This window comes from Rana temporaria, chromosome 12 (assembly GCF_905171775.1).
Source record: "Rana temporaria chromosome 12, aRanTem1.1, whole genome shotgun sequence".
Lineage (NCBI taxonomy): Eukaryota > Metazoa > Chordata > Amphibia > Anura > Ranidae > Rana > Rana temporaria.
Genome location: NC_053500.1, coordinates 142,886,404 through 143,030,582, shown reverse-complemented (window position 1 = coordinate 143,030,582; position 144,179 = coordinate 142,886,404). Strand labels below are relative to the sequence as shown.

Below are 144,179 nucleotides of genomic sequence, written 5' to 3'. Positions count from 1 at the left end.
CAACTTCAAGCACAAAAATCTTGAATTTTTATATATTTTTATTTATATTTAAATACATATAAATTCACTTTTGTGTGCATCAAATGCCTTTGCAAAAACTTGCAAAAGTAGCAATGACATCATCACTGTGCTGTATATATCCTGTATAGAGAGGGGGCGGAAACAAGACCAGTCACCCTGCACAAGGAGAGAGAGAGCAGATCTGAGCAGACCCATTGCAGGCTGCCTGCAGAAAACTACAGGAGGGGGCGGAGTCAAGACCAATCACCCTGCACAAGTAGAGAGCAGGGCTGTGGGAGGGACCTGGCATGCTCCACCCACTACAGGCTGCCCGCAGAAAACTACAGGAGAGGGCGGAGACAAGACCAGTCACCCTGCACAAGGAGAGAGAGCAGAGCTGTGGGAGGGACTCAGCAGGCTCCACCCACTAGAGGAGGGGGCGGAGACAAGACTAGTCACCCTGCACAAGGAGAGAGAGCAGAGCTGTGGGAGGGACTGACCTGGCCCCACCCACTGCAAAAGGGGGCGGAGACAAGACCAGTCAACTTGCACAAGGAGACAGAGCAAAGCTGTGGGAGGGACTCACCGGGCTCCACCCACTACAAGAGGGGGCGGAGACAAGACTAGTCACCCTGCACAAGGAGAGAGAGCAAAGCTGTGGGAGGGGCTCACCAGGCCCCACCCACTACAGGAGAGGGGCGGAGACAAGACCAGTCACCCTGCACAAGGAGAGAGAGCAGAGCTGTGGGAGGGACTCAGCAGGCTCCACCCACTAGAGGCTGCCTGCAGAAAACTACAGGAGGGGCGGAGACAAGACTAGTCACCCTGCACAAGGAGAGAGAGCAGAGCTGTGGGAGGGACTCACCAGGCTCCACCCACTACAGGAGGGGGGCTGAGACAAGACCAGTCACCCTGCACAAGAGAGAGCAGAGCTCTGGGAGGGACTCACCTGGCCCCACCCACTGCAAGAGGGGACGGAGACAAGACCAGTCATCTTGCACAAGGAGACAGAGCAGAGCTGTGGGAGGGACTCACCAGGCTCCATCCACTACAAGAGGGGGCGGAGACAAAACCAGTCACCCTGCACAAGGAGAGAGAGCAGAGCTGTGGGAGGGACTCACCTGGACCCACCCACTGCAAGAGGGGGCGGAGACAAGACCAGTCATCCTGCACTAGGAGAGAAAGCAGAGTTGTAAGAAGGAATCAGCAAGCCCCACCCACTGCAAAGATGTGGGAGGGGCCTAGCAATCTACACCCACTGCAAGCTGACTGCAGACAACAACAGGAGGGGGCGGAGACAAGATCAGTCACCCTGCACAAGGAGAGAGAGAGAGCACAGAGCTGTGGGAAGGACTCAGCAGACCCCACCCACTACAAAGCTGTAGGAGGGGCCTAGAGGGCTACACCAACTACAGGCTGACTGCAGAAAACTACAGGAGGGGGCGGAGACAAGACCAGTCACCCTGCACAAGGAGAGAAAGCATAGCTGTAGGAGGTGCCAAACAGACTCCACCCACAATAGTCCAATTCAATAAAACAACCAAATTCTTCATTGCCTTGAAAAGTCCCCGATTGTGTGTGTGAGAATTGTGTCCAATCGTCTCTTATGCCTCAAATAAAAATAAATACAATTAAACAACAAATAAATAAATATAAATATCAAAAATGATGCTGTCTGTACAGCACAGGAAGTGCCAATGTATGATATATAATAGAAGGTATAAGACCAACAAATGCAGAGAAAGTCGTTCTATCATCACCTTCAATGTATGATCATTATTACTGACAACCCAATATAAGATTACTGGAACAATCTCCTTCCATCCTGTGAGCGCTGCCTGCCTGCTGACCGTCTCTTTCCACAACTTCCTGGATTCCCAGCATGCTTTGCAGCTTCTCCTCCATTTTCTAAGGACTACATATCCCATGGTACCTTGCTGATTCCTGCACTGACTCCTCCTCTCAGAAGGCAGGCTCTGTGAAATGTGGGCAGTTACAATGCTCTGCAGAATCCAATGCATCCGTTTAATAAGAGCATTTTTCTTTTATAAATGTGGGTGCAATGCTCTGCAGGCTTCAATGCATTCATATAATAAAAGCACATTTTAAAATTTTATGAACGCAGGTGCAATGCTCTGCAGGCTTCAATGCATCAATTAAATAGCGGCACATTTCTTATTTTATAAATGTGGGTTGCAACGCTCTGCAGACTTCAACGCCTCTTTTTATTAATGGCAAATTGTGGCAGGCTCTGTGAAATGTGTGACACGGCAGTGCCTACAGAAGGTTGCAATGCTCTGCAGGCTTCAATGCATCCATTTAATAATGTCATGCTTTTTATTTTATGAATGCGGGTGCAATGTTCTGCAGGCTTCAGTGCATCCATATAATAGCGTCGGATCGCTTATGTTATGAATGTGGGTGCAATGTTCTGCAGTTTTCAATGCGTTAATTTAGTGAATGCAGGTTTCCTATTTAATGAAAGCGGGCGCAATGCTCTGCAGGTTTCAATGCCTCTTTTTTATTAAATGCAGATCAATGCCTCCGTTTAATAACGTCACATTTCCTATTTTTCATAAATGTGGGTGCAATGCTCTGCAGGCTTCAATGCATTCATGTAATAAATGCAGATTTTTTATTTAATGAATGTGGGTGTAATGCTCTGCAAGCTTCAGTGCATCCATTTGATAACGGCAGATTATTTATTTTATGATTGTGGTGCAATGCTCTGCAGGCTTCAATGCATCCATATAATTAATGCACATTTTTTTATTTTATTTAATGAATGCGGGTGTGATGCTCTGCAGGCTTCAATGCATTTATATAACAAATTATTATTTTTTTAAGAATGGGGTGTGATGCTCTGCAGGCTTCAATGCATTCATATAACAATTTTTTTTTTTTAAGAATGCGAGTGTGATGCTCTGCAGGCTTCAATGCATTTATATAACAAATTAATTGTTTTTAAAGAATGTGGGTGTAATGCTCTGCAGGCTTCAATGCATCCATATAATTAATGCACATTTTTTTTTTTATGAATGTGGGTGTGATGCTCTGCAGGCTTCAATGCATTCATATAACAATTTTTTTTAAGAATGTGGGTGTGATGCTCTGCAGGCTTCAATGCATTAATATAACAAATGACAATTTTTTTTTTATTTTAGAATGTGGGTGTGATGCTCTGCAGGCTCTATGCATTCATATAACAATTTTTTTTAAGAATGTGGGTGTAATGCTCTGCAGGCTTCAATGCATTCATATAACAAATGATTATTATTATTTTTTTAAGAATGTGGGTGTGATGCTCTGCAGGCTTCAATGCATCCATATAACAAATGACTATTTTTTTTATTTAAGAATGTGGGTGTGATGCTCTGCAGGCTTCAATGCATCCATATAACAAATTACATTTTTTTAAAGAATGTGGGTGTGATGCTCTGCAGGCTCTATGCATTCATATAACAAATGACAATTTTTTTTAATTTATTTTTTTAAGAATGTGGGTGTAATGCTCTGCAGGCTTCAATGGATCTATATAACAAATGACAATTTTTTTTTTTTTTTTTTAAGAATGTGGGTGTAATGCTCTGCAGGCTCTATGCATTCATATAACAAATTATTATTTTTTTAAAAATGGGTTGTGATGCTCTGCAGGCTTCAATGCATCTATATAACAAATGACAATTTTTTTTATTTTTTTTAAGAATGCGGGTGTGATGCTCTGCAGGCTCTATGCATTCATATAACAAATGCACTTTTTTTATTTGTATTTGAATGCAGATGTGATGCTCTGCAGGCTTCAATGTATTCATATAACAAATGCACTTTTTTTTTAATTTGATGAATGCGGGTGTGATGCTCTGCAGGCTCTATGCATTCATATAACAAATGATTATTTTTTTGTATTTTTTTTAAGAATGTGGGTGTGATGCTCTGCAGGCTTCAATGCATTCATATAACAAATGCACATTTTTTTTTGAAGAATGCAGGTGCAATGCTCTGCAGACTTCAATGCATCTATTTAATAGAGGCAGATTTTTTTTTTCTGGCTGTGTGCGTTGGCCTGGCGTTCAGCTTTAAGGCGCCTGTGTCATGACGGGGTTAACGCGCAGCGCTGGTAATGATTTTTTTTTTTCTCGTGCGTCCCCGTGCCGCGGATCTCCGGCCTCCTGTAACTACACAAACACGCTCTCCTCTTCTGGGAATCGGGGCTTTGAAAACACAGCTGCGGCCTCTTCAGGTGAAATGGAAACCATGTGCCTGGGGCGGCGTGCAGAGCGGCGGCGGCGGACGGCTCTGGCACTGGAAGAGGACAGAGGAGAGTTTTCCCTGCGATTGGGCGATGAATGGGGCTCAGTGTCTTCACGCCGGGACGGCGGCAACGCGCGGCCTCAGATAAACCTGAGATGAGCGAAAGGAAAGAAGTATGAAGAAGAAACGGAAAAAAAGATTAAAAAAAAATAGTCGGTATGACGTTAGTGCTCCGGGGGGGTGCCTCACATTCCTGGGGTGTGCGCCATCCAACGCCGGCACGCCGCATGGCGATTTCCTGTCATGTGAGATGGATTCCTCATTGGATCCACCATAAAGTTGACCATACACTGTACAATCTCCCAACAACTGAAAGGACGCGCCGCGATTGGTACACATCATAGGGATTGTACAGAAATTGCTCACCATACATGTTACAATCTGGCCATACAATCAATGTTAGATTTTCCAAAACTCTGTAATATGAGGACCTACTGAAAACGATCCAATAAAATTTTATCCAATCAGTCAGGCCCTTCCGCTACATAGTTGTTGGCAGATCTAAAAAATTGATTGTACAATCAGATTGTAACAAGTGTGGTGAGCATACGCCTTACGATCTGTCTGTACAATTAATGTTAGATTTACCAAATCTACGTAATATGAGGACCTACCTCATTTATCTGATCAATTTGCATCCAATCAGGCAGGGGTCCTTACACTACATCGTTTTTGGTGAATGTAAAGGAAATTGTACAATCAGCTATGTAGACTAAAGGTGACTATACACCAAACAACCCGATTGTACAATCTCCTGTAGACAGCTAGTTAGACTAAGCCTAGGTTGAAAAGAGGTGGTTCCAGGGCCGGGACATGGGGTGGGTAGGAGAGTTAGGTGCCCTTGTTCCTGGGCCAGGATGAGGGGTGGGCAGGAGAGGCAGGTGTCCTGGTTCCAGGGCCGGGACAAGGAATGGGCAGGAGAGGTTTGAGCCCTCGTTTCGGGACAGGGGGTGGGTAGGAGAGTTAGGTGCCCTTGTTCCTGGGCCAGGATGAGGAGGTGGGCGGGAGAGGCAGGTGTTCTGGTTCCAGGGCCGGGACAGGCAGGAGGGGCATGTGTACTGGTTCCCTGACCAGGACAAGGGGTGGGCAGGTGCCCTGGTTCCAGGCCCGGGACAAGGAATGGGCAGGAGGGGTTGGTGCCTTGGTTCCAGGGCCTGGGACAGGGGGTGGGTAGGAGAAGTAGGTGCCTTGGTTCCAGGGCCAGGATGAGGGGTGGGCAGGAGAGGCAGGTGCCCTGGTTCCAGGGCCGGGACAGGGGGTGGGTAGGAGAGGTAGATGCCTTGGTTCCAGGGCCGGGATAAGGGTTAGGCAGGAGAGGTTTGATCCCTGGTTCCAAGGCCGGGACAGGGGGTGGGCGGGAGAGGCAGGTGTCCTGGTTCCAGGGCCAGGAAGAGGGGCAGGTGTCTTGGTTCCCAGTCCAGGACAAGGGTTGGGTAGGAGAGGCAGGTGTTCTGGTTCCAGGGCTGGGACAGGCAGGAGGGGCATGTGTACTGGTTCCCTGACCAGGACAAGGGGTTGGCAGGAGATGTCCTTGTTCCAGGGACATGATGAGGATTGGGCAGGAGGAGCAGATGTCCTGGTTCCAGGGCCAGGACAAGGGGTGGGCAAGAGAGGCAGGTGCCTTGGTCCCAGGGCTGGGACAAGAGGTGGGCAGATGTCCTGGTTCCATGGGGGGGGGGGACAAGGGGTGGGCAGGAGAATGAGGAGTGGGCAGGAGTTTTGGTTCCCGGTCCAGGACAAGGGGTGGGCAGGAGAAGAAGGTGCCTTGGTTCCCGGGTCAGGACAAGGGGTGGGCAGGAGAAGCAGGTGCCTTGGTTTCAGGGCTAGGATGAGCGGTAGGCAGGAGAGGCAGTTGTCCTGGTTCCAGGGTCGGGACAAGGGGTGGGCAGGATGGGAAGGTGTCCCGATTCCCCGACCAGTACAAGGGGTGGGCAGGAGAGTCAGGTGCCCTGGTTCCAGGGCCAGGATGAGGGGCGGGCAGGTGTCCTGTTTTTTAATTGCCGAGACTAAGGATGGGCAGGAAGGGAGGGGCAGGTATGCTGGGCACAGCGGAGCAAGGAGGGCAAAGAATGGGCACAAGGCATTGCATTAACAGTGGGAGAGGGGGGGTGCCGTATCCTTGCCCTGAGCGCTAGACGAACCTGTCCTGGTACTGCTAGGTTATTGCACATTTTGACGTGTATGTTGCAGATACAGCAGCCCACTACCCACGAAAAATGCAGAGAAAGAAGCCCCTCCCAACTGTTTTTTTTTCAGAACCGCAATGCGATTTTCTGCAAGAAATCCTCAACCTTTTTTCAAAAACGCGTGGCGCAGAACCACATGGATCCGCGGCTCCAATGCGTTTGCACCATTGCACTTGGGTGTCAATGCGCGGGAGTGCCATCAAAAAATCAATGGTACCCCTGCAAGTCAGCTAAGGGGCAACGCGTTTCTGTGCAGTTCCTGTGCGATTCACATGCAGTCCCTAGTGCGTAGCGGAAACGTGGGTAAAAACATGCGTTTCTGCAAACAGGCTAAACCGCGCAATGTACTTGCGATGCCATTATTTCTCAATGGCACTGCAAACGCGAGTAGCAGTTGTGTATTTTCCCACACATTTTCCATGCGACAAAATGCACCAAAAAAAGTGCAAGATCGCGCATAACTCACTTGGCTCGCGTCCAGAGTTCGGTATAGGAGCTTCTTTGGTGCGTTTGTGGAGCGGAGAGATGGCCGTTCCAAAAATGTGTTAAAAAGCCCCCAAAAAAAAAAATTATGCGATAGCGTTACTCAAGTGGCCAATCAATGACCTCCCCGTACGCGTTGTGTCAGAATGACAATAATCATGGCAAATAACAAGCACCTTGTGTATGACGATACCTGCTGGTGACGAAGCCAGTTCAAATAAGTGGCCCACTCCAAAAAAAAAAAAAATTGTGACGTGGTTGCGTCACTCAAATGTGTCTAATAAAGGACCCTTGTACGCGTTGCGTCACAACGTCAGTTATATCACATAACAAGCGCCTTGTGTATGACGATTCCTGCTGGTGAAGTGGTCCATTCGAATGAATGGCCCACTCCAAAAAACAAAAGGCCCCAAAAACGCGACGTGGCAGCGTCACTCAAATGTAAATGGGACCTAATCAACAACCCTCGTACGCGTTGCGTCACAGTGCCAGTGATCAGGCCAAATAACGAGCGCCTACGCGTAAGACAATTCCTGCTTTTAAAGAGGCCCATTAAAGTGAATGGCCCACTCCAAAAAACAAAAGGCCCCAAAAACGTGACGTGGTTGCACCACTCAAGTGTGAATGGGACCTCATAAACGACCCTCGTACGCGTTGCGTCACAAGGCCAATAATATCAAATAACAAGCGCCTTGTGTATGACGATTCCTGCTGGTGACAAAGCCAGTTCAAATAAGTGGCCCACTCCACAAAAAAAGCCCAAAAACACGACGTGGTAGCGTCACTCAAATGTACACAGAACCTAATAAACGACCCTTCTACGCTTTGCGTCCCCACGCCAATAATCACGCCAAATAACGAGCACCTTGTGTATGACAATTCCTGTTTTGAAGAGGACCATTCCAATAAATGGCCCACTCCAAAAAAAAAAGCCCCAAAAACACAATGTGGTTGCGTAAGTCAAGCGTGAACGGGGCCTAATAAACGACCCTCGTACGCGTTGCGTCACAGCGCCAATAATCACGCCAAATAACGAGCACCTTGTGTATGACGATTCCTGCTGGTGAAGAGGCCCATTCAAATAAATGGCTCACTCCAAAAAAAATAGCCCCAAAAACATGACATGGTTGCGCCACTCAATTGTGTCTAATAAACGACCCTCGTACGCGTTGCGTCACAACGTTTAATTATATCAAATAACAAGCGCCTTGTGTATGAACGATTCCTGCTGGTGAAGTGGTCCATTCGAATGAATGGCCCACTCCAAGAAACAAAAAGCCCCAAAAACATGACGTGGTTGCACCACTCAAGTGTGAATGGGACCTAATAAACGACCCTCGTACGCGTTGCGTCACAAGGCCAATTACAGTGCCTTGCGAAAGTATTCGGCCCCCTTGAACTTTGCGACCTTTTGCCACATTTCAGGCTTCAAACATAAAGATATAAAACTGTAATTTTTTTTGGAAGAATCAACAACAATTGGGACACAATCAGGAAGTGTAACAAAATTTATTGGATATTTCAAACTTTAAAAAAATAAAATGAAAAATTGGGCGTGCAAAATTATTCAGCCCCTTTACTTTCAGTGCAGCAAACTCTCTCCAGAAGTTCAGTGAGGATCTCTGAATGATCCAATGTTGACCTAAATGACTAATGATGATAAAGAGAATCCACCTGTGTGTAATCAAGTCTCCGTATAAATGCACCTGCACTGTGATAGTCTCAGAGGTCCGTTTAAAGCGCAGAGAGCAAGGAACACACCAGGCAGGTCCGAGATACTGTTGTGGAGAAGTTTAAAGCCGGATTTGGATACAAAAAGAATTCTCAAGCTTTAAACATCCCAAGGAGCACTGTGCAAGCGATAATATTGAAATGGAAGGAGTATCAGACCACCGCAAATCTACGAAGACCTGGCCGTCCCTCTAAACTTTCAGCTCATACAAGGAGAAGACTGATCAGAGATGCAGCCAAGAGGCCCGTGATCACTCTGGAGGAACTGCAATGATCTACAGCTGAGGTGGGAGACAGTGGGGTAGATTCAGTAAGCAATTGCGTCTGCGTATCCATAGATACGCAGCGTAATTGCTTAATTGCGCCGGCGTATCGACTTCTCCTGATTCGGAAAGCTCGATAGGCCGACTGCAGCCTAAGATATGACTGGCTCTTATGTCGTCGTATCGTAGGCTGCATTCTTACGCTGGCCGCTAGGTGGCGTTCCCGTAGTGGTCAGCGTAGAGTATGCAAATTGCAATACTCACGCCGATTCACAACCGTACGCGCGCCCGGCGTTCGAATTTTACGTCGTTTGCGTTAGTCGGTTTCTGCGTAAGGCTGCCCATGCTATTAGCAGGAGCAGCCAATGCTAAGTATACCCATCGTTCCCGCGTCGCGATTTTTGAAAATGACGTCGTTTGCGTAAGTGAATCGTGAATGGCGCTGGACGCCATTTACATTCACGTTGCGACGTCATTTACCGCAATGCACGTCGGGAAAGTTTCCCGACGGAGCATGCGCACTACGTTTCGGCGCGGGAACGCGCCTAATTTAAATGATCCACGCCCCCTACGGGATCATTTAAATTACGCGCGCTTACGCCGGACACTTTTACGGAACGCCCCCTGCAAATTACGGAGCTACTGCTTCGTGAATCAAGCGTAGCGCAAGTAATTTACGGAGGCGTAGCGTAAAAACGGAACGCTGCGCCTCCGTAAGAGTGTGCAGCCCTACCTGAATCTACCCCTCTGTCTATAGGACAACAATCAGTCCCTGTATACTGCACAAATCTGCCCTTTATGGAAGAGCGGCAAGAAGAAAGACATTTCTTAAAGATATCCATAAAAAGTGTAGTTTAAAGTTTCCCACGAGCCACCTGGGAGACGCACCAAACATGTGGAAGAAGGTGCTCTGCTCAGATGAAACCAAAATCTAACTTTTTGGCAACAATGCAAAACGTTATGTTTGGCGTAAAAGCAACACAGCTCATCACCCTGAACACACCATCCCCACTGTGAAACATGGTGGTGGCAGCATCATGGTTTGGGCCTGCTTTTCTTCAGCAGGGACAGGGAAGGTGGTTAAAATGGATGGGAAGATGGATGGAGCCAAATACAGGACCATTCTGGAAGAAAACCTGATGGAGTCTGCAAAAGACCTGAGGCTGGGACGGAGATTTGTCTTCCAACAAGACAATGGCCTGGATTCAAGAAGCAATTGCGCCTGTGTAACCATAAGTTACACGGCGCAATTGCTTACTTGCCCCGGCGTAACGAATGCTCCTGATTCAGGAACCTCGTTACGCCGACAGCAGCCTAAGATATGCGCGGCATAAGGCTCTTATGCCCGCATATCTTGGGCTGCATTCTTGCGATGCCGTCCCCGTTGTGCTCAGCGTATAGTATGCAAATTGCATACTAACGCCGATTCACAACGTTGCGCGAGCCCTGCGTACGCAATTTACGTTGTTTCCGTACGGCGGTTTTCGCATAAGGCTGCCCCTGCTATTAGCAGGGGCAGCCGATGTTACGTATACCCGACGTTCCCGCGTCGCGAAATTTGAAATTTACGTAGTTTGCGTAAGTGATTCGTGAATGGCGCTGGACGCCATTCACGTTCACTTTGAAGCAAATGATGTCATTTGCCGCAATGCACGTCGGGAAAGTTTCCCGACGGAGCATGCGCTCTACGATCGGCGCGGGAACGCGCCTAATTTAAATGATTCCCGCCCCCTACGGGATCATTTAAATTGCGCGCGCTTACGCCGGGCATTTTGCCGGCGCGCCCACGCAATTTACGGAATCAAGGGCAGCGCAGTAAATTTGCGGGGGCGCAGGGCAAAAACGTTGCCCTGCGCCTCCGTAAAAAAAACGCAATTCTACTTGAATCCAGGCCAATGATCCAAAACATAAAGCAGAATCTACAATGGAATGGTTCACAAATAAACATATCCAGGTGTTAGAATGGCCGAGTCAAAGTCCAGACCTGAATCCAATCGAGAATCTGTGGAAAGAACTGAAAACTGCTGTTCACAAACGCTCTCCATCCAATCACTGAGCTCGAGCGGTTCTGCAAGGAGGAATGGGCAAAAATTTCAGTCTCTCGATGTGCAAAACTGATAGAGACCTACCCCAAGTGACTTACAGCTTTAATCGCAGCAAAAGGTGGCGCTACAAAGTATTAACGTAAAGGGGCTGAATAATTTTGCACGCCCAATTTTTCCGTTTTTAATTTTTTTTAAAAGTTTGAAATATCCAATAAATTTCGTTCCACTTCATGATTGTGTCCCACTTGTTGTTGATTCTTCAAAAAAAATGACAATTTTATATCTTTATGTTTGAAGCCTGAAATGCGGCAAAAAGATCGCAAAGTTCAAGGGGGCCGAATACTTTCGCAAGGCACTGTATATCAAATAACAAGTTCCTTGTGTATGATGATTCCTGCTGGTGACAAAGCCAGTTCAAATAAGCGGCCCACTCCACAAAAAAAGCCCAAAAACACAACGTGGTAGCGTCACTCAAATGTACACAGAACCTAATAAACGACCCTCGTACGCGTTCCGTCACAACGCCAATCATCACGCCAAATAACGAGGACCTTGTGTATGACAATTCCTGTTTTGAAGAGGTCCATTCCAATAAATGGTCCACCCCCCCCAAAAAAAAGCCCCAAAAACACAATGTGGTTGCGTCACTCATGCGTGAACGGGGCCTAATAAACGACCCTCGTACGCGTTGCGTCACAGCGCCAATAATCACGCCAAATAACGAGCACCTTGTGTATGACGATTCCTGCTGGTGAAGAGGCCCATTCAAATAAATGGCTCACTCCAAAAAAAAAAAAGCCCCAAAAACACAATGTGGTTGCGTCACTCATGCGTGAACGGGGCCTAATAAACGACCCTCGTACGCGTTGCGTCACAGCGCCAATAATCACGCCAAATAACGAGCACCTTGTGTATGACGATTCCTGCTGGTGAAGAGGCCCATTCAAATAAATGGCTCACCCCAAAAAAAAAAAGCCCCAAAAACACAATGTGGTTGCGTCACTCATGCGTGAACGGGGCCTAATAAACGACCCTCGTACACGTTGCGTCACAGCGCCAATAATCACGCCAAATAACGAGCACCTTGTGTATGACGATTCCTGCTGGTGAAGAGGCCCATTCAAATAAATGGCTCACTCCAAAAAAAAAGCCCCAAAAACACAATGTGGTTGCGTCACTCAATGCGTGAACGGGGCCTAATAAACGACCCTCGTACGCGTTGCGTCACAGCGCCAATAATCACGCCAAATAACGAGCACCTTGTGTATGACGATTCCTGCTGGTGAAGAGGCCCATTCAAATAAATGGCTCACCCCAAAAAAAAAAGCCCCAAAAACACAATGTGGTTGCGTCACTCATGCGTGAACGGGGCCTAATAAACGACCCTCGTACACGTTGCGTCACAGCGCCAATAATCACGCCAAATAACGAGCACCTTGTGTATGACGATTCCTGCTGGTGAAGAGGCCCATTCAAATAAATGGCTCACTCCAAAAAAAAAGCCCCAAAAACACAATGTGGTTGCGTCACTCAATGCGTGAACGGGGCCTAATAAACGACCCTCGTACGCGTTGCGTCACAGCGCCAATAATCACGCCAAATAACGAGCACCTTGTGTATGACGATTCCTGCTGGTGAAGAGGCCCATTCAAATAAATGGCTCACCCCAAAAAAAAAAAGCCCCAAAAACACAATGTGGTTGCGTCACTCATGCGTGAACGGGGCCTAATAAACGACCCTCGTACGCGTTGCGTCACAGCGCCAATAATCACGCCAAATAACGAGCACCTTGTGTATGACGATTCCTGCTGGTGAAGAGGCCCATTCAAATAAATGGCTCACTCCAAAAAAAAAAAAAGCCCCAAAAACACAATGTGGTTGCGTCACTCAAGCGTGAACGGGGCCTAATAAATGACCCTTTGTACGCGTTGCGTCACAGCGCCAATAATCACGCCAAATAACGAGCACCTTGTGTATGACGATTCCTGCTGGTGAAGAGGCCCATTCAAATAAATGGCTCACTCCAAAAAAAAAAAAAGCCCCAAAAACACAATGTGGTTGCGTCACTCAAGCGTGAATGGGGCCTAATAAACGACCCTCGTACGCGTTGCGTCACGACCCTCGTACGCGTTGCTGGTGAAATGCCGGCTGTCCTCACCGAGGATTGCCCAATGGGCCTATTGAAGGGAAAAAAGCGTGACGGTGAAGATGAATTGTAGATGGATGCCGCAACGCTTCACGCCGCGCCGCCCTCACTTCCTCTTTCTTATAACTATGAAGAAGCTGCTCTCTTTTTCTCAATAACTCTGACACAACGGGGAAAGAGGAGACTGAGACACGGTTTAGTCAGATGTAGACAGAAAGCCCTCGCCAGTTCCCCTAACCGAGCCTGCTGATTTCACTGACAGCCTCCCGAAGGAATTTCCCTGAATAGCCGGGGACGGCCTGGCCCGGGGCCAACCACATGTTGTGAAGAGGATGATGTCGATCAGCCCAGAAAATGAAAGTGTAACTTCTTCTTCTACGACTCGGTGAAATCAAAAGCGCCGAGTTCCCTTGCAGCGCCGCGGTCCTGGCCTCACAGGTTCAACATCTGCATTTGCGAGTTTGTATGGGTTTCATGCGACTCGGCCCAGATATTCTGCAAATCATTGTCACTAGGGTTGTCCCGATACCACTTTTTTAGGACCGAGTACAAGTACCGATACTTTTTTTCAAGTAGTCGCCGATACCGAATACCGATACTTTTTTTAAATGTGTCCCCAAATGCAGCCATGTCCCCCCCATATGCAGCCATGTCCCCCACATATGCAGCCATGTCCCTCTAGCCATGTCCCTCACATATGCAGCAATGTCCCTCTAGCCATGTCCCTCACATATGCAGCCATGTCCCTCACATATGCAGCAATGTCCCTCAAGCCATGTCCCTCACATATGCAGCCATGTCCCTCTAGCCATGTCCCTCACATATGCAGCAATGTCCCTCTAGCCATGTCCCTCACATATGCAGCCATGTCCCTCACATATGCAGCCATGTCCCTCACATATGCAGCCATGTCCCTCTAGCCATGTCCCTCACATATGCAGCCATGTCCCTCACATATGCAGCCATGTCCCTCACATATGCAGCCATGTCCCTCTAGCCATGTCCCTCGATGCGGCGGCACGATGCGGCAGGAGCGGCGGGGGGGGGGGGGTGTTCTATTTAGGTATCGGGGGTATTTGCGCGAGTACGAGTACTCCCGCAAATACTCGGTATCGGTCCCGATACCGATACTGGTATCGGTATCTGGACAACCCTAATTGTCACTTACACATAGTTATCGTCCCATTTTTCTGGAGATGGGGGGGGGGGCTGTGGGGGTAAGGTAATAAGGAGTTAGAACCCCTGTCAGTTTTTTTTATTGTTCTCTATCCCTGGAGACTCGCCAGACTTGTTCTTGTTGCCACTGATGGGAAATTCAAAATTCGGAGTTGTCACCGTAACAGGAACTGGGGGGAAAGCTTCCAATGGGGACACGTCAACAGGGTGATCTCTCCAACGGCAGCCATATGGGGTCTTAACCATTCCGCTACTCCACCTACAAGGGAGGAACGTTTTCTGAATTCCGGGCACAGAATATATCCTGTAGGGATCATTTCTGGCAGGATCAACAGGTACTTTCTGTACTTGCTGAAGATGTTCCTAGCCTGAGAAAAGGAAAACAAATGCGGCCAGCCCATCTAAAGACTGGTGAGCCGTGATATAGGACAGTTTTGATGTTAGGATCGGTGGCAGCTGGTGCTGCCAGTGTGCCCATCAATTTCCGCTACTGTGCCCATCAAACCCAGCCACTGTGCCCATCAAACGCAGCCACTGTGCCCATCAAACGCAGCCACTGTGCCCATCAAACGCAGCCACTGTGCTCATCAAACGCAGACACTGTGCCCATCAAATGCAGCCACTGTGCCCATCAAATGCAACTACTGTGCTCATCAAACGCAGCCACTGTGCCCATCAAATGCAGCCACTGTGCCCATCAAATGCAGCCACTGTGCTCATCAAACGCAGCCACTGTGCCCATCAAACGCAGCCACTGTGCCCATCAAACGCAGCCACTGTGCTCATCAAACGCAGACACTGTACCCATCAGTGGCTGCCGGTGTGCCCATCAATTGCCGCTACTGTGCCTATCAAACCCAGCCACTGTGCCCATCAAATGCAGCCACTGTGCCCATCAATCGCCGCCACTGTGCTCATCAAACGCAGACACTGTACCCATCAATTGCTGCCAGTGTGCCCATCAATTGCCGCTACTGTGCCCATCAAACCCAGCCACTGTGCCCATCAAACGCAGCCACTGTGCCCATCAATCGCCGCCACTGTGCCCATTAAAAGCAGCCACTGTGCCCATCAATCGCCGCCACTGTGCCTATCAAACGCAGCCACTGTGCCCATCAAACGCAGCCACTGTGCTCATCAAGCGCAGCCACTGTGCCCATAAAACCCAGCCACTGTGCCATCAAACACAGCCACTGTGCCCATCAATTGCTGCCAGTGTGCTCATCAATTGCTGCCACTGTGCCCATCAAATGCTGCCAGTGTGCATCACCCAGGACTTACCTGTCACGCAGCGGGTCAGCGGCAGTGTCCTGCGTGCTCCTCTTCTTCCATCCTCTCTATCAGGCGTCCAATCACAGCGCCTGTCGCTTCAGCCAATCAGGTGACAGGTAACAGACCCGAGCACCCGATTGGCTGAGAGGCGGTTCAGTGTTAGCAAAGCAAATTCCTTTGCTTTGCTAACACAAACGCTGAGTGAACAGCAAGCGCCCAGCAATGGCGCCCGCTGTTCACCTTTTTGGGCGCCTACGGCTCTAATCAGCCCCTGCCACCGTAATTCAGGTGCCCGGTGATCGAAAAGGGGCTGGACACCAGAATAGGGGGTGTGAGCGGCGACCATAGATAGATGCATGCAATGCATGCATCTATCTATGGTGATAGAGCGGTGCCGGGAGAGAGGGGGCGGCGCCCATGCGCCCCTTATGGACGCACCGCCACCGGTTAGGATTACATTCACTTTCATTTTCCTCTATCTGAGGATTTGCTGCATCCTTCAGGCCCTGGGGCCAAATACAGCTCCACCCATAGCTGAGCTTTAAAGCTGGACTCCAGGAATTCACCGGATTGCAAGCTCCTTGGGCGCAGGATTTTTCTAATCGCAAATAATCGCATTAATGTCATAGTTAACTCACGATTAATCGCGCGATTAAGGAGGTTCACCCTTTAAAACATTTTTTTTTGTTTTCTTATTTATTTTATTTTTTTTTATAATATTAAATTGTGTTTTTTTATTTTTTTTACATTTTGATCACTTTTATTGCTGTCACAAGGAATGTAAACATCCCTTGTGACAGCAATAGGTGGTGACAGATACTCTTTATGGAGGGATCGGGGTCTAAAAGACCCCCGATCCCTCCTTTGCACTTCAAAGTATTCAGATCGCCGAAAACGGCGATTCTGAATACTGTGTACTTTTTTAAATCCGGCGCCATTGGCAGCCGAGAAACCCGGAAGTGACGTCATGACGCCGCTTCCGTGGTTTCAATGCGGAGACTGAATCAAAGCCGCTTACGGATTAGTGTCAGTCTCCGCCTGAACACAGAACGCGGCGGATGGAGGATCGGGTCTCCCGGTGGGACGGGAGGCCCGGTCAGAGCGGCGAAAGGCGGCGGGAGGGGGGGGGATGTCCCCTCCCGCTCCTCCGGCATAACAACCGAGCGGCTTTTAGCTGCATCGGTTGTTATGTTTGGATAGCCGATCGCCCGCTCTAAACAACGGTACCGGGATGATGCCTGCGGCTGCAGGCATCATCCCGGTATAACCCCCGAACGCCTAGAACGCATATATGCGTCCCGTCGGCGTAAAAGGGTTAAGAGGTACGTGCTGACAAAAAAAAAAAATGTTTTAAAGGGTGAACCTCCTTAATCGCGCGATAAAAAAATTGACGGCGTTAAAATGGGTTTGTGTTAACGCCGTTAATAACGCGTTTAACTGACAGCACTACCCTGGACCTATGGAGCTTGCAATCCGATGAATTCCTTGGGCCAGATTCACAAAGGTTAGCGGATCTTTAGATCCGCGTGATCTATGTGATTTAAGATCCGCCCTCGCAAGTTTGTGAGGAAAGTGTCAAATTCACAACACACTTACCTCCAAACTTGCGACGGCGGATCCTAACTCCCCCGGCGGAATTCTAATTCCGCGGCTGGGGGAGTGTACTATTTAAATCAGGCGCGCTCCCGCGCCGATTTAAATACGCATGCGCCGTCCGGGGAATTTCCCGGCGTGCATTGCTCCCACTGACGTCAATAGGACGTCAGTGGTTGCGACGTGAGCGGGACTTGCGACGCGCGTGTTCGTGAATCGGCGTACGCAAACAACGTAGGAAATTTCAAAATCGACGCGGGAACGACGACCATACTTAACAATACTTACCCCTGCTTTTAGCAGGGGTAAGTATACGACGGGTACCACGCTACGGAAACGACGTAAGAACACAGCGTCGGGTCCGCGTACGTTCGTGAATTTCGCGTATCTCGCTGATTTACATATTATTCAGTGTAAATCAGCGGGAACGCCCCCGGCGCCATTTTTAAATCCAAAAAAAGATCCGACAGTGTAACACAGTGTGACACTGTCGGATCTCGGCCCTATCTATGCGTAACTGCTTCTATGAATCAGGCGCATAGATAGGACCAGTAAAAATCAGAGATACGATGGTGTATCTGTAGATATCAGGAGATAATACACCATCGTATCTCTTTGTGAATCTGGCCCCTTGAGTCTCGAACACAAAGCTCAGCTATGGGTGGAGCTGTATTTGGCCCCAGGGCCTGAAGGACGCAGCAAATCCTCAGATAGGGGAAAATGAAAGTGAATCTAATCCTAAGAACAAAGCCGCCCTATTTCACGTACGCCCCTCCCATTTCTTGTATCTTTTCATGTGACAACACTGAAGAAATGACACTTTGTATCTACAATGTTGTGTAGTGAGTGTACAGCTTGTATAACGGTGTAAATTTGCCGTCCCCCCCAAAAATAACTCAACACACAGCCATTAATGTCTAAACCGCTGGCAACAAAAGTGAGTACACCCCTAAGTGAAAATGTCCGAATTGGGCCCATTTAGCCATTTTCCCTCCCTGGCGTCATGTGACTCGTTAGTGTTACAAGGTCTCAGGTGTGATTGGGGAGCAGGTGTGATAGATTTGGTGTTATTGCTCTCACTCTCTCATACTGGTCACTGGAAGGACAACATGGCCCCTCATGGCAAAGATCTCTCGAAGGATCTGATATAAAGAATTGTGGGGTAGATTCACGTACCTTTAGGGGGGCGTATCTCCTATACGCTACGCCGCCGTAACTTTGAGAGGTATTTTCAATAATTTTGCCGCCGAAGTTACGGCAGCGTAGCGTATTAGGACCGGCGTAAGCCCGGCTAATTCAAATGTTGAAGCTGTGGGCGTGTTTTATGTATATTAACTGTGACCCAGCGTAAATGACGTTTCGATCAAACGGCGCATGCGCCGTCCGTGGACGTATCCCAGTGCGCATGCTCCAAATGACGTCGGCAAATCGTCATGCTTTCGACGTGAACGTAAATTACGGCCAGCCCCATTCACGGACGAGTTACGCAAACGACGTAAAATTTGACGCGGTTCCGACGTCCATACTTAAACATTGGCTGCGCCATGTTTTTGGTGGTTTATCTTTACGCCTGAAAACCCCTTACGTAAACGGTGTATCTTTACTGCGACGGCCGGGCGTACGTTCGTGAATAGGCGTATCTAGCTGATTTACATATTCTAGGCGTAAATCAGCGTACACGCCCCTAGCGGCCAGCGTAAACATGCAGTTAAGATACGACGGCGTAGGAGACTTACGCCGGTCGTATCTTAGCAATATTTAAGCGTATCTCAGTTTGAGAATACGCTTAAATATACGACGGCGCGGATTCGGACTTACGACGGCGTATCTACTGATACGCCCGTCGTAAGTCTTTATGAATCTACCCCTGTGTCTCTACATAAAGATGGCCGAGGATATAAGAAGATCGGCAAGACCCTGAAACTGATCTGCAGCGCGGTGGCCAAGACCATCCAGCGGTATAACAGGACGGGTTCCCCTCCCCCCGCCTCGCCATGGTCCACCAAAGAGGTTGAGGTCACGTGATCAGCGTCATATCCAGAGGTTGTCTTTGGGAAATAGACGTATGAGTGCTGCCAGCATTGCTGCAGAGGGTGAAGGGGTGGGGGAGGGGTCAGCCTGTCAGTGCTCAGACCATACGCCGCACACCGCATCAAATTGGTCTGCATGGCTGTCGTCCCAGAAGGAAGCCTCTTCTAAAGATGATGCACAAGAAAGACCGCAAACAGTTTGCTGAAGACAAGGAGACTAAGGACATGGATTACTCGAACCGTGTCCTGTGGTCTGATGAGACCAAGATAAAGGTATTTGGTGTCAGATGGTGTCAGGCGTGTGTGGGGGGGAGGGGCCAGGTGAGGAGGACAAAGACAAGTGTGTCTTGTCTACAGTCAGGCATGGTGGGGGGAGGGTCATGGTCTGGGGCTGCATGAGGGCTGCCGGCACTGGGGAGCTACAGATTATTGAGGGGACCATGAATGCCAACATGTACTGTGACATACTGAAGCAGAGCATGACCCCCTCCCTTCAGAGACTGGACCGCAGGGTAGTATTCCAACATGATAACGACCCCAAACACACCTACAAGACGACCACTGCCTTGCTAAAGAAGCTGAGGGTAAAGGTGATGGACTGGCCAAGCATATTTTCAGACCTAAACCCGATTGATCATCTGTGGGACGTCCTCAAACGGAAGGTGGAGGAGCGCAAGGTCTCCAACATCCACCAGCTCTGTGATGTCATCATGGGGGAGGGGAAGAGGACTCCAGTGACAACCTGTGAAGCTCTGGTGACCTCCATGCCCAGGAGGGTTAAGGCAGTGCTGGAAAATACTGGTGGCCACACAAAATATTGACACTTTGGGCCCAATTTAAACATTTTCACTTAGGGGTGTCCTCACTTTTGTTGCCAGCGGTTTAGACATTAATGGCTGTGTGTTGAGTTATTTTGAGGGGACGGCAAATTTACACCGTTATACAAGCTGTACACTCACTACACAACATTGTAGACACTATGGCCCAGATTCAAGTCCAGCGGCGTATCTCTGCTGGGGCGTAACGTATCCGATTTACGTTACGCCGCCGCAACTCAGACGGGCAAGAGCTGTATTCTCAAAGCACTTGCTCCGTAAGTTGCGGCGGCGTAGCGTAAATCAGCCGGCGTAAGCCCGCCTAATTCAAATTTGTATCAGGGGGGCGTGTTTTATGTAAAACTACTGTGACCCGACTGACGTTTTTGCGGAACGGCGCATCCGCCGTCCGTGGAATTTCCCAGTGTGCATTGCTCCAAAGTACGCCGCAAGGACATATTGGTTTCGACGTGAACGTAAATGACGTCCAGCCCCATTCACGGACGACTTACGCAAACTACGTAACTTTTTAAAATTTCGAAGCGGGAACGACGGCCATACTTAACATTGGCTGCACCTCATAGACCCAGGGGCAACTTTACGCCGGGAAAAGCCTAACGTAAACATCGTAACTTTACTGCGTCGGCCGCGCGTACGTTCAGGAATTTGCGTATCTAGCTAATGTGCATACTCAACGCAGAATTTGACGGAAGCGCCACCTAGCGGTCAAAAAAAAAATGCAGTTAAGATCCGACGGCGTAAGAGACTTACGCCTGTCGGATCTAATGGATATCTGTGCGTAACTGATTCTAAGAATCAGGGCCCATATTCTCTCTAAAAATCCGCGGGCTGCGCTTAAGGCACTTACACTCCGCTGTCCCAACTTACAGGAGCAAGTGCTGTATTCCCCAAACACTTGCTCCGTAAGTTGGGACGTCGGAGTGTAAATGGCCCGGCGTAGCCTGGCGGATCTCCAAGGGGGCGGCTTGTATTCAAATTAAGCGCGCCCCCGATTCTAATGAACTGCGCATGCGCCGGGCTTCAAAAAGCCCAGTGCGCATGCTCCAGTTCTCGGCGGAAAACGTCAATGACGCCGACGTGTGCGTCATTGACGTAAAGTCGTATTCAAGAACGACTTACGGAAATGACGTACCCGACGAAAAAACACGACGCGGACCCGACGCCATCCGTAACATGGCCTACGTGGGACTTGCGGAAATTTACTCCTCATATAGCAGGACTAAATTTCCGCTTACGCAAACGACGTTAGCGACGGTTAAGCGACGCGAACTCGTTCGGGAATCGGCGTAGAAGGATCATTTGCATACGCAAATGAGTCCTTCACGTAAATGCCATCTAGCGACGGCCGGCGTCATTACATTTAAGATCCGCCAGTGTAAGTGACTTACAGATGTCGGATCTTCAGTGTATCTATGCGAAAATGATTCTAAGAATCAGTCGCATAGATACGCGGGCCAAAAAAGGGAAATACGATGGAGTATCCTGAGATACTCCATCGTAACTTCTATGAGAATATGGCCCCAGGCGCATAGATACGACGGGTCGGATTCGGACTTACGACGGCGTACATGGCGCTACGCCGTCGTAAGTCCTCTGAGAATCCGGGCCAAAGTGTAATTTCTTCAGTGTTGTCACATGAAAAGATTTACAGAAATGGGAGGGGTGTACTTACTTTTGGGAGATCATACGGGGTCCCATACACTGCACTGATGATAGTCTAATAGCCCGGAACATCTTTATACAGTTTGGAATAAATCTCTGTAATATTTGGATACATTGTATGGTTGCTCTATACACCTGCAGATCTGGATATACACCTTTGCATAGCCCCGCCCACTGTCCAGGTATAAGACATGATTTGCATGTCTCCGCCCACGCTCCTGGAGCGAGGAATGTCTGATGTTGGGAAGTGTGATGAGACGCGACACGTGATTATCTTCTGTTCTCAGAAGACGTTGGAGTACAAAATGTGATGAAGATTGGTGTTTATTGTGCTATTTATGGCAGGACACGTTGTGAATGTGACACTCGTGATATGTCCGTCCAATCGCAGTGCAGAGATCCGGCGTACAGAACATTTCCGTGAAAAGGAATGTTTCTCTGTAAGGAAGGATCCTGCTGGGAATGGAGGTCACAATGCCATCCTCACACTAATCACACGCTCTGATTGGTCACAGTACCGCGCTGAGCGCTCCTCGCGTCTCGTCTGTTCTGGGAAATCACATAGAAGGTGGATGAAATCAATGACATGTCCGGGGACTGAAATCTGCAGAACACAATCGACTTCTGCTGTCTGAGGCCTCATTCACACGGCAAAGAGAGATCAGGGGTGTGTAGAGAGATCAGGGGTGTGTAGAGAGATCAGGGGTGTGTAGAGGAGATCAGGGGTGTGCAGAGAGATCAGGGGTGTGCAGAAAGATCAGGGGTGTGTGTGGGGGGATCAGGGGTGTGTAGGGGAGATCAGGGGTGTGCGGGGAGATCAGGGGTGTGTAGGGGAGATCAGGGGTGTGTAGGGGAGATCAGGGGTGTGCAGGGAGATCAGGGGTATGCGGGGAGATCAGGGGTGTGCAGGGAGATCAGGGGTGTGTAGAGAGATCAGGGGTGTGTAGAGAGATCAGGGGTGTGTAGAGAGATCAGGGGTGTGTAGGGGAGATCAGGGGTGTGTAGAGAGATCAGGGGTGTGCGGGGAGATCAGGGGTATGCGGGGAGATCAGGGGTACGTGAGGAGATCAGGGGTGTGCGGGGAGATCAGGGGTGTGTAGGGGAGATCAGGGGTGTGTAGAGAGATCAGGGGTGTGCAGGGAGATCAGGGGTGTGTAGGGAGATCAGGGGTATGTGGGGAGATCAGGGGTGTGTAGGGGAGATCAGGGGTGTGCAGGGAGATCAGGGGTGCGTGAGGAGATCAGGGGTGTGTAGGGAGATCAGGGGTGTGTAGGGAGATCAGGGGTGTGCAGGGAGATCAGGGGTGTGTAGGGGAGATCAGGGGTGTGTAGAGAGATCAGGGGTGTGGGGGGAGATCAGGGGTGTGTAGAGAGATCAGGGGTGTGTAGAGAGATCAGGGGTGTGTAGAGAGATCAGGGGTATGCGGGGAGTTCAGGGGTGTGTAGGGGAGATCAGGGGTATGCGGGGAGATCAGGGGTGTGTAGAGAGATCAGGGGTGTGCAGAGAGATCAGGGGTGTGCGGGGAGATCAGGGGTGTGTAGGGGAGATCAGGGGTGTGCAGGAAGATCAGTGGTGTGTAGGGGAGATCAGGGGTGTGCAGGAAGATCAGGGGTGTGCCGGGGAGACCAGGGGTGTGCCGGGGAGATCAGGGGTGCATAGGCAGAGGGGTGTGCAGGGAAATCATGGGTGTGTAGGGAGATCAGGGGTGTGTGGGGAGATCAGGGGTGTGTAGAGAGATCAGGGGTGTGTAGGGGAGATCAGGGGTGTGTAGGGGAGATCAGGGGTGTGTAGGGGAGATCAGGGGTGTGTAGAGAGATCAGGGATGTGTAGAGAGATCAGGGGTGTGTGGGGAGATCAGGGGTGTGTAGAGAGATCAGGGGTGTGTAGGGGAGATCAGGGGTGCATAGGCAGATGAGGGGTGTGCAGGTCAATCATGGGTGTGTGTGGGGGGGGGATTAGGGGTGTGTAGGGAAGTCAGGGTTGTGTGGGGAAGTCAGGGGCGTGTGGGGGGGATCAGGGGTGTGTAGAGAGATCAGGGGTGTGTAGAGAGATCAGGGATGTGTAGAGAGATCAGGGATGTGTAGAGAGATCAGGGGTGTGTGGGGAGATCAGGGGTGTGTAGAGAGATCAGGGATGTGTAGAGAGATCAGGGGTGTGTGGGGAGATCAGGGGTGTGTAGAGAGATCAGGGATGTGTAGAGAGATCAGGGATGTGTAGAGAGATCAGGGGTGTGTGGGGAGATCAGGGGTGTGTAGAGAGATCAGGGGTGTGTAGAGAGATCAGGGATGTGTAGAGAGATCAGGGATGTGTAGAGAGATCAGGGGTGTGTAGAGAGATCAGGGGTGTGTAGAGAGATCAGGGATGTGTAGAGAGATCAGGGATGTGTAGAGAGATCAGGGATGTGTAGAGAGATCAGGGGTGTGTGGGGAGATCAGGGGTGTGTAGAGAGATCAGGGGTGTGTAGGGGAGATCAGGGGTGCATAGGCAGATGAGGGGTGTGCAGGTCAATCATGGGTGTGTGTGGGGGGGGGGATTAGGGGTGTGTAGGGAAGTCAGGGTTGTGTGGGGAAGTCAGGGGCGTGTGGGGGGGATCAGGGGTGTGTAGAGAGATCAGGGGTGTGTAGAGAGATCAGGGGTGTGTAGAGAGATCAGGGATGTGTAGAGAGATCAGGGGTGTGTAGGGGAGATCAGGGGTGCATAGGCAGATGAGGGGTGTGCAGGTCAATCATGGGTGTGTGTGGGGGGGGGGATTAGGGGTGTGTAGGGAAGTCAGGGTTGTGTGGGGAAGTCAGGGGCGTGTGGGGGGGATCAGGGGTGTGTAGAGAGATCAGGTGTGTGTAGAGAGATCAGGGGTGTGTAGAGAGATCAGGGATGTGTAGAGAGATCAGGGGTGTGTAGGGGAGATCAGGGGTGCATAGGCAGATGAGGGGTGTGCAGGTCAATCATGGGTGTGTGTGGGGGGGGAGATTAGGGGTGTGTAGGGAAGTCAGGGTTGTGTGGGGAAGTCAGGGGCGTGTGGGGGGGATCAGGGGTGTGTAGAGAGATCAGGGGTGTGTAGAGAGATCAGGGGTGTGTAGAGAGATCAGGGATGTGTAGAGAGATCAGGGGTGTGTGGGGAGATCATGGGTGCATAGGCAGATGAGGGGTGTGCAGGTCAATCATGGGTGTGTGTGTGGGGGGATTAGGGGTGTGTAGGGAAGTCAGGGGTGCATAGGAAGATCAGGGGCATGTGGGGGGGGGGGATCAGAGGTGTGGGGGGGGTCAGGGGACACCCTACTGACCACACCCACAAATCCAAACCTCCCTTTAAAGCAACGCCCACCAACCACACCCTTATTTTAACACACCCTAAAACAAGGAACTGTCACCTACCCCCTCCATAGCAAATAATGGGTGTGGCCCCCACTGCACTGACAGTGGGAGGAGCTTAAAGACCCTGAGCCTGCTCACTGTATGCACAGCACAATATACCACAGTCCTAAAATGCACAGAATTTGCTTTCATTATTGTGCCGGAAGTGAGAGCCTTTAGACACACATAAACCTCAGCACGATCGTTCAGAAAACTCTTCCGGAGCATTTGCTGCGCACAGAACTCGGACGGAGCGAAACGCGTTGTCTGACCTGACAGAAGAGCGTCAGTAAAATGTTCAGGAAATGCTCAGAAATCAGCAACTGGGGAGACAATGGATGAAAAACGCTACAGAGGCAAATCCACCTCCAGCCCACCAATCCCCACACAGGAGTCTGGGGGACTTTTATGGAGGTCGTGACCCTTAGTTTATATTTATATGTTCCAGGAAAGAAGGTGGATTTTTGCACTTTGTTGTTTTTATGACCTCCATGGGCATCTGATCGGATCTGACTTCCCTGGAGACACGGAACACTTTGGTGAGAAGTATGTAATGCACAATATACCATATAGTATGCAGGGGTCAGGAGTACATAATGTACAGAGTGTAGGGGTCAGGGGTATATAATGAACAGAGTGGAGGGGTCAGTAATATATAATGTAAAGAGTGCAAAGGTCAGGGGTATATAATGTACAGAGAACAGGGGTAAATGATGTGCAGAGGTCAGGGGTATATGATGTACAGAGTGCAGAGGTCAGGGGTATGTAATGTACAGAGGTCAGGGGTATATAATGTACAGAGGTCACAGGTATATATTGTACAGGGTGCAGAAGTCAGGGGTATATAATGTACAGAGTGCAGAGGTCAGGGGTATATAATGTACAGAGTGCAGAGGTCAGGGGTATATAATGTACAGAGTGCAGGGGTCAGGGGTATAACTATATAATGTACAGAGTGCAGAGGTCAGGGGTATATAATGTACAGAGTGCAGAGGTCAGGGGTATATGATGTACAGAGTGCAGAGGTCAGGGTATATAATGTACAGAGTGTAGAGGTCAATAATGTACAGAGTGCAGGGGTATATAATGTACAGAGTGCAGGGGTCAGGGGTATATAATGTACAGAGTGCAGAGGTCAGGGGTATATAATGTACAGAGCGCAAAGGTCAGGGGTATATAATGTACAGAGTGCAGGGGTCAGGGGTATAACTATATAATGTACAGAGTGCAGGGGTCAGGGGTATATAATGTACAGAGTGCAGGGGTCAGGGGTATAACTATATAATGTACAGAGTGCAGGGGTCAGGGGTATATAATGTACAGAGTGCAGAGGTCAGGGGTATATAATGTACAGAGGTCAGGGGTATATAATGTACAGAGGTCAGGGGTATATAATGTACAGAGGTCAGGGGTATATAATGTACAGAGTGCAGAGGTCAGGGGTATAACTATATAATGTACAGAGTGCAGGGGTCAGGGGTATATAATGTACAGAGTGCAGAGGTCAGGGGTATATAATGTACAGAGGTCAGGGGTATATAATGTACAGAGGTCAGGGGTATATAATGTACAGAGGTCAGGGGTATATAATGTACAGAGGTCAGAGGTCAGGGTGTATACTGTATAAAGTGCAGGGGTCAACAACATAGTAATCGATGATGTCAGGTGGTTTGGGCACATGGTGCCATCTGTTTCCATGGTGATGGTAGTGCGCATCCAGCCAGTGATGACGGATCTCCGGGGGCACTTTCCTCAAATCAGGGTGTCCCCGGAATGTCTGATCACTCCAATGTGTATGAAGGTTGTCACCACTGTCAGCACTCTGAGACATTTATCATCAGGGGGACACCCATACACTTATATATACACTCACCTCTATATATATATATATATACAGTCCCCTCTCTATACATATATATATACAGTCACCTCTCTCTCTCTATACATATATATATATATACAGTATAACATGCACAGACCTATATAAGTCCCCCCTCCCCCAGCCTGTGTCACATGATTTCCAGCGTTACCTCCTCCCCTCTTCTGTCTTTGTTGATGTCACGTGATGTGAGCTCCGCCCCCCCCCCTGTTCTTACAGATGTTCAGTCAGCGGAGGACATCTGCCACGTGTATGCGCTCCTTCGGAGGTCACGTGAGTTCCCGGCTGTGGACACACCCCCTCCCCCCAGCAGGGGCGGGGCGATAGAACGGCCAGTTTCCGGCCAAGATGGCGGCGCCCGCGGTGCTGTGGCGAAGGATCCGGGGTCCCGGGCTGATGGCGCTGCTGGCCCGGCTGTGTGACCGGAACCGGGACCGAGGGGGCAGGTATGTGCCGCCTCTTATGTTCCCTACCTCTGCCCGGTCACCCCGGGGCCCTGTAATGTGTATATTGTACCTGACCCTGTGTGTGAGGGGTCCCTGTCAGTGGAGTACATTAGAGGGGCCCCTGTCAGAGGAATACATTAGAGGGGCCCCTGTCAGAGGAGTACATTAGTGGGGCCCCTGTCAGAGGAGTACATTAGAGGGGCCCCTGTCAGTGGAATACATTAGAGGGGCCCCTGTCAGAGGAGTACATTAGAGGGGCCCCTGTCAGAGGAATACATTAGAGGGGCCCCTGTCAGAGCAATACATTAGAGGGGCCCCTGTCAGAGGAGTACATTAGAGGGGCCCCTGTCAGTGGAGTACATTAGAGGGGCCCCTGTCAGTGGAATACATTAGAGGGGCCCCTGTCAGAGGAATACATTAGAGGGGCCCCTGTCAGGGATACATTAGAGGGGCCCCTGTCAGTGGAATACATTAGAGGGGCCCCTGTCAGAGGAATACATTAGAGGGGCCCCTGTCAGAGGAGTACATTATAGGGGCCCCTGTCAGAGGAATACATTAGAGGGGCCCCTGTCAGAGGAATACATTAGAGGGGCCCCTGTCAGAGCAATACATTAGAGGGGCCCCTGTCAGAGGAGTACATTAGAGGGGCCCCTGTCAGAGGAATACATTGTGGGGCCCCTGTCAGAGGAATACATTGTGGGGCCCCTGTCAGAGCAATACATTAGAGGGGCCCCTGTCAGAGGAGTACATTAGAGGGGCCCCTGTCAGAGGAGTACATTAGAGGGGCCCCTGTCAGAGGAGTACATTAGAGGGGCCCCTGTCAGAGGAATACATTGTGGGGCCCCTGTCAGAGGAATACATTGTGGGGCCCCTGTCAGAGCAATACATTAGAGGGGCCCCTGTCAGAGGAATACATTAGAGGGGCCCCTGTCAGAGGAATACATTAGAGGGGCACCTGTCAGAGGAATACATTAGTGGGGCCCCTGTCAGAGGAATACATTAGTGGGGCCCCTGTCAGAGGAGTACATTAGAGGGGCCCCTGTCAGAGGAATACATTAGAGGGGCCCCTGTCAGAGGAGTACATTAGAGGGGCCCCTGTCAGAGGAATACATTAGAGGGGCCCCTGTCAGAGGAATACATTAGAGGGGCCCCTGTCAGAGGAGTACATTAGAGGGGCCCCTGTCAGAGGAATACATTAGAGGGGCCCCTGTCAGAGGAATACATTAGAGGGGCCCCTGTTAGAGGGGCCCCTGTCAGAGGAATACATTAGAGGGGCCCCTGTCAGAGGAATACATTAGAGGGGCCCCTGTCAGAGCAATACATTAGAGGGGCCCCTGTCAGAGGAATACATTAGAGGGGCCCCTGTCAGAGGAATACATTGTGGGGCCCCTGTCAGAGGAATACATTAGAGGGGCCCCTGTCAGAGGAATACATTAGAGGGGCCCCTGTCAGAGGAATACATTAGAGGGGCCCCTGTCAGAGGAATACATTAGATGGGCCCCTGTCAGAGGAATACATTAGAGGGGCCCCTGTCAGAGGAGTACATTAGAGGGGCCCCTGTCAGAGGAATACATTAGAGGGGCCCCTGTCAGAGGAATACATTAGAGGGGCCCCTGTCAGAGGAATACATTAGAGGGGCCCCTGTCAGAGGAATACATTAGAGGGGCCCCTGTCAGTGGAGTACATTAGAGTGTGAAAGTGTCCGGTACTGGGGGAGGGGCAGGAAGGGGGTGAAAGTGTCCGGTATTGGGGGAGGGGCAGGAAGGGGGTGAAAGTGTCCGGTACTGGGGGAGGGGCAGGAAGGGGGTGAAAGTGTCACCCCCCCCAAATATTGATAAGCTACAATATAAACATGGCCGCGGTTTGTTTATCTGGTTGTCATGGAGAGCAGCGGGGACGCATTGTAAAATGAGGAGATGGCTGGTACCCTCTGAAGTCGTTTCTAGGCCAGGGACGTAACGCGTAAGGGGCGGAGCAAAGGCAGTGACATCATTACTTTGCTGGCTTGGCAGAGGTGAGCGGTTGGCGGTTTGATACTACCGATGGTTTATGATCTACATAATAATAAAGGGACGTGCATCTTTTAATGGGATGCATGCTCGGATGAGGGTCTGGTGTGGATTTTGGGGGGGGGGGGGGGGGGGCATCGTGTTGTTTTTTTTTTCCATACTTTTTAATGGTTGGCTTTTCTTTTTACAATCAGCTGTCAGCCGGGAAACCCGCTGACAGCTGAGGAGTAATCGGTTGTTAAGGACGCAGCCTGCCAAATTTACGACAACATTGCTGGATGGAGATGAAAGGAGAAACATTGTAACACTTCTTCCTTTTAGATCAAAGGAATGAACTTCTGTCTGTAAATGAGGGAAGTTTAACCACTTAAAGACTAAACCTTTTTCTGACACTTATTGTTTACAAGTTAAAATCTGTATTTTTTTTTTTTTTTTGCTAGAAAATTACCTGGAACCCCCAAACATTTTATATATATATATATTTTTTTTATAGCAGAGACCCTGGAGAATGACATGGCGGTTGTTGCAATATTTTATGTCACACTGTATTTGCGCAGCGGTCTTTCAAACGCAATTTTTTGGGGAAAAAACACAATTTAATGAATTAATAAAAAACGAAAACGGTAAAGTTAACCCAATTTTTTTTTTTTTGTATAATGTGAAAGACGATGTTACGCCACGAAAGGGCTGGGAAAAAAACGATTTGAATCGAGTTGCGAGGACAAATCGATAAAAATTTTGATCAAATCGATTTTTTTTCTTTTCCCCATAGGTCGGCGCTCTGTGGACTAGGCCGAAGCCGCGGCCTCGCCTAAAAAAATCCTGCCCGCAGCTCACCGCGATCCTGGGAAAAGGGCGCTTGCGGCTTTTTCCCAGGGTTGCGGTGAGCTGCGGGCAGGATTTTTTAGGCGAGGCCGCGGCTTCGGCCTAGTCCGTGGCCTTTTCCCAGAATCGCGGCAGGCTAGGCCGAAGCCAGGGCCTCGCCTAAAAAATCCTGCCCGCAGCTTGCCACGATACTAGGAAAAGGCTGTGAGGCCGGACGCCACTCGCGGCCTTTTCCCAGTATCGCGGCGGGCTTCGGCCTAGTCCTATACTTAGGCGAGGCTTCAACCTAGTCCGAGGCCTTTTCCCAGGATTGCGGCGAGCTGCAGGCAGGATTTTTTAGGCGAGGCCGCGGTTTCGGCCTAGTCCGTGGCCTTTTCCCAGAATCGCGGCGGACTAGGCCAAAGCCAGGGCCTCGCCTAAAAAAAACATGTCTGCAGCTCGCCGCGATCCTAGAAAAAGGCCGTGAGGCCGGACGCCACTCGCGGCCTTTTCCCAGGATCGCGGCAGGCAGGGTTTTTTAGGCGAGGCCGTGGCTTCGGCCTAGTCCGCGGCCTTTTCCCAGGATCGCAGCGGACTAGGCCGAAGCCAGGGCCTCGCCTAAAAAATCCTGCCCGCAGCTCGCCGTGAGGCGGGACGCCACTCGCGGCCTTTACCCAGGATCGCGGCGAGCTAGGGGAAGGTTTTTTTAGGCGAGGCTTCGGCCTAGTCCGCGGCCTTTTCCCAGGCACGCGGCGGACTGGGCCGAAGCCGCAGCCTCGCCTAAAAACTTAGGACTGGCGCGGTGTCCATGAGGGGAAAAGAGAAACTCGATTCGTATTGTGAATCGAGTTTTATTTTTTTTTGCCTAAAATCGCCCGGCCCTACGCCACGAGAATCGTGATCTTTATTCTAAGCAAAAAATCGTAAATTCTCATTTTTTTTTGTCCATAATCGTGCAGCTCTCTACCTCACACGTGTGGTTTGAGCGCCGTTTACATATACAGACGTGACCTACATACGTGTTTGCTTATGCGTGCAAGCACAAGGGGATGGGGGACGCTTTAAAAAATGTTTATTATTATTTTTTTACACTTTCCCTTCAATTTCTTACTTTAACACTTTTATTCCTATTACAAGAAATGTAAACGTCCCCTGTAGTAGGAATAGGGCATGACAGGTCCTCTTTACAGAGAGATCTGGGGCCTAGAGGTCCCCAACTTCTCTCCTTAATGTTGGAAAGAAAAAGAAAAATGGACCTCAGGCTTTCCAGCAAAAATAAACCCATCAGTGTTTACATCTGCCAGGGCTGGAAGTGACGTCATAATGTCGCTTCCGGCCTCCGAGGGTCCTAGAGATGACCTGGAGACCATCTGGTCAACGGCCAGCTCTGTGGTAAACCGCTGGCGGATTCCTTCGCACAGGAGAGACCGGGGAAGCACCGGAGGGTAGCGGGACGTCCCCTCCTACCGTCTATAAAAACAAACCGTTTTGGAAGGTCACCCATGGGCGTCTTCCTAGAACCGCGCCTCCCTCGGGCACACATCGGGCATGCTCTGTGACCACTGGGTCCTTTGGTCACAGCTGATTACAAAACGTGGGAAAGGGCCAATAATAGCGTTTTTTTTTTGCCATGTGATCAGCTGTGTCCAATCTTAGCTGATCCTACAGACAGACTTGCCGGTTATCGGAATTCCTTTCCTCACACGCAGTCTCTGTGTGAGGAGAGGAGAGCCAATAACCGGAAAGTCTGACAGGGCACAGTGAGTACATTCTTTTAGACTGATAATCAGGGCAGCCCCATCAGTGCAGATCAGTGCCTCCTTATCTGCACCCCTCAGTGCCTCCTCATCTGCGCCCCTCAGTGCCTCCTCGTCTGTACCCCTCAGTGCCTCCTCGTCTGTACCCCTTAGTGCCTCCTCGTCTGCGCCCCTCAGTGCCTCCTCGTCTGCGCCCCTCAGTGCCTCCTCGTCTGCGCCCCTCAGTGCCGCCTCCTCTGCGCCGCCTCCTCTGCGCCCCTCAGTGCCGCCTCCTCTGCGCCCCTCAGTGCCACCTCCTCTGCGCCCCTCAGTGCCGCCTCCTCTGCGCCCCTCAGTGCCGCCTCCTCTGAGCCCCTCAGTGCCGCCTCCTCTGAGCCCCTCAGTGCCGCCTCCTCTGAGCCCCTCAGTGCCGCCTCCTCTGAGCCCCTCAGTGCCTCCTCCTCTGCGCCACTCAGTTCCTCCTCCTCTGCGCCCCTCAGTGCCGCCTCCTCTGAGCCCCTCAGTGCAGGCTCCTCAGTGCCTCCTTCTCTACGCCCCTCAGTGCCTCCTTCTTTACGCCCCTCAGCGCAGGCTCATCAGCGCCCCTCAGTGCCGCCTCCCCTGTGCTCATCAGTGCAGGCTTATCAGCGCCCCTCAGTAAAGTAGAAAAATTACTTCTTTGGAAAATGTTATAATAGAAACTTTTCCGTCTTTTTTTTGTTTTGTTTGTTTAGCAAAAATAAAACCTCAGTGGTGGTCAAATACCACTGAAAGGAAAGCTCTATCTGTCTCCAAAAAAATGATAAAAAATGTCATATGGGTACACAGTGTGATGGCGCTATAAGTTGGCCTGGGCAGGAAGGCGGTGACAGGGCCCCCGGTATTGAAGTGGTTAAACCAATTGACTGGTGGTCAGCGGGAACGATACCCCCTTTACACTGGTGGTGAGCGGGAACAATACCTCCGTTACACTGGTGGTGAGCGGGAACGATACCCCCTTTACACTGGTGGTGAGCGGGAACGATACCCCCGTTACACTGGTGGTGAGCGGGAACGATACCCCCGTTACACTGGTGGTGAGCGGGAACGATACCCCCGTTACACTGGTGGTGAGCGGGAACGATACCCCCGTTACACTGGTGGTGAGCGGGAACGATACCCCCGTTACACTGGTGGTCAGCGGGAACGATACCCCCTTTACACTGTTGGTCAGCGGGAACGATACCCCCTTCACACTGGTGGTCAGCGGGAACGATACCCCCTTTACACTGGTGGTCAGCGGGAACGATACCCCCGTTACACTGGTGGTGAGCGGGAACGATACCCCCTTTACACTGTTGGTCAGCGGGAACGATACCCCCTTCACACTGGTGGTCAGCGGGAACGATACCCCCTTCACACTGGTGGTCAGCGGGAACGATACCCCCTTTACACTGTTGGTCAGCGGGAACGATACCCCCTTCACACTGGTGGTCAGCGGGAACGATACCCCCGTTACACTGGTGGTCAGCGGGAACGATACCCCCTTCACACTGGTGGTCAGCGGGAACGATACCCCCTTTACACTGGTGGTCAGCGGGAACGATACCCCCGTTACACTGGTGGTGAGCGGGAACGATACCCCCTTTACACTGTTGGTCAGCGGGAACGATACCCCCTTCACACTGGTGGTCAGCGGGAACGATACCCCCTTCACACTGGTGGTCAGCGGGAACGATACCCCCTTTACACTGTTGGTCAGCGGGAACGATACCCCCTTCACACTGGTGGTCAGCGGGAACGATACCCCCGTTACACTGGTGGTCAGCGGGAACGATACCCCCGTTACACTGGTGGTCAGCGGGAACGATACCCCCGTTACACTGGTGGTCAGAGGGAACGATACCCCCGTTACACTGGTGATCAGCAGGAACGATACCCCCGTTACACTAGTGGTCAGCGGGAACGATACCCCGGTTACACTGGTGGTCAGAATTCCATCCTTACAGATAGATAAAGGTTACTGGTTTTGTGGCACTGGATGTGCCGAGTGGTGGCGTCACTAAATCCTATGTCGGCCCCATCCAATGGGAGATCGCTCGGCTACAGCGCAGGGAACCCCTAGCAACCTCCAGGGTAACTCTGGTTGGGAATAGCAGGTCTACGTTGTCGTCTTCTTCTTTGTTGTCTGGGTTTTCCCCAGATGGACTTTTATTGAGGACCACCTTTGGGGGGGAGACCGTATTTTTCTTGGTGGAACCCATGTGACAGAAGGCCGGCACCGCTGCCTCAGGTGATCTCACCCTCTTGAGGTTTCTCCAAGGTCGGCACCGCTGCCTCAGGTGATCTCACCCTCTTGAGGTTTCTCCTTGTTTCGTAACCTTTTCCCAGCAGTGAAACATCTGTTGAATCAGTGTGGTGAGCGGCCCTCACATCCTGCAGGGTGAGCAATCAGCAACCCGCTTATCCTTGAGATTCCTCCCCCCCCTCCTCCTCCTGTGACTCTCTGCCTGAGCTGGACTACTTCTGGGAAACTGGTGAGGGAATAACAGGAACCCCGACCCAGAGAAAGCGGTGAATCCTGTACCTCATCCTAGAGATAAGCATCTGCATGTAGGAAGTCGCGTGGAGGAAAACCAACTCGTCGCAACACGCCGGCCCTCTGCCACCTCCCCGAAAAACTCATCATTTCTACGCACACTCGTAATGCTGAGATCATCGTATCGGGTGCAACGCGTCAGACCATTGTTCTATATTCAAAGAACGTCTTACCTGATTTTTTTTATTTTTTCCCCCCTAAAACTCGTGTTTCAAAAAGGACGTCAATTTTGTTTGGGAGCCACGTCGCACGACCGCGCAATTGTCTGCGTCGCTTTAACTGTGCCGAATCGCAAAAAGTGCTCTGGTCAGGAAGGGGGGTAAATCCTTCCGGCGCTGAAGTGGTTAAGGAAATGCTTCGCATTTCCTTAACCACTTCAGCGCCGGAAGGATTTACCCCCCTTCCTGACCAGAGCACTTTTTGCGATTCGGCACTGCGTCGTTTTAACTGACAATTGCGCGGCGTGGCTCCCAAACAAAATTGACAACATTTTTTTTCCACAAATAGAGATTTCTTTTGGTGGTATTTGATCACCTCTGCGGTTTTTATTTTTTTGCGCTATAAACAAAAAAAAGCGTACATTTTGAAAAAAAAAAGCAATATTTTTTACTCTTTGCTATAATAAATATCCCACATTTAAAAAAAAATAATAAAAAAAAAATGTTTTCCTCAGTTTAGGCCGATACGTATTCTTCGACATATTTTTGTTAAAAAAAAAATCACAATAAGCGTATTTTGATTGGTTTGCGTAAAAGTTCTAGCGTCTACAAAATAGGGGATAGTTTTATGGCATTTTTATTATTATTATTTTTTTTTTTTTACTAGTAATGACGGTGATCTGTGTTTTTTTTTTTTTTTTGTTTTTTTTTTTTTTATATATTTTTTATTATATATATATATATATATATATATATATATATATATATATATATATATATATATATATATATATATATATATATATATATATATATATATATATATATATATATATATTTTTTTTTTGCAGAACTGCAAAATTATATTATTAGATTGTAAGCTCTTTTGAGCAGGGCCCTCTTAATCCTCTTGTATTTTATTGTATTGTAACTGTATCGTCTCCCTTTTATATTGTAAAGCGCTGCGTAAACTGTTGGCGCTATGTAAATCCTGTATAATAATAATATAATAATTATGGCTGACCGATCGGACACTTTTGACACGTTTTTGGGACCATTGACAATTTTACAGCGATCAGTGCTATAAAAATGCACTGATTACTGTAAAAATTTCACTGGCAGGGGAAGGGTTAAAGAGGTTGTAAAGGTTTATTTATAATTTTTTTTAAAATAACAAACATGTTATACTTACCTCCAGTGTGCTGTTCGTTTTGCACAGAGTGGCCCCGATCCTTGTCTTCTGGGGTCCCTCTGCGGCTGTCTCGGATCCTCCCTGCAAGAACTAACCCCCCACTGGGAAGCGCTCTCCAAAGGGGGTTAGCTTGCGGGCGCGCTCCTGTGTGATACAGTCGGCGGTCCCGCCCCCGGCGCGTCATTGATTTGATTGACAGCAGCGGGAGCCAACGGCTGCACTGCTATCAATCTATCCAATCAAGAGCTGAGAACCCCCGAGCAGAGGACGGGCGCGTCCTTGGCATGGGACATTCCAGGGCTCAGGTGAGTAAAATGGGGGGGGGGGGGGGTGGAGGGTGTCTGGTAAATGACAGAAGTTTTCACTTACAGGAGGGTTTACAACTTGTGCAACTCGTCATGAGACTTTGTCCCCTTCAGCAGAAATAACTTCTTTAGGCATTTAGTATAACTGCCCCCCCCCCCCCCAGGAATAGGCGCAAATCGTGTTGCAATGATTGGAACAGAAATGGAGGAGCGGTTGCAGCCTCCAATGGTTTGAGCCATCCACTTGAACCCCCCCCCCCTCATACATGGATTCTAATTGGTCAGCACCTTCACATGGATGGCACTGACTAAGTAGGAGCCGTCTAGCCCACGAAATGTCAAACCTGGCAGAATGAGGCAGTATGTGGGGGATGGGTGAGGCAGTATGTGGGGGATGGGTGAGGCAGTATGTGGGGGATGGGTGAGGCAGTATGGGTGGCTAGTAGGTGAGGCAGTATAGGGGGGTTGGCTGAGGCAGTATGAGGGGTAGGTGAGGCAGTGTGTGTGATAGGTGAGGCAGTATGGGGGGGGGGTGATGTGGTATGTGGGGAATGGGTGAGGCAGTATGTGGGGGATGGTTGAGGCAGTATGTGGGGGGGGGGGGTGATGTGGTATGTGGGGATGGGTGAGACAGTATGTGGGGGATGGTTGAGGCAGTATGGGGGGGTAGTAGGTGAGGCAGTATGGGGGGGTAGTAGGTGAGGCAGTATGAGGGGTAGGTGAGGCAGTGTGTGTGATAGGTGAGGCAGTATGTGGGGGATGGGTGAGGCAGTGTAGGGAAACCAGTGGCTGCCTAATTTACCCAGTGGTAGTACTCTGAAAAGTGAACAACCTAAGGAGTTTTCAATCTTTGGCACGTAACCTGGACCCGGTGGTGAATGTTGGGGTGTACTTACTTTTTGAATGTGACACGTCTGCATTGTCAATCATGTCGATCACACACTCACGTAGGTTGAACTGGACGGACTGGTGTCTTTATTCAGCCTTACCAGTTATGTAACTATGAATACACACAATCTGTCATTGGTTCATCGCCTCGCTCGGTGTGCACTGAATGAAGACATCGGGTTTGTCTGTTAATAAAATAAATAACAAAACAAAATTTCCATGGGGTGTACTTACTTTTTCACGTGAATTTGTGTGTGTGTATAGCTTGTATAATTTGCTGTCCCCTCAAAATAACTCAACACACAGCCATTCATGTCTAAACCTCTGGCAGCATAAGTCAGTACACCCCCTCACATTCTATGATTTCACATCTTTTCATCCCTTGGAAACGTTTCTCTTTCCTTTTCTTAGCTGTCTCGCCCTCATAGGTCCAGCGTTTTGCTTTCTCGGTAGTTTCTGCACTTTGTGTAGTTTTGATTTTGCTGTTGTGTTAATGAGGTCAGCACTTTATCACTGAACACTGGAAAGATTAAGAAGGTGGAATTGGGGGAGGTGAAGAAATTGTGAGTAAGCAGCTTCTCGCTGATTCTCAATGGCGTTTTTTTTTTCCCACCATGCCCCTGAGCTGCAATAAAACGGCCCTCCAAAGCACAGAAGTGGTCCTCTAATGCCGTCATAAAACTCGCTAATGTGAATTTCCAATCCTGACGCAAATCTAAAATGAGGCAAAATGTCATCTAAAGGTTTGCTAAGATATATATATATATATATATCTTAACGTGTGCACTGCTGCAAGAGACTCGCATAGCACCATGTGACCATCCAGAGCCAATCAGACTGTTTAGTTTGGAGATCGTAGTGTTAGGCCCAGATTCTCAAAGGAGATACAACGGCGAGTCTGAGCGGTCGTATCTATGCGCCCGATTCTTAGAATCAGTTACGCATAGATTTCTATTAGATCCGACCGGCCTAAGTCTGTTACGCCGTCGGATCTTAATTGCATATTTACGCTGGCCGCTAGGGGCGTGTACGCTGATTTACGCCTAGAAATATGTAAATCGGCTAGATACGCGAATTCACGAACGTATGCCCGGCCGACGCAGTACAGTTACGCCGTTTATGTTAGGTTTTTCCCGGCGTAAAGTTACCCCTGCTATATGGTGGCGTACATGCGTCGTACCAATGTTGAATGAATGAATGAATGAATGACTTGTATAGCGCAACGCATGCGAACTGAATCGCCTCTGGGCGCTTTTTCCAGCCAGTATCTGCTTGGCTGGTGCGGTCATTTTTACCCCGTAGGATCATGGCACGCTTGGGACACACAGTCATACACACATATATACATATATACTGGGCCAATTTGGACGAGATACAATTTACCTACCAGCATGTCTTTGGAGTGTGGGAGGAAACCGGAGTACCCGGAGGAAACCCACGCAGACACAGGGAGAACATGCAAACTCCAGGCAGATGGTGTCGTGGTTGGGATACAAAACCAGCGAACCTTTTGCTGCTAGGCGAAAGTGCTACTCACTGCACCACTGTGCTGCCCCTAGTATGGACGTCGTTCCCGCGTTGAATTTTGAATATTTTACGTCGTTTGCGTAAGTCGCCCGTGAATGGGGCTGGACGTCATTTACGTTCACGTCAAAACCAATACGTCCTTGCGGCGTACTTTGGAGCAATGCACACTGGGATATTCCACGGACGGCGCATGCGCCGTTCGTAAAAAACGTCAATCACGTCGGGTCACAAGTTATTTACATAAAACACGCCCCCCCTGATCCAAATTTGAATTAGGCGGGCTTACGCGGCCTATTTACGCTACGCCGCCGCAACTTACGGAGCAAGTGCTTTGAGAATACAGCACTTGCCTGTCTAAGTTGCGGAGGCGTAACGTAAATCGGATATGTTACGCCCGCGCAAAGATACGCCAATCTACGAGAATCTGGCCTTTAGTTTATATTTTGAAAGCCTATGAGCATTGAAGGAGGAGAAGTTGAGCCAAAGCTCTTTGAACTCCTGTAGGTCACAGGGGGGGGCATTTAGTTCTGCACTCATATGACCCGTATTCACAGCGACGCCATCAGGAATTATGGGGCCCCTTATACCGCTTCAGGCATGGGCCCCCTGGAGCAGAGAACCAGGGGGGGGTGCTGCCGCCTCAAATAGGTCATCAATTGAGTATAAGGCCCCTTTTACACTGGGGCGGGGGGGTGCGGTGGCGGTATAGCGCCGCTATTTTTAGCGGTGCTGTATAGTCGTAATTGTGGCGGTATTCGGCCGCTAGCGTTGCGGGTTTAACCCCCGCTAGCGGCAGAAAAAGGGTTAATACTGCCCCCGCAATTGGCGGCGGTATAGCCACGGTTTCCCATTGCTTTCAATTGGAAGGCCCGCTCGGGGCCTTCACACTGGAGAAACCGCAGCCGCTGTTTAGGGTCGGTTTGCAGGCGCTATTCGTATCGCAATAGCTCCTGCAAACCACCCCAGTGTGAAAGGGGTCTTATGAAGGAGGTCTTGTGTTATAAATATCGCTCTCACTCCGGCGTACGCGACGATCTATAACACGTGTATCACAATCAATGTTTTCATGCCCTCGGGCAAGCCTAAGACCCGGTTTACACTGGGGCGACTCGTCAGGCGACGCAGCCGCCTGACAAGTCGCGTCCCATTCTAGTGAATAGAACCGTTCTAATAGGAGCGACGCAAGTCTCTCCGACTTAGAAAAAGGTTCTTGTACGACTTCGGGGGCGACTCGGGGCGACTTGCATTGACTTCTATACAGAAGTCCTTTTACAAGTCGCCTTAGAAGTCGTCTTCAGGTCGCCTGGCCGAGTCGCCCCTGAAGTCGTGCCGCCCTAGTGTGAACCGGCTCTTATGTGTAACTTTATTATTTTTTGCATAAAGAATAGGGACAAACAGTCCCCTATGTGATGATGTTTAGGCGACAGGTTCTCTTTATTGGGATATTCTGGGTCTAAAAGACCCCCAATGTCTCCCCCTGTATTTCACTGAATGTTTTGCAACGCAGATCGCATTGCAAAACATCCTTTCCCAGAAAAGCGAGCCGGGGACACCGAAAGTGACGTCAGACACCAGGTCACAAGAAGAAGGGGAGGAGAGTGGACGTGTGTCCGCTCTTCTAGTTCCCCTCTACCCAGGGGAACGTTTTTTTTTTTTTTTTCTACTAGTAATGGTGGCGATCAGCGACTTTTATAGCAGGACTGCGATATTGCGACAGACAAATCAGACACTAACTGACACTTTTTGGGGACCAGTGACACTAAGACAGTGATCAGTGCTTAAAAATGTGTACTGTCACTGTACGAATGACACTGGCAGGGAAGGGGTTAACACCAGGGGAGATCAAAGGGTTAACTGTGTGCCTAGCCAGTGTTTCAGTGTACTGTGGGGGAGGTGCTTTTACTAGGGAAAGACATGGATCGTTGTCTCTACTTTGCAGGAACACAGGATCCATACCTTCCCTACTGACAGAACGGCGATCTGCCTTGTTAACATAGGAGGACTGCCACTTTGGCTTTACCCCCGAACAATCGGCGGGTGCCATCGGACATCAAGTGTAAAATCGCAGAGGGAGTGAGCTGCCGGCGGCATGCTTTTTTGCACCCACTACTCGGAAGAGCTGCGTCACGTTTATATATATATATACCTGATCTGCCGCCCCCTGTAGCAGTAAACCTACTATGGGGCAGACAGCAAGGGGTTAAGGGCCCAATCTGTATTTTTTGAAGGGGTTAGATTACCTTTCACATAATGAAAAGGTGACTATCCTGGCCCAGCCCCCCAAGAGCCTGACATAGCGGCTGTGATGCCCCTTGCTGCCTTTGTAGAGGGCCATACACTGCACAGCCCCAGAGTGAGTACCCATCATAATACCCAACATAGCAACCGTTCATTGGTCAGCATGGCCGCTGCACCGCCAGCACAGGGCATCACGGCCACTATGTGCAGCAGGAACCGGAGGGGTGGCCAGGATATTTGGACTCGGTTAACCTTTTCATTTTTTGAACCCTTAAAGGGGTTGTAATCCTTCGTGTTTTTTCACCTTAATGCATCCTATGCATTAAGGTGAAAAAACACCTTGCACTGAACACCCCCCCCGTCCCTGTTTTACTTACCTGAGCCCCGAATTTCCGTGTTCACGATACCGCGTTGCTTTCTCCCTGGTCTTGTCGGCTCTTCATTGGATGATTGATAGCAGCGCAGCCATTGGCTCCCACTGCTGTCAATCACTTGCAGTGACGCGGCCGTCGGGGGGCAGGGCCGAGTCATACAATTGGCGTCTATGGATGTCAATTGTATGGCACGGGAGCACGCCCACAAGCTAACCACCTTTGGGAGAGCGAGCGCTTCCCAGAGGGGGTTGGCTCTTGCGGGGAGGAGCCGCCGTGGGACTCCAGAAGAGGAGGATTGGGGCCACTCTGTGCAAAACCAACTGCACAGCGGAGGTAAGTATGATAAGTTTGTTTGCCCAAAGGCGTTTTTACAATTCGGCACTGCGTCGTTTTTGCAGACAATTGCGCGGTCGTGCGACGTGGCTCCCAAACAAAATTCGCATCCTTTTCTTCCCACAAATAGAGCTTTGTTTTGATGGTATTTGATCGCCTCTGCGATTTTTATTTTTTGCGCTATATACAAAAATAGAGCAACATTTTTGAAAAAAAATCTATATTTTTTAATTTTTGTTATAAGAAAAATCGAATAAAAGAAATTTTAGTCAAAAATTTAGGCCAAAATGTATTCAGCCACATGTCTTTAGTAAAAAAAAAATGGCAATATAAAAAAAAAAATTAGCTACCGAGCGGCAACAGTGACACTAATACAGCGATCAGAAAACCGATCGCTTAGTGACACTGGCAATAGGGGGTGAACTAGGGCGGTGATCAAGGGGTTAAACCTTTATTGGGGGGGGTACGGGGCTACCCTGGACCTAACACTAACTGCCTGTCACACTAACTGTCACACTGACACTAAATGCAGTGATCAGTAAATATATGATCACTGCAATCAGTGACACTGTGACAGGGGGCTGGGGGGTGATCGGAAGGGGTTAAGTGTGCCTATGTGTGTGGTGTCAGTGTAGTGTTGGTGCCACTTACTGTGATGTCTTTTCTCCTCTCGTCGGATTGAAAATACCGCCGAGAGGAGAGCTGACATCACTTCCTCTGCCAGTGTTTACATTACACAGGCAGAGGAAGTCACACGGCGGGGGGTTGCCGGATTGGCTGGGAGCGATCACGAGGGGGCCGACAAAAACTAACAGCCGCCCCCTCATCACGGATCGCTCCCGGAGGTAAGACGCCCGCCGCATGTAGCGGGGGGGGGGGGGGCCCGATCGGACCCCCGACCCGCAAGAAGGCAGGGACGTACATGTACGCCCATATGCCTGTACGTTCCATTCTGTGGACGTACATATACATGCGGCGGGCGTTAAGCGGTTAATTAATCTGTGAACCTTTACAACTCCTTTTTAAAGTAAAACCTGGAACCGGGCTTAAAATTTCTCCGTAGAAAGCCTCGGACCGGCATGTTTAGTGCCGCCAGTATTGAAGTCCCTATAGAGCAGGGGTCTCCAAACTTTTCAAACAAAGAGCCAGTTTATTGTTTTTCAGCCTTTAGGAGGGCCTGATTGTGGCCAGCAGGGGTAGAAAATGTCCCGGGCCCAGCATTGGTGAGAATAAATATGGCCTCATAGTTTGCAATCAGTAGGATAAGGAGTAGTGCCCCTATAAATAGGAGTAATTGTATCTCATCATTGGTATCAGTGGAAGAAAAAGTGCCCCCTTGTTGGAGTCAGTGGAAAGAATAGTGCCTCATATCAGTGGGAGGAATAAAGCCCTGAGGGCCGGATAAAGGCTAGCAAAGGGCCACATCTGGCCCTAGGGCCACAGTTTGGAGGCCCCTGCTATAGATGTAGCTGAGGCTTTCCCGCTGGTTTTCTGTTATGGCTTCCATGATTGTATTGGGCAGGAAACCATTTCTTTGGAATTCCTTTTACGGGGGGAATCCTCCATACTATATGTTCCTCAACGTACACACAACAAATCACATCAGCGGTGACCTAATCTCCGAGATCCTCCGACTTGTGAAATCCGATGAGTGAGAAGAAGTCTACGTCAGGGTTGTAAAACTTTGGGGGGGAGAATCATCTTCGCGGTTCCCAGCTTTGTGTATCTTGACTCGTACAGTTCCCCTCCTCCTCCTCCTCTTTGCGTGTAATGTTTATATGCAGCCCACTCGGCACTTTTAGGAATCTGGAAAGTTATTGCCAGACAAATCGGCATTACCTCATTCTCCGATGAGCAAACCGTGGCCTATGACACCTTTTTGTAGCTCTGCGTACCCAGACCTAGGCAGACTGTTTGTCATTATATGCGTTCCAGCAAAATATAGGGGAAGCAGACTTTCAGGCATCCAGGACGGTCTGGCAGAGCGCGGTCGATGAAGTTATACGGCTTACCGTTATCATGTGGAGATTAAAGGGCAACTCTAGAAAAAAATATTTTAGGCAGATTTGCTTTGAGGTTAGGAGCCAGTTTGTGCGTGGCGATAACGCAATCGTAATGTGAATCACCGGGGGGGAACTGTCAACGGGGACCCGGAAGTGACATCCTACACCAAGGATCCTCAAACTACGGCCCTCCAGCTGTTGTAGAACTACACATCCCATGAGGCATTGCAAAACTCTGACATTCACAGACATGACTAGGTATGATGGGAATTGTAGTTCCTGAACAACTGGAGGGCCGTAGTTTGAAGACCCCTGTGACCTACACGTTGCTTCCAGGTCAGGAACAAGATAGGGAGGAGAGCAAAACATGTTTCCCCTCTACCCTGTGGCGCCTGCTATGTCGGTCCTGGGCCCGCAGATTGGCAAGTGTTGCATGGGATACATAGCGGGGGGGCACTTTACCTGCGTGTGTGGAATCAATCGGGTGGCCTGAATTCTTCCACCTGACAAATAAGCTCTACTGTTTACCCACAGCAGGGCCAAATGTAGAAAAAAAAGACCTGTCTGGCACCCAGAACTGCATGTTCCTGGCGTCGGGCGATGCAAATTGTGCTTTTCTGTAACAGTGAATGGGCTAACAAAAGCCCAGGCACCAGGATGCAATTTCTAGTGCGACCTGGCACCTGGGATTTGTCGAGCCCTGTTTAAGTCTTACGTTACACAGTTGCTTCTGTTATCTCCTGATGGCATAAGATCGGCACCCATGTTGGCCAAGCTGCTTTGACCATTTCATTGCCAACGTGACAGGGTTCGAACCCATGTCTATGTATATGCAAAAGCAGTGTTGACCGGAGTCAGACTTTAAAACAAAAATCAGCAGTTCTAATCAATCTCTGAAGACACCTAAAGTCCACAAAAAAATAAAAGTCCATGAGATTCAGGCCTGTAACCACCAACGTGTGCACTGTGTTTAATGTCTTCTCATAAGTCGTACACTGTTAGTACAATGTGTGTCTCCTCAGTAGACTACTGAGGAAGTCCGTGCAGTAGACGTAACGCGTATAGGGGTGGAGCCAAGCCAATTGCATTATATTGTGGCCATCTTGATCTTAAAATGTGAAGTGGTGAAGAGGATTTATAGCCAAAGCCATTCATTGTACACTTGTGATTTTACTAACACCGGGAAGGGGGGGGGGTGGCTTTTGATAAGTAAGTGTATTTTTATTTGCGGGGAATATTAAAATATATATATATAGAGTGAGCACTATCGGGCCTCATTTTTGTTTTTTATATGCTACAAAATCATAATTCCTTCTGTACGATGTCTTTTGTTATTTTTTTGTTTTAATTTGGCTTTAGTTCAGGTGAAATGTTTTGTGTGGATCATTATTACAGAGTAATGTCAAATATTTGATCAGTCATGGTCCTTGAGCAAATGAATTACAAGTGGTTGAAGAACATGTTTGAAAACGGAGTCCTTCAGATCATGTGCTTGTTCTGAAATTACCCTTCTGCCCCTCTATCTGAGCCTCCTAGTAAAAGTCTAATGATGCTATCCGGTTATCCACAGAAACAAAGCCTCTAAAAGCAACTGCCTAAAAACAACAGTAAACGAACCTGTGTACATTGTCTGAACGTCTGTTTAGCATAGCAGTGTACATGGGGCCTAAGCGGACTACAGCTTGCATTGACATAGAAGGGACCATGGTTGGTATGGCTAGAGAAGGGACCATGGTTGGTGTGGCTAGAGAAGGGACCATGGTTGGTTTGGCTAGAGAAGGGACCATGGTTGGTATGGCTAGAGAAGGGACCATGGTTGGTGTGGCTAGAGAAGGGACCATGGTTGGTGTGGCTAGAGAAGGGACCATGGTTGGTGTGGCTAGAGAAGGGACCATGGTTGGTATGGCTAGAGAAGGGACCATGGTTGGTATGGCTAGAGAAGGGACCATGGTTGGTGTGGCTAGAGAAGGGACCATGGTTGGTATGGCTAGAGAAGGGACCATGGTTGGTGTGGCTAGAGAAGGGACCATGGTTGGTATGGCTAGAGAAGGGGCCATCGTTGGCGTGAACAGAGAAGGGGCCATCGTTGGCGTGAACAGAGAAGGGGCCATCGTTGGCGTGAACAGAGAAGGGGCCATCGTTGGCGTGAACAGAGAAGGGGCCATCGTTGGCGTGAACAGAGAAGGGGCCATCGTTGGCGTGAACAGAGAAGGGGCCATCGTTGGCGTGAACAGAGAAGGGGCCATCGTTGGCGTGGACAGAGAAGGGGCCATCGTTGGCGTGGACAGAGAAGGGGCCATCGTTGGCGTGGACAGAGAAGGGGCCATCGTTGGCGTGGACAGAGAAGGGGCCATCGTTGGCGTGGACAGAGAAGGGGCCATCGTTGGCGTGGACAGAGAAAGGGCCACCGTTGGCGTGGACAGAGAAGAGGCCATCGTTGGCGTGGACAGAGAAAGGGCCATCGTTGGCGTGGACAGAGAAAGGGCCACCGTTGGCGTGGACAGAGAAAGGGCCACCGTTTGCATGGACAGAGAAGAGGCCATCGTTGGCGTGGACAGAGAAGGGGCCATCGTTGGCGTGGACAGAGAAGAGGCCATCGTTGGCGTGGACAGAGAAGGGGCCATCGTTGGCGTGGACAGAGAAGGGGCCATCGTTGGCGTGGACAGAGAAGGGGCCATCGTTGGCGTGGACAGAGAAGGGGCCATCGTTGGCGTGGACAGAGAAGGGGGCCATCGTTGGCGTGGACAGAGAAGGGGGCCATCGTTGGCGTGGACAGAGAAGGGGGCCATCGTTGGCGTGGACAGAGAAAGGGGCCATCGTTGGCGTGGACACAGAAGGCACAAAGATGGTTCTCCTTCTAGGGTTGGATAAGTGTTGACGGTTGGAGACAGAAGGTGTTGAAGCAGTCTTGGGGCCACCATTCATTTCCCAATAGAGTGCATTATAGTGAAATTCAAATTCATACTTCGCAGACGTTGGTTAGACAACAACATCAACACGACATATAATTATTTTGTTCATCTCTATGTATATGTTGCCCTTTTCCCGTCCTATCAATCTTTCTTCAATTTTGAGAGCTCTTGCCTAACAGCGATAGACGTTTTCACATTGAGGACTCTTACTGAGTGCTTTTTGAAAGGCTTTCTGGGCTTTTAGATGTTCTAGTAAAGGGCACTCAAAGTAGAACAAATACTTGGTGAGAACCTTCAGAGTGGCACTTATTTGTTGAAGAGTAGAACTGTGTTTTATGGGCTGACCGTGGAATAGCCTCCTCCTGATTGGACCAGAGGAGCATTAATACAATCACTCCACAACTCCCAAATTCCTATAAAGGCTTGGTGACGTCTGCCTCTTTGTGTTGGCTCCATGGACTCTGTATTCAGGTAAGTGTTCTCAGGCTGGCGGACTTACTGAAAGGAGCAAATGGGGGGCAGAGGAAGAGTTTTTCTATAGTGACAAAGAACAACGATACATTGTGTCTAGGGGTTTATTGTGCTTGGAAAGTGTGAAGTCTGTAATTGGTGGCTGTTGGGTTCCTGCACTTCTCTGTCCTTTGCAATGTCATTGAAGGCTCCATGATGGAAGGTGGTCTTCATAAATATGAAACGAGGGAGGGTTTCTCTCCATTCCAGGCAATAGGTAAAGTCAGTCGTCTTCCTATGATTTGGAAAGTGTGAGGCTTTCCTAAAGTCGGCTTGCTGCTTACCATCATTTTTTTCTTCTATACTTCAGTTGTAGCCAGATCCAGGAAAACCTTCCTCAGTGTATCTAACGGGGAATTAATCTGTTTATTATGTGATTCCTTCTTCCCAAATAATTACAGAGAGGGTGGTGCTTGGAATTGGTGAACAGATCGATTGCTACAGGCTCACGAGTGGATAAGTGGGACATATCAGTATGGCTCCTCTATACGTGGGACATATTTGGTTCTCTATAAGTGGGATATGTCAGTATGGGTTCTCCTATAAGTAGGACATCTCAGGGTGGGTCCTGTATAAGTGGGGCCTATCAGTATGGCTCCTCTGTATACATGGGACATGTCAGTATGGCTCCTCTCTATACGTGGGACATATCAGTATGGGTCCTCTATATACATGGGACATATCAGTATGGCTCCTCTCTATACGTGGGACATATCAGTATGGGTCCTCTATATACATGGGACATATCAGTATGGCTCCCCTCTATCTGTGGGACATGTCAGTATGGCCCCTCTAAGTGGGGCAAGTCAGTATGGTCCTCTATAAGTGGGATATATCAGTATAGGTCCTCCTATAGTAGGGCATATCAGTATGGCTCCTGTATAAGACATGTCAGTATGGCTCCTCTATGTACGTAGGACATACCAGTATGGCTTCTCTATATACATGGGACATACTAGTATGGGTCCTCTATTCGTGGGATGTCAGTATGGGTCCTGTATAAGTGGGATATGTCAGTGGGGCATATTTGTATGGCTCCTCTATATGTTCGACATATTGGGTCCTCTATACGTGGGACATATCAGTATTGCTCCTCTATACGTGGGACATATCAGTATTGCTCCTCTATACGTGGGACATGTCAGTATGGCTCCTCTATACATGGGACATGTCAGTATGGTCCTCTATAAGTGGTATATATCAGTATGGGTCCTCCTATAGTAGGGCATAACAGTATGGCTCCTGTATAAGTAAGACATGTCAGGATGGGTACTCTATATACGTGGGACATACTAGTATGGGTCCTCTATACGTGGGACATGTCAGTGTGGCTCCTCTATATACGTGGGACATACTAGTATGGGTCCTCTATACGTGGGATATGTCAGTGGGGCATATCGGTATGGCTCTTTTATATGTTCGAAATATTGGCTCCTGTATAAGGCATATCCCTCCTGTATATGTGGCATATCAGTATAGCTCCTCTATAGGTTCGATATATTGGGTCCTCTATACGTGGGACATGTCAGTATGACTCCTCTATACGTGGGACTTACCAGTATGACTCCTCTATACGTGGGACATGTCAGTATGGCTCCTCTATATACGTGGGACATATCAGTATGGCTCCTCTATATACGTGGGACATGCCAGTATGGCTCCTCTATATACGTGGGACATACCAGTATGGCTCCTCTATATACGTGGAACATGTCAGTATGGCTCCTCTATACGTGGGACGTGTCAGTATGGCTCCTCTATATACGTGGGACATGTCAGTATGGCTCCTCTATATACGTGGGACATGTCAGTATGGCTCCTCTATATACGTGGGACATGTCAGTATGGCTCCTCTATATACGTGGGACATGTCAGTATGGCTCCTCTATACGTGGGACGTGTCAGTATGGCTCCTCTATACGTGGGACGTGTCAGTATGGCTCCTCTATACGTGGGACATGTCAATATGGCTCCTCTATATACGTGGGACATGTCAGTATGGCTCCTCTATATACGTGGGACATGTCAGTATGGCTCCTCTATATACGTGGGGCATGTCAGTATGGCTCCTCTATATACGTGGGGCATGTCAGTATGGCTCCTCTATATACGTGGGACATGTCAGTATGGCTCCTCTATATACGTGGGACATGTCAGTATGGCTCCTCTATATACGTGGGACATGTCAGTATGGCTCCTCTATACATGGGACATGCCAGTATGGCTCCTCTATACGTGGGACATGTCAGTATGGGTCCTCTATAACTGTGACAATCGCAGGCCTGTACTGGGTGAAGCACATAATCGCTGCTCTATCCGCACAGAACGCTGTACAGAATGCATGCCGTCCTCTGCAGCCTTGTATATCCAATTACAGATGATTATAACAGGAAACCTGAAGGATCAACAATGGTTACCAAGAGCCGGAGGAATGGAAACGCGCTACGAAGCGGAGTGTGGGTGGCTGTGAAGAGTTCCAGGAGAAACATTGTAAAGTCAGAAAATAATACAAAGTTCCCCTTTCAGCAGAGCTGTGAGGAAATAATACAAAGGGCAGCGCTGCACAATACTACGGCCGGGAAATCTCCTGTTTATCCAGCATGGTAACCCTGAGATGTAAATAAAGACGTATCTTGTGTGACACCCCCCATCACACCAGCACCCCCCCACCCCCCCACCCCCCCCCTCCATCGTAATTTCCACACTTCCTCCGCTAAAAGGCCAGTCACCCACCTAAGCCAATACTCACTGGCAGAAATTCCCTGAGAGTCTCACTGCTACTGCTGCATTCTCTGGCGGGTACACTGGCTGAACAGAAAGAGAAACGGCTTGGCCACTTGACCTTTCGGAAGATTCCCCCCCCCCCATTGCATTACTGTTAACCAACAATTGCGCGGCCATGCAACCATTTATATCAAATTCGTATCATTTGTTTTTTCCCCACAAATAGAGATTTCTTTTGGTCGCCTCTGCGTTTTTTATTTTTTGCGCTATAAACAAAAAAATATATTATTTTGAAATACATACAATGGGCCAGATCCACAAAGAACTGCCTATCTTTAGGCAGGCGTAGCGTATCTCAGATACACTACGCCGCCGTAACTTAGAGCGTAGGTTCCTTATCCAGAAAAAATTTGCGCCGTAAGTTACGGCGGCGTAGTGTAAATGTGTCAGCGTAAGGGCGCGAAATTGAAATGACTAAGATGTGGGCGTGTTTTATGTTAATTCATCGTGACCCCACGTAAATGACGTTTTTTTTTTTTAACAGCGCATTCGCTGTCCGTGGGGGGTATCCCAGTGCGCATGCTCGAAATCGCGGCGCAAATAGTCAATGCTTTAGACGTGAACGTAATTTACGCGAAGCCCTATTCGCGAACGTTTTACGCAAATGACGTAAAATTCAACGCTGTCCCGACGTCCATACCTAACATTGCGTACACCTCATAGAGGCAGGGGTAACGTTACACAGAAAAAAGCCTTACGTAAACGACGTAAAAAAATGCGCCGGGCGGACGTACGTTTGAGAATCGGCGTATCTAGCTAATTTGCATACTCTACGCGGAAATCAACGGAAGCGCCACCTAGCGGCCAGCGGAAATATGCACCTAAGATCCGACGGCGTACTAAGACGTACGTCAGTCGGATCTAGCCCACATTCAGGCGTATCTTGTTTTGTGGATACAAAACAAAGATGCGACGGCGCATCATAGAACTTACACGGCGTATCAATAGATACGCCGCCGTAAGTTCTTTGTGGATCTGGCCCAATATTTTTTACCTTCTACTATAAAACATATCCAATAAAAACATCAATTTGGACCAATATGTGATCTGCTACATGTCTTTGGTAAAAAATAAAATAAAAATGATCCCAATAAGCGTATATCAATTGGTTTGCGCAAAAGTTATCTCGTCTACAAACTATGGGATCTATACTGGATTTTTATATATATATTTTTTTTATACTAGTAATGGCGGCGATCAGCGACTTATAGCGGGACTGTAATATTACGGCGAGCAGTCTGACACTAACTGACACTTTGTGGGAACCGGTGGCACTAATACAGTGATGAGTGCTAAAAATATGCACTGTCACTGTACTAAATGACACTGGTTACGAAGGGGTAAAACAGGGGAGATTAAAGGGTTGTAAAGGTACAATTATTTTTTTTGACCTGTCATAAGGCGGTGGTGGTCTGTAGTTCATGGTGGTGAACTGGGCTGACCTGTCATAAGGCGGTGGTGGTCTGTAGTTCATGGTGGTGAACTGGGCTGACCTGTCATAAGGCGGTGGTGGTCTGTAGTTCATGGTGGTGAACTGGGCTGACCTGTCATAAGGCGGTTGGTGGTCTGTAGTTCATGGTGGTGAACTGGGCTGACCTGTCATAAGGCGGTTGGTGGTCTGTAGTTCATGGTGGTGAACTGGGCTGACCTGTCATAAGGCAGTGGTGGTCTGTAGTTCATGGTGGTGAACTGGGCTGACCTGTCATAAGGCGGTGGTGGTTTGTAGTTCATTGTGGTGAACTGGGCTGACCTGTCATAAGGCGGTTGGTGGTTTGTAGTTCATGGTGGTGAACTGGGCTGACAAGACCACGTTGGATTTCAGTGCAGCAATAGCTGACTCTTCGTCACGGGGGGGGGGGGGGGGGGACAAAGGTAATCGCACTCCTGTGACTCTCCAGAGGAATTTGTCAGAAAAACATGTTGACTTTAGATACACTTTGAGCCCTAGAGGCCACTGAGGAGAACACTGCGCAGCTTCCTCATAGAAGTGGCCCCTTGTTATTGCACCAATCAGAAGAGGGGAGCGTTGCTCCCTGGTAGAGGTGAACACAGCGCAATGTCATCAGCAGCGGCCCCTTTTATAGGAGCGAATCGGAAGAGGTGAGCATTGCTCCATGGATGGGGTGAACATCGCACAGTGTCATCGGCAGGGGCTCCTTGTTATAGAAGCCAATCCCTGGATGAGGTGAGCCAATCAGAAGAGGCGAGCGTTGCTCCCTGGATGAGATGAGCCAATCAGAAGAGGCGAGCGTTGCTCCCTGGTGGAGGTGCACAGTGTCCTTGAGCGGCCCCGTCATTATAGGAGTGAATCAGAAGATGCGAGCATTGCTCCCTGGATGAGGTAAGCCAATCCGTAAAGATGAGCGTTGCTCCTTGTTATAGAAGCCAATCCCTGGATGAGGTGAGCCAATTAGAAGAGGCGAGAGTTTCTCCCTGGACGAGGAAAGCCAATCGGAAGAGGCGAGCATTGCACCCTGGTCGAGTGGCCCCGTCATTATGGGAGTCCATCAGAAGAGGCGAGCATTGCTCCCTGGATGAGGTAAGCCAATCCGTAAAGATGAGCGTTGCTCCTTGTTATAGAAGCCAATCCCTGGATGAGGTGAGCCAATTAGAAGAGGCGAGAGTTTCTCCCTGGACGAGGAAAGCCAATCGGAAGAGGCGAGCATTGCACCCTGGTCGAGTGGCCCCGTCATTATGGGAGTCCATCAGAAGAGGGGAGCGTTGCTCCCTGGATGAGGTGAACACTGCACAGTGTCATCAGCAGCGGCCCCTTTTATAGGAGCCAATCGGAAGAGGCGAGCACTGCTCCATGGACGGGGTGAACACTGCACAGTGTCATCAGCAGGAGCTCCTTGTTATGGAAGCCAATCAAAAGGGGTGATCGTTGCTCTTTGGATGAGGTGAACACTGTGCAATGTCAGCAGCGGCCCCTTCAGAATCAGAAGGGATGAGGGTTGCTCCCTGGGTGGAGGTGCGCAGTATCCTCGACAGTGGCCTCTTATAGGAGCCAATCAGAAAATGTGAGCGTTGGCTCACCTCATCGAGGGAGCAACGCTCACCTCTTCTGATTGCTCCCTGGATGTGGTGAGCCAATCAGAGGAGGTGAGCATTGCTCCCGGGATGAGGTGAGTCAATCGGATGAGGCCAGCGTTGCTCCCTGGATGAGGTGAGCGTTGACTCACCTCATCCAGGGAGCAATCAGAAGAGGAGATCGTTGCTCCCTGGATGTGTTGAGCCAATCGGATGAGGCAAGCTTTGCTCCCTGGATGAGATGAGCGAATCAGAGGCGAGCGTTGCTCCCTGGATGTGGTGAGCCAATCAGAAGAGGCGAGGGTTGCTCCCTGGATGTGGTGAGCCAATCAGAAGAGGCGAGGGTTTCTTCCTGGATGTGGTGAGCCAATCGGATGATGCAAGCGTTTCTCCCTGGATGTGGTGAGCCAATCGGATGAGGCAAGTGTTACTCCCTGGATGTGGTGAGCCAATCGGATGAGGCAAGCTTTGCTCCCTGGATGAGATGAGCGAATCAGAGGCGAGCGTTGCTCCCTGGATGTGGTGAGCCAATCGGATGATGCAAGCGTTGCTGCCTGGATGTGGTGAGCCAATCGGATGATGCAAGCGTTTCTCCCTGGATGTGGTGAGCCAATCGGATGATGCAAGCGTTTCTCCCTGGATGTGGTGAGCCAATCGGATGAGGCAAGCTTTGCTCCCTGGATAAGATGAGCGAATCAGAGGCGAGCGTTGCTCCCTGGATGCAGTGAGCCAATCGAGGCGAGCGTTGCTCCGTGGATGAGGTAAACACTGTGCAGTGTCATCAGCAGCAGCCCCTTATTATGGTAGCCAATCAGAAGATGCGAGCATTGCTCAGTGGATGAGGTGAGCCAATCAGAATGAGAGGTGAACACTGTGCAGTGTCATCAGCAGCGCCCCTTTGTTATTGGAGCCAATCAGAAGTGGCGATCATTGCTCCCTAGATGAGGTAAACGCTGCACAGTGTCAGCAGCGGCTCCCTGTTTTGGGAGCCAATCAGAAGATGCGAGCGTTGCTCCCTGGATGAGGTGAGCCAATCAGAAGAGGCGCCCGTGGCCCCTGGTACGAGGTGAACGCAGCGCACATCCAGTATCAGCTGGCTGTTATTCAGGTGCGTCCCCTCCCCCCTCCTCCTCCTCTGCAATCTTACGATAATACGCCGGTCTCCTGGGAAAATTCTTATTTACTCTGTTGGTTGATTAATAGCAGCGCTCTCGCCGTACGAGAAGGAGGCTTATCTGCCAGGAAGCGCGTCCCCAGCGATGACATCCCATGTCAGATTGTTTAGCCTCTGTGCTGCTGCCAGATGACATTCCACCATCCCAGGAAATAATGTACAGAAATCCGAGATCAATCCTCCTCAATGAGAGAACGTTCCGTGCCCCTCATCCCTCCGCTTACGGGAAGCAGAAATGTGATCAGACTTCAATCTGTCCGAAGATACAAATCTGTGAGGCCCAGCGCCTAACCGCTCCGCGCCTCCCCAACGCAACGCGTAGTCCCCTCCTGAGAGAGCCCGGGGGCCTTATTTATAGTCCTCATAATCATCATCCATCGCTCATCATCCATCATAAAAAAAAAAACACGAACATCTGGAATTGGATAGTCTGGATAATCCCCAATGATGGACTTCTCCTTTTTCCTCCCTTTTGGATTGTTGACGTAAAATTCCAGACTAAACCTAATAAATGCGCCCCCCCCGATACCAATTGTGCAAAAGGATGCTGCACACCCCTGATTGAACTTGGACGAAGGAAAGAATACCCCTAGGGGCTTTGAGTTGCAGCAGTGGGTGAAAATAATAATAAAGATGGTGGGGTAGATTCACATAGACTTACGACGGGCGTATCAGTAGATACGCTGTCATAAGTCCGAATCCCCGCCGTCGCAACTTTAAGCGTATGCTCAAACTGAGATACGCTTAAATGTTGTTAATATACGACCGGCGTAAGTCTCCTACGCCGTCGTATCTTAACTGCATATTTACACTGGCCGCTAGGGGCGTGTACGCTGATTTGCGCCTAGAATATGTAAATCGGCTAGATACGCCGATTCATGAACGTACGCCCGGCCGTCGCAGTAAAGATACGCCGTTTACGTAAGGGGTTTTCAGGCGTAAAGTTATTCCACCAAATACATGGCGCAGCCAATATTAAGTATGGCCGTCGTTCCCGCGTCGAAATTTAAAAATTTGACGTCGTTTGCGTAACTCGTCCGTGAATGGGGCTGGCCGTAATTTACGTTCACGTCGAAAGCATGACGATTTGCCGACGTCATTTGGAGCATGCGCACTGGCATAGGTCCACGGACGGCGCATGCGCCGTTCATTAAAAACGTCAAATACGTGGGGTCACTAGTATTTTACATAGAACACGCTCCTAACCAGCCTATTTTGAATTAGGCGGGCTTACGCCGGCCCAGTTACACTGCGCCGCCGTAAGTTTCAGCGCAAGTTCTATGTGAATACAGGACTTGCTGCTCAAACTTACAGCGGCGTAGTGTATCTGAGATACGCTACACTTGCCTAATTCTACCTGAATCTAGCCCGGAATTTGTAAAAAACGTATACATTTTTTATTGAGAAAACATAATATAAGGTACAAAGCACCATCTAAAAGGACTCGAGACATGAGCTCCAAAGGACGTCAATAGAAACTATAAAGACAGGCAATGTAAAATTGTACAATACTGTATACATTTACTATGGGCGCAAAAAGGCTCTACGCGTTTCGACCTTAGTAATAATAGCGCTCTTCTTCAGGGGGAAACTGTTTTCTGCGGACGTAGATTCTATAAGAAAACACATGTATATCAATGAAGATTGTTGCAAAGCAACCAACAAGGGGAGGAACATGCACACCCAGGCACATATGTATCGTGCATACGTGTGCATGATCCTCGCATGTGCATATAGTCATCATTGGTAATGGTTATAAAGTACATACCAAGGTGTATCTATTCCATCTTTATTATTTTTTTCAACCACTGCTGAAACTCAAAGCCCCTAGGGGGGGTACTCTTTCCTTCTCGAAAGATGCATCTATTGCCTATTTTCAGCCCAATCCAGCTCCCCTGCGCCAGCTAGCAGGGGCTGCTGCAGGGGAGAGGAGGGAGCGCCGGAAACTGATGGGCTGTTGGAGCTTATGGGTGATGTCACCGCTCCTTTAGGCTTTACCAGTCGTTGTCGGTGCTTTCTCCACTCCCCTGCAGTTGTCACTAACTGACTTGGGGGCGGTCAGTATGCAAAAGAAAATAAAAAAAGAAAAATCCTATAAATTTAAAAGAAAAGCAGCCACCACCTCTGAGGTCAGGTAAACTATAATATTTGACATTGTTGCACTTTAAATCTGCACTCTAGAAAAAAAAAATATGTTATCTGCTGATATAAAGATTTTGGTACTTCCGCTAGCTCCCGAAAAGATCGTCCAGTCACGTGACCACTGTAATTGGCTGTGGCAGTGGTCACATGATCGGGAGACGGTCCTGCCAGCTAATCATCATTATCATTCCTATCATCTCTATCATCATCATCATCATCATCATCATCATCATCATCATCTCTATCATCATCATCATCATCTCTATCATCATCATCTCTATCATCATCATCTCTATCATCATCATCTCTATCATCATCATCATCTCTATCATCATCATCTCTATCATCATCATCATCTCTATCATCATCATCTCTATCATCATCATCATCATCTCTATCATCATCATCTCTATCATCATCATCTCTATCATCATCATCTCTATCATCATCATCATCTCTATCATCATCATCTCTATCATCATCATCATCTCTATCATCATCATCATCTCTATCATCATCGTCATCATCTCCATCATCATCATCATCTCCATCATCATCATCATCATCATCTCTATCATCGTCGTCATCATCATCTCTATCATCGTCGTCGTCATCATCTCTATCATCGTCGTCGCCATCGCCACTCAGCGACGCGTATGTGTAGTGCGTGGGCACTAAAGCCCGCCCCTTTCGCCGCCACCGCCGCACATATGTTGCATGGGTGCTCAACCAGTGGCCATCCAGCTGTTGCAAAACCCCAAGTCCCATGAGGCATTGCAAGGGCGACCGTTACAAGCATGACTCCCACAGGCGGAGGCATGATGGAACTTGTAGTTCCACAACAGCTGGAGGGCCACAGGTTTGAGCACCCCATGTTTAGGGGGTTGTGAAGGGGTTAAAAAAGCGCTTCAATTTATCTTATCCCTCACTTATCCCCCAGCAGCCGGTGCTCTCCTCCGCTTGCCTTCAACGGTCTGGGATGTGGACGGGTCCTCTGGTCCTGCATCGTACGGGATGACGTCAGCGCGTGGCGGACGGAGAGGCGAAGGGTAATGGGTTCTGGGGACCCATCTGAAGAGGAGGAACCAGCGGTGTATTTAGGTTTTAGGCCTGACTAAACTTGTGCACCCCCTAATTTAAATATGACCCACCCCTTCCTGTCAAGGCCACACCCCTTGCTGTTTAAGACCCGCCCTTCCCTAAAAAAAAGTGTTGCCTATAGTTCTACTTTATAACCGCGCCAATGGTGCAGCAGAAAATACATAGCACAGTGAGGAAGGTTTGTGGTTCAGGATGATAGGACAGTCAAAATTAGAAGCTCCGCCCCCCCCCCCCCCCCACAGTTGCGGAATGCTGGCTGGAAGCAGTGCGGCTGCTTTATGGGGACACTAAACTAATTTGCCTCCCTGTCCAGTACGCCCCATAAGACTGGCGCTACTAACGGTGTAGCGCAAGCCGGCGGGGACTCTTTCCATGCTGCCCCCCTGCAACGTGCTGCCCTAGGCCAGGATACAGCCCTGGGAGGAACCCGCAGGAGCGAGGGATAAGTAAAACTGCATTTCAGGGTACCTACATTTAGATATATATATAGGTAGATTCAGGTACGTTCGCGTAACTTTGCGGCGGCGTAGCTTAAGGAATTTAAGCTACGCCGCCGTAAGTTAGCGAGGCAAGTACATGATTCACAATGTACTTGCCTGCTAAGTTACGACGGCGTAGCCTAAATCGGCTGGCGTAAGGGCGCCTAATTCAAATGTGTTGGAGGGGGGCGTGTTTTATGTCAATGAGGCTTGATCTCACGTTTTTGATGTTTTTTTTTTTTTTTACTGCGCATGCGCCTACATTTCCCAGTGTGCATTGCGGCTAAGTACGCCGCACGGGCCTATTGATTTCGACGTGGACGTGAACGACGTAAATCCCGATTCACGAACGACTAATGCAAACGCCGTAAAAAATTCGAATTTCGACGCGGGAACGGCGGCCATACTTGACATTACTATTCCAACTAGGGCCCAGCTCTAACTTTACGCGGCCTATCTCTTACGTAAAAGGCGTAAAAGTACTGCGTCGACCGGGCGTACGTTCGTGAATCGGCGTATCTACTAATTTGCATAATCTACGCCGTCCGCAATGGAAGCGCCACCTAGCGGCCATCCGAAATATTGCAACCTAAGATAGTCGTATCTTAGATATGTTTAAGCGTATCTCTGTTTGAGCATACACTTAGACATACGGCGGCGTAGATTCTGAGTTAGGTCGGCTTATCTACTGATAAGCCGGCCTAACTCTACCTGAATCTACCTAATATTTTTTATTCCCCGTAGTTCAGCTTTAAACAGAGCCGTTCTTTCTGCCAGCAGTCTGCGACCTGAGAAGGCCGGGAAGTGGCACTCCATGACTTGTTGGGTTTAGGTCTTGTGGTATAGTGTGCACATCTTCCCGTATCCTGATATTATGAGTAAGGTGGGGGGGGGGGGGGGGGAGGGGTGGAGAGGACATTGCCTAATAGAAGACATTTCGTAGATTCTGGCTCAGACAATGATGTGGATGGAATGTGTCTCGGCAATAGGGATTTATTGTGTAAGTCACACTTGGATACGGAAAGCTGAAATACATATAAGGAAGCTGGTTTACCTGTCAGTGTATTTGTAGTTCTGTTCAGCAAGTCTTGTGATCCAGACATACAGTGAAAGTACATACATGGAAGCTGTTATACCGGCCGGCGTATTTGTAGTTCTGCTCAGCTAGTCTTGTGATCCAGGCCATAGAGGAGGGGGTCTCAAACTGGTGGCCCTCCAGCTGTTTGCGAAACTACAAGTCCCATCATGCCTTTGCCTGAGGGAGTCATGCTTGTAACTGTCAGCCTTGTAATGCCTCATGGGACTTGTAGTCTTGCAACAGCTGGAGGGCCACCAGTTTGAGACCCCTGCCATAGAGCCAAGTCTTGGACCTTTTTGCAGACTCGGGTAGTAGGAACTTTACCCTGGCTATGCGAAGCTAAATATATTCCTTTAAAATATATGAAAACAAAACAAAAAATACTTACTAGTCTAGCGGTTTTAAACCTTTTCCACATGAAGGAACCTTTGAAACAATGTTAATGTCTCGAGGAACCCCTGACATCCTATACCCACAGCTTGCAGTACATTGGTGGTACATTGGTGGCCATTGGGAAGAATGTCCCTTACATTGGTGATCAGTGGGAAGAATGTTCCTTACATTGGTGATCAGTGGGAAGAATGTCCCTTACATTGGTGATCAGTGGGAAGAATGTTCCTTACATTGGTGGCCATTGGGAAGAATGTCCCTTACATTGGTGATCAGTGGGAAGAATGTCCCTTACATTGGTGATCATTGGGAAGAATGTTCCTTACATTGGTGATCAGTGGGAAGAATGTCCCTTACATTGGTGATCAGTGGGAAGAATGTTCCTTACATTGGTGATCAGTGAGAAGAATGTTCCTTACATTGGTGATCAGTGAGAAGAATGTTCCTTACATTGGTGATCAGTGAGAAGAATGTCCATTACATTGGTGATCAGTGGGAAGAATGTCCCTTACATTGGTGATCAGTGAGAAGAATGTTCCTTACATTGGTGATCAGTGGGAAGAATGTCCCTTACATTGGTGATCAGTGAGAAGAATGTCCCTTACATTGGTGATCAGTGGGAAGAATGTTCCTTACATTGGTGATCAGTGGGAAGAATGTTCCTTACATTGGTGGCCATTGGGAAGAATGTCCCTTACATTGGTGATCAGTGAGAAGAATGTCCCTTACATTGGTGATCAGTGGGAAGAATGTCCCTTACATTGGTGGCTATTGGGAAGAATGTCCCTTACATTGGTGATCAGTGAGAAGAATGTCCCTTACATTGGTGGCCATTGGGAAGAATGTTCCTTACATTGGTGATCAGTGAGAAGAATGTCCCTTACATTGGTGGCTATTGGGAAGAATGTCCCTTACATTGGTGATCAGTGGGAAGAATGTTCCTTACATTGGTGATCAGTGAGAAGAATGTCCCTTACATTGGTGATCAGTGAGAAGAATGTCCCTTACATTGGTGATCAGTGGGAAGAATGTCCCTTACATTGGTGATCAGTGGGAAGAATGTCCCTTACATTGGTGATCAGTGAGAAGAATGTTCCTTACATTGGTGATCAGTGAGAAGAATGTCCCTTACATTGGTGATCAGTGAGAAGAATGTCCCTTACATTGGTGATCAGTGAGAAGAATGTCCCTTACATTGGTGATCAGTGGGAAGAATGATCCTTACATTGGTGATCAGTGAGAAGAATGTCCCTTACATTGGTGATCAGTGGGAAGAATGATCCTTACATTGGTGATCAGTGGGAAGAATGTCCCTTACATTGGTGATCAGTGAGAAGAATGTCCCTTACATTGGTGATCAGTGGGAAGAATGTCCCTTACATTGGTGATCAGTGAGAAGAATGTCCCTTACATTGGTGATCAGTGGGAAGAATGTCCCTTACATTGGTGATCAGTGGGAAGAATGTCCCTTACACTGGTGGCCATTGGGAAGAATGTCCCTTACATTGGTGGCCATTGGGAAGAATGTCCCTTACACTGGTGGCCATTGGGAAGAATGTCCCTTACACTGGTGGCCATTGGGAAGAATGTCCCTTACACTGGTGCACAAAAAAAAACACAAAAAATTCTCCTGCGCTCTGGTGTTTCCTGTTAAGGGGCAATGATATTTGGGCTACACTGGTCAATAAAATAGTAAGTGAGGAAGCCTGCCGGTGACTCCCAAGCCTCAGATCTCCATTTTTCTTATATCTTGATGCCAGGACCTGGAGGAAGAGGTGTGTGGGTGTCGGTGACACCCCGATCCTTCTGTAGAGCCACATTGGATGCTTTCCTTGACTGTAGATACATCTTGTAGAATGACCCATGTGTCACACACACCTGCTCAGGTGGGGGAGTGTCTGTAGGTGAGGTGGGGGAGTGTCTGTAGGTGAGGTGGGGGAGTGTCTGTAGGTGAGGTGGGGGAGTGTCTGTAGGTGAGGTGGGGGAGTGTCTGTAGGTCACATGGGGAGTGTCTGTAGGTGAGGTGGGGGAGTGTCTGTAGGTGACATGGGGGGTGTCTGTAGGTGAGGTGGGGGAGTGTCTGTAGGTGAGGTGGGGGAGTGTCTGTAGGTGAGGTGGGGGAGTGTCTGTAGGTGAGGTGGGGGAGTGTCTGTAGGTGAGGTGGGGGGGTGTCTGTAGGTGAGGTGGGGGAGTGTCTGTAGGTGAGGTGGGGGAGTGTCTGTAGGTGAGGTGGGGGAGTGTCTGTAGGTGAGGTGGGGGAGTGTCTGTAGGTGAGGTGGGGGAGTGTCTGTAGGTGAGGTGGGGGAGTGTATGTAGGTGAGGTGGGGGAGTGTCTGTAGGTCACATGGGGAGTGTCTGTAGGTGAGGTGGGGGAGTGTCTGTAGGTGAGGTGGGGGAGTGTCTGTAGGTGAGGTGGGGAGTGTCTGTAGGTGAGGTGGGGGAGTGTCTGTAGGTGAGGTGGGGGAGTGTCTGTAGGTGAGGTGGGGGAGTGTCTGTAGGTGAGGGGGGGGAGTGTCTGTAGGTCACATGGGGAGTGTCTGTAGGTGAGGTGGGGGAGTGTCTGTAGGTGACATGGGGGGTGTCTGTAGGTGAGGTGGGGAGTGTCTGTAGGTGAGGTGGGGGGGTGTCTGTAGGTGAGGTGGGGGGGTGTCTGTAGGTGACATGGGGAGTGTCTGTAGGTGACATGGGGAGTGTCTGTAGGTGAGGTGGGGGAGTGTCTGTAGGTGAGGTGGGGGAGTGTCTGTAGGTGACATGGGGAGTGTCTGTAGGTGAGGTGGGGGAGTGTCTGTAGGTGAGGTGGGGGAGTGTCTGTAGGTGAGGTGGGGGGGTGTCTGTAGGTGAGGTGGGGGAGTGTCTGTAGGTGAGGTGGGGGAGTGTCTGTAGGTGAGGTGGGGGAGTGTCTGTAGGTGAGGTGGGGGAGTGTCTGTAGGTCACATGGAGAGTGTCTTTAGGTCACATGGAGAGTGTCTTTAGGTCACATGGAGAGTGTCTTTAGGTCACATGGGGAGTGTCTGTAGGTGAGGTGGGGGAGTGTCTGTAGGTGAGGTGGGGGAGTGTCTGTAGGTGAGGTGGGGGAGTGTCTGTAGGTGAGGTGGGGGAGTGTCTGTAGGTGACATGGGGAGTGTCTGTAGGTGAGGTGGGGGGGTGTCTGTAGGTGAGGTAGTTTCTGTAGGTACACACCCCATTGGGATCAGCAGGTAAGCTGTAGGCGTCTTTGCACAGTCTGTCCGTTCCTGTGGCCTGACTCACGCCCTTATTGCACTGACCTGCATTAGCACACAGCAGGCTTCTGGGAATCCGGCCTTTTGTTATGAAGAAGCCGTTAGAAAATCTCTATTTGTCATGAATCACACTGTCGAAATGGACTTCCAGAAATCTTATGAATGATTCTTGTTACCGCTTCTGTCCCTTCCCCCCACCCCTCATTCAAGGAGCCGCTTCCCATAAGACTAATGTCATTATAGAGTTTCATTTAAGGGATATTAGAGGATACTGGCAGCAGCCAGGATTCAATTTGCGCTATTGTTGTCGTTTATTTGAAATCTTTCATGGAACTCGTGTTTTTCTGTTTGTCCAGACAACGCAATCAGCGCCTTGTTAAGCAGCTGCAGAGGTAAAAAAAACAAAGCGGTGATAACATTGACAAGGACACGTCGCTGAAAGCCCCATTCACACTCCAATCCCCAAAACACTGGAGGATCGAAATTCAATGCATCTCTATGGGCGTGGATCACGTCACTTCAAAAAGCGCAAAAATATTTATTTGGTTCGATTCGGGCAGATTGGTGCATTGTTTAAGCATTTAACCCCCCCCCCCCCTCCCCAAGAACAATTTTCTGCTCAAATGCAATAAAAACAAAATCATAAAAAATAAACAAATGATACATAAAATCCCTAAAATAAATGAACCCCTAACCCCAGTGTTTATTTTGTTTAACCCTAGTTCTGGTGTTTATTATTTATTTTTGTTAGGGTTAAATCCTAACCCTATTATTATTATTATTATTATTATTATTATCAATTTATTTATTTGATTAGGATTCACCCCTAATCCTAGTGTTTATTATTTTATATATTATTTATTTTGTTAGTGGTTAGGGTTAACCCCCAACCCTTACACCGGTGTTTATTATTCCCAGCCCTGGTGTTTATTTTTATTTTTTTTATTAGGGTTAACCCCTAACCCTGGTGTTTATTATTATTATTATTCATTTATTTATTTGATTGGGGTTAACCCCTAACCCTGGTGTTTGTTATTTATATATTTATTTTGTTGGTTTTAACCCCTAACCCTAGTGCAGGGGTGGCAAACACAAGGCCCGCGGGCCGAATCCGGCCCGCCGGACCTTGTAATGTGGCCCGCACAGCAGCCTCCTCATTTAGGCAGGTTGGGATCCCAGTCCCTCAGTCCCGCGACAAATTAGCGCATGCGCGGCCTGTCAGTCTGAGCACAGGCATCTTGCCCTTACTATGCCGCTCTGTCTCTGCCTCCGTCTCCACCTCCGCCCCCGCCTCCACCGCCGTGTCTCCACTCGTCTCGGCTTAGGCTGCCACTCTGGCCTCCGCCCTGTCTCCGCCCCCGCCTCCACCGCCGTGTCTCCACTCGTCTCGGCTTAGGTTGCCACTCTGGCCTCCGCCCTGTCTCCGCCTCCACCGCCGTGTCTCCACTCATCTCGGCTTAGGTTGCCACTCTGGCCTCCGCCCTGTCTCCGCCTCCACCTCCGCTCTGTCTCCACCCATGTCACTCAATGCGCCTACAGCCACCATGTTGCAACTTAGGTATTGGCAGCGGCTGCCCGATGATTGGACAAACGGGTGTCATGTGCGGTGGCAGGGGCCATCATCTTCTCCTCCTCCTCCACGCCAGACAGGATTTCCCCTTGATGTGGCAGCCAGTGTGGGACTGGTGCAGCGACGCCTGCTCTACCCCACAGGCCAGCATATGTGGTGAAATTACATCTCCAGGGATCTTCCATCCTGACCAAGTGAACTGTGGTATGTGACAGTGACACAGATGCGCAGTACAGTCACACAGTGTACACTACTACACACATACACAGAGCATCACCATCTCCCCCAATGTTCCTCCTGCCCCCACTTATTCTCAATGTTCCCCCTAATTATCCCCAATGTTCCTCCTGTCCCCCCCAATGTTCCTCCTACCCCCCCAATGTTCCTCCTGTCCCCTCAATGTCCCTCCTGTCCCCCCAATGCTCCTCCTGTCCCCCCACTTATATCCAATGTCCCTCCTGTCCCCCCAATGTTCCTCATGTCCCTCCTGGCCTCCCAATGTTCCTCCTGTCCCCCCAATGTCCCTCCTGTCCCCCCAATGCTCCTCCTGTCCCCCCAATGTTCCTCCTACCCCCCCAATGTTCCTCCTGTCCCCTCAATGTCCCTCCTGTCCCCCCAATGCTCCTCCTGTCCCCCCACTTATATCCAATGTCCCTCCTGTCCCCCCAATGTTCCTCATGTCCCTCCTGTCCCCCCAATGTCCCTCCTGTCCCCCCAATGCTCCTCCTGTCCCCCCAAAAAAGGTACTATAGCCCAATACAAAGGGAGGGAGCCACCTATACAGGGAGGTACCAGAGCTGGGCCAGGTAGGAGAGAGTACAGATGTGAGGAATTTTTAGGCGCAATCCTGACCCCTGCACTGTTTACGTAGCGCAATCCTGACCCCTGCACTGTATACGTTGCGCAATCCTGACCCATGCACTGTATACGTAGCGCACCCGGCCCTTTGAGGGTAACCATACTGCTGATGCGGCCCCCGATAAAATTTGAGTTTGCCACCCCTGCCCTAGTGTTTTATTATTCATAGCCCTGGGGTTTTATTATTATTATTTTTTTTAGGGTTAAACCCTAACGTTTATGATTATTATTAATTTATTTGATTAGGGTTAACCCCTAACCCTGGTGTTATATATATATATATATATATATATTTTGTTTTGTTTAACCCCTAAGCCTAACCCTGGTGTTTATTTATGATATATATATATATATATATATATATATATATATATATATATATTATAAATATAATTTTTTTGTTGAGGGTTAGAGCTAACATCCTTTTTTTTTTTTGTAAGGGTTAACCCCCAACCCTATCCCTGGTAATTATTTCTTTTGTTAGCGGTTACAGTTAACCCCCAACGCTAAGTGCCAGTTCACACTACAGCGACTTGGGATCCAACTTGTCAGACCTCAAGTCTCCCCCAAGTCACTTGACATATGAAATTCCATTATAGTGAATGGAGCCGTCTCAATGCACACTACTGCAGTCGCTCCGACTTCAGAAAAGGTTCCTGTACTACTTCTAGGCGACTTCTAGGCGACTTGTTCCCATAGATTTCAATGGAAGTTGCCTCCAAAGTTGGATCTGCATCTTAAAGCGGAGTTCCACCCAAAAATGGAACTTTCGCTTTTTTTGAAGCTAAAAACACTTAAAAAGCACACGCCTAACCACCCAAAAACGCATCGTTTCAGGTGCGAGGCTGGCTTGGACCCTCGCAGGCATCAAAGCGTTGGAACGAAGGTAAGTATTATTTCCTTTAGTTGCACTCCACAGTTGCAGCAACTGTTTTTTTTTCCCCGGAAAAAGTGATCAAAGCATATAAATGAATGCGGTGCGTTGTATGCACCTCCTGCAGTGTCCTTTGCTTTGTCCAAACGCCTGTAACTGACACTCCCCCCCCCCCCCCCCCCCCCCCCCCCAGGAGATTGTCATAGAGGGAACGCTAATCGGAAAAATAGAAGGCACAGTGTGAATGAGTCAGACTGTGCCCAATGTGTACACTCTATTCTCCTGACACTCCTCATCTAATCTTAATACGGCATGTTCTCCACCAAATCAACGTGTCTGGAGGAAAAGAGATTTCACCTCCAAATACGGAAAGGTTTCTTCACAGTAAGAGCTGTGAAAATGTGGAACAGACTCCCTCCAGAGGTGGTTCTGGCCAGATCAGTAGATTGCTTTAAGAAAGGTCTGGATTCTTTCCTAAATGTACAGAATATAACTGGGTACTGACATTTATAGGTAAAGTTGACCCGGGGAAAATCCGATTGCCTCTCGGGGCATCAGGAAGGATTGTTTTCCCCTGCTGTAGCAAATTGGATCTCATGCTCTGCTGGGGGTTTTCTTCTTCCTCTGGATCAACTGTGGGTATAGAAATGGTATATGGGATTGTATGATATTTTATATATATATATATACCGCGCGCCAGCGTATAGCGCGCGCTCCAAGCTGAGAAAGGAAGTTTAGGGAAAAAACTTACATTTTGGATGTCTTGCCCGGCGTCCATCGGCGTCCGTCTGCGGCCTTGCGCAGGGTCCTTCGAGTCTTGTGGGTGTCCGTCTGCGGCGGGGTCCATCGAGTCTTGTGGGTGTCTGTCTGCGGGTTGCAGCATCTTGTGTTTGAATTTGGCGCGCTGTGCAGAGCCGGATTTCCTGCGCACTCGGCTTCACTCCTCTTCTCTCGGCTCCTCTCACGTGGCTGCGGGCGGAGCCGAGCCTGGCCGAGTGCTCAGTACACTCGGCTCGGACAATGTCGGAGACAACGGGGATTGGCGTATATAATAAACTGGATGGACTTGTCTTTTTCAACCTTACTATGTAACTACGTGTTGTGTGGGGCTTCCTCAATGCTGCTGTGGAGGGTCCTGGTGACATAGACTCCTCCTATTGGCTGCCCATTGTCCAACAGTTGGGTCCCCACAGAATCTTGAAAACTGCAGTGCCCTGATAATGCCATCAAGGGATCACCAGGCATTATTGGTACACACCACCCCAGTTATCACTTGCAGAAGCCATGACGGTGAGGGACGCCTCAGAGTTAGGAGAGGTTGTTTTTCAGAAGGCTGTTTTTTAATATGGTGAATGGAAGGGGGGGGGGGTTAGGCTCAGAATCTTAAAAACCCCAGTGCTGTGATGATGCCTGGGTGACATGGACTCTTCCTATTGGCTGTCCAACCGTTGAGTCTCCTCAGAATCTTGAAAACTGCAGTGGCGTGATGATGCCACGAATGGGTCATCAGGCATTGTTGGTACACACCACCACAGTTGTCACTTGCAGAAACCACATCGGTGAGGGACACCTCAGTTGGGAGAGGTTGTTTTTCAGAAGGCTGTTTTTTAATATATGGTGAATGGAAGGGGGGTTAGGCTCAGAATCTTAAAAACCCCAGTAGAGTGATGAGATGCCTGGGTGACATGGACTCTTCCTATTGGCTGTCCAACAGTTGGGTCCCCTCAGAATCTTTAAAAACCCCAGTGCTGTGATGATGCCTGGGTGACATGGACTCTTCCTATTGGCTGTCCAACCGTTGAGTCTCCTCAGAATCTTGAAAACTGCAGTGGCGTGATGATGCCACGAATGGGTCATCAGGCATTGTTGGTACACACCACCACAGTTGTCACTTGCAGAAACCACATCGGTGAGGGACACCTCAGTTGGGAGAGGTTGTTTTTCAGAAGGCTGTTTTTTAATATATGGTGAATGGAAGGGGGGTTAGGCTCAGAATCTTAAAAACCCCAGTAGAGTGATGAGATGCCTGGGTGACATGGACTCTTCCTATTGGCTGTCCAACAGTTGGGTCCCCTCAGAATCTTTAAAAACTCCAGTGCTGTGATGATGCCATGAAGGAGGTCACCAGGATGGACTTGTCTTTTTTTCAACCTGACTAACTATGTAACTACGTGTCGTGTGGGGCTTCTTCAATGCTGCTGTGGAGGGTCCTGGGTGACATGGACTCCTCCTATTGGCTGTCCATTGTCCAACATTTGGGTCCCCTCAGAATTTTGAAAATTGCAGTGCCCTGATGATGCCATCAAGGGGTCACCAGGCATTGTTGGTACACACCACCCCAGTTATCACTTGCAGAAGCCATGACGGTGAGGGACACCTAAGAGTTAGGAGAGGTTGTTTTTCAGAAGGCTGTTTTTTAATATACAGTGAATGGAAGGGGGGGGGGGTTAGGCTCAGAATCTTAAAAACCCCAGTGCTGTGATGATACCTGGGTGACATGGACTCTTCCCATTGGCTGTCCAACCGTTGCGTCTCCTCAGAATCTTGAAAACTGCAGTGCCCTGATGATGCCTGGGTGACATGGACCCTTCCTATTGGCTGACCAACAGTTGGGTCCCCTCAGAATCTTGAAAAACTGCAGTGCTGGATGATGCCATAAAAGGGGGTCACCAGGCATTGTTGGCATACACCACCGCCCCAGTTGTCACTTGCAGAAACCGTGTTGGTGAGGGACACCTCGGAGTTAGGTGGGGTTGGTTTTCAGAAGACCTTTTTTATTTTATTTTTTATTTAAACCTGGTGAATGGAAGTGGGAAACCAAAGAGATGGAACCTCATCAGAGATACTTTGTAAGTTTTGCTCAGCAACCCCTTGTGATCTCTTGTTGCAGGTGCTATAATGGGCAGAGTTCAATGGGCACCTCTTCATGTTTCCGACATTTCTCTTTCATTATCACTCGTATTATCAGCAGAATGATTTTATGACTTATGGGGAATAGCCAACCCTATCTTCCTCCTGTCTGATGTGCTGGTTCCTCGTTTCGCTTGTGTTTCTGAGCAGATGGTGATACGACTAATAAAAGAAAACTACGGGACTTCCCAGTAGAGATACTATTCTACCCAATACCGAGAGCCTTTACCAGGAATCTCCTGCATTTCTTTTAAAAGGAAGAAATGCTCAAAAATTGAGACAAAGCAGGACATCCCGAAAAAGATTAAACTGCCAGCAACCGCTTCCCTTGTCTATAAATGTACATTCTTCTCTGAAATATGGAAATAAAATGGAATGGTTGCCCCGAGCAGCCAATCAGGTTTCACGTCTTGTCCGTAAAGCCCACATAATCAGGACGAGAATGGTGGCTCCACTTTCTCAACAGTTTCTTGTCTCCAGCAAGCAGGGCTGTGGAGTCGGTAGATACATGTTTCGACTCCTAAATGTTCCGACAATCTAAATTTAGTAGGAGTCGGAGTTGGTGCATTGTTTTCTGACTCCAGGTACCCAAAATTTCCTCTGACTCCTCGACTCCGACTCCACAGCCCTGCCAGCAAGGACGGTTCATGTAAACTGCAGCAGAATGTGAGCTATTGTCCTCAAAGTGTATGTGAACCCCAACAATTAACTCCTTGTATTGGCTCCCTTTTGAAAGAGGTTTGTCAAATCTTGGCTATAAGGTCTAATCACTATCCGTGAACTTGTCAGAAAACTATTGAGCTGATAACTTTGTTCTCTGTGACCCAGAATGAAGCTTGGAGCGCCGCTCTAAGCAAGAGGAAAAGTACAACCCCCCCCCCCACCCTGGTCCTCTGTAAATGGGATGCTGGAGTGCAGGCTCACTCATCCAGCAAAGTGTGTGTCGATTGGGAACGGCGCTCTCCCAGCTCTGCTCCACAGCTCCCCCAACATGTTTCGTCCTGCTCTAAGAGGAAAGGTATGATCCCCTTGGTCCTCAGAAATGGGGTGCCGGTGTGCAGGCTCACTCATCCAGCAGTGACAAAGTGTGTGTAGATCGGGAACGGGGTGTTTTTGTAGACCTGTCCCAGGGAGACAATGCTGTTCCTCCATAGATGCAGTGCAATGAGTGAGCATTGTCCCCCCTAATCCAAGAGATGTGTTACTGGCCGGATCACCGGGTGAAAATGAAAAGAAAAAACGTATTTAAAAAATGAATGCAGCCATCCCATCTAAGGGGCTATGACGTTTTTGGCGTTTAGCTACACCTTAACGAGGACGTGAATTGGGGAAGCTGTGACCAATAGTGCCCGATAAAGGAAACAAGGAGCAGGCCCCTAGTGTTGCCTGTGCTCTCCATGCAGCTAATGTTTTTTCCTTTCTATGATTTGCGTGTCTTGTTCTGCACTGTGGAGGCGGCCATCTTGGTAAGGGAAGCAACGTTTTGCTTCCTCATTTCAGAGCCCCCCCCTCCCCGATAATCTGACTGGTGGGGTGATGGTCAAGTAGCAACTGGAGAGGTGGAGGAAGCAGAGCTCCACAGGATGAATGAAGCAGGGAGATACTTGCACTGTAAGTCTCCAGGTACAGCTTCACCTCCAGCAAGGAGAACAAAGACAACTTGTCAGAGCTTACACTGAGTTATAGTCCCCTAACTCAGTGTAAGCTCTGACAAGTTGTCTTTGTTCTCCTTGCTGGAGGTGAAGCTGTACCTGGAGACTTACAGTGCTCATGTGATCATCCTGGGCCAATTACAAGGCACTAGCTCTGTAAGGAAGGGGAGTGGGACGCATGCTCCCCCATACCTAGATAGGCCTCGTATTTGCATGAGGCAGAGAACTGGATTTGTCCCTTTATGTTTTGGCTTCTATTGTCATCGTGTTACTGGCTTGCTTGTGTGAGCTTGTGCTCAGCTTATATTACTTTACAGCGTATTTATCATACTTTTTTTTTTTATATTTTCCAGGACTCCGTTGTTTCTTCTGGCACCTCTTGTGGCTCCCTCCGTTCCACCGGTCACTACCCAACGCCCTCCGCCTCTCGGCTGCGTTTGCCCGCGAGGAGCGCACAGATTCCAATGGGTCGGGAGCCTGGTACCCGAATTCGGCATCTCCAGCTCCAGCGTGAAGATTCTTTCCACTCCAACAGAGTTCTACCAGGTCATGAAAGTGAGTAGTCCCCGGGGGGGATGGGATGAGGAGAGTCACCCTCCTTAATATTTTCCTGTCTGTTCTTGGGCGAATGACACCATTTAGGAAAGCCGGAATCCATGATTCATTCATTGTATGATCCTCAGCGTGCGTATATTCCGCCGGTGACTAGTAGTCACAAATATTCCCGTATAATGTATCAGTATAATGTTTGATTGGAATTAAAGGAGAAGTTTGGGGTTTATATATAAAAAAAAAAAAATCCATGCTCGGCTCTATGCTGCAGCTCTCCCTTGTCGGCTGTAAGACCGAGAACTGATCGATCACATGATCTCTTCTCTGTGTTCTTCGGAGCAGAGAGCGGTGACTGTCAGTCACCGCTCTCTGCTCCTTCAGTGGTCACTGGAGCGCCGGGCTGGGGGGCGAGATAAATCCATATAAGATGCACTCGTATGCGGTACAGGTATAAGATGCACTCACATGCGGTACAGGTATAAGATGCATTCACATGCAGTACAGGTATAAGATGCACTCCCATGCGGTACAGGTATAAGATGCACTCACATGCGGTACAGGTATAAGATGCACTCACATGCGGTACAGGTATAAGATGCACTCACATGCGGTACAGGTATAAGATGCACTCACATGCCGTACAGGTATAAGATGCACTTGCATGCAGTACAGGTATAAGATGCACTCGCATGCAGTACAGGTATAAGATGCACTCGCATGCGGTACAGGTATAAGATGCACTCACATGCGGTACAGGTATAAGATGCACTCACATGCGGTACAGGTATAAGATGCACTCACATGCGGTACAGGTATAAGATGCACTCGCATGCGGTACAGGTATAAGATGCACTCACATGCGGTACAGGTATAAGATGCACTCACATGCGGTACAGGTATAAGATGCACTCACATGCGGTACAGGTATAAGATGCACTCGCATGCGGTACAGGTATAAGATGCACTCACATGTGGTACAGGTATAAGATGCACTCACATGCGGTACAGGTATAAGATGCACTCACATGCGGTACAGGTATAAGATGCACTCATATGCAGTACAGGTATAAGATGCATTCACATGCAGTACAGGTATAAGATGCACTCCCATGCGGTACAGGTATAAGATGCACTCACATGCGGTACAGGTATAAGATGCACTCACATGCAGTACAGGCAGATCAGGCATATAACGCAGCCTTGAGGATTAGCAGATGCTGGGAACGGCGATGTTGCCAGAGATGGTTAATTGTCCTCCACAAGTTTCTCCAGTAGACCATGGAAAAGGATAGCTGGACGTCTGTGTCCTCGGGGGGGAGAAAAGTATGATTCATGCCAGAGCTTAGCTATAGCAGCCAGCAGACACATTGTACCGCAACAGACCCGCCATGACCAAAGGAGGGGTGATGATGGGGGCGCCGAGGGGCTTAAAGTGGACATCTTGCCATCCATGGCTGAAGCACAGGATCTCTTTACAATAGTTCCTTCATTAGATTACACCGGAATCTGTCTCCCGCCCCATCCCCCCCCCCCATTCCCCAAAGATGCATGCCCAGAGATCCTGAGAAAAACTTACGGTTCAGCAAGAAACATCAACTGTCATCCTCTACTCGAGCGTGTGCCCCAAAGAGGCTTCATCAGAGACCACATGCAGTGGCGTCACTAGGGATGGTGTCACCTGGTGCGGTAAAACATGGTGCCACCCCCCCTCACTAGCCTACCACAATGCCTTTCCCCTGCTAGGATAAGAGGTAGGAATAGGAAGGAGAAAGGGATGGGGGAGATGGAAATGAAAGGGGAGAGAAGAGGGTGGGGGTAAGAGAAGGGTGGTGTGAGAGAAAAGTGGAGAGAGAGAGTTTGGGAGAAAGGGGGAAGATGGAGAGAGAGGGGCTCCTCTATTTCACCCAGCCCCCCCCCCTTCCCATATATTGCACCAGGGGACTCTCCCAGCCGGCGGGCTGCGGGATGGTGAGAGTCCGGTGTGGTGTAGTATGACGGGGGGGGGGGGGTAGAGGAGCCCCCCTCTCACCCCCCCTTCTTCATATCCCCCCCCAAAAAAAGACACCGGACTCTCACCATGCCACAGCCCAGCTGAGTGTAGCATGGTTGCCGTGGCACACTCACAGCCCGAGACTCCGACCTGCTCTGCCAAATTAGCTACTTCCGGGATTGAAGGCTACAGCCACCACCACCTCCGGCTTCCGCTTTGCTTCCCTGCCACCGAACGGTCAGTCTGCGGCCGCCCCTGGTGTCACCCCCTCTGACGGTTGTCACCCAGGTGCGATCCGCATTTCTCGTAGCGACGCCACTGACTACATGACCAGAAGTATAGCCTACAGCTTGGATGTAGAATTGTCCTTTCCAAGTTTAAAGCCAAATTCAGCAACTTTGGAAAAACTCTGAGGTTGATTCCCTAACACTGGAGAGTGCAGAATCTGGTGCAGCTGTGTATGGCGGCCAATCGGCTTCTAACTTCAGCTTTTTTGACCTAAAAAAAACACAGGCAGCTAATTGGTTTCTGTGAAGAGCTGCACCAGATTTTGCATTCTCCAGTATTAGTAAAGCAACTCCAATGAGTTAAAGTGGTTGTAAACCTTTGTGTTTTTTCACCTTAATACATCCTATGCTTTATGCATCGGCTCCCGCCGGGGGTGGGGCCGAGTCATATACTTGGCGGCTATGGCCGCCGAGTGTATCGTACGGGAGCGGCGCCCGCAAGGTAACCCCCTTTAGAGAGAGCTTCCCAGAGAGGGCTAGCTTTTGCGAGGAGGAGCCGCGAGAGCTGCCGTGGTACCACAGAAGCGGACGATCGAGCCACTCTGTGCAAAACGAACTGCACAGTGGAGCTACATATGACATGTTTTTTATTTATTTTTTAAACTGAACCTGGAGGTGACCTGCACCTAATTGGACTTATCTCTACTACATATATGTGACAGGTTTATTGCACTCCCGGAGGATACACTCTGGCTGTGAGAAGGGAGACGCACACTGAGCAGCTATATTTGCACCTCCGCTCTGCTGCCCATTCACAGAAGCCTTTGTATTATGTGAAACTGATTCACAAAATACAAAGGCTTCTGTAAATGGGCAGGGGAGGGGCGAGCAAAGCAGTTCCAGCGACTCTGCTCTTGAAGGAACTAAGAAAACGGTGAGCAATGTTTACGCTCACGTCTATGGGGGGGGGGGGGGGTGGACACCTCGTTAGACAGAACTGTTGGTATACAAAGTAGCTGATTCCCTGAAACTCCGCTTTAACCACAGGTTCTGTTTTAAATATCCCGACCGTATATATTTATCTTGTAATATCCTCTGACAAGTCCGGCATAAACTCTACTTGTCACCTTTTCTCCCCCTCAGGCCCAGGTGAAGACTGCTAAGAGGCGGATAACTATGGCATCGCTGTACCTTGGGACCGGACCTCTGGAACAAGAGCTGGTGAGCGGCAGGTTTGAAGTCTGCACCTTCATGAGGGCTTCACAGGCAGTTGTTTTCTATTTAGAAATGGATTTATTCAAGTCTAGCCAAGGCATCTTTTTTTTTTTTTTAATAGTGTGAGGAAGGATTAGCACCTCTGTCTGACTTTTACTGCTGTCTGTGTCCCCATTTTGGAGGATTCTTATTCTGGTGCCACTGGAGACAGGAAGTGATGGGAAATGACCAGAACTGGGATACTGACATATGAGAATGAAGGCTAAAAATCTTTTTATTGTGTCCCCATTGGGCAGGTCTCCTCTTATTGGTGCCACCTGTGACAGGGAGTAAGGGTAATATCTCCCATTGGATAACAGACGATATTATTTTAGACCCAATGACATCATCACTAGTAGGTAGATTCAGGTAGAGTTAGGCCGACTTATCAGTAGATAATTTGACCTAACTCAGAATCTACGCCGACTTATGTTTAAGTGTATGCTCAAACAGAGATACGCTTAAACATAACTAAGATACGACGGCTTGCGCCGTCCTATCTTAGGTTGCAATTTTTCGGATGGCCGCTAGGTGGCGCTTCCATTGCGGTCGGCATAGAATATGTAAATGAGTTGATACGCCGATTCACGAACGTACGCCCGGCCGCCGCAGTAGTTTTACGCCACTTCCGTAAGGCATTAGCAGGCCTAAAGTTATTCCACCTATTAGGTGGAATAACAATGTTAAAGTATGGCCGCCGTTCCTGCCGCGAAATTCGAATTTTTTACGTCGTCTGCGTAAGTCGTCCGCGAATCGGGATTTACATAGTTTACGTCCACGTCCAAATCAATAGGCCCGTGCGGCATACGTAGCCGCAATGCACACAGGGATATGTAGGCGCCCGGCGCATGCGCAGTTTGAAAAAAAACGTAAAAAACGTGAGGTCAAGCCTCATTAACATTAAACACGCCCCCCCCCCCCCCCAACACATTTGAATTAGGCGCCCTTACGCCCGCCCGCTTTAGGCTACGCCGCCGTATATTAGCAGGCAAGTATATTGAGAATCATTACTAGCCTAGCTAATTTACGGCGGCGTAGCCTAAACACGCTAAGCTACGCCGCTGTAACTTTATTCCAATGTACCTGAATCTACCTATAGGTCTCTGTGCGTCTCTGTGCAGTTGTTTCTGTCCGATATGGTGACCCATTAGAATTGGTAACGGAAGTATCATTTCGCCGCCGTCATCTTGCTACACCCTGCATTCCTCCATTGTAACGATACACGGAGAAGAGGGCAAGCGGACATCTTGTTACACCCACCGGAGTTTTGCATTCGTTTTTTTTAACAGAGCTTATATGGTGAAGTATTTGTATTTAGAAATCCCTCGGACTGTTTACATGTTGAATTATAAAAAGCAGAGGTGTTCTGTCACATTAGAAAACCTGTGACATCAGCAGGTTTTCCGCTGCTTTTAAAATTCAACATCTAAATACTGTATTTCACCATATAAGCTCCGTTTCCTGTTAATAACCGTGTAATGCAAAACTCCGGTGAGTGTAACAAGATGACCGCTTGCCCCCTTCTCCGTGTATCGTTCCTGTGGAGGAGTGCAGGGTGTAGCAAGATGGCGGTGACAGAACATCAGTTCTGTTACCAATTCTGACGGGTCGCCATATCTGATGGAACACTGGCAGATCATGTGTGGTGGGAGGGGCCAGCAGGGTACATAGATCCGGAAGCCATGGTAAAGCCCACACATGATCCTGAGCCTCCACGATTCAAAGTACTGCAGTCCAATGAATGAAAGGGGCGGGGCCTGAGACAGTCAGGCTGGGGAGGAAATTGGTAGATGGTGCTGGATGTCCTGGCGGGGGGAGGGGGGCTCTTACTGACTTGCTACCAGTTGTAATGCACATAGGGAGAAGCTCACAGTGTGCACATGAAATTCCAGTCAAGGGGAGGAGCCAGTACAACCCTGCAAGACTGAAGGGGAGGCCGGAGGGAGGGGTCAGACTTCAGCATTTTTAGGGTAAATTTTAATGTTTGGGCGATTTTGACTTTGATCTTCTCTTTCCAGGTGGACTGTATAGAAGACGCGCTGAGCGGTACGGAGTCGGAAGACCTGCAGGTGTCTATACTGCTGGACCACACCCGAGGATCACGGGGTCAGTGCCCCCCCCCCCCCCAAACAGGTTTATGGCACCTCCCTCTGAAAATAAAAGATAGAAGCTGATTGGTTGCCATGCACATCTGCTCCAGTTTTGATAAATTCCCCTTGATGTGTGCAAGCTTTTTTTGGTGACCGTGGCAGCAAATCGGATCCTCTCTTTCATTTTGTTGTGCTGTTAAAGGATCCGCCCCCCTACAGCATTGCCACCTCTCACATCACAACACCTTGTCCAATAACCACCTCCCAGCATCTGCGGTAGAGTGCTCTGGCCCCTTCACATCCCCCCACTTCCATTTTCTCTCCTTCTTTTTCCCCTCGTCCTGCCTCTTGCCACGTCCTGCCTCTTGCCACGTCCTGCCTCTTGCCACGTCCTGCCTCTTGCCACGTCCTGCCTCTTGCCACGTCCTGCCTCTTCTCACGTCCTGCCTCTTTCCTCTTCTCTCTCCTTGCCCTGTCTCTCTCCTTGCCCTGTCTCTCTCCTTGCCCTGTCTCTCTCCTTGCCCTGTCTCTCTCTCCTTGCCCCGTCTCTCTCTCCTTGCCCCGTCTCTCTCTCCTTGCCCCGTCTCTCTCTCCTTGCCCCGTCTCTCTCTCCTTGCCCCGTCTCTCTCTCCTTGCCCCGTCTCTCTCTCCTTGCCCCGTCTCTCTCTCCTTGCCCCGTCTCTCTCTCTCCTTGCCTCGTCTCTATCTCTCCTTGCCTTGTCTCTCTCTCTCTCTCTCTCTCTCTCTCTCCTTGCCTCGTCTCTCTCCCTCCCTCTCCTTGCCTCGTCTCTCTCCCTCTCTCTCTCCTTGCCTCGTCTCTCTCCCTCTCTCTCTCCTTGCCTCGTCTCTCTCCCTCTCTCTCTCCTTGCCTCGTCTCTCTCCCTCTCTCTCTCCTTGCCCCGTCTCTCTCTCCTTGCCCCGTCTCTCTCTCCTTGCCCCGTCTCTCTCTCCTTGCCCCGTCTCTCTCTATCTCTCCTTGCCTCGTCTCTCTCCCTCTCTCTCTCTCTCTCTCTCCTTGCCTTGTCTTTCTCTCTCTCTTCCTGCCTCGTCTCTCTTCTTGCCTGGTCTCTCTTCTTGCCTCTTCCCTCTTCTCTCTTCCTACCACTTCCGTCAACCGCCAGTTGAAGCTGGCGTTCAACTTTTCATATTACCCAGAAAGTGGTTGCTAGGACCGCCCTGCGTCTTAGCAACCATTCACCTGCTGGTTAATCCACAAATTTAAGTTGTGCAGTTCCTGCCCTCCTGTCTGGTGCCTCCCGCACTCAGTGAAGAAGTATCCTGCCTCCCGCTCTCTATCCATAGAAAGTTAACTCATGTAGCTTCCGCCCACCGCCCTCTATCCAGTGCTGCTGTGCCTTTTGCCCTCACTTCATTACTATCCTGCCTCCCGCTCTCTCCTCTGCTTTGAGAATGACAACGGTGGAGGTTGGAAGGGAAAGAAGTGGCTCCTAAATGGTGCAACCGCGGGTCCCAATGGAACAGTGGCTCAGTCCGGATACGGACCGCGGTCCACCATTAAAGCGGTCCTCCACCCTAAAGTGGAGTCCCGCTGATCGGAACCCTCCCCCCCTCCGGTGTCACATTTGACACCTTTCAGGGGGGAGGGGGGTGCAGACACCTGTCTAAAGACAGGTATTTGCACCCACTTCCGGCCACACGATACGGGCGAAAGACGGGCATTCCGTCACATCCCGTCTGTCGCCCGTTGTGTGCTGGGAACACTCGGCTCCCAGCACACAGCGTGTGAGCCAATCGGCGGGCGCAGCGCGACTCGCGCATGCGCCGTAGGGAACCGGGCAGTGAAGCCGCAGTGCTTCACTTCCTGGTTCCCTCAGCGTGGATGGCGGGGGGAGCAGCAGAGTGACGAGCGATCGCTCGTGCTCTGCTGCGATCGGCGCTGGACTCCAGGACAGGTAAGTGTCCTAATATTAAAAGTCAGCAGCTGCAGTATTTGTAGCTGCTGACTTTTAATATTTTGTTCCCATGGCACATCCGCTTTAAGTGATGCTGCAAGAGAGTGTCACTTGAGTCTGTTGAAGCTGATGACATCACATCCAAGATGGCGGCACCCAGCAGCAGTCTCAGGGCTTTTTAATGTCTACACAAGGGAGGCTTTTACAGGTATATAATACATGAATAAAATACATATAATATTATGGGAAGATTGTGGTTAAAATGAATGGTGACAGGGTCTCTTTAAAGGTGGAGTTGTCCTTTAAATCACAGGTCTGTCCTTTCAAGCCGGCTGCATGGAATAATTTTTTATTAAATTTAATTACAGGTAAGAAGAATTCCCGCAGCATGTTGCTCCCTCTACTGCGTAAATACCCGGACCGAGTGCGCGTGTCCCTCTTCCATACGCCAAACTTACGTGGCCTCCTGCGAGCGCTGACACCGGAGAGGTTTAACGAGACCATCGGCCTGCAGCACATGAAGGTCTATCTGTTTGATGACAACGTCATCCTTAGTGGGTAAGAGCACCAGAGACACAACAAAAGGAACACACTCTAAATTCAGGCATTGTCATTGGTCGGACCGGTAGGTAGGCGGAGACTAGAGGTCCATCACCTATCAGGACTTCTTCCATCAGACAGTACTTGAAGATGACGTTTTATATTTTGGGTCACGTCTTCTCACAAGGGATTCTGTAAAAGAAGACGCAGTGTACTTACCTTTCCGGCAGCCTGGGTGGTTGATAAGCCGCCACGTTTCTGCTCACGCTTTCCACACTTCTTAGCGTTTTGAATACCTGCTTCCCCGTCACATGCTATATAGTTCCTCCCAGCAGCTCAGATGTACTACAGGGCAAGAAGGAACCACCATGGGTGATGGGGGAGCAGGTACACTATATTGTCAAAAGTATTGGGACGCCTGCCTTTACACGCACATGAACTTTAATGGTGTCTTAGTCCGTAGGGTTCAATATTGAGTTGGCCCCGCCCTTTGCCGCTATAACAGCTTCAACTCTTCTGGGAAGGCTGTCCACAAGGTTTAGGAGGGTGTCTATGGGAATGTTTCTTAACCCCAGTCCTCAAGGCGCCCCTGCAGGTCATGGCTCGCAGTCTCTGCTCTAATTCATCCCAGAGATGTGCCATCGGGTTAAGGTTAGGACTCTGTGCAGGCCAGCCAAATTCCTCCACCCCAAACTCCCTCATCCATGTCTTTATGAACCTTGCTTTGTGCACTGGTCCAAATCATTTGGTGGAGGGGGGATTATGGTGGGGGGTTGTTTTTCAGGGGTTGGGCTTGGCTCCTTGGTTCCAGTGAAGGGAACTCTTAAAGGGGTTGTATTAAGGTGAAAAAACACCTTACAGTGTCGTCGTCCCCCCCCGTTTTGACTTACCTAAGCCCTGAATTTCCGTGGGTACGTCCCCACCATCCTTTTCCCAGCTTTGATTGGATAGATTGATGGCAGCACAGCCATTGGCTCCCGCTGCTGTCAATCAAATCCAATGACGAGGGCGCCGGTTGGGGGGATTTGCCAAGTCATACACTTCTTTCTCATAACGACGTGGAAGAGCTCACAGTCTCCTAGACTGCACAGCGCAGGAGAAAAGCTGCAAGTAACCTGCCACTGCGCCCCTCTAAATTTTGTGCCTGGGGCAACCGTCCCACTGGCCCCCCCCACGCTACGCCACTGAGCGGAAGTTCAATTTTTGGGTGTAACTCCGCTTTAACAAGCATCTAATCAACCCGATCTTGGTTTGATCAGATGCTGTGGAAGGCAGAGGAGAGATCTGGGGTCTAATAGTCCCCAGATGTCTCAGAAAAGAGTACCTGTCACTGTCCGTGCAATTACAAGGGATGCTGGTCAGTTAGGCCCCTTTCACACTGAGGCGCTTCTAAACTGCCAGTAAAACATTGAGCGCTTTTGAAGAGCTTTTCAGGCGCTTTTGAAGAGCTTTCCATTAATTTCAATGGAGAGGGGCGTTCTTTCACCACGGCACGGCTGGGCACATCCACATACATGTACGTGGCTCTTTAAGCCCAGCCGTGGGGTCGTGCACGCGTCCCGGTCCGAAGCTCCGTGACTGTGGCCGTGGCACTCACGGACCCGATCGCCGCTGGAGTCCCGCGGTCGGTCCCCGGAGCTGAAGAACGGGGGGAGCTGTGTGTAAACACAGCTTCCCCGTTCTTCACTGTGGTGGCGTCATCGATCGTGTGATCCCTTTTATAGGGAATCACAATCGATGACGTCACACCTACAGCCACACCCCCCTACAGTTGTAAACACAGATGAGGTCACACTTAACCCCTACAGCACCCCCTTGTGGTTAACTCCCAAACTGCAACTGTCATTTTTACAGTAAACAATGCATTTTAAATGCATTTTTTGCTGTGAAAATGACAATAGTCTCAAACATGTTTCAAAATTGTCCGATGTGTCCGCCATAATGTCACAGTCACGAAAAAAGTTGCTGATCGCCGCCATTACTAGTAAAAAAATAATAATTAATAAAAATGCAATAAAACTTACCCCTTTTTTGTAAGCGCTATAAATTTTGTGCAAACCAATCGAGAAACGCTTATTGGGATTTTTTTTACCAAAAATAGGTAGAAGAATACGTATCGGCCTAAACTGAGGAAATAAAAATTATGTTTTATATGTTTTTGGGGGATATTTATTATAGAAAAAAGTAAAAAATATTGATTTTTTTTCCAAATTGTCGCTCTATTTTTGTTTATAGCGCAAAAAATAAAACCGCAGAGGTGATCAAATACCACCAAAAGAAAGCTCTATTTGTGGGGAAAAAAAGGACGCCAATTTTGTTTGGAAGCCACGTCGCACGACCGCGCAATTGTCAGTTAAAGCGACGCAGTGCCGAATCGCAAAAACTGGCCGGGTCCTTTAGCTGCCTAAAGGTCCGGGTCTTAAGTGGTTAATGGAAATAGGTTTTCGATCGCCCTTTTTTGCGTGAAAGCGCCTGAAAAGCGCCTCAGTGTGAAAGGGGCTTTACAGTGCCTGGCTGTGGTGTGTGAATGAAGTCTGGTAATATGGGATTGTCACATCTTATGGCAGACTGGACGGTTCACATACGAAGGTTAGACGTCGGACAATTCGGTATTTCGGATGAAGGTTAAGCTGTTTGCTCGGCATTCAGCTGTTAACCGGTTTACAACCTCACGTGACCCAGAATGCAATGTTCTCCTCCCTCCAACATGTTTTTAATTATCCATTTATAAGACGATAAATTCCATGTAATGAATGGCTTTTAGCGGCAGCCGTAAGATAAACAGATTAGACGTATTCAGCAACACCCTTCTTAACAGTAACAAGTAGAAGCATGCAGGTAATAGGCAGAAGGATCCTTATTATAGAACAGATTGTATTACAAAACTCTTATGTAAACATTTCCCAGCATTGCCCAAAAGTGGACCCAGATTTCCTTCCCCCCCCCTCTCCTTAAAAAAGAATCCATGCCGGCGATCAAGCTGATCCAGTATTTCCAGTATTGCCAAAAACTTATTCCGATCATAGACCTGTCATACTTAGTTTGTGTATTGGTTTTGCAACAGAACAGCCCCGATCCTTCTTTTATCAGCCCCCCCCCCCCACTGGCGCTCCTGGCTCCCCCTTAACCAAGTGTCCCTATAGCAAGCCACCAAGAATTTTTTTTTTTTTTACCATTTAGTTGCCCTTTAACCACTTAAGGACCTTGCCTGTTTTTCAGACTCTGTGTTTACAAGTTTAAAACAGTTTTTTTTTGCTAGAAAATTACTTAGAACCCCCAAACATTTTACAGGAGGAGGAGGAGATCAGACCAGTCTCCCTGCACAAGGAGAGAGAGCAGAGCTGTGGGCAGTGCTGTATTATGGCCTAGGCCGACAAGGCCCAGGCCTAGGGCGGCACTTTGCGGGGGGCGGCAAAAAGGCCTGTCCTCATCCCATCCTGTCCCTCTGTCCTCATCCCATCCTGTCCCTCTGTCCTCATCCCATCCTGTCCCCCTGTCCTCATCCCATCCCTCTGTCCTCATCTCATCCTGTCCCTCTGTCCTCATCCCATCCTGTCCCTCTGCCCTCATCCCATCCTGTCCCCCTGTCCTCATCCCATCCCTCTGTCCTCATCCCATCCTGTCCCTCTGTCCTCATCCCATCCTGTCCCTCTGTCCTCATCCCATCCTGTCCCTCTGTCCTCATCCCACCCTGTCCCTCTGTCCTCATCCCACCCTGTCCCTCTGTCCTCATCCCACCCTGTCCCTCTGTCCTCATCCCATCCTGTCCTCATCCCATCCTGTCCCCCTGTCCTCATCCCACTCTGTCCCTCTGTCCTCATCCCACTCTGTCCCTCTGTCCTCATCCCATCCTGTCCCCCTGTCCTCATCCCATCCTGTCCCCCTGTCCTCATCCCATCCTGTCCCCCTGTCCTCATCCCACTCTGTCCCTCTGTCCTCATCCCACTCTGTCCCTCTGTCCTCATCCCACCCTGTCCTCATCCCACCCTGTCCCCCTATCCTCATCCCACCCTTTCCCCCTATCCTCATCCCACCCTTTCCCCCTATCCTCATCCCACCCTTTCCCCCTATCCTCATCCCACCCTGTCCCTCTGTCCTCATCATCCCACCCTGTCCCTCTGTCCTCATCCCACCCTGTCCCTCTGTCCTCATCCCACCGCATCCCTCTGTCCTCATCCCACCCTGTCCCTATGTCCTCATCCCACCGTGTCCCTCTGTCCTCATCCCACCGTGTCCCTCTGTCCTCATCCCACCGTGTCCCTCTGTCCTCATCCAACTGCGTCCCTCTGTCCTCCTCCCATGAAAATGACAGGGCGGGTCTTAAAAAGGAAGGGGTGTAGCCTTGACAGGAAGGGGTGCGTCATATATAAAGTAGGGGGTGTGCGAGTTTCATCAGGCCTAGGGCAGCACAAAACCTAAATACACCCCTGGCTGTGGGAGGGATTGGGCAGGCTCCAACCACTACAGGCTGCCCTACAAGAGAAGGTGGAGACCAGACCAGTCTCCCTGCACAAGGAGAGAGTGTAGAGCTGTGGGAGGGGCTCAGCAGGCCCCATCCACTACAGCAAACTACAAAAGGGGTCTGAGACCAGACCAGTCACCCTGCACAAGGAGAGAGTGTAGAGCTGTGGGAGGGGCCCGGCAGGCTCCAACCACTACAGACTGCCCTACAGGAGGAGGTGGAGACTAGACCAGTCACCCTGCACAAGGAGAGAGAGCAGAGCTGTGGGAGGGGCTCAGCAGGCCCCACCCACTACAGCAAACTACTGGTGGGGGCGGAGACCAAACCAGTCACCCTGCACAAGGAGAGAGTGTAGAGCCGTGGGAGGGCCCCGGCAGGCTCCAACCACTACAGGCTGCCCTACAGGAGGAGGCGGAGACCAGACCAGTCACCCTGCACAAGGAGAGAGTGTAGAGCTGTGGGAGGAGCCCGGCAGGCCCCATCCACTACAGCAAACTACAGGGGGGGGCGGAGACAAGACCAGGCTCCCTGCACAAGGAGAGAGTGTAGAGCTGTGGGAGGAGCCCGGCAGGCCCCATCCACTACAGCAAACTACAGGAGGGGGCGGAGACCAGACCAGTCGCCCTGCACAAGTCTTTATTACAGGAAGTCTCACGTGGGATCACTACACAGGTCTAGAAGAAATGGCCCCCAATGTGGAAAATCACTCCTGGTGACCATTGTAACTGGGACAGAAAGTGAAGGCAAATACAACTTTTTAAAATGAATAGAGGGGAAATCTTCCGGGGGGGGGGGGGGGGGGGGGGGAGGGAGGAGACGACTGACTTCACATGTCCTGGTGTGACCACTGACACTGGAACTGAAAGTGATGGGAAATACAACATTTTGAGTTTTCACCAGAAAAGTAAAAAAAAAGAAAGGGAAATCTTAGAATGGGGATCTCCCTCACCTTGTGAATATTTCCTCTCACTTCCTGTTGTGTCTACAGGACAAGGAAGTGAAGGGAAATCTCTCTCAGCAGCTAGGTGGTCTGAGGTAAAGGTCAGCCTAATTGTTTTCCTTTCAATGCAAATGTTACCCTGAGAAGTGATCTGTCATCTCAAGGAAAAGATTTTACTATTTGAATTTCTGTCTTCCTTGTTACGTGTTTATACCGCAATAGAGCGCCGCTTTACTGTACCTTTCTGCATTCTTCCCAGCAGAGGCTGACGTGCAATTACACGTCTTCCAAACAAACACACATTGCATATTTGTTTTTACTGTAAATTTCATCACTTTTCTGATAGTACATTGGATACAGTGGCAGGAAAAAGTATGTGAACCCTTTGGAATTTACTGGTGATCTGTTCCTTACCTAAAGCCGCCCTTAGATGGCGCGATTTCGGTTGCAGGAAAGAAAAACGATTGATTTCCCCAACAACATCCTGATCGCTATAAAAATGCCAATGGTCCCAAAATGTGTCTGAAGTGTCTGCCATAATGTCGCAGTACCGAAAAAAAATCGCTGATCGCCGCCATTACTAGTAAAAAAAATTATTGATAAAAATGCCATAAAAATACCCCCTATTTTGTAAATGCTATAACTTTTGCGCAAACCAATCAATTATTGCGATTTTTTTTTACCGAAAAATATGTAGAAGAATATGTATCGGCCGAAACTGAGGGGAAAAAACTTTTTTTTTATATATTTTTGGGGGAATTTATTATAGCAAAAAGTAAAAAATATAATGGCCCAGATTCAGGTACATCCGCGCAATATTTGCGTGGGCAAAGGGCAACGATTTTTGCTCTGCGCCCACGCAAATATTTCGATTTGCCCGCGATTCACGGAGCAGTAGCTCCGTAAATTGCGCGGGCGCTATGCTAATTTGCCCTGCGTAAGGGCGCCTAATGTAAATGATCCCGCCGGGGGCGGGAATCATTTAAATTGGGCGCGCTCCCGCGCCGAGCGAACAGCGCATGCTCCGTCGGGAAACTTTCCCGACGTGCATTGCGGCAAATGACGTCGCAAGGACGTCATTTGCTTCTAAGTGAACGTGAATGGCGTCCAGCGCCATTCACGAATCACTTACGTAAACGACGTGAAATTCAAATTTCACGAGCGGGAAGGGTGGCTATACTTTAGCATTGGCTGCCCCTACTATTAGAAGGGGCAGCCTTACGCTAAAGTCGCCGTACGGAAACTCCGTACCTTGCGTGCGCAGGGCCCGCGCAACTTTTGTGAATCGGTGGTAGTATGCAATTTGCATACTATACGCCGATCACAATGGCCGCGCCCCCTAGCGGCCAACACAAGAATGCAGCCTGAGATATGAAGGCATAAGGAGGCTTATGTCTGTCATATCCTAGGCTGCAGTCCGCGTAGCGATGTTCCTGAATCAGGGGCATTCGCTACGCGGGAGCAAAACAGCTATTGCGCCGCGCAACCATAGCGCGGGCGCAATAGCTTCTTGAATCTGGGCCAATGTTTTTTCAAAATTGTCGCTCTATTTTTGTTTATAGCGCAAAAAATAAAAACCGCAGAGGTGATCAAATACCACCAAAAGAAATTTCTATTTGTGGGGAAAAAAACGACGCCAATTTTGTTTGGGAGCCACGTTGCACGACCGCGCAATTGTCAGTTAAAGTGACGCAGTGCCGAATCGCAAAAACTGTCCGGGTCCTTTAGCTGCCTAAAGGTCCGGGTCTTAAGTGGTTAAATTTACTGCAGAAAACCAACTAATTCCAAGGGTTTCACATACTTTTTCTTGCCACTGTAGTTTTCCTACTCGCTATTTTTGTATGTTGTACTGTTTGCTGTCTCTACGGGTAACGCATCCGCCTTATTGGTCATTTTTGGTTCTTCTCCTCCCAGAGCGAACCTCAGCGACTCGTATTTCACCAACCGCCAAGACCGCTACTTCCTCCTGCAGGGCTGCACTCAGCTGGCCGACTTCTTTAGTGAACTGGTAGAGGCGGTCGGAGACGTGTCTCTGCAGCTACAGCCGGATGATACCATGGAGGTAGAAGAAGGCATGGAGCACCCTTATCAAGGTGGGACGTCCCTCACTCTGCCCCTCCCCCTGTAAACTAGTCTCCTATAGATGGCAGTGGTGAAAGTGGTTCTGAAGTCCAAGGGCTGGATTCAGAAAGATCCGCTGATCTTTCTGCTGGCGTAACGTATCTCAGATACGTTACGGCGCCGTAAATTAGGGCGCAAGTTCCGTATTCAGAAAGAACTTGCGCCATAAGTTACGGCGGCGTAACGTATGTGGGCCGGCGTAAGCCCGCCTAATTCAAATGGGGATGAGGTGGGCGTGTTTTATTTAAATTATTGTTGACCCCGCGTATTTTACGTTCTTTACGAACGGCGCATGCGTATCTTGCTTTCTGAATACAGAAAGAAGATACGCCGGCGCAGCTTTGAATTTACACGGCGTATCTATAGATACGCCTGCGTAAATCATTGCTGAATCTAGCCCCAAGTTTTTTTTATTTATTTATTTTTTATAAAAAAAAATCGATTTACGATTCGAATCAAGTTTATTTATTTTTTTGATGGACACCGCGCCGTTCCTGAGGAGCTGCGGGCAGGAGTTTTTAGGCGAGGCCATGGCAGCTCCTCGGGAACGGCGCGGTGTCAGCGCCGGTCCTGGGTAAAAAAAAATCGAATTTGTCAAAATCTGAATCTATTTGACCTACCAACTCGATTTTTTTAATCAAATTGATTTTTTTTTGCACAGCCCTATTCCCCCCACTGATACTAATGATGGGGCACTATGCCTCCCGCTGATACCAATGATGAGGCATTATTCCTTCCAATGACATCAATTATGGGGCACTATTCCTCATACTGATACCAACAATAGGGAACTATTCTTCCCAGTGACACCAAAGATGGGACACTATTCCTCCCACTGACACCAATGATGGGACACTATTCCTCCCACTGACACCAATGATGGGACACTATTCCTCCCACTGACACCAATGATGGGACACTATTCCTCCCACTGACACCAATGATGGGACACTATTCCTCCCACTGACACCAATGATGGGACAATATTCCTCCCACTGACACCAATGATGCTATTCCTCCCACTGACACCAATGAAGGGACACTATTCCTCCCACTGACACCAATGATGGGGACACTATTCCTCCCACTGACACCAATGATGGGACACTATTCCTCCCACTGACACCAATGATGGGACACTATTCCTCCCACTGACACCAATGATGGGACACTATTCCTCCCACTGACCCCAATGATGGGACACTATTCCTCCCACTGACACCAATGATGGGACACTATTCCTTCCACTGACACCAATGATGGGACACTATTCCTCCCACTGACACCAATGATGGGACACTATTCCTCCCACTGACACCAATGATGGGACAATATTCCTCCCACTGACACCAATGATGCTATTCCTCCCACTGACACCAATGATGGGACACTATTCCTCCCACTGACACCAATGATGGGGACACTATTCCTCCCACTGACACCAATGATGGGACACCATTCCTCCCACTGACCACCAATCCTGAGGACAGGTTTTACTCTGCTGTGACCTGGACATTTTCTACCCCCCACTGGCCACAATAACCCCCCCCCCAGCGGAGGTCTGATGAACTTTGAACTGGCCCTTTATTTGAACAGTTTGGAGACCCCTGCTCTATACCAAAGCGGAGGGGGGGGGGGGGGGATGGTAGTACAGGGGAAATAGCTGGGAGCAATGCAACTGATAACAGTGCAGCACAGGCAGAGAACACGGAACGTTATCAGCGCACAAGATTTCTGGCAGAATCGACATCTATTTATGTATTTTTTGAACCCACAGAACAAATATAACAGAACACACGTGAGCCAATCAGAGGAATCTATTCTCAGGGGGTTACACACAATGCTAGTGTTCTTATGGTAAAATGAAAGTGCTCATCATAAGACCAGGAATCTTCATACATCTGCTCTTCATAGTGTCAGCACACCCCCCGCCAGCCGCTGGCTGACCCCCCCATCCCGACTCAACCCCCCCCCCCCCCCCCGCCCTGTTTTTCTTATTAACAATATCTTGTGGTTTCATCTGTGTCTCACGATGCTGCCTGCCTCCTTTAACATCCTGCCAAATCAAATAGACATGAAAAAAAAGATTTACCCGAGATCACATGCCGGACTGCTGGCGCTGACAGGAAACAAACCCACAAGAAAGTCTCACACTTCAAACACTCCAAAAAAGAAAAAATAATATATATATTTGTATTTATAAGGTCTCAGCATGTTCTGCAGAGCTGTACAGCGAGCAGTAAACACGCCGCCGTGCCGGTACAGGGGAACCTACTGATCATCATCCGAGACAAGTGGGTAATTGGGCCTGTGGGCAGAGAAGGGTGTAAGCGTAGTGATGGCGTGCTGCACAAATAAGACCGCACATACAAAGAGGGGTGTAAGCGTGGCACAAATAAGACCTCGCATACAAAGAGGGGTGTAAGCGTGGCACAAATAAGACCGCACATATAAAGAGGGGTGTAAGCGTGGCACAAATAAGACCTCGCATACAAAGAGGGGTGTAAGCGTGGCACAAATAAGACCGCACATATAAAGAGGGGTGTAAGCGTGGCACAAATAAGACCGCACATACAAAGAGGGGTGTAAGCGTGGCACAAATAAGACCGCACATATAAAGAGGGGTGTAAGCGTGGCACAAATAAGACCTCGCATACAAAGAGGGGTGTAAGCGTGGCACAAATAAGACCGCACATACAAAGAGGGGTGTAAGCGTGGCATAGATAAGACCTCACATACAAAGAGGGGTGTAAGCGTGGCCAGTGGCGTATCTAGGGTATGGCAGCCATGGTAAGTGCCATGGGCGCCATGGGGAGAGGGTGGCAAAAAGCCACCCTCTACATAAAAAAAACCCCACCCGTCTCCCCGTGGCTGCCTCCCACACTAATGTAGCTCCCGGCGCCCCGCCCGCCCTGCTGAAGCGAGGTACCGGCACAGCAATTGCTAATATTTCTCCTGCCTGGGGAGGGGAGTGACAGGTGCACCCAAGACGGCCGAAGACTGGCCAGACCGGATCCACATAGGGTAGTGGCTGCGTTTGATGGGCACAGTGTCTGCACTTGATGGGCACAGTCGCTGCAATTGATGTTTTTTTTTTTTCAGTTTGGTTGCTTCCCCCCCAAAAAAATTCAGCACCGGCCGCCAGTGGTCCCCAGTGTCCCTCTCTGTCCCCACTGTGTCCCTGGTTATCTGAAAGATGGGATTCAAATGTTTTGACAATGGCGCAGTTTCAGTGCTTGCCATAGGCGCCATTTTCACTAGATATGCCTCTGAGCGTGGCACAAATAAGATCGCACATACAAAGAGGGGTGTAAGCGTGGCACAAATAAGACCGCACATACAAAGAGGGGTGTAAGCGTGGCACAAATAAGATCGCACATACAAAGAGGGGTGTAAGCGTGGCACAAATAAGACCACACATACAAAGAGGGGTGTAAAGTGTGGCACAAATAAGACCATACATACAAAGAGGGGTGTAAAGTGTGGCACAAATAAGACCACACATACAAAGAGTGGTGTAAGCGTGGCACAAATAAGACCACACATACAAAGAGGGGTGTAAAGTGTGGCACAAATAAGACCACACATACAAAGAGGGGTGTAAGCGTGGCACAAATAAGACCACACATACAAAGAGGGGTGTAAGCGTGGCACAAATGAGACCACTCATACCAAGAGGGGTGTAAGCGTGGCACAAATAAGACTGCACATACAAAGAGGGGTGTAAGCGTGGCATAAATAAGGCCCCACATACAAAGAGGGGTGTAAGCGTGGCACAAATAAGATCGCACATACAAAGAGGGGTGTAAGCGTGGCACAAATAAGACCACACATACAAAGAGGGGTGTAAGCGTGGCACAAATGGGATCTCACATACAAAGAGGGGTGTAAGCGTGGCACAAATAAGATCGCACATACAAAGAGGGGTGTAAGCGTGGCACAAATAAGATCGCACATACAAAGAGGGGTGTAAGAGTGGCACAAATAAGATCGCACATACAAAGAGGGGTGTAAGCGTGGCACAAATGAGACCACACATACAAAGAGGGGTGTAAGCGTGGCACAAATCAGATCGCACATACAGAGAGGGGTGTAAGTGTGGCACAAACAAGATCGCACATACAAAGAGGGGTGTAAGCGTGGCACAAATGAGACCACACATACAAAGAAGGGTGTAAGTGTGGCACAAATATGATCGCACATACAAAGAGGGGTGTAAACGTGGCACAAATGAGACCACACATTCAAAGAGGGGTGTAAGCGTGGCACAGATAAGACCACACATACAAAGAGGGGTGTAAGCGTGGCACAAATAAGATCGCACATACAAAGAGTGGTGTAAGCGTGGCACAAATAAGATCGATTCGCACATACAAAGAGGGGTGTAAGCGCTGTGATGCCGTGCTTGTGATGTAGGGCAGCACAGTAGATTAGCGGTTGGCACTTCTGCCTGGCATCCCTTGGGTTCCGTAGTTCACATCCTGGTCAGGACACGATTTGTATAGATTTTTGCATGTTCTCCCTGTGTGTGGGTTTCCTCCTACTCTCTAGACACGCTTGGTAAGGTAATTGGCCGTAGTAGGTGTATGGATGTCTGATCGGGGCCTTTAGATTGTAAGCTCCTTGGGGGCATTGTGCATTTTTTTTTTTTTCACTTCTATGCACTCCAATGTAAATTTTTTCATGCAGCTGCTGACTACTGTTTTTATCCTTCTGAGGAAACTATTTTTTAAATGAGAATAAAACTGATTTATGTATATTTTTTCGTGTTTTGTTTTCTGAGGTATTTTTAGCACATTAAATTTCCCACTTTCACGGTCCCTTTGTTTGTTAGGGACACATGTGGGTTATGAAATGCGTTGATTGATCCAATATTGGGCATAGTGCCATATTTTTCTATTGACCCCACACCTTTACTATATATTTATTTTAGTATATTAGAAGAAATAACATCCTCCTTTGTTTTCTCCTATAGGGAACAAGAAGAAGTATTGTGAAGCCGCCAGAGAGCGGGTAATGGACGTGATAGAGACCGCCAGGCGCAAACAATGTGAGCTACACAGCGCCAGCTTTCAGAGCGGGCAGCCTGCCCCAGATTTGGACCCTCCGGATACCTGGGTCTACCCGCTGGTGCAGATGAAACCGTTTGGTATCCAGATAGACGAGCTGGTTACAGAAACATTACTGACAGAGGCCGAGAGAGGAGACCGGCTGCATCTGACCACTGGATATTTTAACCTGACACAGGGGTACATGGACCTGGTATTGGGCACCCGGGCTGACTATAACATTCTGCTCGCCTCCCCCCAAGTCAACGGCTTTTACGGGGCCCGGGGCATCGCAGGGGCCATACCATCTGCCTACGTGCACATAGAACATCAGTTTTACAACGAACTCTGTAGGAAAAGACAGCACCATCGGGTCCAGCTGCGGGAATACTTTAGAGACCAATGGACTTTTCATGCTAAAGGTAAGAACATTGGGCCGAGAATCTCTGGGCTCCCATTAATAAATAGGGACGGCTCAGCTTGCCTCCGAGGCACCTGGGGGTTTAGAGGCACCAGGAAGCAGCAGCTTGGGGTACTGAAAAAATAGGAAAAACCAACAGGCTCCCCCCCCTTCATCAGGGCTCATGGAAATGAGTTCAAAATTATACTGGACAACAGTTTTTAAACCAAACACTTAATCCCATAATAATCCACAGTTTCCAGTCTGAACGTACTGCCAGCACTCCACCTTCAGTCTACCCTGAGGCCCATCCCTCCACCTTCCGTCTACCCTGGGGCCCATCCCTCCACCTTCCGTCTACCCTGGGGCCCATCTCTCCACCTTCCGTCTACCCTGAGGCCCATCCCTCCACCTTCAGTCTATCCTGAGGCCCATCCCTCCACCTTCAGTCTATCCTGAGGCCCATCCCTCCACCTTCAATCTACCCTGAGGCCCATCCCTCCACCTTCAGTGTAACCTGAGGCCCATCCCTCCACCTTCAGTCTATCCTGAGGCCCATCCCTCCACCTTCAGTGTAACCTGAGGCCCATCCCTCCACCTTCAGTCTATCCTGAGGCCCATCCCTCCACCGTCAGTCTAGCCATGGGTCCACCCCTATACCTTCAGTCTAGCCTGGGGCCCATCCCTCCACCTTCAGTCTAGTCTGAGGCCAATCCCTCCACCTTCAGTCTAGTCTGAGGCCAATCCCTCCACCTTCAGTCTAGTCTGAGGCCCATCCCTCCACCTTCAGTCTATCCTGAGGCCCATCCCTCCACCTTCAGTCTACCCTGAGGCCCATCCCTCCACCTTCAGTCTACCCTGAGGCCCATCCCTCCACCTTCAGTCTACCCTGAGGCCCATCCCTCCACCTTCAGTCTACCCTGAGGCCTATCCCTCCACCTTCAGTCTATCCTGAGGCCCATCCCTCCACCTTCAGTCTATCCTGAGGCCCATCCCTCCACCTTCAGTCTATCCTGAGGCCCATCCCTCCACCTTCCGTCTATCCTGAGGCCCATCCCTCCACCTTCCGTCTACCCTGGGGCCCATCCCTCCACCTTCAGTCTAGCCATGGGTCCACCCCTCCACCTTCAGTCTACCCTGAGGCCCATCCCTCCACCGTCAGTCAGTCTAGCCTGGGGCCCATCCCTCCACCTTCAGTCTATCCTGAGGTCCATCCCTCCACCTTCAGTCTATCCTGAATATAAGCCGAGGCACCTAATTTTACCACAAAAAGATGGGAAAACGTATTGACTCAAGTATAAGCCTAAGGTGTCCATGTGCATGCCTCACTGTGTCCATGCCTCACTGTGCCCATGACTCGCTGTGTCTATGTGTATGCCTCACTGTGCCCATGCCTCACTGTGTCCATGTGCATGCCTCACTGTGTCCATGCCTCACTGTGCCCATGCCTCACTGTGTCCATGTGCATGCCTCACTGTATCCATAACTAGACTGACGTTTAACATGGGAGTCTATGGAAGGGGTGCCCGGCTTTGAAAAATCAGTGCTCCCCAGTCGTAGGTCCCCCAGACAACAAACTTTGCACACTTGTAATGGAGAAATGGGGCTACATGTGTGCTAAGATCTGGGTGCAGGGGACCTATGACCGGCCGGTACCGGGTCCCCAAAGTTACCAGAGAAATGCCCGTTTAACATGGGAGTCTATGGAAGGGGTGCCCAGGTTTGAAAAATCAGTGCTCTCCGGGCCGTAGGTCCCCCGGACAACCATCTTTGCACGCTTGTAGAGGAAGAGTGAGGCTACATGTGTGCAAAGTTTGGGGGCCCAGGGGACCTACGGCCGGCCGGTAACGGGTCTCCAAATTCCGGGAGATCAGGCGCAAAAAGGTGACTCGAGTATAAGCCGAGGGGGGCATTTTCAGCACACAAAAATGTCTGAAAATCTCGGCTTATACTCGAGTATATACGGTATATTGCCAGATATGTATAAACAAACAGGAATTGCAGATAGAGAACTGCTAAATAATCCCCATTGACAGGATCACCAGGTTGACTATAAGGCTTCTTTCACACTGGGGCGGGTGTCGGGGGTGTTAGCGGTAAAGCTCCGCTAGTTTTACTGGCGCTTTACCATTGTTTTAGCTGCACTTTTTTGCTCGCTAGTGGGAGTGCTTTTAACCCCCGCTAGCGGCTGAAGAAAGGGTTAAAAGCGCTGCCCATTCATTTCAATGGACAGGGCGTTTTGGGAGCGGTGTATACACCCCCCCCCCCCCCCCCCCAAAGATGCTGCTTGCAGGACTTTTTTTTTTTTCCCCCGTCCCGCAAGCGCACTGCTCCAGTGTGAAAGCACTCCGGGGGTTTCACACTGTTGAGGCATAAAAGGCGCTTTTCAGGCGCTATTTTTAAAGCAAAAACGCCTGAAAAGCACCTCAGTGTAAAAGGGGTCTAAAGAGGGGGGGGGGGAGCCTGGAAAAGAAAAGGAATGCAGCCACCACATCTGGTAAGCTGCCATGTAGGATTTTTTTTTTTGGGGCGTGGATATGCTGTAATGTATATGTACTGGAAGCTCCACCAATGAACTTTTAGGCCCAGATTCACAAACGAGATACGACGGCGTATCTCCAGATACGCCGTCGTATCTCTGAGTTGCGCCGTCATATCTATGTGCCTGATTCATAGAATCAGTTACGCATAGATTTGTATTAGATCCGACCGGTGTAAGTCTCTTACGCCGCCGGATTGTAACTGCATATTTACGCTGGCCGCTAGGGGCGTGTACGCTGATTTACGAGTCGAAATATGTAAATCAGCTAGATACGCGAATTCACGAACGTACGCCTGGCCGACGCAGTAAAGTTACGACGTTTACGTTAGGCTTTTCCCGGTGTAAAGTTACCCCTGCTATATGAGGCGTAAGTGCGGCGTACCAATGTTAAGTATGGCCGTCGTTCCCGCGTAAAAATTTGAAAATTTTACGTCGTTTGCGTAACTCGTCCGTGAATGGGGCTGGACGTAATTTACATTCACGTCAAAACCGATACGTCCTTGCGGCGTATTAGAAGCAATGCACACTCGGAGATTTCCACGGACGGCGCATGCGCCGTTCGTGAAAAACGTCAATCACGTCGGGTCACATAACATTAACATAAAACACGCCCCCCCTGTCCCACATTTGAATTAGGTGCGCTTACGCCGGCCGATTTGCGCTACGCCGCCGCAACTTACGGAGCAAATGCTTTGAGAATACAGCACTTGCCCGTCTAAGTTGCGGAGGCGTAACGTAAATCGGATACGTTACGCGGATGTACGAGAATCTGGCCCTTAATCTCTTGCGGTCTTGTTTTGTAGCGTTTTCAGAAGGTGCGGTGACGAGTTTCTCTCTCTCTGCCCAGGTTTCCTTTTCCCGCTTATAGCACAGCGGAGATCCAGCTGGCGGTTCCCTAGCTCAGGTTGCAGTAAATAAATTGCCAATTCCTGGACGCGTTTGGGGCCGCAGCCTCCTTTTTTTTTTTTGCTTCAACTTTTAAAGGAAGTCTCATAATAAGGAGAATGTAAATGTGGCCCAGATAAGACGAGGCCCGCGGTTCAGATGACGGGGCCGGGGCAGGAAGAGAGAAGAGAGTGTGTGAAAAGCTCTTTTGTTCCTCTTCTGCTTTCTCTGTTACAAAGAACTGGAGCTCAGGTGTCTCGAAATTTTTTGGTGAAACTGGCTGAACCTGACAGTCGAGTGACTGTAAATCCTGCCGTACACCCTGCCAGGAAACCGCAGCAAAGTGCAGGCCTGTGTGTGTGTGCAGGCAGGTGACGTGCGCCGTACATTTTCTTTTTTCATTTCTGTTTTGCTTGTTGCGATGTGATCTCTCTCACAATGAGATTTATTACGTGAAAGGAAAGGACCGGTTTCTCTTTGCTTATTCTGTGGCTTATGTGTTTTTTTCTTTTTTTTTCTTTGTCACCCTCCACAGGTCTGTGGCTGTATCCAGCAGGTAAAAGCATGCCGTGCCTCACTCTCATTGGCTCTCCAAATTTCGGGTACAGGTCGGTCCACCGGGACTTGGAGACGCAGATCGCGCTGGTGACCGAGAACCAGGACCTGCAGCGGCAGCTCCATCAGGTGACTTCCTCGGGGGGAGAACAGAGGGAGTGCGAATGCTAATAAATACAGTTTTCTGGAAAAAGTTGCATTAACCACTTAAAGGGGTTGTAAAGGTAAATGTTTTTTCACCTTAAAGTGGAGGTTCCATAAAAAAAAACTATTTTGCTTTAAACTGTAGCTTACGACTAAAAAAGAAAAAAAAAAAAGAACATTTTTTTTACTCATCTGGAAATTCCTGTTGCTATGCGGTCCCACGAAATCTGCCTTTGGATCCACCTAGGATTCTGACATCATCTCCCTCTAATGCTCCTGGGAAATGTGTGTCATCATTTCCCAGGATGCAGTGCGCTGTCCAATTATCACTCCCCATCCAAGACTTCCAGGAAGTAAGTGCCTGTAGGCTTCACAATGCCCACAAGCAAAATGACAACGGTGTGGACATAGTTTTATAAACTATCTTTTTTGAATATCTCTGCGGATCGGCGGCGGATTGTAAAATAGTAAGTCACCAGATTTATATTATGAAAACGCAGAATGAAAGGACATACATTTAAAAAATGCTAATTGTGGTTGGAACTCCAATTTAATGCATCTTATGCATTAAGGTGAAAAAACATCCGATGGTACCGCCCCCCCCCCCCCCAGCCCCCGTTTTACTTACCTGACCCTTCGAAAGTCCCGGGCGCATCCATGTGATCTTCTTCGGTTCCCAGCCTGGCCGTTGATTGGCTAGGCTGGGCGGATTGATAGCAGCGCAGCCATTGGCTGGCGCTGCTGTCAATCATAGCGGATGACGCGGCGGGGCAGAGTGATACAGTAGGCGGCTATGCCCGCCGCTGTATCACGGGAGCGCGCTCGCAAAAGCTTTCCACCATGCGAGCTCACTCGGATGAAGGTGGAAAGCTTTTGCGAGGGGGATCAGAGACAGCCGCTGAGGGACCCCAGAAGACCGGATTGGGGTCACTCTGTGCAAAACGAGCTGCACAGTGGAGGTAAGTATAACCATGTTTGTTATTTAAAAAAATTAGCGGGTTCAAGTGGTGGTAAGGCGAGTCCTCGATGGTTCCCGGTGTGGACAGGGACTGCAATAAAAACCCGATGGAGGTTCTCCAGAACGTCCTTCACCTCATTAAACGAGCATGTAGGATGTTTTACCACCAGAGCTCATGTAATGCATGTATTACCCCCCCCCCCCCTTTGTATACGTAGGTGGCCCCCAGTCGTAGGCCCTTGGCAGTATGTATTATCCCCCCCTTTGTATACGTAGGTGGCCCCCCGTCGTAGGCCCTTCGCAGTATGTATTACCCCCCCTTTGTATACGTAGGTGGCCCCCTGTCGTAGGCCCTTCGCAGTATGTATTACCCCCCCCTTTGTATACGTAGATGGCCCCCCGTCGTAGGCCCTTCGCAGTATGTATTACCCCCCCCTTTGTATACGTAGGTGGCCCCCCGTCGCAGTATGTATTACCCCCCTTTGTATACGTAGGTGGCCCCCCGTCGTAGGCCCTTCGCAGTATGTATTACCCCTCCCCCTTTGTATACGTAGGTGGCCCCCCGTCGTAGGCCCTTCGCAGTATGTATTACCCCCCTTTGTATACGTAGGTGGCCCTCCGTCGTAGGCCCTTCGCAGTATGTATTACCCCCCCTTTGTATACGTAGGTGGCCCTCCGTCGTAGGCCCTTCGCAGTATGTATTACCCCCCCTTTGTATACGTAGGTGGCCCCCCGTCGTAGGCCCTTCGCAGTATGTATTACCCCCCCTTTGTATACGTAGGTGGCCCCCCGTCGTAGGCCCTTCGCAGTATGTATCCCCCCCCCCTTTGTATACGTAGGTGGCCCCCCGTCGTAGGCCCTTCGCAGTATGTATTACCCCTCCCCCTTTGTATACGTAGGTGGCCCCCCGTCGTAGGCCCTTCGCAGTATGTATTACCCCCCCCCTTTGTATACGTAGGTGGCCCCCCGTCGTAGGCCCTTCGCAGTATGTATTACCCCCCCTTTGTATCCGTAGGTGGCCGCCCGTCGTAGGCCCTTCGCAGTATGTATTACCCCCCCCTTTGTATACGTAGGTGGCCCTCCGTCGTAGGCCCTTCGCAGTATGTATTACCCCCCCCTTTGTATACATAGGTGGCCCCCCGTCGTAGGCCCTTCGCAGTATGTATTACCCCCCCTTTGTATACGTAGGTGGCCCCCTGTCGTAGGCCCTTCGCAGTATGTATTACCCCCCCCTTTGTATACGTAGATGGCCCCCCGTCGTAGGCCCTTCGCAGTATGTATTACCCCCCCTTTGTATACGTAGATGGCCCCCCGTCGTAGGCCCTTCGCAGTATGTATTACCCCCCCCTTTGTATACGTAGGTGGCCCCCCGTCGCAGTATGTATTACCCCCCCTTTGTATACGTAGGTGGCCCCCCGTCATAGGCCCTTCGCAGTATGTATTACCCCCCTTTGTATACGTAGGTGGCCCCCCGTCATAGGCCCTTCGCAGTATGTATTACCCCCCTTTGTATACGTAGGTGGCCCCCGCGTCGTAGGTCCTTCGCAGCATGTATTACCCCCCCTTTGTATACGTAGGTGGCCCCCCGTCGTAGGCCCTTCGCAGTATGTATTACCCCCCTTTGTATACGTAGGTGGCCCTCCGTCGTAGGCCCTTCGCAGTATGTATTACCCCCCCTTTGTATACGTAGGTGGCCCTCCGTCGTAGGCCCTTCGCAGTATGTATTACCCCCCCTTTGTATACGTAGGTGGCCCCCCGTCGTAGGCCCTTCGCAGTATGTATTACCCCCCCTTTGTATACGTAGGTGGCCCCCCGTCGTAGGCCCTTCGCAGTATGTATCCCCCCCCCCTTTGTATACGTAGGTGGCCCCCCGTCGTAGGCCCTTCGCAGTATGTATTACCCCTCCCCCTTTGTATACGTAGGTGGCCCCCCGTCGTAGGCCCTTCGCAGTATGTATTACCCCCCCCCTTTGTATACGTAGGTGGCCCCCCGTCGTAGGCCCTTCGCAGTATGTATTACCCCCCCTTTGTATCCGTAGGTGGCCGCCCGTCGTAGGCCCTTCGCAGTATGTATTACCCCCCCCCCCTTTGTATACGTAGGTGGCCCTCCGTCGTAGGCCCTTCGCAGTATGTATTACCCCCCCCCTTTGTATACATAGGTGGCCCCCCGTCGTAGGCCCTTCGCAGTATGTATTACCCCCCCTTTGTATACGTAGGTGGCCCCCCCGTCGTAGGCCCTTCGCAGCATGTATTACCCCCCCTTTGTATACGTAGGTGGCCCCCCCGTCGTAGGCCCTTCGCAGCATGTATTACCCCCCCTTTGTATACGTAGGTGGCCCCCCGTCGTAGGCCCTTCGCAGTATGTATCCCCCCCCCCCCTTTGTATACGTAGGTGGCCCCCCGTCGTAGGCCCTTCGCAGTATGTATTACCCCCCCCCCTTTGTATACATAGGTGGCCCCCCGTCGTAGGCCCTTCGCAGTATGTATTACCCCCCCCTTTGTATACGTAGGTGGCCCCCCGTCGTAGGCCCTTCGCAGTATGTATTACCCCCCCCTTTGTATACGTAGGTGGCCCCCCCCCCCCCCCGTCGTAGGCCCTTCGCAGTATGTATTACCCCCCCCTTTGTATACGCAGGTGGCCCCCCATCGTAGGCCCTTCGCAGTATGTATTACCCCCCCTTTGTATACGTAGGTGGCCCCCCCCGTCGTAGGCCCTTCGCAGTATTTCTGCGGGGGTGTGGGACTACTTTCTATTTAAAGCATTTGAGGTTTTGTCATCCCAGAAGTGTTTTGTAAATGAGAATCCCCCTCGGCGGCTGCCAAGTCGTCGGGCTTCTGCTGTGGTTATCGGTGGCTTGTTAAGTCAACTCGTAGCGCCCTCTGAGCCGCCTATAACTACCCCCCCCCCCCCCCATCCTCCTCCATCACTTCCACTCTGACAGATGGACTTATTTATATCCCTTCTGAGAAAACAGCAGACGCGCCCCGAGGGGAATAGGTGACGGTGATCTGGAGATGTCATGCCAGGAAATACAGACTTTGGGCCATCACAAATATTGCTGCCACAGCAACAGAATTCATTGACTCCATCTGAGCACAGTCCTTCCATCCATGGAGGCCGACCAGCTGGATGAGAGGCTTCTGTGAGCGAACACAGCTTAAAATATACACTGTTGTCAAAAGTATTGGGACGCCGACCTTTACACACACATGAACTTTAATGGCATCCCAGTCTTAGTCCGTAGGGTTCAATATTGAGTTGGCTCTGCCCTTTGCAGCTATAACAGCTTCACCTCTTCTGGGAAGGCTGTCTACAAGGTCTGCCCCCCCCCCCGGATGACACTGCTGCCTTATACACACAATGCCCCAGCTCTCTGCCCCCCTCCTCCTGGATCACACTGCTGCCTTATACACACAATGCTCTGGCTTTCTGCCCCCCTCCTCCTGAATCACACTGCTGCCTTATACACACAATGCCCCAGCTCTCTGCCCCCCTTCCCCTGGATCACACTTCTGCCTTATACACACAGTGCTCTGGCTCTCTGCCCCCCTCCCCCTGGATCACACTGCTGCCTTATACACACAATGCTCTGGCTCCCTTCCCCCCTGCCCATTGATTACACTGCTGCCTTATACACACTATGCCCCAGCTCTCTGCCCCCCTACCCCTGGATCACACTGCTGCCTTATACACACAATGCCCCAGCTCACTGCCCCCTCCTCCTGGATCACTCTGCTGCCTTATACACACAATACTCTGGCTCTCTGCCCCTCTCCCCCTGGATCACACTTCTGCCTTATACACACAATGCTCTGGCTCTCTGCCCCCCTTCCCCTGGATCACACTCCTGCCTTGAGGCGATTTATTTTGCATTTGTAGCGCTATACAAAATACTCAGTACTGCCTTATCTGTGCCCATCAGTGCCGCCTTATCTGTGCCTATTAGTGCCCACCAGTGCAGCCTATCAGTGCCCACCAGTGCAGCCTCATCAGCGCACATCAATGAAGGAGAAAAATTACCTGTTTGCAAAATGTTATAACAAACTATGAAACATGATTTTATTTTATTTTTTTCAAATTTTTCCATGTTTTTTTGTTTGTTTAGCAATAAAATAAACCCCCAGCGGTGATCAAATCCCGCCAAAAGAAAGCTCTATTTGTGTGAAAAAAATGATAAAAATGTCATATGGGTACAGTGTAGCATGACTGCGCAATTGTCATTCAAAGTGCTTCGGCGCTGAAAATTGTTCTGGGCAGGAGGGGGTTTAAGTGCCCGGTAAGGAAGTGGTTAATATTGCCCTAACCTCAGTGAACAGGTACGAGAGGCTGTTTGGAGAGGAAATGATGAGCTCCCCAGGCTAGAAACCACGAATGCTCATCCATAGGAAGCAGTGCGATGTGATGATAAAACTCGTTGGTTTCGGCTTCCCATACATCGGCCTGGCACATGACCCCGAAGGTCTATTTTAAGCCAGACGTGAAGTTTTACCACAGTTCACATTTTCATGAAAGAATTGCTGTGTCAGTTATTGTAAAACGAGCCACTCGATGAGTCTCCACTTCCTCCCGTGTGATGGTCGAGGGTTTTTGGACAATTGCAGACTATGGCGTAAGAAGCTTTATTTGCAGAAAAGCCGAACCCCCCCCCCCCCCCCCCCCCCCCGGCGGCCCCTGCAAGGCCATTGCTGTCATCGCGTCACTTGCTTCAGCTTTTTTTTTCCCTTGATGTCCCCTCGTGCGGTTTTACAGTAAGTCAGGAAATGCTACCGTGCCGCAGTTTTTTTATTATATTTTTACACACTATGGGATGTGTTTTGTGATTGTGGTTTATGGCCCTGATGGCTTTGGTTAAGCTTCCTCATTACACACCCTGCATTGTGCACTTACTGGCAATGGTTTTCTATCACAGGACATTTTGCAATCCATTAGAGAGTTGTGGTATAAAGGCTTTTATTTACCTCGTGGACAGGGATGAGCTTAGAAATCAATGGGCCTAGTGGTCTGACTGGTAATGTGAGTGAGAATACGAGTGAATGATGATTCCGGTTTTGGGTAGATACTGTAGAGTTAAGCCACATACCGTATATACTCGAGAATAAGCCGACCCAAATATAAGTCGAGGCACCTAATTTCTCTTCCGTTCATAGACGGACACAGCCTTCATTGACATTAGGGTTATACTTCTTCCTACCAGGAGATTTCTAATGTCAATGAAGGCTGTGTCCGTCTATGAACTCAGAGAAATGGATTTTATGGTGAGTACAAAAATCCTATTTTCTCTTCCGTTCATAGACGGACACAGCCTTCATTGACATTAGAAATATCCTGGTAGGAAGAAGCAATAACCCTAATGTCAATGAAGGCTGTGTCCGTCTATGAACTCAGATAAATGGATTTTACGGTGAGTACAAAAATCCTATTTTTACTACAAAAAACTGTGAAAACTTATTGACTCGAGTATAAGCCTAGGGTGTACATCTGCATGCCTCATTGTGCATCACTGTGCCTCACTGTGTCCATGTGCATGCCTCACTGTGCCCATGCCTCACTGCGCCCATGCCTCACTGCGCCCATGCCTCACTGCGCCCATGCCTCACTGCGCCCATGCCTCACTGTGGCCATGCCTCACTGTGGCCATGCCTCACTGTGGCCATGCCTCACTGCGCCCATGCCTCACTGTGGCAATGACTCACTGCGCCCATGCCTCACTGTGCCCATGACTAGACTGACATTTAACATGGGAGTCTATAAAAGGGGTGCCTGGCTCTGAAAAATCGGTGCTCCCCAGCCGTAGGTCCCCCCAGACAACAACCTTTGCACACTTGTAGAGGAGAAATGGGGCTACATGTGAGCCAAGTTCCGGGTCCAGAGGACCTACGACCGGCGAAATGACCGTTTAACATTGGAGTCCATGGAAGGGGTGCCCGGCTTTGAAAAATCGGTGTTCCCTGGCCGTAGGTCCCCCGGACAACAATCGTTGCACACTTGTAGAGGATAAGTGGGGCTACATGTGTGCCAAGTTTGGGGTCCAGGGGACCTACGGCCGGCCGGTACTGGGTCCCCAAAGTCCAGGAGATCAGGTGCAAAAGGTGACTCGAGTATAAGCCGAGGGGGGCATTTTCAGCACAAAAAAATGTGCTGAAAAACTCGGCTTATACTCGAGTATATACCGTAAGACCCATTTAGCTTTTGGGGACTGTATTGATGAGATCTGGGCTGAGTTCACAGGACTGCACATGTGTTGTGCCCATTATGAGGGCCTTCCAACATCCCTTCTGGATATTTTATTTATTGTACATTATGGAGAATGTAGCAATATGGGGTTCATTTACTATACATGGAGAGTGCAAAATTCAATGCACCTCTGCATAGAAACCAATCAGCTTCCAGGTTTTTTGGCTTGATTGGCTACCGTGCACCGATTTTAGTAACTCAACCCTTAGGCCAGGTTCACACTGGTACGACACGACAGTCTTACTCATGTGGATGCGACTTTGCCATGCGACTTGAAGTCTGACCTCCATGAACAGGGATCCGACAATGCCAGGCAGTTTGTGTGTGGTATGAATATTTGGAATAAACGCCACGCCAAATAAAAAAAAAAGCAGCATGGTGTTCCCCCTCAAAGAGCATGCTAGACCCTTCAGTCTGATATGGACTTTAGGGGGAACCCCCACGCCGAAAAAAATGGAGTGGCCCCCCCCCCCCCAAAATCCATACCAGACCCTTATCCGAGCACGCAACCCAGCAGGTCAGGAAAAGGGGAGGGGATGAGTGCGCACCCCCCCTTCCTGGACCATACTAGGCCACATGCTCTCAACATGGGGGGGGGGGGGTTGGTGCTTCGGGTCAGGGGGGTCCTGGTATGCTCTTGGAGGAAGAACCCCATACCCCTTCAAGATCTTCAGAGCACAAGTCGCATAATGACGATCCGACTTTGATCCCGACGATGCCAGGCACTTTGTGTGTGGCATGAATCTTTCAGGGGTAAGTCCGCGCCAAATAAAAAAAAAATGGCAAATAAAAAAACCGGCATGGGGTTCCCCCTCCAAGAGCATACAAGGCCCTTCAGTCTGATATTGATTTTAAGGGGGAACCCCCACGCTGAAAAAACGGCATGGGGGTCCCCCCAAAATCCATACCAGACCCTTATCCGAGCAAGCAACCCGGCAGGTCAGGAAAAGGGAGGGGACAAGCTAGCGCCCCCCCTTCCTGGACCAGGCCACATGCCCTCAACATGGGGGGGGGGGGGTTGGTGCTTTGGGGCAGGAGGGGCCTGGTATGCTCTTGGAGGGGAACCCCATGCCGTTTTTTTTTTATTTGGCATTGGGTTCCCCTTCAAGATCTTCAGAGCACAAGTCACATAATGGCGATCCGACTTTGATCCCAAAGCACTTTGTGTGTGGCATGAATCTTTAGGGGAAACTCCACGCCAAATAAAAAAAAAAAAAAGACGGCATGAGGTTCCACCTCCAAGAGCATACCAGACCCTTCGGTCTGATATGTATTGTAAGGGAAACCCTCATGCATTGCACTCATGTAACCTCAAGTCTAAACCCAAGACTGGCTTCCAGCCCACCCACAAGGCCTGGAGCACCAAGGTCCCTGTGTCCTCAGGAATTTTTTTTTTTTTTTAGCATGAGGGTGCTTCCCCACTTTCCAAAGTGAGGAGGACATTTATTGGTCTTTGAGGCCATTTGGGCAGCTTGCATCTCAGATGCTTGGGTGCAGAAGGTGGTTTCCAGGGGATACAAGTTTAGAGTTTCACTCTTAGGCCCCTCCTCGGTTCATCAACTTTCCTGTGTCACCGCACAGATTAGCAGATCTCCAGGTAGCCCTAATGGGTCTTCTGGATGAAGGTGGGTTAGGGGTTAGGATTAGGGTTTGGGTTAGCGTTAGGATTAGGGTTTAGGGGTTTCCCCTTGAAGAACAAGGCTAGAACTCAGGGATTGGAATAGGGACCTCCCCCAAAGGTCACAAGTCGGGTCCCCAGAGGTCAACGGTCAAGAGGTGTGGCTGACCCACCCCCACCAAAGTGTACCGCCTACCCCAACTAAGTCGGTAGTCTTCTAGTTCTTGTGGCAGAACGGTTTCAGGGGTTTTTCTCCAACTTGAAAGGGCAGGTGCTTAACAGAGGTGAAACTCCCCATAGTAAATGTACTTGCAGATAATTGTAGCCTCAACAGATCGGAGTCCCCTGATAGTATCGAGAACCAGCTGCACGTAAAATGAGATTATCGGAAGACAATGGCTATTATAACTGCTTCAAAACATTTTCTTTGGCGTGTCTATTTATTGTATCTATTTATGATATCAGTACTGAACTGGGAGTAGGAATGAAAGCATATTGTCGAATATTGCTGAGCCCGGTGGATCTGTAATGTTTAATTATCACTTTTTTCAGTCTGTAAGGCCTTAGGGAATAAGTAGAGGACAAATACTAAACAGGCTGCAAGTAATGTTCACGTTGTGATATTTGTATCAAGATTTATAAGATTCACATCAATCAGGACGACGCATGTCAGCATTTTCACATCGTTATTATTACGAGTAAGGCCCCTTTCACATGAAAGGTCTAATCGGGGGTCCGCCTGTCTGTTTTTTAGGCAGACCTGATAGGACCTTCCATTAACCTCTATGGAGTGGAGGATGTAAACTAACTTGTGCCTATCTCCAATCCAATCCACCAATTGGCCACATTGGATTGGAGGGCAGTCGGGGGTAAACAGAGAGCTGGTCCATTTACGCCCGACTGCCCTTAGAGCAGAGCCGGCTGGACAAGACATGTCCTCTTCCCGTTCTGCTCGGCAGGAGATCAGTGGACAGATCATCTGCTAAGCAAAACTGATCCTGCCCATGTGGAAGCAGTCTAAAGGCCCGTACACACGATCGGATTACCCAACAGGAATTGTGTGATGACAGGCTGTTGGCGGAAAATCCGACCGTTTGTACGCTCCATCGGACAATTGTTGTCGGATTATCCACCAACAAATGTGGGATAGCATGCTTTAAAATTTTCCGCCAATGAATGTGTGCACACAAGTCCTTCGGACAAACCTCTGAAGTACAAACACACATGCTCAGAAGCAATGCTAACCATAACCCAACATTAGCAGAAGTTGCCCAAAGGGTGGCGCTAAAGAGCTGAAAATCACATATTTTTGTGTTTGTTGGCCGACAATTCTTTGCCGTTTGTATGCAAGACAAGTTCATGGCCAACGCCCTTCAGACAAACGTCCTATGCTTTGTCCACGGAAAATCCGATCGTGTGTACCAGGCTTTAGATGACCTCTCTCTTGCTGTATCATTAAAGCACAGGGAGCAGAGCCTGCATAAATAGTGGTCAAATATCAAGCTCGGGTGTCTCCAGTGAATGGTCCTACAATTGTGCTCTTCCAACCTTGTGGTAACAGTTAGGTGAAGACCTTTTTCTGTTCCAACATGACTGTTCCCTTGTGTACAAAGCCACTTGGTTTGACCAATTTGATATGTAGGAACTCGAGTGTGCTGCACCCAGCCCTGACCTCAACCCTACTGAACACCTTTTAGGATGAATTGAAATGCCAATTGGGTGCCAGGTTTTCTCATCCAACATGAGTACCTGACCTCAACCTTACTGTCCTTGAACGTTTGCGATTAAAGAACTCTACCAATAAGGGAAATAAGGTCTTCCCGCTGTGATCTAATACACTATATGGCCTAAACGATGTGGACACTCCTCCAAATGATGGAGTTCAGGTGTCTCCAGTGAAGGTTCCCATAAATACCACATCATGCAAAGATATTGTAGACAATTGTGCTCTTCCAACCTTGTGGTAACAATTTGGTGAAGACCCTTTTCTGTTCCGTGGACAAAGCCAGCTCCATAAAGACATGGTGTGACTGGTTTGATGAGGAGGAACTCGAGTCTCCTCAACAGTGCCATGACCTCAACCCTACTGAGCACTTTTGGGATGAATAAGGAACACTAATTATAAGCCAGGTCTTCTCATCCAACATTAGTACCTGACCATACAAATGGGCACAAATTTCCACAGACACCCCTCAAAATCTTGGGGAAAGCTTTCCCAGAGGAGATTTTAGCCACATAGTGAATCCAGGTCTATAAAGACATATCTTGACCAGTTGGGTGTGGAGGAACTTGAGTGTCCTGACCTCAAACCATACAGAAAACCTTTGAGATTAAAAATGCTAATTGTGAGCCCGGTCTTCTCATCCAACAACAGTACCTTCACCTCAAATGGCCACAAGTTCATAGACACCCTCAAAATATTTGTGGAAACTCAGAATAGTGGAGGCAGTCATGACCACATAAAGGGCAGCTCCATATTTATGGCCATTGGGTAGGGGAACTCCATATTAATGGCCGGCCATGGGTGTAAAGGGGGGAGATATGGGGAACCAACCTATCTATATTGATAACCAAAGTTTTCAAATGCAACGTTCTCAAGATCATATAGATGTGATGGTCAGCTGTGCATAAACTTCCAGCCAACTACAGAAAGAACGTTCTTAAACCATAAATAAAAGGGGGGGGGAGCTATAAAAACCGATATCTGTTCTTTAAATTCAGACCTCTGAATGTGACATTATACTTTGAGGCTTTTCAGCCCTTCTGCTAGACTTCCAGACTTGATTTCTAATCCTCCTACAGGCTGTTCTGAATGGTTCTAAAAAACGATTTCCTTTATGTGTTTCAGGAGCAGCAAAGCCTGTACGAGCGATCAAGTGAAGTGACTCCTTCTACTTTCCGGCACCCGAGCCGCTATGTCAAGCTGTGGGTGAAACTGGTGACTCCCCTAATAAAGAATTTCTTCTGAAGCTCTGGTGAGTGAATTATTCCTTAATTTTATATTAATCAGTGATCAATGTGCCAGGTTTTATTTATATCCGGAGAAGGTATTCCCAACATTCCCAACTTATATAGAATATACCAAGATATGCCGTGTTTAACTGGTCAGCAATCTCAAAAGAATACATAACATATTAAGGTTGATTTACTAAAACTGAAGAGTACAAAATCTGGTGCAGCTCTGCATAGAAACTAATCAGCTTTTTCATATTTTTTTTGTCAAAGCTTAATTGAATGAACTGAAGTTAGAAGCTGATTGGCTACCATGAACAGCTGCACCAGGTATTATTGTATTGTGTGTTGCCCCATAAATGGCAGCATTGTCTCATTGAGGCTCTTTATTTTAATGGATGTCATGAGTAGGTACTGATGGCACGAAACTCGTTGACTATGTCATGAGTAGGTACTGATGGCACGAAACTCGTTGACTGTCACAAATAAATGTGGAGATTGCATAATAGGTTTTGGCTGTGTCACTAGTAAGCGTGACGAAATGCGTTGTCTTTTACTCTGTACCCACAGCGACATATTGCTGTATTGAAGTGTAATAAAACTGTTGTACTATTGCTGTACTAAATCTGGAGAGTGCAAAACCTGGTGCAGCTCTACATAGAATCCAATCCGCTTCCAGTTTTTGTCAAAGCTTAAAATGTAAGTTCACCTTTACAGAAAAATCTGTAAGGTGAACTTACACATGGCCCCCTTCTCGCCGCTCCCCCCCAGTTCTGTTGACCTGCATGGTGGCGTTCACCCATTCTGAGCCATGGTATTGCTGCGTCACAGCTCCGGGGCAAAAAATTCCCCGGAACCGAATATCTTAAACATACCCCATCAGGAGGTACGTTTTAGGAGCATTCTAATTGGTCAGGGCCATCACTTGGGCAGCACCAACTAATCAGAACTGGCGTGAGGCGGCTATACCGGGGCTCAGAACGGACGATTGCGGCCATGCAGGTCTCGGGGGGCGCCAAGGAGGGGGTTCTGTGTAAGTTCACCTTACAGATTTTTCCATAAACGTGAACTTACACTTTAATTGAACGAACTGAAGTTGGAAGCTAATTGGCTACCATGAACAGCTGCACCAGATTTAAATTCTATTGTTGTGTATTGCCCCATTAATGGCAGTGTTATCTCATTGAGGCTCGTTATTTTAATGGCTGTCATGAGTAGGTACTGAGATGGCATGAAACTCGTTGACCATGTCACGGATAAACGTGGAGAAAGCACGAAACGTGCTGACCATGTCACGAATAAGTGCGGACTTTGCACGAAACGTGTTGCCCGTGTCACGAGTAAGCGCGTTGACTTTTCCTCTGTACCCACAGCGACATACTGCTGTATTGGAGTGTACTAAAACTGTTGTACTATTGCTATTATTGCTGTAAAACCAGAGAGTGCAAAATCTGGTGCAGCTCTGCATAGTATCCAATTAGCTTCCAGTTTTTTAGTGTTTTTTTTTTTTGTCAAAGCTTAATTGAACGAACTGAAGTTAGCTGATTTTTTGTATTGTTGTGTATTGCCCTATAAATGGCAGCGTTATCTCATTGAGGCTCTTTATTTTAATGGATGTCATGAGTAGTTACTGAGATAGCACCAAACTCATTGACCTTGTCACACGTAATTGTGGAGATGGCACGCAACATGCTGTCCCTGTCACGTGTGAACACAGAAATGGTACAAAACACTTTGCCCCGTCACGATTAAGTGCAGAGATTGCATTAAATGTTTTGCCCGTGTCATAAGTGCGGAGATAGCACGAAACGTGTTGCCCATGTCACGAGTGGGTGCAGAGATAACACGAATCCTGTTGCCGTGTCACGGGTAGGTGTGGAGCTAGCATGAAACGTGTTGCCCATGTCATGCGTAAACGTTGATAGCACGATGCCCTTGTAACGAGTAAATGTGGAGATAGCATGAAATGTGTTGCCCATGTTACACGTAAATGAGACAATGGCACGAGTAAGTGCAGAGATAACACGAGTCCTGTTGCCGTGTCACGGGGAGGTGTGGAGCTAGCATGAAACGTGTTGCCCATGTCATGTGTAAACGTTGCTAGCACGATGCCCGTGTCACGAGTAAGCGCGGAGATAGCACGAAACATGTTTCCCGTGACACGAGTAAACATGGCGATTGCACAAAACGCGTTACCCGTGTCACGAGTAAGCGTGGAGATAGAACAAAATGTGTTTCCCGTGTCACTAGTAAGTGCGGAGATAGCACGAAACGCGCTGTCCGTGTTACGAGTAAGCGCGGAGATAGCACGAAACGTGTTTCCCGTGACACGAGTAAACATGGCGATCGCACAAAACGTGTTGCCCGTGTCACGAGTAAGCGTGGAGATAGCGCAACATGTTTCCTGTGTCACTAGTAAATGTGGAGATAGCACGAAACGTGTTTTCCGTGACACGAGTAAACATGGCGATCGCACAAAACTTGTTACCCATGTCACGAGTAAGTGTGGAGATAGCACAAAATGTGTTTCCCGTGTCACTAGTAAGTGCGGAGATGGCACGAAACGCGTTGCCCGTGTCACGAGTAAGCGCAGAGATAGCACGAAACATGTTTTCCCGTGACACGAGTAAACATGGCAATCGCACAAAACGTGTTGCCTGTGTCACGAGTAAGCGTGGAGATAGCGCAAAATGTGTTTCCCGTGTCACGAGTAAGTGCGGAGATGGCACGAAACGTGTTACCCATGTCACGAGTAAGCGCGGAGATAGCACGAAACGCGTTGCCCGCGTTGCAAGTGCTTTGACTTTTCCTCTGTTCCCATAGTGCTGTATTGGAGTGTTTTCACAAATGACGGATGTTATTGGGAGTGCAGCTGTCCGGATCTTTGCGCCTCTCATTACAGACCTAAGGTGTGTGACTTAATCAGCTGGCAGCGTGCCACGTGCGATAGCGGGATGGTTTCGCAATGCCGTTCACAGAAGAGGAAGTCCCGGCAATGCTGTCAGCCTTTTTATCGGTCTCACAGGTTGCTTCTTTTTTTTTTCTTCTAAATCTTCTTCTGAGTGGCGTGAGTCATGCGACTTTTGCAATGAAAAGCTCGGCCGGCTCTGTCATTCTGTTCCTGTGAAACGCATTTCTCTGCCCTCTTTAGAGAAGTCATCTTTTTATTCAGCAGAAACGATCGCTGAGGTCACACTTCCTCTTTATGTGAGTGAGGGGGGGGGGGGGTGAGCTGGAGCCAGAAGGGGAGGGACAAACTCCCTCACAAGTTTCACATCGGTGAGTTTATGCAAATCAGCCGCTTTTCACGAGTCGGCCCCTTTGGTGGGACTCTCACAGGCTGCGATTCTGAGATTTCTCAAGTCGCCCCCTCCTCCAAGTTTACAGCTAAATATAAACACCGTTTTCTCTTCTGCCAGTTACAGGAAAACAAATGATTTTCGGTGGGCAGGTTGTGTTCTTTCGTGAGATTGGCTGCAGTACAGCATGGCTTGGAAAAATCGCCATCGCGCTCTCGGGGGGTTCAGTTCTGGAAAGGCCAACAAACCATTTCCAAGCAACACAACCCTGACAGACGGCGCAGCCAGGACAGTGACCTGACTGTTCTCTACCACAGTTACAGGGTTAGTTCGCTTTTGCCAAAACCTGCCTCAGTCATGAATGAATACAGTGAGTGATCGGTACATTCAGAAAATTACATATTTACCAGCCCCTTCCCCCACTCTCCTTCCTGAAACATCCCCCACTTCAGACTTCTCCTCTCCTGCCGGATGCTGCAGGGGGATGTTTCAGGAAGGAGAGCAGGTGAAGGGACTGGTAAATATGTCATTTACTAGCATCTTCCTTTTCTGAATGAACAGAGCATAATTAATATCGAGCACTCGCTGTGTCCATTCATAACTTAAGCATAGTAAACTGTTTGTGAATGAACAGGAAGCCACATAGTGCAGAGCACTTCCCGTTCATTCACTGTTCAGTGTGAACTGAGGCTGCACAGAAAGGGGCTGGGGAATCTCTGTCCTCAGTTATTTTCTCTGTCTCAAAGTTGAGACATCAGGGGTCTCATATTTTAAATAAATTGTAAAAAAAAATACGGACACCGTCCCCCTGCGCCGCTGACGCCGTCCCCCTGCGCCGCTGACGCCGTCCCCCTGCGCCGCTGACGCCGTCCCCCTGCGCCGCTGACGCCGTCCCCCTGCGCCGCTGACGCCGTCCCCCTGCGCCGCTGACTGCCGCCGCCCCCCGGCCCCTCCGACTGACACCGCCCCCCGGCCCCTCCGACTGACGCCGGCCCCTCCGACTGACGCCGGCCCCTCCGACTGACGCCGGCCCCTCCGACTGACGCCGCCCCCCGGCCCCTCCGACTGACGCCGTCCCCCTGCCCCGCCGACTGACGCCGTCCCCCTGCCCCGCCGACTGACGCCGTCCCCCTGCCCCGCCGACTGACGCCGTCCCCCTGCCCCGCCGACTGACGCCGCTCCCCCGCCCGGCCGACTGACGCCGATCCCCCGCCTCGCTGACTGACACCACCTTCTGCCCCGCTGACGCCAATCCCCTGCCCCGCTGATCCCCTTCTCTACTGACCAGTGTTTAGGATCCTGTGTATTCGGGGATGAAAGTCTGGATTGTAGGAACTCGGTCTCTGAATGCACCGGGCCCTAAATGCGAGTATCACTCAGTACGGTGTCCAGCTGCAGCTTGCCATAGACTTTGATAGGATGCCTGCAGTGGGGCTGGGCGCCTAAAACCCCATGTGCAGCCCCATGTGCAAGGGGCCCTAAACAGGCACAGCCTCCGCTTACCCAAACTTCTGGGTCAGGGAGTGCGCACTCATGGCTGCATTCACCGTAACCTTTCTCTGGACCACATATCCCATAATCCATAGCACTACTGTGCATGCGCAGCCCTTGCAAGCCGCCTCGCTGAGGCATGTCTATGGATCTCTGGCTGCCTCATTATGTCACCCAGTAGTCCTCTCCCTGGAAGCGTGCATAGAAGGGGGTCACCGGCGGGGAACCGCAGGATCCGGCAAGCCAAGGAGCCGCCCTTGGAAGTTACGGGCCAATGACTGGGGAGGGAGTGAAAACCGGAGCAAGCGGCAGGCAATGAGGCCGAGCATCTTATGTAATAAAAAATAAACAAAATAGTAATAGTAAAAAGTATTTGAATGTTCCTTTGATGGACTCGGCTCTTCAAACTTTTACTGGAAATGTATATTTAGATATGAAAAATTTTCAGGAACTTGAGAGGTGTATTAGAGGGGGAGGGGAGAGCGGGGGGGGGGGGGGTGTATTTTCCAGTATATGGCTAACTAACTTCCTGTCCAAATTTCTCATAAAAGAACAATGCCAGCTCACTGCTGTTACATAAATTGGTGTCATACATACCGCACAGCAATCGCTGTGTCTCATTGATGACATTGTTTGCACAGGTGTGGTCGCTGTCACGCATTTCTCAATGGTATTTATAACTCTTTTACATACAGCAAGTCAACGGCTGCAGATCCTTCTTTTTTCTTTTTTTAGATCTATTGAAATGTAAAGTGTATGTGAACCCTCACCTAATGAAGCCATTCAGTTTAAATTAGAAATACAAGGTTTGTGTAAATGTATGGGCGTGTGTGTGTGTATGTGTAATATATGTGTATAATATAATAATAATAAATATATATACTATACACACAGTGGAACCTCAGATTGCAAGTTACGCGGTTTACGAGCGTTTCGCAATACGAGCGCTGTATTTTTAAAAATCGGAACATGGTTTGTGAGTGTTGTCTCACAACACGAGCAGGATTCAGGTCAAAGCGGTGTGCAGTACCACGTTTGGCCTGACGTGAGGGGGGGGGGCGCCGAAGTCGAACAACGCCGTTCAGAAATGCTCGAAAAGACACGCAAATACTCCATTCACGAGCCTTTCCGAGGTCAGCCGAGCTGTCCTCTGTCCTTTCCAACTGTTTCCGAGGCTCTCCGGCGCCCCCTCCTCACCTCTGGCTGCATGCGGTATTGCATACCATTGAAGTCAAGGCGGAACACATTTTTTTCGTTTCCATTGACTTCAATGGGGAAACTCGCTTTGATATGCAAGTGCTTTGGATTACGAGCATTCTCCTGGAACGGATTATCCTCGCAATCCGAGGTTCCACTGTGTATATATATATATATATATATATATATATACACACACACACTCACCAGCCACTTTTTTTAGATCCACCTTGCTAGTATCGGGTTGGACCCCCTTTATTAGGTCCACCTTGCTAGTATCGGGTTGGACCCCCTTTATTAGGTCCACCTTGCTAGTATCGGGTTGGACCCCCTTTATTAGGACCACCTTGCTAGTATCGGGTTGGACCCCTTTATTAGGACCACCTTGTTAGTATCGGGTTGGACCCCCTTTATTAGGACCACCTTGTTAGTATCGGGTTGGACCCCCTTTATTAGGACCACCTTGTTAGTATCGGGTTGGACCCCTTTATTAGGACCACCTTGCTAGTATCGGTTGGACCCCCTTTATGAAGTCCACCTTGCTAGTAGTGGGTTGGACTCCCTTTATGAGGTTCACCTTGTTAGTATCGTGTTGGACCCCCTTTATTAGGTCCACCTTGCTAGTAGCGGGTTGGACCCCCTTTTTTTGCCTTCATTCTTGGTGGAGTAGATACAACAAGGTGTTGGAGACGTTCCTCAGAGATTTCGCTCCATAGTGACCTGATAACCACACCCCTGAGGGTCTCTATTGGATGGGATGTGGTGAGTGTGGAGGCCATTGGAGGTAAGGGACCTCATTTCCAGTGGTGAGATGATTGGAGGACAGGGACCTCCTTGTCCAGTGGTGAGATGATTGGAGGACAGGGACCTCCTTGTCCAGTGGTGAGATGATTGGAGGACAGGGACCTCCTTGTCCAGTGGTGAGATGATTGGAGGACAGGGACCTCCTTGTCCAGTGGTGAGATGATTGGAGGACAGGGACCTCCTTGTCCAGTGGTGAGATGATTGGATCTTTGTGACATTATCCTGCTGGGAAGAGCCTCAGAAGATGGGGACACTGGAGACATAAAGGGATGGACATGGTCACCAACAATACTCAGGTAGGACGTGGTTTGTAAACAATGCTTAGTTGGTACTAAGGGGGCCCGAAGTGTGCCGATTGAACAGGTGTACCTAATAAAGCGGCTGTTGGGGGTCATTTTTAAAGCAAATCAAACGCGACGTGTGACCGGGACTGTAAGGTGACCAGTGGGAGGAGCTTTTATAAAAAGCCATAGAGGCGTATGGAGCCGGCGAGTGGCGCTCCTATAGAACCGTCGCCAATGTTATTTCTTCCTGACACGGGTTGTGGACTCCAGAAATGTTTACGTCCTTAAAATAGAACGATCCCCCCACCACCCCCCCCCGCGCGTGCGCGGCCTGCGCACAGTACTTGTGTCTCTTGTCTGCCAGCGACGGCCGTTGATTTAAATATGGACGCCGTTCCCGCTCGCAGTGATGTCTCCGGCTATGAATAGACAGATTGACCAGCAGAGGATTAATCCAGGAATGATTACGTCTCCGAGCGGATCAGGGAGGAATCCTGGCCGCTGGCGTCAGGACTGTTTTGGTGGGGGGACTCGTTGAGGGTTTTTATTTATTTTTTGTATACAAATAAACCTCGATTTAAGGGGGGGGGGGGGTACAGCGCCGAAATAATGAAAGCAAACTCAACCAAAGTGCTATAAATCTGTATAATAGTACAAAACATATAAAAGTCCCACTGGGAACTGTCCACTGTGCCACTCCATCCAAAATAAGTGCCACCTTAGTGGTCAATTCCGTGTCCTCCACTCAGTGTGCCCCAAAATCTCTCGCCCCCCCCCCCACTCACCAGATGGAGGGGACTCCTCGAGTAAGAGAGTTAGAATACCCCCCGAGTATTTTCAATAGTAGGACTCCAGTCGGAACCCTATTTTTTTACTCTAACCGCCCTTTACCTCTCACCGGCATCACAAGTTTTGGGACCCCTTACACAGCTTTAGGCAGGGCCCCCCCTGGAGCAGAGAACCGGGAGGAGGTGAGGGGGTGCTGACGGGGAAAAAAAAACAAGTGTAATCTCTCCATCGGGCCCCTTACAGGTGTAATGCAATAAGTAAAAAATGGGAGGGGAACCAGCTGGGCCTGTAAGGGGCCCTGGGGACCATCGGGCCCCTTACATTTGTAATGCAATCAATAAAAAATGGGAGGGGAGCCAGCTGGGCCTGTAAGGGGCCCTGGGGACCATCGGGCCCCTTACATTTGTAATGCAATAAATAAATAAAAATGGGAGGGGGGCCCTTGAGGACCTTTGGGCCCCTTACAGGTGTAATGCCTGTACCCCCCTGATGGCGGCTCCCTTACATTTGTAATGCAATGAATAAATAAAAATGGGAGGGGGGCCAGCTGGGCCTGTAAGGGGCCCTGGGGACCATTGGGTCCCTTACAGGTGTAATGCCTGTACCCCCCTGATGGCGGCCCTACTCACCAGTATCGCTCCTAAACCACATGGAAAGGCCACAAAGATAAACGGAAGAGAGACCCTAATACTGTAGTAAAGTAAACATTTTTTAAGAAAAAAACACAAAGCCAAGGCACTTACATATGTCGGAATTGAGATCAAAACTGGAAGCGCGCCAAAAAAGCGAATTTAATGTCACTGGATGTTCTACCCTACGCGTTTCGTCGTCAAATGTGTGACTTCCTCAGGAGCGGGCGCTTCCTGTTACGGGGTAATAACTCCCAATGGTAGACAACAATTGGTTGTGCTGACACACACTGCTCAGACTTGGTCGATGTGGTCAGCTACAGTGGCGGCTGGTGCTCAGTATATGGGGGAGTGGGGGCGGCAAACCACCACCCCCCCCTTCCCCCGCAGGAGACGGACAGGAAGGCGGCGATTTCCCCCACTTTATGATCTTCCTGCAAGTGAGAGAGGCGGAGCCACCCACAGTGTGGGGGAAGGTACTAGAGAAAGCTGGGTGCTTCAGCTTAATACAGCGACAAAAGTAAGGTATATGGAAGATGGTGGGGCTTTGAAAAAGGAGGGGGGAAGAAGACGGACTCTGTACGTAGCGCACCCCTGAACTCTGCACTCTGTATGTAGCTGAACTCTGCACTCTGTACGTAGCGCACCCCTGAACTCTGCCCTCTGTACGTAGCGCACCCCTGAACTCTGCACTCTGTACGTAGGGCACCCCTGAACTCTGCCCTCTGTACGTAGCGCACCCCTGAACTCTGCACTCTGTACGTAGCGCACCCCTGAAACTCTGCACTCTGTATGTAGCGCACCCCTGAAACTCTGCACTCTGTACGTAGCGCACCCCTGAACTCTGCACTCTGTACGTAGCGCACCCCTGAACTCTGCACTCTGTACGTAGCGCACCCCTGAACTCTGCACTCTGTACGTAGCGCACCCCTGAACTCTGCACTCTGTACGTAGCACACCCCCGAAACTCTGCACTCTGTACGTAGCGCACCCCTGAACTCTGCACTCTGTACGTAGCGCACCCCTGAACTCTGCACTCTGTACGTAGCACACCCCTGAAACTCTGCACTCTGTACGTAGCGCACCCCTGAAACTCTGTATGTAGCGCACCCCTGAACTCTGCACTCTGTACGTAGCGCACCCCTGAACTCTGCACTCTGTACGTAGCACACCCCTGAAACTCTGCACTCTGTACGTAGCGCACCCCTGAAACTCTGTACGTAGCACACCTCTGAACTCTGCACTCTGTACGTAGCGCACCCCTGAACTCTGCACTCTGTACGTAGCACACCCCTGAAACTCTGCACTCTGTACGTAGCGCACCCCTGAAACTCTGCACTCTGTACGTAGCGCACCCCTGAAACTCTGCACTTTGTACGTAGCGCACCCCTGAAACTCTGCACTCTGTACGTAGCGCACCCCTGAACTCTGCACTCTGTATGTAGCTGAACTCTGCACTCTGTACGTAGCGCACCCCTGAACTCTGCCCTCTGTACGTAGCGCACCCCTGAACTCTGCACTCTGTACGTAGGGCACCCCTGAACTCTGCCCTCTGTACGTAGCGCACCCCTGAACTCTGCACTCTGTACGTAGCGCACCCCTGAAACTCTGCACTCTGTATGTAGCGCACCCCTGAAACTCTGCACTCTGTACGTAGCGCACCCCTGAACTCTGCACTCTGTACGTAGCGCACCCCTGAACTCTGCACTCTGTACGTAGCGCACCCCTGAACTCTGCACTCTGTACGTAGCGCACCCCTGAACTCTGCACTCTGTACGTAGCACACCCCCGAAACTCTGCACTCTGTACGTAGCGCACCCCTGAACTCTGCACTCTGTACGTAGCGCACCCCTGAACTCTGCACTCTGTACGTAGCACACCCCTGAAACTCTGCACTCTGTACGTAGCGCACCCCTGAAACTCTGTATGTAGCGCACCCCTGAACTCTGCACTCTGTACGTAGCGCACCCCTGAACTCTGCACTCTGTACGTAGCACACCCCTGAAACTCTGCACTCTGTACGTAGCGCACCCCTGAAACTCTGTACGTAGCACACCTCTGAACTCTGCACTCTGTACGTAGCGCACCCCTGAACTCTGCACTCTGTACGTAGCACACCCCTGAAACTCTGCACTCTGTACGTAGCGCACCCCTGAAACTCTGCACTCTGTACGTAGCGCACCCCTGAAACTCTGCACTTTGTACGTAGCGCACCCCTGAAACTCTGCACTCTGTACGTAGCGCACCCCTGAACTCTGCACTCTGTACGTAGCGCACCCCTGGAGTGTGTGTGTGTGTGGGGGGGTTTGGGGCAAGAGACCGCTTTTCTGTCTTTGCTAATTATTCTGCCTCTTTTCCCCCCAGATAGGACACTACTGAACAGCGGGATGAATATTGGAAGGTTTCTGGATATCCTTGGGCTCCAGGTTGGCTCCCCGTTTACCCGACACTGAGAGAGGAGAAGGAATCCGACGTTGCGGCTTCCAGTCTTCCTAATCTCCCTTTTATCCGTAGAACTACCTGCTAAGTGACACCTCTGTCATCACGAGCGGCAATGCATGCAAGGCAATAAAACAAATCACACAATGGCGCTGTGTTTAAAGTAATTAGCGGTGAGCCTGGGCGGGATGCCATGTGGTTTGCAGGAAAAAAAAAAACCTCCGCCGCCAATAAACAACGGGGCGGATCGCTGCTGTCAGGAGCGCCGCGGCCCGAAGGGTCTTTTCTGTTGTCGTTTTACCCTGCGTGACGCTCCAAAGACTTTATCTACAGCCAATAAAATTCTGCTTTGTAACGAACGCTGTCGCATTGTCGCATTTTTATTTGTTTTGTTAAACTGGATTATTGTTAAAAAAGTCACAATTTATGTAAATCACATTATGATGTTGAATAAAAAAAAAAAAGCTTCCTCTCTAAAAACCCAGCCGTGGAGTCGCGAGCGCGCCGGCGCGCTCACGACCTGGTGACCGCACACGCGGTTCCGATCGCCGCCGGTGTCCCGCGATCGGTCACCGGAGCTGAAGAACGGGGAGAAGTGAGTGTAAACACAGCTTCCCCGTTCTTCACTGTGGCGCCGTCATTGATCGTGTGTTCTCTTATATAGGGAAAGACGATCAATGACGTCCAGCCCCGCCCACCTACAGTTAGAAACACACATGAGGTCACACACAACCCCTTCAGCGCCCCCTAGTGGTTAACTCCTAAACTGCAATTGTCATTTTGACAGTTATCAGTGCATTTTTATAGAACTTTTTGTGAAAATGACAATGGTCCCAAAAATGTGTCAAAAGTGTCCGAAGTGTCCGCCATAATGTCGCAGTCACGGAAAAAAAATCGCTGATCGCCGCCATTAGTAGTAAAAAAATTAATATTAATAAAAATGCCATAAAACTATCCCCTATTTTGTAAACGCTATCAATTTTGCGCAAACCAATCGATAAACGCTTATTGCGATTTTTCTTTTTTTACCAATAATAGGTAGAAGAATACGTATCGGCCTAAACTGAGGAAAAAAAATGTTTTTTTTATATATTTTTTTGGGGGATATTTATTATAGCAAAAAGTAAAAAATATTGTTTTTTTTTCAAAATTGTCGCTCTATTTTTGTTTATAGCGCAAAAAATAAAAACCGCAGAGGTGATCAAATACCACCAAAATAAAGCTCTATTTGTGGGAAAGAAAGGACGCCAATTTTGTTTGGGAGCCACGCCGCACGACCGCGCAATTGTCCGTTAAAGCGACGCAGTGCCGAATCGCAAAAAGGGGGCCAGGTCCCTTAACCTGCATAATGGTCCGGGTCTTAAGTGGTAGCGGTGTAGTAGTGGCGTCTACCACAGTGATTTCCAACTTCCAGGGAGATCCCACAGGTATGGCACATACTCACATTGGCGCAAGCTGGAAAAGTATTCATACCCCTTGAGATTCTCCACATGTTCTCATGTTACATCCAAAAAAATGTAAATGTATTTTATGTGAGAGACACAAAGTGTCACATGATTGTGAAGTGGAAGGAAAATGATACAAATAAATATGTGAAAAGTGTGTGGGGGAGGGGCATTTGTATGGCGCCCCCCGGAGTCAATACTTTGTAGAACCCCCTTTCTCTACAAGTCTTTTTGGGGGTGTCTCTACCAGCTTTGCACATCTAGAGAGGAACATTTCTGCCCATTCTTCTTCTCTGTAAAATATCTCAAGTTCTGTCAGATTGGATGGAGAGCGTCTGGGATCAGCAATTTTCAAGTCTTGCCACAGATTCTCAATGGGATTTAGGTCTGGACTGTGACTGGGCCATTCTAACACATGAATAGGCTTTGATCTAAACCATTCCATTGTAGCTCTGGCTGTACTTTAGGGTCGTTGTCCTGCTGGAAGGTGAACCCCCCCTCCCCCCGGTCTCAAGTCTTTTGCAGACTAACAGGTTTTCTTCTAAGATTGTCCTGTATTTGGCTCCATCCATCTTCCCATCAACTCTGACCAGCTTCCCTGTCCCTGCTGAAGAAAAGCATCCCCACCACATGATGCTGCCACCACCATGTTTCACAGTGGGGATGGTGTGTTCAGAGTGATGTGCAGTGTTAGTTTCCCCCACACATAGCGTTTTGCTTTTGGGCCAAAAAGTTGAATTTTGGTGTCATGTGACCAGAGCAACTTCTTCCACATGTTTGCTGTGTCCCCTCCCCCACATGTTTGCAGTGTCCCCTCCCCCACATGGCTTCTCACAAACTGCAAACAGGACTTCTTATGTCTTTCTTTCTCCAATGTCTTTCTTCTTGTCACTCTTCCATAAAGGGCAGATTTGTGGAGAGACCACTAATAGTTGTCCTGAGGACAGATTCTCCCCCCTGAGCTGTGGATCTCTGCAGCTCCTCCAGAGTTACCATGGGGCTCTTGGCTGCTTCTCTGATGAATGCTCTCCTTGCCCGGCCCGGTCAGTTTAGGTGGACGGCCATGTCTTGGTAGGTTTGTGGTTGTGCCATACATACTCTTTCCATTTTCCGATGATGGATTGAACAGAAGCTCTGTGAGATGATCAAAGCTTGGGAGATTTTTTTTTTTTTACAACCCTGCTTTATACTTCTCCACAACTTTATCCCCGACCTGTCTGGTGTGTTCCTCGGCCTTCATGATGCTGTTTGTTCACTAAGGTTCTCTAACAAACCTCAGAGGGCTTCACAGAACAGCTGTATTTATACTGAGATTAAATGACGCACAGGTGGACTCTATTTACTAATTAGGTGACTTCTGAAGGCAATTGGTTCCCCTAGATTTTAGTTATCAGAGTAAAGGGGGTGGAGGAACTTGACTGGCCTGCACAGAGTCCTGACCTCAAACCGATCGAACACATTTGGGGTGAATTAGAGCGGAGACTGTGAGCCAAGGCTTCTCAGTGCCTGACCTCACAAATGCTCTTCTGGAAGAACGGTGAAACATCCCCATAGACACCCTCCTAAACCTTGTGGACGGCCTTCCCAGAAGAGGTGAAGGTGTTATAGCTGCGAAGGGCGGGGCCAACTCAATATTGAACCCTCCGGACTGAGACTGGGATGCCATTAACCGCTTAAGGACCGCCTCCTGAACATATACGTCGGCAGAATGGCACGGCTGGGCACATGTAAGTACCGGTACGTCCTGTGCTAGTACCCAGCCGTGGGTCACGGGAGCGCTCCCGCGACCCGGTCCGAAGCTCCGGGACCGAGGGACCCGATCGCCGCCGGAGTCCCGCGATCGGTCCCCGGAGCTGAAGAACGGGGAGAGCTGTGTGTAAACACAACTTCCCCGTTCTTCACTGTGGCGGCTTCATCGATCGTGTCATCCCTTTTATAGGGGGACACAATCGATGACGTCACACCTACAGCCACACCCCCCTACAATTGTAAACACTAACGAGGTCACACTTAACCCTTTCAGCCCCCCTTGTGGTTAACTCCCAAACTGCAATTGTTATTTTCACAGTAATCAGTGCATTTTAAATGCATTTTTTGCTGTGAAAATGACAATGGTCCCAAAAATGTGTCAAAATTGTCCGAAGTGTCCGCCATAATGTCGCAGTCACGAAAAAAATCGCTGATCGCCGCCATTGGTAGTAAAAAATTTTTTTTTTATAAAAATGCAATAAAACTATCCCCTATTTTGTAAACGCTATAAATTTTGCGCAAACCAACCGATAAACGCTTATTGCGTTTTTTTTTATCAAAAATAGGTAGAAGAATACGTATCGGCCTAAACTGAGGGAAAAAAAGTATTTTTATATATTTTTGGGGGATATTTATTATAGAAAAAAGTAAAAAATATTGCATTTTTTTCAAAATTGTCGCTCTATTTTTGTTTATAGCGCAAAAAATAAAAACCGAAGAGGTGATCAAATACCACCAAAAGAAAGCTCTATTTGTGGGGAAAAAAAGGACGCCAATTTTGTTTGGGAGTCACATCGCACGACCGCGCAATTGTCAGTTAAAGCGACGCAGTGCCGAACCGCAAAAAGGGGCCTGGTCCTTTTAGCTGCATTTTGGTCCGGGGTTTTAAAGCGGGGGTTCACCCTTAGAGGGCACTTTTTCCCCTTAGATTCCTGCTCGTTTTCTCTAGGGGAATCGGCTATTTGTTTTAAAATATGAGCATTACTTACCCGTTTACGAGATGCATCCTCTCCGTCGCTTCCGGGTATGGGCTTCGGGAATGGGCGTTCCTTCTTGATTGACAGTCTTCCGAGAGGCTTCCGACGGTCGCATCCATCGCGTCACGATTTTCCGAAAGAAGCCGAACGTCGGTGCGCAGGCGCAGTATAGAGCCGCACCGACGTTCGGCTTCTTTCGGCTACGAGTGACGCGATGGATGCGACCGTCGGAAGCCTGTCGGAAGACTGTCAATCAAGAAGGAACGCCCGCTCCCGAAGATCCATACCCGGAAGCGACGGAGAAGATGCATCTCGAAAACGGGTAAGTACGGATCATATTTTAATACAAATAGCCGATTCCCCTAGACAAAACGAGCAGGAATCTAAGTGGTTAAAGTTCATGTGCGTGTAAAGGCAGGTGTCCCAAAACTTTTGGTAATCTAGTGTGTGTGTAATATATATATATAATATTTAGATTTTTTTTTTTATGAAAGTGGAGTTACCCTTTAAGGATCCAGCAGTGATGTGAATGATGTGGAGCCCCTAGAGAATGACACAGACGTGGCCGAGTTCTACGTAAAGCTGGGTGTGATGAAAGATCGCCTTTCAGGAAATGCGGGTGACATAAGTTTATCAGGAATCGAGCCGCGTTCTATTCAGCGATGTTCTTTGTTGTTGTGTAATCGTCGTTCAGCGACATCGCGGAGGAACGAGGGGCCAATTAAGTAATTCAGCAGAAATGTCTCTTCTCACTAACAATGTAACAATTGCTTCACACGCACAATGCGCAATACTCCGATCCCCTGATAAGAGTGTTCTCCCGAAGTCGGCTCCGAGTACAAGAACGCCGTGTAACCTCTGCGTATCGGGGACCGCCAACGCCCACATCGTCCCAAGAGACCCCATAATAGAGGGGTCCTATCCGAATACAAAACACCAATGTCTGAGGGAACGGCAACCATCTTTATTAGGGTGGGAAGTAGAGACCCACTACCACCGACCCCTACAACGCCAACAGCCCACTACCACAGACCCATACAACTCCAACAGCCCACTACCACAGACTCCTACAACGCCAACAGCCCACTACCACCGACCCCTACAACGCCAACAGCCCACTACCACTGACCCCTACAACGCCAACAGCCCACTACCACTGACCCCTACAACGCCAACAGCCCACTACCACAGACCCCTAAAACGCCAACAGCCCACTACCACAGACACCTACAACTCCAGCCGCCCACTACCACTGACCCCTACAACGCCAACAGCCCACTACCACTGACCCCTACAACGCCAAAAGCCCACTACCACTGACCCCTACAACGCCAACAGCCCACTACCACAGACCCCTACAACGCCAACAGCCCACTACCACAGACCCCTAAAATGCCAACAGCCCACTACCACTGACCCCTACAACGCCAACAGCCCACTACCACCGACCCCTACAACGCCAACAGCCCACTACCTCTGACCCCTACAACTCCAACATCCCACTACCACTGATCTCTACAACTCCAACAGACAACTACTACAGACCCCTACAACTCCAACAGCCCACTACTACCGACCCCTACAACTCCAACAGCCCACTACCACCGACCCCTACAACTCCAACAGCCCACTACCACAGACCCCTACAACTCCAACAGCCCACTACCACCGACCCCTACAACGCCAACAGCCCACTACCACTGACCTCTACAACGCCAACAGCCCACTACCCCTGACCTATACAACTTCAACAGCCCACTACCACAGACCCCTACAACGCCAACAGCCCACTACCACTGACCTATACAACTTCAACAGCCCAATACCACAGACTCCTACAACTCCAACAGCCCACTACCACCGACCCCTACAACTACTACAGACCCCTACAGCTACAATAGCCCACTACCACGGACCCCTACAGACTGGTTCAACTACTACATACTGCTACAACTACTGCTGACCACAACCACAGACTGCCTCAACTATTACCACTACTACAGACCATTACCACAGACCTAATACAACTAGAGACATTGCCACAAGACCACTACTGGGGGGGGGGGGGGGTTAGTTATTCTGATTTGATACCCTAATACACTTCTCATATGAATCTCCATGTTGGCTTGCTGGCTTTTTCTAGAAATGGGTTTTCATTACTATCTGTGGCCATGAAGGGGAGATTCATCCCCCTCTATTGATCTTGGTGTGCAGCAGTTGACCAGATGCATGCTGAGAGGAGGAGAGATCAGAGAGATAAGCCCACCACTGGTCTGCTTCATTCACTGTCCAATGCTTTCCCTCAGGCTGAGCCCTGGTCGTCCTGGAACCGCCCCCCCTCTTCCAGAGGCTGGAGGAGGGGGGGGGGGCGAGCGGGTCCAGGACGACCAGGGCTCAGACTGAGGGCATCTAGTGGCAGGAAAGAAGAAAAAAAAAAACACTGCAGGGGGAAATCTCTGGATCTAAGGTGAAGTTTGCAGCAAACATTGGTTTTGTTTTATCTTTTAAAAGGATTATTCATTGTTTATATTGTAAGTTTTGGCTGGAGTTTTGCTTTTTAAAAAAAATAAAAAGTAATTTCCATTGATCCTGACCGAAGATTTAGGTGCTTTTTTTTAATGATAAGTAAGGCGATAGAGAGGGCGGGTCTGGATGATGCAATGTGTAATGAGCAGATGCCAGAGCGCTGGATACCTCTATATAGTTATAATGTATTTATTTGTATATATATATATATTGGGGCAGATCCACAGAGAGAGTACGCCGGCGTATCTACTGATACGCCGGCGTACTTTCAAATTTCCCGCGTCGTATCGTTGTTTGGAATCCTCAAAACAAGATGCGACGGCTTCTGGGTTAGATCCGACAGGCGTACGCCTTCGGATCTAAGATGCAATTCTTCGGCGTCCGCTGGGTGGCGTTCCCTTCGTTTTCCGCGTCGAGTATGCAAATTAGCTATTTCCGACAATCCACGAACGTACGAGCGGCCGGCGCATTCTTTTACGTCGTCTCTAGTCGGCTTTTTTCGGCGTATAGTTAAAGCTGCTATTTCGTGGCGTACTCAATGTTAAGTATGGCCGTCGTTCCTGCGTATAATTTAACATTTTTTTTTTTTTTTGCGTAAGTCGTTCGTGAATCGGGATGGACGTAATTTACGTCCAGGTCAAAACCAATGACGTCCTTGCGACGTCATTTCGCGCAATGCACGGTGGGAAATTTAGGGCCGGCGCATGCGCAGTTCGTTCGGCGCGGGTACGCGCTTCATTTAAATGAAACACGCCCCCTACCCGCCCCAACTTGAATTCCACGGCGTTACGCCGCTTGAGATACACTACGCCGCCGTAACCTACGGCGCAAAATCTTTATGGATTCGAACCAAAGCCAGGTAAGGTACGGCGGCGTAGCGTATCTCGGATACGATGCGCCGGGGCAGATCTTTGTGGATCTGCCCCATAATGTATAATTTTTATACATATATATATTTATCTATAGATGGGTATATATATATATATATATATATATATATATATATATATATATATATATATTCATATATATATATATATATTCATATATATATATATATATATTCATATATATATATATATATATATATATTCATATATATATATATATATATATATATATATATATTCATATATATATATATATATATATATATATATTCATATATATATATATATATATATATATATATTCATATTCATATATATATATATATTCATATTCATATATATATATATATATATATATATATTCATATATATATTCATATATATATATATATTCATATATATATATATATTCATATATATATATATATTCATATATATATATATATATATATATTATATATATATTCATATATATATTCATATATATATATATATATATATATTCATATATATATTCATATATATATATATATATATATACCCATTTATAACCTAAGCCGAGGCTTCATGCACCATCCAAGTCCCAGGACGGAGGAAGGACCTGTTGTGGCATGATGCCAGCTTTAGGTCATCTGAGCCAATCCTGGGCCGGTTAGGGATCTGCCTAAAGAGACCCTGTCATCAGGGCGTTCTTTTTTCCATTTGAACCCTTTTATAATTTAACCACTTCAGCGCCAGGCTTTTTTCTCGCACATTTGTTTACATGTAAAAATCATCTTTCTTTTTTTTTTTGCTAGAAAATTACTTGGAACCCCCAAACATCATATATAATGTTGTGAATACAGAACCTGCCTCACTGAATCTAGCCCACATTTGTGCGGGCGTAGCGTATCTCAGATACGCTACGCCCGCACAAAGTTACGGCGGGCTATCTGAATCTAGCCCATATACTGTATGAAAAAAATATATTTTATTTTAATTTGTGTTCAGCGTTGCAGGAGCCGCTCATAAAAAGGTATTTTTAACTTTAACGCAGAGAATGCATTACGGTAAAATAAAAAAACATCGCCCTTTACAACCACTTTAGGAATGTACGCAATTAGCGGCAGTAAAGGGAAAAGTAATAAGAACATAAAAAGAGAACATCGCATCTAATAAACAAAACTTCCCGACCTTGTCGTGTAAAATGAAAAATTCTTCCTGGGCTTATTGCAGGTTTGTGGCGTATAGCGCGACCTTTTATATCACGTATAAGGGAACTAGTCGCGTGACCGTCTCTGAAATATAACTGACGCCGTCTGGCTGTAAACTTTATTCTAAATATTTGAGGTCGTAAAACGGAATGTTTCTTCTTTTGTTCGAGGAAAAAAAAAAATAGTTTTCTCACCTAACCAAACATAACAACATGGCCTAAAGGCACAAAAGTACCACCGGCGCCCGCGTCACCTTTCATCATCCTGACGGCAATTGACAGCACGAGGGGCGGGGCTTCTGCACATCTCCCCTCCGATTACCGTATGACCTGCCGGAGAGAGCGCTTACCGTAACGTAATCGCCCATAACTGCCCAGAGCGTTGTTCTAAATGGAGCGCTTTCGCGACACTTTCCAGAAAGTGCGCAAAACAAGTTTGGTTGGTCAGGTGAGGCCGGCTTTCCCAGAAGGGTTGTTCTGCCGTTGGCCACATTTCATTCTCTGTGCTGAGAAGGTCCCTCGCTCAGCTAAAGACATCGGCCCGGATTCACAAAGCACTTACGCCGACGTAGAACAAGTTACGCCGACGTAAGTGCAAATGTGCGCCGTCGTATCTGTGCGCCAGACCCACAAACAGAGATGCGCCTAAAACCAGGCTACACCCCGCCGACGTAGCTTGCTTACGCCGGCGTAGGGTGGGCGCACATTTAGGCTGGGAGCATGGTGCCGCTCCCATTGATTAGCCATTCAAACATGCAAATGAGGGAAATGCGGTGATTCACGAACCTGCGTGCGCCCGACGTGCGCGTAAGTTGTACGTCTGGCGTAAAGTTTTTCCCCATAAAGGAGGTGCAACCCGGCAACAGACATGCTCAGGTCTGCACCAGGGAACACAAGCCGGCGTATTTTACGTTGGACGTGTGTCTGGCTGGGCGTAGGTTACATTCACGCCGTACGCAGTGATCCGGCGTACTTTAGGCAGTTGTTCCGATGTGGTTGTAAGCTGGCGCAGGGGGATGCGTCCACGGCGCATGCGCAGTTCGTTATACGTACTTGTCTGGCGCTAAGCCCATCATTTGCATGGGGTCACGCCTCATTTGCATGGGTCACGCCCACTTCCACCTACGCCGTCCTGCGCCCTCGAAACCTACGCCACGCTGACGCAGCGTTGGGAGCAATAGCTTGCTGAATGCATTGCTTGCCTCTCTGCGCTGCGTTGGCGTAGCGTACATTGGTTACTCTACGTGAATCTGGCCCATTTTTGTTCCATCCATTCCTGAGATTTACACAGCTCTGCCACTTCTTCTGCTGCAGTTCGGTCTTGTCCTTCTCCCTACCTGTGATTGGACAATGAAGGGAGAAGCAGGAGACTGATGAACTCTTCTGCTGTCTACGCCAATACTTTTACATGCATAGATGGAGAGGAAATGAATGGCTCTCCTACAATATCCACTTAGCATCTGTAGATCTGTGTGGCATCTTGCCCTGATGAAGAGGGGGCCCCCTTGAAATGCGTTATCATCTGTAGATCCATGTGGCATCTTCTCAGGAAGTAAGAGGAATACTTTGCAGTTCTGGAGGCTCTGTAGTTGGATAATTGTGATGAGCACTGATGAAAAGGGGACCCCCCTCAAAATACGTTGGCATCTGTAAATCTGTGTGGCATCTTCCCCTGATGAAGAGGGGGCCCCCTTGAAATGCGTTAGCATCTGTAGATCCATGTGGCATCTTCTCAGGAAGTAAGAGGAATACTTAGCAGTTCTGGAGGCTCTGTAGTTGGATAATTGTAATGAAGAGCCCCCTCCAAATACGTTGGCATCTGTAGATCTGTGTGGCATGTTCCCCTGATGAAGAGGGGACCCCCCTTGAAATACGTTCTTATCTGTAGATCCATGTGGCATCTTTCCCTGATGAAGAGCTTACAATGCATTAGCATCTTTAGATCCACGTGACATCTTCCCCTGATGAAGAGGGGGCCCCCTCGAAATGCGTTGGATCCTGAGAAGATCCCTACTAGCACAAAGTCCCCCCCCCCCCCCAAAAAAAAATCCCCCTCCTAGCAAAATCCCCCTAAAACCCGCCTCCTAGCACACTCCCTTTCCCCCATCCCCCTCCCAACACAAATCCCCCTAAATCACCACTCCTAGCACACACCCCCCTAATTTTCCCTCCTAGGACAATTTTTACCCCCTGCTGCCCCCGAATCCCCCCTCCCAACACATATCCCCCCATATCCTGGTGGTGCCCCCCCACCTCACATTATACCGCAGTGCCCAGGGCAACCATCCCTCCTGCACCCCCCCCCCCTGTCCCGGCCCTGCGTAGTGCTGTGACATGATTGGGATCCTTAGTGTAGAATCTGTGAATGTAAATTTGTACAGATCGATACGCGTTCTCTCCATTCACCCCCCCCCCCTTTTCCAGGCCCCCCCCCCCCCTTTCCAGGCAGGGACAGGCGATCGTTATGTCATTGTACCCGGGGGAAGGGAGCCATGAATAGGATAATAGAAGGTTTCCATTTCCCAGCATCTGCAACCATTGATTGGACGGCTCTGCATCTGCAATCATTGATTGGACGGCTCTGCATCTGCAATCATTGATTGGACGGCTCTGCATCTGCAACCATTGATTGGACGGCTCTGCATCTGCAACCATTGATTGGACGGCTCTGCATCTGCAATCACTGATTGGACGGCTCTGCATCTGCAACCATTGATTGGACGGCTCTGCATCTGCAACCATTGATTGGACGGCTCTGCATCTACAATCATTGATTGGACGGCTCTGCATCTACAATCATTGATTGGACGGCTCTGCATCTGCAATCATTGATTGGAAGGCTCTGCATCTACAATCATTGATTGGACGGCTCTGCATCTACAATCATTGATTGGACGGCTCTGCATCTACAATCATTGATTGGACGGCTCTGCATCTACAATCATTGATTGGACGGCTCTGCATCTGCAACCATTGATTGGACGGCTCTGCATCTGCAACCATTGATTGGACGGCTCTGCATCTGCAATCATTGATTGGACGGCTCTGCATCTGCAATCATTGATTGGACGGCTCTGCATCTACAATCATTGATCGGACGGCTCTGCAATCATTGATTGGACGGCTCTGCATCTACAACCATTGATTGGACGGCTCTGCATCTGCAATCATTGATTGGACGGCTCTGCATCTGCAATCATTGATTGGACGGCTCTGCATCTACAATCACTGATTGGACGGCTCTGCATCTACAATCATTGATTGGACGGCTCTGCATCTACAATCATTGATTGGACGGCTCTGCATCTGCAATCATTGATCGGACGGCTCTGCATCTACAATCATTGATTGGACGGCTCTGCATCTACAATCATTGATTGGACGGCTCTGCATCTACAATCATTGATTGGACGGCTCTGCATCTGCAATCATTGATTGGACGGCTCTGCATCTGCAATCATTGATTGGACGGCTCTGCATCTACAATCATTGATTGGACGGCTCTGCATCTACAATCATTGATTGGACGGCTCTGCATCTACAATCATTGATTGGACGGCTCTGCATCTGCAATCATTGATTGGACGGCTCTGCATCTGCAATCATTGATTGGACGGCTCTGCATCTACAATCATTGATTGGACGGCTCTGCATCTACAATCATTGATTGGACGGCTCTGCATCTACAATCATTGATTGGACGGCTCTGCATCTACAATCATTGATTGGACGGCTCTGCATCTGCAATCATTGATTGGACGGCTCTGCATCTGCAATCATTGATTGGAAGGCTCTGCATCTACAATCATTGATTGGACGGCTCTGCATCTGCAATCATTGATTGGACGGCTCTGCATCTGCAACCATTGATTGGACGGCTCTGCATCTGCAATCATTGATTGGACGGCTCTGCATCTGCAATCATTGATTGGACGGCTCTGCATCTACAATCACTGATTGGACGGCTCTGCATCTACAATCATTGATTGGACGGCTCTGCATCTGCAATCATTGATTGGACGGCTCTGCATCTGCAATCATTGATTGGACGGCTCTGCATCTACAATCATTGATCGGACGGCTCTGCATCTACAATCATTGATCGGACGGCTCTGCATCTACAATCACTGATCGGACGGCTCTGCATCTGCAATCATTGATCGGACGGCTCTGCATCTACAATCATTGATCGGACGGCTCTGCATCTACAATCATTGATTGGACGGCTCTGCATCTGCAACCATTGATTGGACGGCTCTGCATCTACAATCATTGATTGGACGGCTCTGCATCTGCAACCATTGATTGGACGGCTCTGCATCTACAATCACTGATCGGACGGCTCTGCATCTACAATCACTGATTGGACGGCTCTGCATCTACAATCATTGATTGGACGGCTCTGCATCTGCAATCATTGATTGGACGGCTCTGCATCTGCAATCATTGATTGGACGGCTCTGCATCTACAATCATTGATTGGACGGCTCTGCATCTACAATCATTGATCGGACGGCTCTGCATCTACAATCATTGATCGGACGGCTCTGCATCTACAATCACTGATCGGACGGCTCTGCATCTGCAATCATTGATCGGACGGCTCTGCATCTACAATCATTGATCGGACGGCTCTGCATCTACAATCATTGATCGGACGGCTCTGCATCTACAATCATTGATTGGACGGCTCTGCATCTACAATCATTGATTGGACGGCTCTGCATCTACAATCATTGATTGGACGGCTCTGCATCTGCAATCATTGATTGGAAGGCTCTGCATCTACAATCATTGATTGGAAGGCTCTGCATCTACAATCATTGATTGGACGGCTCTGCATCTACAATCATTGATTGGACGGCTCTGCATCTGCAATCATTGATTGGACGGCTCTGCATCTACAATCATTGATTGGACGGCTCTGCATCTACAATCATTGATTGGACGGCTCTGCATCTACAATCACTGATTGGACGGCTCTGCATCTGCAATCATTGATTGGACGGCTCTGCATCTGCAATCATTGATTGGACGGCTCTGCATCTGCAATCATTGATTGGACGGCTCTGCATCTACAATCATTGATTGGACGGCTCTGCATCTACAATCACTGATTGGACGGCTCTGCATCTACAATCATTGATTGGACGGCTCTGCATCTACAATCATTGATTGGACGGCTCTGCATCTACAATCATTGATTGGACGGCTCTGCATCTGCAACCATTGATTGGACGGCTCTGCATCTACAATCATTGATTGGACGGCTCTGCATCTGCAACCATTGATTGGACGGCTCTGCATCTGCAATCATTGATTGGACGGCTCTGCATCTACAATCATTGATTGGACGGCTCTGCATCTACAATCATTGATTGGACGGCTCTGCATCTACAATCATTGATTTTTTTTACGTCATTTGCGTTCGGCTTTTTCCGGCGTATAGTTACCCCTGCTATATGAGGCGTAGCTTATGTTAAGTATGGCCGTCGTTCCCGCGCCGAGTTTTGAATTTTTTACGTCGTTTGCGTAAGTCGTTTGCGAATACGGCTGGACGTAATTTACGTTCACGTCGAAAGCACGACGATTTGCCGGCGTCATTTGGAGCATGCGCACTGGGATTCAGTCGCGGCCGGCGCCTGCGCAGTTCGTTCGGCGCGGGGACGCGCTTGATTTAAATGATACACGCCCCCTACCCGCCGAATTTGAATTCCGCCAGGGGTGATTTCCGTTACGCCGCCTCAACTTTACAGGCAAGTGCTTTGTGAATAAAGCACTTGCCTGAAAAACTTGTGGCGGCGTAACGTAAAGGACATACGTTACGCCAATATAAAGACCCGCTCTCCTACCTGAATCTGGCCCTATGTGTGTGTAAAGGAAGGTGTCCCAATACTTTTGGTAATATAGTGTAAAGGCAGGCGTCCCAATACTTTTGGTAATATAGTGTAAAGGCAGGCGTCCCAATACTTTTGGATAACATATTGTATATATTTGTGCTCCCATCTTGTCCTGAGTTGCCTCAGGCGGTGGACTTTGAGCAGAAGCCTCTCTCGGAATGTAATAATACCCAATAAACCGTCCCACCAAAACCTTTGAACTGCCCCCCCCCCCCCCCCCCCTCCTCAGAAGATCAGACTTGAGTGTCTTTCTGGGAAATCATTTTCTGTGGTTCTCAGCAGCTTTTCTCGGTTAGAAATCTTGTACTTTGATTTGTTCCCCTCCCCCGATGGTGTGATTTCTGTATCTTGTACAGTTTATTAATGTGACAACCGTGCTCCCCCCCGGGACGTTTCCTGAGCCGCGTCCCTGGGCGACATTTGCACCCGTTGTTTTGAAAAAAAGATACAATTCTCAATGAAACTCGCCGTCCAGATGGTTACATTTTATTTTTTTATACATATTGTATTATATTTATTTCAGTTTTGTGTCTTTGCGGGACACTCGGCCTTCACTACAGCCCTGATGAAGGGGGATTGTTCGGCCCGAAACCTGTTGGCTTCTTGTGGTTATACCTTTACCATTGTACTTATTTGGATTCTTATCACGTTTGGTGCTCCTTACAGTTTGAATAAACAAAGAAATCAAATCCTGAGAGTTATAACCCCCCCCCTCCTCCATCCCCCCGGTGCTTCTCTTCCATCCCCCCGGTGCTCCTCTTCCATCTCTCCCGGTGCTCCTCTTCCATCCCCCCCAGTGTGGTGCTCCTCTTCCATCTCTCCCAGTGCTCCTCTTCCACCCCCTGGTGCTGCTCCTTTTCCACCTCCCTCAGTCATCCTCTTCATCTATCCCCTGGTGCTCCTCTTTCATCCTCCCAGTGTGGTGCTCCTCTTCCTGCACACCATGGTGGTCCTCTTCCATCCTCCCCAGTGTGGTGGTCCTCTTCCATCCTCCCCAGTGTGGTGCTCCTCTTCCATCCTCCCCAGTGTGGTGCTCCTCTTCCTGCACACCATGGTGGTCCTCTTCCATCCTTCCCAGTGTGGTGGTCCTCTTTCATCCCCCCCAGTGTGGTGCTCCTCTTCCATCCTCCCCAGTGTGGTGGTCCTCTTCCATCCCCCCAGTGTGGTGGTCCTCTTTCATCCTCCCAGTGTGGTGGTCCTCTTCCTGCACACCATGGTGGTCCTCTTCCATCCTCCCCAGTGTGGTGGTCCTCTTTCATCCTCCCCAGTGTGGTGGTCCTCTTTCATCCTCCCCAGTGTGGTGCTCCTCTTCCATCCCCCCAGTGTGGTGGTCCTCTTTCATCCTCCCAGTGTGGTGGTCCTCTTCCTGCACACCATGGTGGTCCTCTTCCATCCTCCCCAGTGTGGTGGTCCTCTTTCATCCTCCCAGTGTGGTGGTCCTCTTCCTGCACACCATGGTGGTCCTCTTCCATCCTCCCCAGTGTGGTGGTCCTCTTTCATCCTCCCCAGTGTGGTGGTCCTCTTTCATCCTCCCAGTGTGGTGGTCCTCTTTCATCCTCCCAGTGTGGTGCTCCTCTTCCTGCACACCATGGTGGTCCTCTTCCATCCTCCCCAGTGTGGTGGTCCTCTTCCATCCTCCCCAGTGTGGTGGTCCTCTTCCATCCTCCCCAGTGTGGTGGTCCTCTTTCATCCTCCCAGTGTGGTGGTCCTCTTCCTGCACACCATGGTGGTCCTCTTTCATCCTCCCCAGTGTGGTGGTCCTCTTTCATCCTCCCAGTGTGGTGGTCCTCTTTCATCCTCCCAGTGTGGTGCTCCTCTTCCTGCACACCATGGTGGTCCTCTTCCATCCTCCCCAGTGTGGTGGTCCTCTTCCATCCTCCCCAGTGTGGTGGTCCTCTTCCATCCTCCCCAGTGTGGTGGTCCTCTTTCATCCTCCCAGTGTGGTGGTCCTCTTCCTGCACACCATGGTGGTCCTCTTCCATCCTCCCCAGTGTGGTGGTCCTCTTCCATCCTCCCCAGTGTGGAGGTCCTCTTTCATCCTCCCCAGTGTGGTGGTCCTCTTCCATCCTCCCCAGTGTGGTGGTCCTCTTCCATCCTACCCAGTGTGGTGGTCCTCTTTCATCCTCCCAGTGTGGTGGTCCTCTTCCTGCACACCATGGTGGTCCTCTTCCATCCTCCCCAGTGTGGTGCTCCTCTTTCATCCTCCCCAGTGTGGTGCTCCTCTTCCATCCTCCCCAGTGTGGAGGTCCTCTTTCATCCTCCCCAGTGTGGTGCTCCTCTTCCTGCACACCATGGTGGTCCTCTTCCATCCTCCCCAGTGTGGTGGTCCTCTTCCATCCTCCCCAGTGTGGTGGTCCTCTTCCTGCACACCATGGTGGTCCTCTTCCATCCTCCCCAGTGTGGTGGTCCTCTTCCATCCCCAGTGTGGTGCTCCTCTTCCTGCACACCATGGTGGTCCTCTTCCATCCTTCCCAGTGTGGTGGTCCTCTTCCATCCTCCCCAGTGTGGTGGTCCTCTTCCATCCTCCCCAGTGTGGTGGTCCTCTTCCATCCTCCCCAGTGTGGTGCTCCTCTTCCATCCTCCCCAGTGTGGTGGTCCTCTTCCATCCTCCCCAGTGTGGAGGTCCTCTTCCATCCTCCCAGTGTGGAGGTCCTCTTCCATCCCCCCAGTGTGGTGGTCCTCTTCCATCCTCCCCAGTGTGGTGCTCCTCTTCCATCCTCCCCAGTGTGGTGGTCCTCTTCCATCCTCCCCAGTGTGGTGCTCCTCTTCCATCCCCCCCAGTGTGGTGCTCCTCTTCCATCCCCCCCAGTGTGGTGCTCCTCTTCCATCCTCCCCAGTGTGGTGGACCTCTTCCATCCTCCCAGTGTGGTGCTCCTCTTCCATCCTCCCCAGTATGGTGGTCCTCTTCCATCCTCCCCAGTGTGGTGGTCCTCTTCCATCCTCCCAGTGCAGTGCTCCTCTTCCTGCACACACACCCTGGTGGTCCTCTTCTATCCACCCCAGTGTGGTGCTCCTCTTCCATCCTCCCCAGTGTGGTGGTCCTCTTCCATCCTCCCCAGTGTGGTGGTCCTCTTCCATCCTCCCCAGTGTGGTGGTCCTCATCCATCCTCCCCAGTGTGGTGGTCCTCTTCCATCCTCCCAGTGCAGTGCTCCTCTTCCTGCACACCCACCCTGGTGGTCCTCTTCTATCCACCCCAGTGGTCCACTTCCATCTTCCCCAATGCTCCTCTTGCCAGTGGTGCTCTTCATCCTTCCCACTGGAGCCCCCTCGGTGCTCTTCTTCCACCTCCTTCTGGTGTTACTCTTACACATCCCCCTAGTGCTCCTCCTACACCCTGGTGCTTCTCTTCGACCCCCTGTGTGTTGGTCCTCTTCCTGCACACCCTGGTGCTCCTCTTCCATCCTCCCCAGTGCTCCTCTTACCAGCTGTCCCCTTCATCCTTCCCACTGGCACTCCCCCCCCCCATGTTCTTCTTTTACCTCCCCCTGGTGCTCCTCTTACACCTCCCCCTGGTGCTCCTCTTACACCTCCCCCTGGTGCTCCTCTTACACCTCCCCCTGGTGCTCCTCTTACACCTCCCCCAGTGCTCCTCTTACACTTCCCCCCCCCAGTGCTCCCCTTCAACCCCCCCAGTACTCTTTATACACATCCCCCAGTGCTTTTGTTAACCCCCCTGCTCCTCTTTCACCCCCCCTGGTGCCCCTTGGTGCTCCTCTACCACCATCCCCAGTGCTCTTCTTACACTTCCATAGTGCGCCTCTTCATCCTTCCCCATGGTGCTCTTCTTTCACCTACCCCTGGTGCTCCTCTTACACATCCCCCAGTGCTCCTGTTAAACACCCCCTGCTCCTCTTCCATTCCCTTGGTGCTCTTCTTATACTTCCCCCAGTGCTCCTCTTCATTCTTCATCCTTCCCCATGGTGCTCCTCTTACGCCTCCCCCCAGTGCTCCCCCCATCCTGTGTTCCTGTTCCACCTCCCCCAGTGCTCCTCTTACATAGCCCACCAGTGCTCCTCTTCCACCCCCCCCCCTCGGTGCTCCTCTTCCACCCCCCCCCCTCGTTGCTCCTCTTCCACCCCCCCCCCCCTCGGTGCTCCTCTTCCACCCCCCCCTCGGTGCTCCTCTTTCACCCCCCCCCCCTCGGTGCTCCTCTTTCACCCCCCCCCCCTCGGTGCTCCTCTTCCACCCCCCCCTCGGTGCTCCTCTTCCACCCCCCCCCTCGGTGCTCCTCTTCCACCCCCCCCTCGGTGCTCCTCTTCCACCCCCCCTCGGTGCTCCTCTTTCACCCCCCCCCCTCGGTGCTCCTCTTCCACCCCCCCCTCGGTGCTCCTCTTCCCCCCCCCCCCCCCGGTGCTCCTCTTTCACCTCCCCCGGTGCTCCTCTTCTGCCCCACCCGCCACCCAGTTCTTTGTGTATTTGTGTGTTCTACCCCTGCCCATCTCCCCCACCCTATTGCTCCCCTTCCACCTTTCGGTTTCGGATTTCCTCTGCTCTGCGATTTCTTCTCTTTTTAGAAGTTAAATGGAAAGCGAAAGAATCATTTCTAGATGACTCATTTACCTGCGAAGAGAAATTTCCTTGTAATGCCCTCCCTGGGCCTTACTGAGGAATTACAGATGAAACTCCTCGCATGTGGGGGGTCAGCCGTCGCTCAAGTGAATTCCGGGAAATGGATTTTCAGACATTTTATCACCTCTACAATCTCTGGCTGCAATAAAGCTTCAGCTGAACTCTCTCTATTTCTGCAGCACTGGGCAGGAAAAGAGTGAAATTGCTGCAAGTTGCAGCTTATCAGATAAACCGGGTTACAGAAAACGAAGAAGTGATAAGATAAGGCCCCGGACATGGCGCCAATCTCTTTATGGCATGAACCAGAAAACAGCAACTCGCACGAGACGTCCCACCGACACAAATGTGACATTGCGTTCATAGATAAACGCCGCATGAAGCGCCCGCGCAGCCTTCACCGAGCTCTTCAAATCACCAAGGGTGCCAATTGATCGATCAATATGTAGAATCAACAAATGGCCTCCTTTGGTGTTATCTACACAACAAGATGTTAATGGTCCACATTGCGAGTACAAGTCACAGCGACTGCATGTCATTTGGTGATTCGGTTGATCACTATGAATAAATCCCAAATAATCCCCAATGGCCCCAAATAATCCCCAACGATCTCCAATAGTTTCCTATAATCCCCAATGGTTCCAAATAATCCCCAATGGCCCCAAATAATCCCCAATGATCTCCAATAGTTTCCTATAATCCCCAATGGTCCCAAATAATCCCCAATGGTCACAAATAATCCCCAATGATCTCCAATAGTTTCCTATAATCCCCAATGGTCACAAATAATACCCAATGATCTCCAATAATTTCCTAAAATCCCCAATGGCCCCAAATAATCCCCAATGGCCCCAAATAATCCCCAATGATCTCCAATAGTTTCCTATAATTCCCAATGGTTCCAAATAATCCCCAATGGCCCCAAATAATCCCCAATGATCTCCAATAGTTTCCTATAATCCCCAATGGTCCCAAATAATCCCCAATGGTCACAAATAATCCCCAATGATCTCCAATAGTTTCCTATAATCCCCAATGGTCACAAATAATACCCAATGATCTCCAATAATTTCCTAAAATCCCCAATGGCCCCAAATAATCCCCAATGGCCCCAAATAATCCCCAATGATCTCCAATAGTTTCCTATAATTCCCAATGGTTCCAAATAATCCCCAATGGCCCCAAATAATCCCCAATGATCTCCAATAGTTTTCTAAAATCCCCAATGGCCCCAAATAATCCCCAATGGTTCCAAATAATCCCCAATGATCTCCAATAGTTTCCTGTAATCCCCAATGGCCCCAAATAATCCCCAATGGTCACAAATAATCCCCAATGATCTCCAATAGATTCCTATAATCCACAATGGTTCCAAATAATCCCCAAATGGCCCCCAATGATCTCCAATAATTTCCAATAATCCCCAAATGGCCTCAAATAATCCCCAATGATCTCCAATAGTTTCCTATAATCCCCAATGGTCACAAATAATCCCCAATGATCTCCAATAGATTCCTATAATCCCCAATGGTCACAAATAATCCCCAACAATCTCCAATAGTTTCCTATAATCCCCAATGGTTCTAAATAATCCCCAATGGCCCCAAATAATCCCCAACGATCTCCAATAGTTTCCTATAATACCCAGAGGCCCAGATTCACAAAAGAGATACGACGGCGCATCTCCAGATACGCCGTCGTATCTCTGCGTAGCGCCGTCGTATCTATGCGACTGATTCTTAGAATCAGTTACGCATAGATACTCATTAGATCCGACAGGCGTAAGTCTCTTACGCCGTCGGATCTTAACTGCAATTTTTTTTTTTGCCCGCTAGGTGGCGCTTCCGTCGATTTCCCCGTCGAGTATGCAAATTAGCTAGATACGCGAATTCCCGAACGTACGCGCGGCCGATGCAGTAAAGTTACAACGTTTACATTAGGCTTTTCCCGGCGTAAAGTTGCCCCTGCTATATGAGGCGCAGCCAATGTTGAGTATGGCCGTCGTTCCCGCGTCGAAAATTAAAAAAATTACGTCGTTTGCGTAAGTCGTCCGTGAATGGTGCTGGACGTAATTGCCATGCATGCTGGGATATTTTAGGGACGGCACATGCCCAGTTCGTTCGGTGCAGGGACGCGCTTCATTTAAATGATACACGCCCCCTAATTTGAATTCCGCCGGGTGATTTACGTTACGCCGCCGCAACTTTACACGCAAGTGCTTTGTGAATAAAGCACTTGCCTGAAAAACTTGTGGGGGCGTAATGTAAATCAGATACGTTACGCCTGCCCAAATTTACGCCCATCTACGTGAATCTGCCCCAATGTTTCCAAATAATTCCCAATAATCCCCAATGACCCCAAATAATACCCAATGATCTCCAATAATTTCCAATAATCCCCAAATGGCCCCAATTAATCCCCAATGATCTCCAATAATCCCCAATGGTTACAAATAATTTCCTATAACCCCCAATGGCCCCAAATAATCCCAAATGTCTCCAATAATTTCCAATAATACCCAATGGTTCCAAATAATTCTGTGGCCCCAAATATTTCCCAATGGTCACAAATAATATCCAATAATTTCCTATAATCCCCAAATGGCCCCAAATAATCTCCAAAGATCCTCAATAATCTCCTACGATCCCCATTATTCTCAAATTAGCCCAACATATCCCAAATACTCCCCGATGATCTCCAATAATCCCCAATGGTTACAAATAATCCCCAACGATCCCCAAATATTTCCCAATAATCCCCAATGGTCACAAATAATACCCAATGATCTCCAATCATTTCCTATAATCCCCAATGGTTCTGGCATGCCAACCCCCAAGGAGCACATCAGCAGGAGCTCCTTGCACCTTCTTGTCCCAGGCCAGACAATGCCAGCCCCATTCAAGTCAGGCATTAAAATTTAGGGAGAGCCCTGCCTTCAACCAATGACGAGCCTGGTGACCCAGGCCAGATTATTCCTCCCGGGAGGAAATGGAACCCTCCACTTGTTACCACCTAATTAGATCAGATGATTACTAAGCGACACTATCCATTCTAAGAGGTAATCTGTTTTCTCGGATACTACACCTAATCTTAGCCTAAAGGTTTCTCTGTCAGGTCTTCACCCGCCGCATGACAACAAAGGAGCAATTGTAATGATAATAAACAACACTTGGCATTAGCATGTTAATTAGTGTGACAACAGGAAAGTCCGGTTCTCCTGAGAGACCAGTTCCACCATGGGCCCTATACACAGTTCATGTTCATCTCCCATCAATTATCACACATCATATATTTATTGCATCTATTTCCTACAAAGATTTGTGTTTCATTGGCCAAGTTCATTTCTAACAGAAGAGGCTGAATATCTATTTTCTGGTGCAGGCAGGAGGTTATCTGAGAATCGGTTTGGATTTGTTTTGGTGTCTGTGTGCTCCTGGGACCCTCGCCTCCAGCACTGTGTGCTCCTGGGGCCCTCGCCTTCAGCACTGTGTGCTCCTGGGGCCCTCACCTCCAGCACTGTGTGCTCCTGGGGCCCTCGCCTCCAGCACTGTGTGCTCCTGGGGCCCTCACCTCCAGCACTGTGTGCTCCTGGGGCCCTCGCCTTCAGCACTGTGTGCTCCTGGGGCCCTCACCTCCAGCACTGTGTGCTCCTGGGGCCCTCACCTCCAGCACTGTGTGCTCCTGGGGCCCTCACCTCCAGCACTGTGTGCTCCTGGGACCCTCGCCTCCAGAACTGTGTGCTCCTGGGGCCCTCACCTCCAGCACTGTGTGCTCCTGGGGCCCTCACCTCCAGCACTGTGTGCTCCTGGGGCCCTCACCTCCAGCACTGTGAGCATGAAGGACCCTCACCTCTAGCACTGTGAGCTCTTGGAATCCTCACCCCTAGCACTGTGTGCTCCTGGAGCCCCCACCTCCTGCATTGTGAGCTCTTGGGGCCCTCACCTCCTGCATTGTGAGCTCCTGAGGCCCTCACCTCCTGCTCTCTGAACTCTTGGGACCCTCACCTCCTGCACTGGTGAGACCTTGGTGCCCTTACCTTTAGCACTGTGAACTCCAGGGGCCCTCACCCCCTGCAGGTGAACTCTAGGGGCCCCAGGTTCCACAGAAACATCCAGGAATTGAACATAGATTGTGTCATGATCCCGTGTGTAAGAAATGTGTATTTATTAGAACAATACAGGAAATTCTATTGTCTGGTTGTGTCTTGCTTCTGTATTTCTGGGTCACTGAGCTGGAAAAAGCCGTTCAGCTTGTGAAAGTCGAAACATGTTAGAATTCTTATCCCTGTATGCTTGTTCCCGCTCAGTGACTCAAAGTATTGACACCCCCCAGACCCCCATCACAGAGGTCAGCGACCTCGGACTTGATATTCACCCTGTGCGGTGTACCACTATAACAGGAAGTGCCGGAACGAGGACCGCCGTGGCAGGATCACCCGGGATTATTATAAATGAAAAGTCGCAGATTTAACAATTGAACGCTTTCGGGATTCCATGAACGCGTTAAATACGAGATTGTCGCGATCGGGATTGGATATCACCGACGTGTTAACTGTTAAGGCCACACTTTGGTTAGGGATCTTTAAATCTTTGGACCCCCCCACCGCATCTTCCTCCACATCCTCCGCACAGGAAGTGATATTTCAGGTGGAGCGCCGGCCATTGCTGCAATCTTATCAGTGAGAGGTTCCCACGGTGAGCGGCGTGAGGAAGTTCATTGCGTCAGCAGAAGGTGATGTGCAATCCGTTATCTGGTACCGACGGTGCAGGTCAATGTCAGGAGCAGAGCTACACAGGCTCATAGCGCCCCCTATCTCTTCATTCCAGCCATTGCCTTTATAATCATTCAATTATTACTCCCTTAGGAGTTTCATATACAGTAAAACCTTGGATTGCAAGGATAATTAGTTCCAGAAACATGCTTGTAATCCAAAGCACTTGTATATCATTTTTTTTTACAAGGTATAAAAGAGAAGAGAGGCGCCTCTAAGTGTAGCAATAAGTTGCTAAATGTTGCATTTTCATTAACCACTTAAGGACCGCCTCCTGCACATTTACGTCGGCAGAATGGCACGGCTGGGCACATGCACGTACAGGTACGTCCTGTGCTAGTACCCAGCCGTGGGGCGCGGGCGTGCGGCCACGACCCGCGCCGAAACTCCGGGACCGCTGGACCCGCGGCGCGCATGCGCCCCTAGTGGCTGCAGAGCAACATTACGTAATAAAACTGCGGTGGGCGGTCGGCAAGCGGTTAAAAGAAATCCAATAAAATCTAATTTTGCCAAAAAATTGAAGCCAAAGTGTATTTTGCTACATGTCTTTGGTAGAAAAAAATCCCATTAAGTGTATAATAATTGGTTTGTGTGATCACGGACAGATGTGCGCAGATGATCATTGGGACATGTGATTTTACTGTTACATATGTGGGGGTGTTTTTACTATGTGGGGACGTGTTAGGTCCTAGCAAGGAGGACCTAATAAAGAGGGTCCAACCCGATACTAGCAAGGAGGACCTAATAAAGGGGGTCCAACTCGCTATTAGCAAGGGGGTCCAACCCGATGCTAGCAAGAGGGACCTAATAAAGGGGGACCAACCCGGGACTAGCAAGGGGGCCTAATAAAGGGGGACCAACCTGCTACTAGCAAGGTGGACCTAATAAAGGGGGTCCAACCCGATACTAGCAATGGGGACCTAATAAAGGGGGACCAACCCGCTACTAGCAAGGGGGACCTAATAAAGGGGGTCCAACCTGGTACTAGCCAGGAGGACCTAATAAAGGGGGTCCAACCTGGTACTAGCAAGGGGGGCCTAATAAAGGGGGTCCAACCCGATACTAGCAAGAGGGACCTAATAAAGGGGGACCAACCCGGGACTAGCAAGGGGGCCTAATAAAGGGGGACCAACCTGCTACTAGCAAGGTGGACCTAATAAAGGGGGTCCAACCCGATACTAGCAATGGGGACCTAATAAAGGGGGACCAACCCGCTACTAGCAAGGGGGACCTAATAAAGGGGGACCAACCTGCTACTAGCAAGAGGGACCTAATAAAGGGGGTCCAACCCGCTACTAGCAAGGGGGACCTAATAAAGGGGGACCAACCCGCTACTAGCAAGAGGGACCTAATAAAGGGGGACCAACCCGGGACTAGCAAGGGGAACCTAATAAAGGGGGTCCAACCCTCTACTAGCAAGGAGGACCTAATAAAGGGGGTCCAACCCGCTACTAGCAAGAGGGGCCTAATAAAGGGGGTCCAACCCGCTACTAGCAAGAGGGACCTAATAAAGGGGGACCAACCTGGGACTAGCAAGGGGAACCTAATAAAGGGGGTCCAACCCT

At 49.4% G+C, this 144,179-nt stretch overlaps 1 protein-coding gene across 1 annotated transcript; it reads left to right on the top strand.

The window, feature by feature from the left end:
* The first annotated feature begins 27,215 nt into the window (after positions 1–27,215).
* PGS1 (phosphatidylglycerophosphate synthase 1) lies at positions 27,216–118,956 on the top strand. The gene is made up of 10 exons (XM_040331035.1): positions 27,216–27,410; positions 70,594–70,795; positions 74,153–74,230; positions 76,282–76,369; positions 78,635–78,824; positions 86,123–86,301; positions 91,305–91,799; positions 95,740–95,888; positions 107,562–107,688; positions 118,523–118,956. The coding sequence occupies exons 1-9, from the start codon at positions 27,313–27,315 to the stop codon at positions 107,679–107,681; spliced, it is 1,599 nt and encodes a 532-aa protein (XP_040186969.1). The 5' UTR covers positions 27,216–27,312; the 3' UTR covers positions 107,682–107,688; positions 118,523–118,956.
* Positions 118,957–144,179: the final 25,223 nt, after the last annotated feature.

Bases quoted from the DNA above. Each gene is read 5' to 3' on its own strand.
- PGS1 (XM_040331035.1), top strand. From the start codon at position 27,313: ATGGCGGCGCCCGCGGTGCTGTGGCGAAGGATCCGGGGTCCCGGGCTG. The intron at 78,825-86,122 runs GTAAGAGCACCA...TTCTCCTCCCAG, and splicing joins GACAACGTCATCCTTAGTGG to AGCGAACCTCAGCGACTCGT. The intron at 95,889-107,561 runs GTGACTTCCTCG...TATGTGTTTCAG, and splicing joins TGCAGCGGCAGCTCCATCAG to GAGCAGCAAAGCCTGTACGA.